The sequence below is a fragment of the Anolis sagrei genome, chromosome 3 (assembly GCF_037176765.1).
Source record: "Anolis sagrei isolate rAnoSag1 chromosome 3, rAnoSag1.mat, whole genome shotgun sequence".
Classification (NCBI taxonomy): domain Eukaryota; kingdom Metazoa; phylum Chordata; class Lepidosauria; order Squamata; family Dactyloidae; genus Anolis; species Anolis sagrei.
Window position 1 is genome coordinate 170,218,998 of NC_090023.1, and position 144,179 is coordinate 170,363,176.

General features: G+C 42.8%; 2 protein-coding genes across 3 annotated transcripts; one reads left to right on the top strand and one right to left on the bottom strand.

Moving 5' to 3' along the window:
• The first annotated feature begins 10,123 nt into the window (after positions 1-10,123).
• Positions 10,124-89,357, top strand: MYPN (myopalladin). 2 transcript variants are annotated; one of them, XM_067465673.1, is made up of 21 exons: positions 10,124-10,342; positions 22,813-23,685; positions 35,621-35,796; positions 37,606-37,657; positions 40,092-40,215; positions 40,380-40,451; positions 43,839-43,980; positions 45,457-45,480; positions 48,615-48,731; positions 49,668-50,037; positions 52,069-52,686; positions 55,941-56,085; positions 61,108-61,200; positions 66,393-66,614; positions 69,962-70,111; positions 71,519-71,601; positions 71,945-72,071; positions 74,826-75,033; positions 77,646-77,811; positions 79,446-79,579; positions 82,288-89,357. In XM_067465673.1, exons 2-21 carry the CDS (start codon positions 22,814-22,816, stop codon positions 82,455-82,457), a joined length of 4,065 nt encoding a protein of 1,354 aa, XP_067321774.1. In that variant the 5' UTR covers positions 10,124-10,342; position 22,813; the 3' UTR covers positions 82,458-89,357. The 2 variants fall into 2 exon arrangements, with proteins under 2 accessions (XP_067321774.1, XP_060624896.2); XM_060768913.2 differs by lacking the exon at positions 61,108-61,200.
• Positions 89,358-134,930: 45,573 nt separating this feature from the next.
• Positions 134,931-135,475, bottom strand: ATOH7 (atonal bHLH transcription factor 7). Its single transcript, XM_060766843.2, has one exon. The coding sequence runs from the start codon at positions 135,413-135,415 to the stop codon at positions 134,966-134,968; it is 450 nt and encodes a 149-aa protein (XP_060622826.1). The 5' UTR covers positions 135,416-135,475; the 3' UTR covers positions 134,931-134,965.
• Positions 135,476-144,179: the final 8,704 nt, after the last annotated feature.

The window sequence follows — 144,179 nt, forward strand, 5'->3', positions numbered from 1 at the left end:
AGTCATACAGCCCGGAAACCACACAATATCCTACTGAGAGAGCTGCATGCAAAAAGAAACCGAGTCCTGTTTTCAGTCCATGTAAAGTGTGAGGCCTTTCTTAGGCACAGCAGCAACAAAAATACTACAAAATACTACCAGATTTCAAGTTATGTAGATTTCAGATTATAGCTGCCTTACTTTAGGGGGGAGGGTGGAATGAATGACTGATGTCCATTTATTTCAGTGCTCCATTATTACTTCATTAAAGGCAGTTTGACACCACTTTAACTGTCATGGCTCAATGCTATAGGACCATGAGAGTTGTCGTGTACTGTACTCCAGAACAGGAATGACCCCCTGACTTCAAAACATCACACATTGAGTAGGAAAATAATCCTTTTTTTTATTGGAGATAAGTAAAAGCAGCAAGGTTAAAAAAACACTTTAAGAGAATAGGTAAATCCAGTTAGGTTGGAAGATAAGCAGAAACAAAGTATTCCAAGCTAAGGTTCAGCAAAGTTCAAAGACAAAGACCAGACTTCTCTAATAAAATCCAAAAAACCAGGAAAACATTGATCCGAAGCATGAGTATATAATCACAAGAGACAAAGAGGATTCTGAAACAATGCTTCATCTGACTATATTTCCCATGGTTGGAACTTTATATCTCCTCATTAAGCCATTCCAAGTGCTCAGAAATTGGTTTCATTTTCCCTGAATGCCTCTCATCCTTATCTCTCAAAGCCTTGCAGAACAGCGAAGGCCTTGGCCAAGCTGTTTGTTCTGGCTAATTTCCACCCATCTGTCTATATGCTCATTAGTTTCTCCAGGTGCCAAGTTGTTTTCAAGCCCCAAATCCTGGGAAATCTCTGGGAGCAATTCAGGGAGTAAACTATCATCCCTATACCCTTTAGGAACATTCTCATGGGAAACTACACTTTGAACCGTCATCTCTGTGTCATTATCTGCATTAATATCATTGACCAGACCATCCCCATCTTGACCCTCGTTGACATAGTTCCCCACATCTAAAACACTTCTTGAAACACAATCACAGGCTGAACTCCAACATTGTGTTGAGGATCCCATATCATTGAGTCTCCTTAGTTGTGACTAGTAGAGACCATTACTTTCAGTGGATCTGGATTTGGTAGGTCTTAATCCAATACATTTCAATAGTATTAAATATGCAGTTACATTTTATTCATGCAATCATTTCTCCTTACCTGTTTAGCTGTTGTAAGGGGTTTATACCACCATCCATATAAACCATCTTCTTTCTACTGCCAGATGACTGTGAACAGGAGTACCATTGTGTTTGCCTTATGGTTTAAGGCCATACCTAGCCAATCTTCTGGAATTGAGAAAAGGATATTAATAGTCTGGGATATTTGAACAATGGACCTCAGTGGAAATTAATTGTCAGTAAATTACTTCTTGATACTGGATGTTTTGAACAGGTGAAAATAAGAAGAGAAAGGAATGGCAGTGGCTGACCTTTCTCTGGTAGCTCAAGGGGGTGAAATCTAGAAGTATGTGAGAGAGTGAAAGGGAACAAAGGAGTCTGACAGCAGATTTTTGAAAGAGAGGGGTGATGAGGAAGGGAGTATGTCCAGAGGTTCAAATAAGTTCGTAGCACAAAGAGATGCAGGGGTGCTCTGTCTGAATAACTGGTGCATAGGGATAGACTGTATATGGAATGTTTCACCTGTAGATTTTAGGGCTGTCCAAACACGGAAAAATTTGTTTCTAAACTCGATTCATTTTTAGGGTTTTTTTGCGTTTCGTTATTTAAAAGAATTCCGAAATTTTCCTTAAAAAAAGTTCGATATTTACGAAATTTCAGAAATCATAAAACAATTACGAAACGATTACAAATCGATTACGAATCGATTCGTTAATGGCGGCCGCGATCGCACAATACGCTAAAAAAACTTCTGAAGCTTCCCTCTCCCTCTGTTGTTGACTGTTGGTGTGATAATTATATTTTTTTCACTGAGAAAACAAACAGCAACCCTAAAACTTGCACCAGACATGCGGAAATAATAACGAAACATTTACGAATCAATAACGAAACAATTACGAAACAATTACGAAATGAATTGGAAAAATTCGTTTATTTTTTAGTTGCTCCTGAATGGTTCAATATCGCTTCGTTATCAAAAAAATAACGAATTTTTAACAAATTACGAAATTACGAAACGAAACCGCCCAGCCCTAGTAGATTTGTAAATAAACTCGTATTATGGAATATTATCAACTTCCAATGATTTCTTCTCAAAGGAAACCAATCCTGATTAGATACTCTGTCCCATTGCCATTTAACATCAGACAAATAATAGAAAGTGGGCAATATGGCAATACAATAAAACTTAAAACTAACAGAAAAAAAACAGAATTAGAAATATCTCTCTTTCCAAGAAGGCCTTTCATTGTTATCACAGATCATTATAATAGTTAACACTAGCTTCCATAAACTAACATAGACTGAGCATGCCTTATCCAAAATGCTCGGAACCAGGAATGTTTTGTATTTTGTATTTTTCATGGATTTTGGAAAGCCTGTGTTTGCATACACATATAAAATGAGAAATTGAAGATGGAACACAAGTTTAAATACAAAATTCATTTATATTCCATATATATCTCATACACATACCCTGAAAGTTTAATAAAATATTTTCAACAGTTTTCTGTCTGAAATATAGTTTGTTAAACATCTGAAAGCAAAGGTCACTCATGACTGTAGTTTTGGCAATTGAAGTAGTCTGGATTTTGGAATTCCTGATAAGGAATTAATATAATTATTAGGTTACCTTAGCTGCTTTTTTGGACCTTTTACTTTCAAAGTAAGGCCGAAGTTTCATCAATTCAATCTGACACCCATATCCTATGTCCTTTACTTTGGAAGTGGAGTCTGCTCTGGTTAGTTTCCCAATAACTGTATTTGGGGTTTTAGCATCCCTCCATTGCACTGTTTTTTTTAAATGTTGGTTGCTCAAACTTTTGTTGATACCATTTTTCAACACTTGATCATCCAAGTGCCTATAACCTTACAACTTCATAACTTATATTTCTGTCTTCAAGAGTTTTGTGTTGGAAGTATTTAAATTATGCTTACACATGGGAGTGTGATACCCTGATACTTATTATTGGTTCCAAATGATGGAATGTATTTATTGCTATCTTGGTGGAGTGCTAATGTGGTTTAATCCACATCAGGATTCCATGCAGGATTTAAAACCTCCGGAAGAGTTTGTGGAGGATTGTTAAACTCCTCGAGGGTCTGCAAAGCTCTGTGTGAGTTGGGAGAACACATTTGTACAATAACTGTAAAGTCAGTAAAAGTCCTTGGAATTGTTTAAAGACATTTACGTAAACAATATAAGTCTTTCTAGGGGCTGGAATCTTTGCATGCTGCTAAACTGGTATTAGTAGAGTTGCATGCAAATTCAGGAAACTGAAACAGAGGCTTCTGCAGCCCTGGAGTTGAGCCCATTATAGCTTACTTTGGCTTGGTTTTAATTAGGCTTCCTAATCTAATTGGCTGCAGCCACAGTTGGGAATAAGTCAGTGGGGCTCCATTGGATGCTAACCCTTACCTATGTGATTGTTTGTCACTGTAGCAGTGGACTTGGAGCTCCAGAGAGCTTGTGGCCAGAGGTGGCCCTAGATAATTTTCAACAGAAAGCAAACAGTATTTTGGCACCCCCCCCCCCCAACCAATCACTGAAATATATTTTCTGTTCGTTGTGGGAGTTCTGTGTGCCATATTTGGTTCAATTCCATCATTGGTGGAGTTCAGAATGCTCTTTGATTGTAGGTGAACTATACATCCCAGTAACTACAACTCGCATATGTCAAGGTCTATTTTCCCCCAAGAGTGCCTCAAGAGTGCCACTGGGCAAAATCAACTATACTGCAAATGCTTACTTTGCGTAATGGGTTGAGCCACCCCTGCTTGTGGCTATCACTTGGTGCCCTTGCTAATGTAAGCAAAGGCAACCACATGACTGGAAGAGGGGATAGGGCCACCCCCTCCCCCCTGAGTTGTGCAAACACCTTTGTGTGATCTGTGGGGGTAATTCTGATTCCAAACTGGCCCCAGTGTTCATCTCACCACCACCTCAAAATCTGGGGAAGCTCCTGAGCATTCCCCAATTTTGCCTAATGTGGAGCACAATCCTGTTGAATGGCTGTGCCCTGTGTTGGGGGCAAGATGGCTTCATGTTTTATGTATGTATTTATTTATTTCTTTAAAACTTAATATTCCGATCTTCTCTTTCTCCGTAGAGGGATTCAAACCGGTTATGTAAACATCATAGAGCCCATTCTCACTTGCTTTAGGCTAAAGTGTACATGTATATGTGCCCAAAGTGTCTCAATCCTATGACCTCATCACATGTGAAAAAATAAGTGTCCCAAGACACTTCTACTCCTGTTCACTCACGGAGCCCCATGCCGCCCATCATATGACATAGGCAGACTTCCAACGGGGCTCTGTGGGTAGTAGGACACTGTGCCACCAACATGGTAGCTGTTGTGACTCAGCTGGAATCACAGACTGTCTCTGATGAGGATGATGGGACTCAGGTTCACAGTTTGGTTCAAGATGTCCCTGTTATAGACGTCCCTGTTATAGGCAATGAAGAAGTGCAGTATCCCACAGCAAGGAATGAGAGTGTTGATACTGAAAATAGCCAGGTGAGGTGCAGATTGACTCAGAGAAGGAGGATAGTTCTCAGCCTGATAATGAACAAGCAGGGAAACAGGCTGACACTAACAAACTGGCTGACCTTGGCAAAATGGAAACCTTAGATCGGGCTGACCGTTTGGAATTCCAAGTCCGAAGGAGTGAAAGAATAGCTAACAAGAGGGAGGCCAGAAGCCAAAGAATGCCTTCATGTTTTGCAAAGGGTATTAAGCCATGTGTGCGAGACCAAATCTTTGTCAAAGCAACTTTGCGTTCAACTAAGAAGTTTGCCTATGCTTGTCTGGATTTATCTTGCAGTTTTTGTGTTCATGACAAGACTTTGTCATGTTCTCTTGGGTTTTTGCTTTGCTGATGCCTTTTTGGATTAAGCTTCAAGTGCTATTTTATATTGATCTGTTGGAACATTAACCTTTGCTTTTAAGAACCTTTTTACCTTTTATTTTTAATAACTATAAAGACATCTGGCTGTGTGTGGTTTGGTGTCTTCAGCAAGGTGAATCTACTCTGAGGTGCAACAGTTTGTTTTGACCACCCTAAATCCTTGCTCACACCAGCCACCATGAGTCAAGCAGACGTGCAGCAGTAGCTTCCCCATGATCCATTAGGAACAATGGGGCTACCATGGGATTAAACCATGCAGTGATGCTTCCCCACGTGTGATGGGGCTGGTGTGCCAGGTTTGCCCTGCTGCTACTCCAATTTGACACAGAAGCTGATGAATCGCAACACTGGACCTCACCCACATGATGAGGTCCTTAGAGGAAGTTGCCTTTGTAAATAGAAGCCAGTAAGAATGTCAGAACTGTTCAATTTATTGTGTAACTGCCTGCTTGCAGCAACATCATGGGTGTATGCTTGGCATTACAAGCTCCTGGCTCTTAGATAACCAGTTTATTCTTTCTAGGTCAAAGAAAGACAAAGTTATCGGGGTTGTGATAATCGTGTCTCATTCCCAGGTTGACAAAATAGCTGCTGTTGTGGAGAATGAGGATGTTGAGGCAAAGAGGCACCACTCCAGGAAGGTTTTTTGGGGGATCAACAAATGTTCTCATTCTGGGGATGTACCTGTGGGAGATAACAGACACATAATGGATTGCCTGCTTGGTGCAAAACTTGTGGAAACTGCACATTATCTAGATAGCCTGGTTGATAATGTTGAGGTTGAGTAAGTACTCATGATGCACAGTGGCAGCAATGTTCTGAAGAAGTGTAGTTATGAGATCTTGACATTTCCAGCTTTCTCGTTTTTGGTGGAAATCTAGGATTTCCTTTTCTCTGAAACACTTCAGGGTCAATTGGACAGGTAAATTTAAGGAGTCTATATGAAGTGGTAAGACTCCTCAGCTTCAACTAGAGCAGATAGCATTTCAGAAGTTTGTGCCTTAAGAGACCACAAAATTCTGATTCTGATTCTTCTTCTTCTTATTATTATTATTATTATTTGGCTTGTGTATCCACACATATGCCATACACCAAACAAGATCAGGATCAGACAGAGGTCCAGTTTTAGTGACAGAGTGCACAAAAAATTCCTAAATAAGATAATATAGACCCAATAGACAGTGTAACATTGAGCTTTTAATAAAGCAGTAAGGGGCTAAGCAAAGTGATACAGAATAATGACTATTTTCCAGAATGTAAATTATTCAGTTTTCCAGTGCTGTCAGCTTGTATTAATAGCAACAGTGTATGCTGAGTCTGGAATGTATTCAAGTACAAGGTGCTATAATTTCTGAAAGCACATTGTGCCCCAAACAATATCCGACCTAGAGCATCATCGGACACATTGAGCAAAACCCCATATTTTGAATTCTTAGTCATGTTTAACAGTCTTCCTTAAACTATATGGACATCTTTAAAAAAGAAAGTCTTCCTCCAATTTCTGATCTTGCAGAGATGTAGGGGTACTAATATTTTTACCTAATGAGAATCTTAATTCTAACAATTTGTAAAAGAAACTGTTAAGTAAACAGAAGGTGCCAGGCTCAGTTTTTCTTTAGTGCTCATTCTTTATTGTGCAAGTGGCGAATCGATGGGTAGAGAAGAAAATTTGATTTCAGATTGCTTTTGACATGAAATCACTACCATTCACAAAATTTCTAAAAATTGGTTACAAAGAACTTGAGTTTGTTTGTGGAATGTGGGAGAATTTGAAAGATTTATCCTCTCCAATTTTCCAATTTATTGTGATCCTAAAGTGGATTACATCTTCTATTACCCTGGGCTACATTGATTGGGACTCACTAATGGCAGTCTAAAAACATCTAGAACATCATATGATTCCAACTCCTCTTGGTAATAGTTTTTTTTTTTTTGGGTTGTTTCTTTTTTTTTTTTTTACATTTACACTAACTTGTTTTAAAAATGAATAAAATGGGGCTCTACTAATATCTAGATCACAGGAAATATTTTGAGAGATGTTGGAATTAAAGAACATTCTCCCATCAGTACTTAAATGCAGTAGTGGAAAGGATATCCTTTTGCTTCCAGATCATGCTTATATGCCATATGCCAGCAAATATGGAAAACGCAAGAATGGGCATCAGACTGGAAAAAATCCACTTTTATCCCCATACCAAAAAAGGGAAATGCTAAAGAATGCTCAAACTTCCATACAGTGGCCCTTATTTCTCATGCTAGTAAGGTAATGCTCAAGATCCTGCAAGGAAGATTCCAGCAATACATGGAGAGAGAGTTCCCAGATGTGCAAGCTGGGTTTAGAAAAGGCAGAGGAACAAGAGACCAAATTGCCAATATCCACTGGATAATGGAGAAAGGCAGGGAGTTTCAGAAAAACATCTATTTCTTTTTTATTGACTGTTCTAAAGCCTTTGACTGTGTGGATCATAATAAATTGTGGCAAGTTCTTGGTCGTACGGGCATAGCAAATCACCTTGTCTCTCCTGAGAAATGTGTATAAGGACCAAGTAGCAACAGTAAGAACTGACCATGGAACAACAGACTGGTTCAAGATTGGGAAATGCGTACAGCAGGGTTGTATACACTCACCCAACCTATTCAACTTGTATGTAGAACACATCATGCAACATAGGAGGCTTGACAAATCCAAGGCTGGAGTTAAAATTGCTGGAAGAAACATTAACAATCTTAGATATGCAGATGATACCACTTTAATGGCCAAAAGCAAGGAAGAGCTGAGGAGCCTTCTAACCAAGGCAAAAGAAGAAAGTGCAAAAGTTGGGTTGAGTTAAACATAAAAAAACCAAGATTCTGGCGACTGGACTGATTGATAACTGGCAAATAAAGGGAGAAAACGTGGAAGCAGTGACAGACTTCACATTTCTAGGTGCAAAAATTACTGCAGATGCAGACTGCAGCCAGGAAATCAGAAGACGTTTACTTCTTGGAAGGAGAGCAATGACCAATCTCAATAAAATAGTGAAGAGTAGAGACATCACACTGACAACGAAGATCCGCACAGTAAAAGCAATAGTATTTCCCGTAGTAACCTACGGATGTGAGAGCTGAACCATAAGGAAGACTGAGCGAAGGAAGAGAGATGCCTTTGAACTGTGGTGTTGGAGGAAAGTTCTGAGAGTGCCTTGGACCGCCAGAAGATCCAACCAGTCCATACTTCAGGAAACAAAGCCCGACTGCTCATTGGAGGGAAGGATAGTAGAGGCAAAGATTAAGTACTTTGACCACATCATGAGAAGACAGGAAAACTTAGAGAAGAGAATGATGCTGGGGATAATGGAAGGAAAAAGGAAGAGGGGCTGACCAAGGGCAAGGTGGATGGATGATATCCTTGAAGTGACTGGCTTGACTCGGAAGGCGCTGGGGTGGTGACGGCTGACAGGGAGTTCTGGCATGGTCTGGTTCATGAGGTCACGAAGAGTCGGAAGTGACTGAATGAATAAACAACAATAACAAACATGTTTATATATGTCTAATCAAAAGTAAATGTTTTGGTATACAGTATGACTTATTCATTAAAAAAATAAAAATAAAACCAGAATACTTTCTTTTCGGCATAACGGATAAAGACATTCCGCTGGAAAAAAATGAGGACAAACTGTTCACCTATCTGACAACAGCCGCAAGGATAATATATGCTAAGAAGTAGAAACTAAAGGAACTGCCAACCAAAGAAGAATGGGAAACTAAAGTATCCGAAATTATGGATATGGACCTATTGACATACTACCTAAAAGACCCGGAGGGCAAACCTATAAACCCAACAGACTGGACCCTTTATAAAAATTATAAGGAATTACAATGAAACCCACGAAGACTTGATACTCCCAAGTAAGTACGAGTTATAGAATGGAAAACAAGAAATTAGAGATTTGAAAAATCCAAAAAAGAAGTGACCAACATCAAATAAAAGCATGGTACCAGTATGAAAACTAAAATTACCCAGGGAAGATAAAGGTGGAAGTCAACGAACAGAACCTGCTTCAACTCTGATTTTTAACTGCTAGGTATTTCTCTCTCTCTTTTGTTCTTCTCTCTTTCACCTTTCTTTCCTCCTTTTTCTTTTCCTTTTTTCCTTTATCTTCGACTCTCTGTCGCTTGCCCCCCATTCCCCAATACATCCCTAACCCTTCCCCACACACCCTTATACCCAACCCTGCCCAATCACCCTCCCCCATGCAATCTTTCTGCTTTTAAAATATTTGTAAGCAAAATTATAATAAACATATTTCAAAAAATAAAAAAATAAAAATAAACGTATAATATAGGATTAAAACCATTGACATTCAGTGTGTTTTGGAGACCTCCACCAAATTATAGTTATAGTATAGTACTTTGATGAAAAGACCTGCTAACAAAAATTCAGTTTCCTCCCTGCTAGAGGTTTCTCCCCATCGTTTCATGGAATTGCCTCATTATGAAACTTTGCCTTCTTATTTAATTTCTTTATTAATTAATGCAATGTTCTTAAAATATTTCTAATAACAATTCAGTATTACCCTAACATAGCTGTTTGGATATTCCAGTTAAATTCTGTTTAAAATAGGTTTGGTTTTTTAAAAAAATAAAAACAGCATGACCCAAAAACCAGCATGACCCAAAAACGTGTTTCTTTATTAACAGCATGTAATGTTAGGCATCTTAGACGTTCAGAGAACAAGACACAGCTAAATAAACAAGGAGGAGTTTTAATCTCACTATTTTGGGCTTTTAAAGTAACCCCTCCTCTTTGATAAGATTAGAACCTGAATAATATGAAATCAATTTCATGTGTTCTTATGAACAAGTCGCGCCGAGAATGCGTAAGCATCCACTGAAGATATTCTATTTGGGGAGGGAAAATGAGGATCCCACCCTCCGTAGGTGCTGTTACAGCAATGGAATCCCTTTGCTCAATATTATCCTGTCCAATGAGGTGGAATGTTTCACAAGCACATGGTTTATGTGTCTCAAAATAACTTGGGACCTGCAAACTGACAAATGCTATTGCTTCAGTGGTGACAGGTTGTCCGGCTTCTTACAGCCATCTTCCCTAAAACGAAGGTTAACGCCTTTCCCCCTTCCGCCGATGGACTCCAAGACATTTCAGTTCCGAAAGACCTGAAGGAGTACCATCGCTTCGGTCATTTAAAATCTCATTTTAAGGAATAATTGCCACCGTGTTTGTGTGCCAGAGTTGGATTTTAACATCTGGACAAACTAGAAAAGGTAATATCTTTAAATTTTCAAGTGTTGCTATGTTTTGATGACCTTGCGCAGGTGCACGGAGGGTCTAGAATAGAGGGTGGCGGGTTGTGTTATGTCTGAATGCTCATTATTGCTGATAAGTCATATTAGGGGAGCAAGTCCCTTTTTTTTTACTCTCTGGGTTGAATTACAAAGAGGATCCAAGATTAAAGAGAACCGAATGAGCTTTGGAATCATGAAGACAGGCAGTGGGGGGATGAGAAAGTTTCCCTTTTTTATCTCCCTCTTTTCAAACTGCAGTATAAATTGTTATTTAAGAGTCACTAAACCCACACCAACTATTTGCATTTCCTTCTTAAACAAAATAATACAAGCAAATATTGCTGTGTACTTAAAATCTTTCTTTTTCATAGTGTGTGTGTGGTGCATGAGTGAGTGAGAAAGAGAGAATATGTGTCATGTAAAATGATACTGCCAGTTATATTTAGGGTTTGAAGATCTGCTACGTGGATTAATGTACACAACAGCTGCAGGAACAGTTTTGCTCGAAGGGCATTGCTTTCTCAACCCTCACCCTTCTCTCTCTCTCTCTGCAAAAAACTTTTTGACTGTCAGTGGCAAATGTTTGGCATGCTATATTGTAGAATTAATCAGTAATGGAGAGAACATAATGAAGCAAAATAAATAATTAAGCAAACTTAGACTGTGTAGAACAAGGATTTTACACAACATTATATGCAGATAAGTTTGAATATAAATTCTTGGATTTTGTAGAGCCAAAGAAAAATAGAAAGAAGAAATGTAGGCCATAAGAACAAAATTTTCTAACTAGAAATGCATACTTGAATAATCCATAGTAGCTAAGGATACTCTTCTTGCCACTTTCCCTTAATGAGCATTTTTAGGAAAAAAATGTTTTAAAAATATGGTTCTTAAGGCTATAGAGAAATATTTCTCAAGGCATTTCCCAAGATTTTACTCCAGAGATGCCTGAGCAACAGTTTGAGAATTACAGTTCAATTATTTTCCATTTGTAATAAATAGTATATCTTGTGGTAGAATCTAAACATGGAGAGATCAGTTATGCTGACTTCTGTAACGGGAATTTCACCTACTAGCCCCACATAAATCAATGCTACTGTGTCAGCTTAAAATGTAGCAGAAATGTTATTAAAAGGGGATTATTAATTATGACCTTTCACAATATTCAAATAAGCATTTATTTATGCATTTATTTATTTATTTACAACATTTCTACCCCTCATTTCTCCAACCCAAAGGCAACTCAAGAAATTCAGGAATGTAATTTTGTGACTCTAAAAATGTAGATCTTAGTAGTTATAGTCTTTTATACATGTTGAAATACATCCATGGCTTCAATCAGTTTTAATTCCATATTTTAATCAGTTTTTAACTGTTGCTAATTTCATCCAACTGTGTGTTAAATCAATCAGCTGCTGTTGATCTTATTAACCTTGCATATTTTGTACACTTACGGAGCAAAAAGGGTTTTTGAGCAATACTAAAATGTTGTTGTAATAGCAAGCAATATTTACAGTAGATGCCAAATTGGTTATCAATTTATGGCTACAACTTGAACTGACTTTTTTTTTAAAAAAATCAGTGTACAATAGTATATTTTGCTTTGGATCTGGGATTACAATAGACTACTCTTTTGAAGCCATTTGCTTCTAAGGAATTTGATTAAATCGTTGCCTCTAGTATGTCAAAAGGCTGATATCAGTGAAATCAACTGAACACTTGGTGATTTGTAGTTTGAAAATTGCAGCTCCATTATGTTGAGGGACTCAATTATTTTAATATGTAGTCTTATAAATTACATTTTGGCTTTTATTTGTTTCTAATTCATAGCAAAGTTCTCCACATCACTAGAAAAAAACATTACAACTATAGCCTCAAAGTGTGGGTCATCTCATAACCTATCCCATCACAATCCCAACCACCTCTGGTGGATCATTAATATTTTTTCGCTAGATTAAAATTAGTTAATACTTTGTTAGCTTTGCATCTCTACTAAGCAGGTACCGGACTGAATTTTGTCATCAGATCTATCCAGGGAGTTCTTTCATGGTGCATGGCTGTATCAGAACAGATAGTATTTATATATTTATTTATTTATTTCATTTATATGCTACCCTTCTCACCCCGAAGGGGACTCAAGTAGCATAGAGAGGAATAAAAGACAAAACATCAACATACATTTCTTAGTTTTTAGCAGCCCCAACACTACATCTTACTGCATATACAAGAAAGCACTGCATAGAAAACATGTCAGCAGTTTTTAAAAGCTACAATGTAATATGGTATGTGGCCTATATTTAGGGTCAGTTAAAAAAACCTGATGTAAAACAAGGAATATATGTGTGTGTGTGTGTGTGTGTGTGTGTGTGTAATGTTAGTGTGTGTGTAATGTTAGTTTATGGGATTAACAGAACTCAAAAACCACTGGACGAATTGACACCAAATTTGGACACATGATACCTAATAACCCAATGTATGTCCATCACTCAAAAAAAATTGATTTTGTCATTTGGGAGTTGTAGTTGCTGGGATTTATAGTTCACCTACAATCAAAGAGCATTCTGAACCCCACCGACAATAGAATTGGACCAAACTTGGCACACAGTTCTCCCATGACCAACAGAAAATACTGGAAGGGTTTGGTAGGCAGTGTCCTTTGGTTTTGGAGTTGTAGTTCACCTACATCCAGAGATCACTGTGGAGTCAAACAATGATGGATCTGGACCAAACTCTACACGAATACTCAATATGCCCAAATGTGAACACTGGTGGAGTTTGGGGAAAATAGAATCTTGACATTTGGGAGTTGTAGTTGCTGGGATTTATAGTTCACCTACAATCACAGAGCATTCTGAACCCCACCGATAGAATTGGGCCAAACCTCCCACACAGAACCCCCATGTGGGCCACAGCAACGTGTGGCAGGGGACAGCTAGTGTATATGTGTGTGTGTGTGTAGAATTATATAATTAGAATTGGGTTTGGTAGTTTTCCAATCCAAATAAATAATAATGCATGTAATACTTTCTAAATTATAACATTACAGTTTAAACTGAATTCAAAGTCATGACTGTGTTAGTATGAAATACTAACATGAAATGCATGAGAAAGCAGTTGTAGTATACGCTTTCATAGTCTGTTTCCTCCATGCATCTGCAGAAGCTGGTTTAATAAACGAAAATATATTCTGCCAACTATTTATCTCAGTCTCAAAGGTGCTATGGAGTTTAAACTGAGACAATGCCATTGACCTTTTCTGTCCTCTTACCACTTTAAAGAAAGAATTTCTATTCCTATTTTAAATAGAAGTGCAAGGGTTTGGGACAGAATGCAAGTATTGTGTTGTCAGATAGAGGAATCCTGCCAGCCAGTTTCTTTTCTGTGGCCATGCCACTGTCCCAATCAGATGGGAAGTGAGAAATGGTAGTATATTTGTATGTGACTGCATATAAGAGAGGGTCCTGGGACCAAATCCAGTGGTACCAAGGGCCCACTGTATTTTTGATAACTTTCAAATACAGTGGCTTACATTTATGAAACAGCCATCAGACACCACTTTAAAAAGTAAATTGCAATCCATTGAATATAAATAATAACAGTGATGTAGATCATAGAGGTAGAGCTATCATGATGCGGTGTTTTGAATGTTGAATTAGGATACTTGGAGACCAAGGTTTAGATCCCAATTAGCCAAGTTACCCAAAAGTAATTATATCAACTATTATGACTAGTTATGCTTATTTTCTCTCCAAGGTGCCTTCTACATTGCCATATAATTCAGTTCAAAGCAGATAATCTGGGTTTTATATGGCAGTACAGAAGGGACTGCAGTGATATTAATGGTAGATTTGAATGGAGGGTTCTTTTGGGATTATCAAGTGCATTCATTTTTGAGCTCCCTGGATGTTTTTGGTTTTTTGCTTATATGATCTCTTATTGTTCTTGCTGGCTGGGACTTCTACAAACTGAAGTCCAAATATCTGGAGGAACAGTAAGGTTGCATTATTAATGGTACAAATGGAATCAATCCTGCAAGGCTATCCGTGAATCAGGGCTCATGCTGCTGCAGGCACCATACATGTGTTCACATGTACAAAGATAGTACAGTAATGTTCCTTCTCTTTCATACATACAATCCAAGGAATAGTCACATTTACCATCCACTCCAGACTCATTATTTCAATAATGGAGTGAGGAAAAAAGTGGATAAGACAAAGGACAGAGTCTCAGAGGCATGGTTTGGCTCTGAGACTCTGGCCTTGGTCGTATCAGCAGAGATACAACCAAAGCTATCCTCTTGGCCAGGATATGGCCCAAGAGAGGACACCCCTTGGCCAGAAATACAGCAAAACCGATATGCTACTAAAACCAGCTCTTGAATATTGGAAGGGAAGACATTATAGAATTGTTCCAATACTAATCATTTTAGCCTGATGCTAATGACCACTATAAGAGGCACTATAAGAGGGTTTAGTGAGACCAGTTGCTCTTGTTGCAATGGCGTAGTAACGGTGAGGCCACAGACCATATTTTAGTTCTTGCAGACCACTGGTGGTCCACAGACCACAGGTTGGGAACCACTGCCTTATAGAAATGCTCATAGTCTGCCTCATGTCTATGGACCATCACTTTGAGTCGTACTGTGCTAGAGAATCATCTTTAATATTCTGTTTAAGTTGGACTAACTTCTCTGAGAATGACTGACTTCTCTGAGAATAACTGACTGAAAATTACATCAAATTATTTTGTTTTTGAGTCTTGCAGATCGACATGTAGCCCAAAACATGACCTGGGAGCTATTCTCAGCAGAGATTGGAAGGGATTGTAAACCCTGTAAAAGGCAGGATTAAAACAATCTTTGAAAACCAGACAACTGTTTAAAAGAAAATATATGTTTACTATCATGCTAGTACACTGAAAGAAAATCAAATGTACACTTTTAGCAAAGGATCAATGTCCTGGTAGTTACTTTTTGTAAAAGGACCCAGGGAATTGTAATTGATCACAAATTATAAATATGAGCCAGCTATGTTTTGGTCTCTGGTGGGGAGACTATTTTTGGAATGCATGGCAGAAATATCACAAGCAGGATGTGATACTCTCTATCCAGCACAAATAACTGCTTAGGTTGGATACTGCATTGCTCATCCATTGCTAAGGGGGGGGGGGGGGGGATGAACATTTGTTTAATAGCTCCTCTGAAATGTATTTGAAAACCTGCAGAATTTGACAACTCTCATTGCAACTCTCATTAGGTTAGTTACATTCTCTCTAACCAGTCTAGCAATTTGGAAGAGAGACAATAACACAGCATGTTTGGCTAGGTTTTTACACTGCTGTGCCATATCTGTCAGCTTTTGCCTCAGATTAAACTGAATCAGGCTTATAAAAATGTGGATTCTCCCCCAAGGGAAACAGAGACCACAAGTGATTTAACAGAATTCCAGCTGCCATTGCTGGCTTGGAACTAAACCAAAACGGCCTATGGTGTGTGTGCCAGATACACTGCAGGCTAGAACATATATCAGCGGTGTGTATGTTGTACGTGATATGATACATTCTCACAAGTTGTGCACTGATGGATTAAGTATACTTCAAATTATTTCTTCTGCCATGGTCTCAATGAACTTGAATCCAGAATAAGATTAGTTAAGAACATGAGAAGAGCTTGCTGGATATGGCCACAAAGCCATCTAGTGTGCCCGCAGTTGTCAAACAGATGCACCCTCCCTGTCCACTTTCCTTAGAGACTGGTACAGATAGACTTATTGTTTCTGTTGCTGGAGGATGTATATATCCATCCTGGCAAGTAGCTACCACAGTTTGCCTTGTTCCCCTTTAAAACTACTGATCTTGTTGATGTGAATCCCATAGTTTAATTGTGTAGTGTGCAAACCAGTATTTCCCTTTGTCCCATCCCCTGCTCCTACAGTGAAGACGTGCACACAATACAGGAATAATATTACCAAGAGCCCCTCATGGCGCAATAGGTTAAACCCTTGTGCCAGCAGAACTGCTGACCAACAGATCAGAGATTTAAATCCAAGGAGAGAGGTTTGAGCTCCCTCTGTCAGCTTCAGCTCCCCTTGAAGGGACCTGAGAGGAGGCTACGTCCTTGCAGATGGCCAATTCTGTCAGAGAAATTTGGGGGTATATGCGCAGCGGAAGAAGTTGCTAGATCAACAGACACAGGATTCCAAAAATCAGGACTCTGTAGTCTTACAATTGCAAAATAACACAAAGTTTACTAAGCACATCTACACATGTCCATTCTTAGCAGGCTATAATCAGGAACTACAATGCACAGCATAAACAGTTTCAGAACATCTGCTTATCAGACCTCTGGCTGTAACCGGATCCTCCTTCTTCCCACACGTTATCTCACTACTGTCAAGGTTACTTTTTCTCTGCTTCTCACAATATTTCTAATACACAATTAAACACAATAGAATCCATCTTGAAACACATCTTAATTCATCTTGAATTACATAGAAACACATTGGAAAAACACACATGCATATCTCAATAATCCTGACAAATTCTCTCACACCAGAAGTGACTTGCAGTTTCTCAAGTCGTTCGTGACATGAAAAAACAAACAAACCAAGAGTTAGTTAATAATACATTTGGATCATTACAGCATCAGCTAGAATGGTGTATTGGTTTGTGCGCTGAACTACAATTTTGGAGACCAGGGTTCAAACTCACTGTGTAGTAGTATGAAAAAGTAAATTCCATTGAATTCAGTAAATAAAATTTCTGAGTAACTATGCTAAAGATTGCCTGTTGACTAAATTTGGCTTTTCCCACATTTTGTTTTAAAACAAACCTGACAATTTCTCCCCTTCCCCAACAAATCAAAGTAGGCTATCTACACCCCAGTATGTTGCTTGTCTGCTAGCCAAATGCTTACTTCCTAATTATAGGGCAAAATAATTATGTCTATACACCAACTAAGAATAATAAGTACAATTTTGCTATGCTATGACCCTAAATGATCCACATTAAAAAAAATAGTTTCACACTAAGAGCCAAACATCAGGCACACACACACATTCTGAGCCTATGAAAAAATGCATTGTGTGAAACCATCCCAGTAGTCTCCTAATCTCTTTTAGATAGAAAAGCAACTTGGATTCCTAAAGCTTAAATATCACAACTCATAATCCCTTCTGGATCCATTCTCAGTTTAATCCTCATTTGTTAAGTGTGACCAGACAGGGTTACTGTTGTCCTTGTAACTGATGCTACTCAGTATCTTAGATACTATTGTATTTGTCTAGCTAGTCCAGTTTACATTTTATGAACTTATGCAATATATTTAGTGGGATGGCAGCCTTTTATCAGCAAAGTAGGTAGGTTAATATTTTAAAACTTTCATCATTTAATAAAAAGAGCTGATTTTAATCAGCAAATTTAAGTTGGTGGGGTGGAAAAAAGTAAGGAGAGTTGAGAATGTGTTACCGTAACGCGAAATGAAAATATATATTGTTATTTTAATTGTATAAGCATACAGTCCCTACAATATTTCAAAATGATTCTTACATTGGACGTTAGCAAGTAAATTGATTTAGAGAGCAAGTGTAGTTTGAGTGCTGGACTAGGACTTACGGAGACCAGAGTCCAAATCCCTGCTTAGCCATGGAAACCCACTAGGTAACCTTAGGTAAAGCACATTCTCTCAGCCTCAGAGGAAGCCAGTAGCAAATCTCCTCTGAACAAATTTTACCAAGAACACCCTGTGATAGGTTGGGTCATCTTAAGATAGAATCATAGAATCATAGAGAATCATAGAATCATGGGCCATTCAGTCCAACTCCCTGCCAAGAAGCAGGAAAATTGCATTCAAAGCACCCCTAACAGATGGTCATCCAGGCTCTGTTTAAAAGCTTCCAAAGAAGGAGCCTCTATCACATTCCAGGGCAGAGAGTTTCACTGCTGAACAGCTCTCGCAGTCAGGAAGTTCTTCCTAATGTTTAGATGGAATCTCCTTTCTTGTAGTTTGAAGCCATTGTTCCGCGTCCTAGTCTCCAGGGAAGTAGAAAACAAGCTTGCTACCTCCTCCCTGTGACTTCCTCTCACATATTTATACATGGCTATCATATCTCCTCTCAGCCTTCTCTTCTTCAGGCTAAACATGCCCAGCTCCTTAAGCCACTCCTCAAAGGGCTTGTTCTTCAGACCCTTGATCATTTTAGTCGCCCTCCTCTGGACACATTCCAGCTTGTCAATATCTCTCTTCAATTGTGGTGCCCAGAATTGGGTGCAATATTCCAGGTGTGGTCTAACCAAGGCAGAATATAGGGGTAGCATTACTTTCCTTGCTCTAGACACTATGCTCCTATTGATGCAGGCTAAAACCCCATTGGCTTTTTTGCCGCCACATCACATTGTTGGCTCATGTTTAACTTGCTGTCCACGAGGACTCCAAGATCTTTTTCACATGTACTGCTCTCGAGCCAGGCATCCCCCATTCTGTATCTTTGCATTTCATTTTTTCTGCCTAAATGGAGTATCTTGCATTTGTCCCTGTTTAACTTCATTTTGTTAGTTTTGGCCCATCTCTCTAATCTGTCAAGATTGCTTTGAATTCTGCTCCTGTCTTCTGGAGTATTGGCTATCCCTCCCAATTTGGTGCCATCTGCAAACTTGATGATCATGCCTTCTAGCCCTTCATCTAAGTCATTAATAAAAATGTTGAACAGGACTGGGCCCAGGATGGAACCCTGCGGCACTCCACTTGTCACTTCTTTCCAGGATGAAGAGGAAGCATTGGTGAGCACCCTCTGGGTTCGTCCGCTTAACCAATTACAGATCCACCAAACTGTAGTTTTGTCTAGCCCACATTGGACTAGTTTGTTTGCCAGAAGGTCATGAGGGACCTTGTCGAAGGCCTTACTGAAATCCAGGTACGCTACATCCACGGCATTCCCCGCATCTACCCAGCTTGTAACTCTATCAAAAAAAGAGATCAGATTAGTCTGGCATGACTTGTTTTTGATAAATCCATGTTGACTATTAGCGATGACCACATTTGTTTCTAAGTGTTTGCAGAACACTTCCTTAACAATTTTTTCCAGAATCTTGCCTGGTATTGTCATGAGGCTGACCAGACGATAATTGTTTGGGTCATCCTTTTTTTCCTTCTTGAAGATTGGGACCACATTGGCCCTCCTCCAGTCTGCTGGAACTTCTTTTGTTCTCCAAGAACGCTCAAAGATGATTGCCAATGGTTCAGAGATGACTTCCGCTAGTTCTTTCAATACTCTTGGGTGTAGTTGATCTGGCCCTGGGGACTTGAACTCATCCTGGACGACTTGTTTCCCAATTTGGGGTTGGATGTCCTCTAATCCCTCATCCACTCCAGATGGAAATGACTTGAAGGCCACAACAACAAATCTTGTTAAATAATTTGTCTGTTGAAATGATGGTTCAATTCAATATTGTTTAATTGCTTAATAAGCTTAATATTTATCAATTAATAATACTTCACATAAAAATAGTGTTTTGATTAAACTAGGAAACATCCTTGAAACAATGTGTTATAGAGATTAGAACTGGAATGGGAATTGTGCAGTCCTCTAGCTTAATTGCAACTAATCAGCATGAACCAGTGATGAGAAATAACAGTGTTTACAGTTCAACAGCATCCGGAGTGCTGCACAATTCCTGCACCTGAGCCTGAGGAAGTAGGTTTGAAGAGACCTAGGCAACCATGCTGGTGGTGAGTTTGGGCTAGTCTTCTTCTCTCAGCCTCACTACCTTCATGACAATTGTGATGATAAAGCAAGGTAACAAGAACTTTAGAGCTCTTTTGAGAAAGGTGAGATATAAATGGATAGTGTGGCATAACATTATCCCAGAGGGTGACTATAGATTTTTAAAAATCTGTGACCCATCCAACTAGTTAGCCACATTCTATTGACCCCTGTGGTTACTTAAATCTTCTTGAGGTGAGCCAGTTGTAGGACTACACAATGAAGCCCTAAAGCGATGGCATGCATGTCACATGCCCCTCTCATGGACACCTGTGTGAGAGGGGTCACTCTCAATAGCTACAGAGTGAAGCACTTTGAGTATAGAGTTATGTACATGAAGGACTCTTTTCTGAAAGGTACCTATTGCTGGGCACTGGCAGAAGAAGAATATAAAATGTAAACCATTGCATCTTCCTATACTGTTTGTTGAATACCTGAACATGCTTAACAGTCACCTGCTGAACAGTCACCTACTGAAACAAATGAGAGTGAAATGTGTTTTGGTTCAGTCCCAATCTCTTTGTTTTAATTTTAACTAATCTTTGACCAGTTGTACTTGCTGTTGCATAAGCACAATATTAGTTACTTGCAGCTGCAGCTTTGTAGTACATTCCACTCCCCAAATTCTTGCTACTTTAATCCAAATGACCTGGCACATCACATCAAATCTCAAGTATGTCAGATGAGATATCTCTGCTAAGATGTGGATGTTCCTGACAGGACAGGACTCGAGTTCTGATGCACACTCAGTAAAGCAGCTATGTATGTGACTCATATCTAAAGCTGTCCAATCAATGGATGTGGCAGCAACAAAATTACATATTTACAGAGTGTTATAGTGTTATCTCAGCTTTTTCAGTTATATTTCCATAATCAACATTAGATCAGATCCACATCTTGGCTCACCTAGCCAACAAATACTCTAAAAATTCATTTCATTATGCCACTAACTGTCATGTTTAACCATCATAGTATGGTTAAAAAGCTTGTTTATTATTTTAGCTATTGAGAATTAAGTGGCATTCAAAATGAAACAAACCGATGATCCATGCTTTAATTTACATCTTTGATTGACTACATTTATAAACATGTAAATAAGTAAATGTATAGAACTGTATGAGTTGTTGGAGCATCTACACTCCTCAAAATTGGAACAGACACCTTCCCCCCAAGAACAACCATAGTTTAGTGGCCGGAAATTCTTGATTTGGGAGGGGAAGGGTGATAGCATAGTAGTAATGCTTTGCATGCAAAAAAAGTTAAGGGCCACTGTCCAGCAATACTAATTAAAAGGAACTTAGCCTGCAGGGCTGGGAATGACCTTTGCCTGATGCCCTGACAGCTGCTACACTATGTGTCAACAGGACTTGGACTAGAAAGATGAATCAGTATAAGGCAGTTCATGGCACCAACTTTGTTATGGCACTTGTGAGCAGGCAGCTTATAATCTCTTAACACTCTCAGATCCCAGACCACTGTTTGGGGGGATTATAACTGACTTCCAAAAATGAAATAACAAATAGATAGATGGATGGATGGATGGGTAAACACACACACACACACAGAGAGAGAGAGAGAGAGAGAGAGAGAGAGAGAGAGAATTAGATTATAAAACAATATATATTGTCTCTATTATGTATTGTAAAGAAACAGCACGGTGTTCTGGGTTGTGTACTGAACTACTACTCCGAAGACTAGTGTTCGATTCCAATGCTTAGCCATGGATACCCATTGAGTTACCTTAGATTTATCATATAATCACAGCCACGGAAAACCCTATGATAAGGTTGCCATAAAGTAGAAACAACTTGAAGGCACACAAAAACAATTATTATTATTATTATTATTATTATTATTATTATTCTACTGTTAAATTTCTTCTTGTTGTTTTATAGCACATCTTTCCTCCTGTTGGGTACTGTATATAATTCCTGCCCTCTCCTTTCCACTTAATATAATAATAATAATAATAATAATAATAATAATAATAATAATAATTTTATTTATATACCACTTTATCTCCCTGAGGGGGACTCAGGGCGGTTTCCAAGTACATCACCGAAACATACAAAGTAAACAGCACAACATAAAATTAACAAGACAACATAAGCATAAAATTATTAGAGGGATGACCGGGATAATAGGTAAGAGTGCAAGGCCATATTCAACAATGTTTGGGCTGGACTAGAACTGGTCAATCTCAAAGGCTTGTTGAAACCACCAGGTCTTACGAAAGGAGAGGAGGGGTGGGGCCTATCTTATTTCCCTTGGAAGGGCATTCCAGAGGTGGGGGGCCACCACTGAAAAGGCCCTCTCTCTTGTCCCCAACAACCGTACTTGTGTCGGTGGTGGGAGTGAAAGGAGGGCCTTCCCGGAAGATCTTAAGAGTTCGCTCCAGTTCATAGAAGGTTTATTCTCATAATAACCCTTGAGCTATGTAAGGCTGAGAGAAAGTGACCAGCTCAAAACCAACCAAGTTCCATGGCTCTCCCAAGTCTCCAAACTAGTCTCACATTGACCCCTCCCCCCAACACACACACATACCAGTTGGTTACCAAATAGGGTAAAAGTCCTAATATTAAAAGAAGCCATTTGTATGAGTAGAATATCCCTGTTTTCTTTTTAATTCAATACCAGCAACAGACTTACTATTGACAAGGCTATGGTCCTATTTGTACTCTCTGTTAACAGCATGCAAGACAATACTTCAGAACCTTCCACTTCCATAACTCAACTGCTGAGAGAGAGCTATCTAGCTGAAAACAGCCATCAAGGGAATAGCGAAAGGAGTAGATCGGAACCATCTCCACATTCTTTCCATTGTGGCGATACCTCTGGGACTTCTGATGAGGTGCCTGGACAAGATGACCTTCCCGATCTTTCTGCTTTTTTGAGCCAAGAAGAGTTAGATCAAAGTGTGAACCTGGCAAGACAGGCCATCTCTCAAGATCCCCTTGAGAGCAAGCCAGACGAACAGGTTCATGTGTTTTATCCCTCTGAGTTGAAAAACTCTGGAAATACAGTTTCCAAAAAACCACAATTCCAGCCTGCATCTTCACCGACTTTGGACAGCAGTCAAAAGAAGCAGACATCCAGTTCAGAGGCTGAGTCCAAAAAGGAATTCCTGAACAAGGCTGCTGATTTTATTGAGGAGCTGTCTTCACTTTTCAAAGCACACAATTCCAAAAGAATCAGACCCAGGACATGCAAAAACTACAAAAGCAAACTCGAGTCTAAAAATAAGGCTGCCCAAGAGAACAGTTGTGCTTTTTCAAATCTCTCAGAAAACAGAGAAAGGCCTTGTGCTCCAGTAACTCAAGATTTAGATAAAACTGAGCACACACTTGAACAGCCAGATAACCTTCAGCAGGCAGACTTGGAAGCTGTAACTGCATTAGAAATTTCAGGTTTAACTACAGAATCACCTACGGCATCCTTTTATTCAGACGAGCCTTTAGGCCAGCCACCACATTTTACTCAAAAACTGAAGAGCAGGGAGGTCCTTGAAGGAACCAAAGTGCAGTTGGATTGCATTGTGGTAGGAATTCCAACACCTGAAATCAGGTAAACATGTTATTTTATTTCTGAAATTGTAAATGTACACAAGAATAAATGATTATAGTCAAATAATCTCAGAGGTGTTCTCAGGGTTTACCCTGGAAGCCAGGTGCTTCCAATTATTATCCTGTTTCTTTCTATGACCTTAGAAAAGTTTGTTAGGACAGTGTGGTAGGAGGCTAGTACCACATGTTTGAAACTCCCTAGCCATGAACAGAAGCACTCATCATTGCACAATGTTCCAAATTCACTCCAAACCAGTTGTAAACTAATACCTAAGCAGTGTTTTTCAATAAATGGGAATTGGTGTTCAAAGTGTTTTCAGGTGGTGCAATAATCTAAAAGTGCTTGTGCAGTGAGTTTGGGACAGTAACGTGATTCTGTGCATGTTGTGAATGTCACTCTGAACTGCTTTGCTTCCACATCCCCAAACTACTTGCCATTCCATGTCTCACGGTCAGCCCAAGAGAACCTCTGGCTGCAAAGCCATAATTTCACTCTTTTATCCAACTAACTTCCTTTTTCTTAAAAAAAAAGTAATTCAAGTAAAGTTGCAACTTCACAGATAATTCCAGGCACTGATCAGAATTTCCCTTCTTAATTAATATTTTTCTTTTTGTTTGCAAGACTGTCTTGCAAAACTCTCAGCTCGTGCATTCTTGTGCATTGCTAAACAAGATTTGCCAATCAAAAGTAGACCACCACCACCCCTTGAAGAATCCACAAAATAGGAAAAGTTGTGAATTGCAAAATATATCTTTATTTTTATTAATATTTTAGGTAATTGTAGGGCAGTTCTTGTGTACTTGGAAAGCCCTAGTTTCAATAGATTTTGAACTCTCGCGGTTGCACAGTTCTTTTGAAGAAAACGTTAAAAGGGGGACATGGATGAACAGAGGTAATGCACAGGTTAGGTGGTTACATCCCAGCAGTTGCAGTAAACTAAAAATATTTTAAGCTTTTTAAAGGGGCTGCTTGAATTGATTTGTGTGAGAAGAACAGTGGTTATCTAGATACACTCCAGTCTCAAGTAAAACAGGTTTGCAATGCCAGAACTCGTTTTTTAGAGCCTTGTGCAATAAGGTCCAGATTAGTTCTGAGATGAGATAAATCCTTGCTCCAGGTTTGAGATGGTTGTCAACTAACTACAATTGTGCTGACTTCATCTACTGTATGTTGTGTGTGTCTATGTGCCATCAAGTTACCTGTTAACTTGTGCTAATTTCCTAGGCTTTTCTTAGGCAAAGATTATGCAGAGGTGATTTTGCTATTTCCTTGCTCTGAAATATAGTCTACCATCTCTGGTATTCATTCAAATTCTTCCATCCATCAAATTCTTCCATCTCTCTAGATTTTGATTAACTTTCAAAATCAGATAGAATCTGGTGCCTTCAGAGTATTCTTCCCTTTATCCATTCACTTAGCCTCTCTGTTTAGTTCTAATCTGCTAGAGCAGCAGTTCTCAAGCGGTGCTCTGCAGAGCCCTTAGGGCTCCAAAGAGCAAATTGAGGGGCTCCACGCTTCCCGCCTCCTCCCCACTTTTCCTCCCTCCAAATATGCCCGACTGGAAGTCCCCGTTGCTGAAAGCACCCTCTCACCATGGGGAGACTGAAAGAAAGAGAAAGAGAAGGTGGGCGGAGACAGAAAAAAGATGGAAGGAAGGAGAAAGGTGGACAGGCAGCAGACAGAAAAAGAGAGACACAGGCAGGAGACAGGCACGCACCCTTGGGAAGATTTATTTATTTTATTTATTTCTCGTGTCAGGGCAGCCAGTCAATTATATTACATTTCTAACAGAACAAAGCAAACAAACAGAGAAAATACAAAATGTGTGAGTTTGGTAGTTGATTAAATGTCCTTTGACCAGTATCTGGCCACTTGGAGTGCTTCTGGTGTTGCTGCAAGAATGTCCTCCATTGTGCATGTGGCTGGGCTCAGGTTGCATTGCAGCAGGTGGTCTGTGGTTTGCTCCTCTCCGCACTCACATGTCAAGGATTCCACTTTGTAGCCCCATTTCTGAAGGTTGGCTCTGCATCTTGTGGTGCCAGAGCGCAGTCTGTTCAGCGCCTTCCAAGTTGCCCAGTCCTCTGTGTGCCCAGAGGGGAGTCTCTCATTTGGTATCAGCCATTGGTTGCGGTTCTGGGTTTGAGCCTGCCACTTTTGGACTCTCGCTTGCTGAAGTGTTCCAGCGAGTGTCTCTGTAGATCTTAGAAAACTATGTCTGGATTTAAGTCGTTGACGTGCTGGCTGATACCCAAACAGGGGATGAGCTGGGGATGTCTCTGCCTTAGTCCTTTCACTATTGGCTGCCACTTCCCGGCGGATGTCAGGTGGTGCGATACCGGCTAGACAGTGTAATTTCTCCAGGGGTGTAGGGTGCAGACACCCCGTGAAAATGCGGCATGTCTCATTAAGAGCCACATCCACTGTTTTAGTGTGGTGAGATGTGTTCCACACTGGGCATGCATACTCAGCAGCGGAGTAGCACAGCGCAAGGGCAGATGTCTTCACTGTATCTGGTTGTGATCCCCAGGTTGTGCCAGTCAGCTTTCGTATGATATTGTTTCTAGCACCCACTTTTTGCTTGATGTTCAGGCAATGTTTCTTGTAGGTAAGAGCACGGTCCAGAGTGACTCCCAGGTATTTGGGAAGATGGTGAGACACTTAAAGGCGCATGGTGGGGAAGCTGCAGGTCGCATGGAGGATGCACTTCGGTGGCGTGGAAAGGGTTAAGCCCTGGAAGGGCAGCGTGTCACTCAGACCCTTTTCCCTTCACCCCACACCATCCAGATCCCTCTCCCTTTGCCCCCACTCTGCCCAGATCCCTTTCCCTTTGCCCCCATGCTGCCCACAATCTTTTTCCTTTGCCCCATGCCACCCAGACCCATTTCCCTTTGCCCAGGCTGTCTGTCAAATTTTAAAATGCAATGCAGCACCTGTGTCCAACATTTACCCATGCCTGATGTATATACATTACTTAAAATATAATATATTCTAATATAATAGAATATGATTTCTTGGGACCCCACAAGAAACCTTTCCTTGAAAAAAGGCTCCATGGCTGAAAGGGTTTGAGAACCCCTGTGCTAGAGGGTAAGATTAAGTTACAGACAGTGTAGTTGAATAAGGGCTGACCAAATTGGAGCAGCAAGATATTTTATGTGTAGCAGAGAGTATTACATCATCAACAATTACCGCCTTTGTCTTCTCTGTCCTCTCTGAATTTAGCTTCAATCCTCAGAATAGCTGGGAGAAGAGCAGGGAGCAGATTTCCTTCCAAAAATTTCACATTCCTATTGTAATGCGAAAACATTGGGATAGCTTGATCTGGAAAGGATAGTTGACAAAAGACCTTTTCCTGTGGATATGAAAACTATGCAGACATGTTTGTTGATATGGGCTACTACAGCAGCTTCCATTTCTAGCTCCTCTGAGGAGACACCTGAGGGGACTGCCATGGTGACTTCCTTCCTTTACCACTGATTGTGGGTGTTTCCAGTCAAGGCATTCCTTCTGCAACTGATCTGCCTCATTAAAAAAAATCCACAGGGTCTAAACATTATAGCTTTTCATTTGTTACCAATACTCTTTTATTTTCCCACAATTTCTTCAGTCTTATTTGGTACCAAACTGGTTAAAAAGGAAAAGACATACCATTTGATTGGTAGCACTAGAAGTTTATTTTATGTGTCACAAAATCAACATAGCATATAAATACATTTGTCAACGTTTATCAAATTTCAGGCTTTCGCTTCAAGATATCATGTGAAAATGTTCCCCTCAATCCTATTCATCCTATAAATGAAAATTGTTCAGTTTTAGGACCTTGTCTCAGTTCACAGTAAGTAGCCCTGAGCTAGTTACATGAATGATGTTTGACTGAAGCAATTTTCCACATAAGAATCATTTTCAGAAAGCTTTCCATGAATGCAATGTATGACATCAGAGCTGGCCCAATGGGATAGAATACAGCATGAACGTGTAACCTAGTAAGGCCAGTCTTAGGGATTTATGTATTTCCTCCATTGGTCACAAGTGACCCATATTTGTCATCTCTGCTGAGAGGTGCCTGCATTTTTTCCTATCAACTTAGCTCACCTCTCTTAGATTCATATTACTGTGGTTTGGCATTCTGCTATCCCAGTCAAGGGAATTTGAAGCTCTATAAACAGGCTATGTGTCATACACATACTATGAGAACACTCTCTGATAACATGCATGTTAATAAGAGAAATCAATTTGTTTTGTTTAAGAATCCAGATTTTCAACTATAATCTTACAGTCCATAGGAAAACACCACAGAATCTAAGATACACCTCTTCCTCTAAAACTGGATCCAGATTTCCAACCTCAGAAGAAAGAGAGATGTTCTTGAATTCCCTCTCTACACAGCTGTGCCCACCAGGTTTCGGTGTGCATCAGCAGGCTAGGTCCGGGGGGCGGGGAGGTGGGGTTGCGGTGATCTTTCGGCAGTCCATCGCCCTGACCAGATGCACCATTCCGCAATCTTCAAGGTTCAAGTGTGTCTACTTGAAATTGGGAACCCGAGACAGCCTGGGGATCCTCATGGTGTACCGTCCACCCCGCGACCCGGCAGTTTCCCTGTCTGAGCTAGCAGACGTGGTCTCAAATTTGGCCTTGGCCTCCCAACAACTTTTAGTTTTGGGAGACTTTAACATTCATGCCGAGACCACATTGTCAGATGAGGCTCAGGATTTCATGGTTGCCATGACGACCATGGGGCTGACTCAAGTAATATCTGGCCCCACACATCAAGCGGGACACATGTTGGACCTTGTTTTTCTTGTGGACAGTGGGACAGTCAGAGTGGAAGAGCAAAACATCCTTCCATTGTCATGGTCTGACCATCATCTGATAAGTTTAAGATTAACCGTACCCGCTAACCTCCGCAGGGGTGGTGGACCCATTAAGATGGTCTGCCCCAGGAGACTGATGGATCCAGAAGGATTCCTGAGGTCTCTTGGGGATCTTCCTGTCCTGGAGACTGGCGATCCTGTCGACGCCCTTGTTGATCGCTATAATAATGAGATGTCTAGGGCAATTGACACGATCGTTCCCGAACGTCCCCTCTCGTTGCACAGAACCACACCGACTCCCTGGTTCACTGAGGAGCTGGCTGTGATGAGGGGTCTAGAGGGCATCTGGAGGAAATCTCAGGGTGTATCTGACCAAGCACGGCCTAAAGCCACTATTAGGGCTTATTCCGCAGCTTTCTGAGCAACCAGGAAAACATTCTCGACTGCTCGCATAGCGTCTGCAGCAAATAGACCATTGGAGTTGTTCCGGGTTGTTGGGGAGCTCCTTCGACCATATCAACCATATCAACCTGTATTAAAGTAACACCACAGCTCTTTGATTATGTTTTCCTTTCCTTTTCCCTCAAAGCTAATATCTAATCACAGAATAACAATGGATTTTGCTTTAAACTACACTCTGGATGATTGGTAGAGTTCTTACTCTCTTTTCCTGATTCTAATATCATTTCACTGTTCAGGAAGAAGGATATCAAAGTAAAGTCAGCAATTAGACTTGGCATTTGCCATGCCCAGTGACACAGTCAGAACAATGTGTAGGAGCAATGCCATTTTAAGAGCAAATAATATTGATACTTCAGCTAAATGTTAAAGACTGTAAACTCCTGTGTAGTAAAACTGCATCTACTGTTAGGAACATAGGAAAATGGGGAAATTTGTATTAAAAAAAACTTTTTTTTTACCTGAGGGAACATCTTTCTATGTCCTCTAGTGCAACTCTGTGTTCAACTTCTGGTGGAAGTGGACCTTACAATTGAACTGGAGGACCCACAGATATTTTCTGTCTAGAAATCTTTAGGTGTTCCAGAGTAGAAGTTAACCATAGTTAATTTGGAAGACCTTTTTGTTGTTGTTGTTGTTGTTGTTGTGTCAGGAGCAACTTGAGAAACTGCAAGTCGCTCCTGGTGTGAGAGAATTGGCCATCTGCAAGAACATTGCCCAGGGGACACCTGGATGATTTGATGTTTTTTTATCATCCTTGTGGGAGGCTTCTCTCATGTCCCCATGGAAGACCTAAAAATCCTGGAAAGAATAAATTAATCAAATCTGCAAGAGTGAAACCCAAAAATGTGGAGGGTCAAGGGTAATTGACAGCTAAATCAGCTAAAATCCTTACTGGAGGATTTTGGGAGTCATACTCAAAAAAGAAAAGAAAATCACAGGTCTAACATCAACAGTATTGCTCTTGAAGCCTAGAAGAAGTGCATAAGAGCAATAATCCTATATGTACTTATATAGTAGTGGGCATTCTCCTCACTACTATATAAGTGTACAAACTGGTGTTATGTGGCATAATGTTCCTGAAACACAAAGCATCATAATTCTCTTTGTGGATAATAGCTATGTAGAGATAACCATGTATTTATGAACATGGTCATCTCTACATCTTGTGGAGATGGCATCAATTCATAGTCTATGTAAAAGCAACAGCCTGCATTGGTGATAATGCTGGCTCAGTTCCTGGCTCAGATCACAGGTGTACAGTAGGCAATAGTAATCTCATAAACGAATGTGCTGTCAGACAAAGTATTTGCTCTGGGTTCAGTCATAAACTACTGCCACTGAGTTGACCTGAGCCTACACTCCCTGACAGAGGAAAAAAATCTCACTTTTATCTGCTTTCTCTATGCTACCCATCTTTTTTGAACTCTGTACTATGGCATCTATTATCCAAAATTCCAAAACAGTGCACATGAGTAGCCTAGATAGTGCCACCTTTGCTTTCTGATGGTTTCAACAGACATAATTATTTTAAAATATTATTTATTTATTTGCTTTATTTCTATACTGCATTTTTCAGCCCTTAACAGGCGACTCAATGCGGTTTAAAATTACCTTCAACCTATATGCATATGAAACATAAATGAATTTTATATTTAATCTCAGCCACCATTTCCAAGGTATCTCATTAGATACAAATATGCAAATTCAGGTTTTCCAAAATTAAAAAAAAATCTTAAATTCAAAACATTTTGGGTCTCAAGCATTATGGATAAGGGATAATAATCTGTATTAGACAATACTCCTCAGTTCTCTCCTCCTCTCCCAGTCATTTTGGCACCAGGGCTTATTTCTACTCAACTCTGCCTCCAACTTCTAGCTAGAAGAAAGTAGGTCACTTTAAATGTTCACTAGCCCACCAAACTTATTTGGTGAGAAGGACTAAAAGCCTTCCATTTTATCTTGATATGGAAACATATACTTTACCTAGAATGTCAGCCTTAATTTCCAAACAGGAAAATATTGTGTATTTGAATAAGAAGCCATGAAAATGTGGTTGGGACTTAATACATAACCTTTTCACATGGCCCATGCAGGCCATACCGTTGCACTGGCAGTCGCATGGCGGGGATCGAACAGGGCACGTTGGCACCCTGTACCCATCAGATGGGGAAAGAGGTGGCAACGTGTGTTTGTCCCTTCATATGGGGAAAAGGGGAGAAAAGTGCTGGTAGCTCCATCGGAGCTATCCAAAACACACTTTCTTCCCCATGGTGAAGGAGGAAATGCCATCTGGCGCTTCCCCTCCATTTTGTCTGATGATGCTCAGTAGGCTCTGTCCAAGCCATGAATAAAAGTGGCAAATGGGGCTATTTTTCCCCATGTAAAGAGATCCCTGATGACATCAGCTGGAGCCACCTCAGATCTCAGGTTTTGGTCTGGAAACTTAGGACCTAAGGCATTCCTAACTGCAATGAAGTTTGACTACTTCCTCTTGGGCAACTCTGATCTAACATCATGAGCTCAGCTATAGTTTACATGCAGATGAGCAGTGATAAGACAAGAAGGTGATGGAGATGGTGACAGTGATGGTGGTGGTGATGGTGATGCTATGTCTTTCAGTATCCCCCAGCTAGCATTCTGGGCAAGGGCTCATGAGAATTGTAGTTTTGGAAGACTGATCTTTTCCATGTCTTGAAAGAGAGTTATTGCCAGATTCTCTAGCACATAATTGGCTGGAATACTCTTTATAATTACAATCCAGAGTGGAGGTGCTATAGCCTTTGCCTATGCATACAGAAAACCACATTCCATGTGGTTCCTGTAGCCATACCTTCCTCTCCATTCTGCAGCTGCTTTTTCCTTCCAGAGACAGATCATACAATTATGAAATCATCCCATTACATCTCCTATTATCTTACATCAATAGTGTTAAACTCATTTCCACCAAGGAACACATCAGCCTTATGGTTGCCTTCAAAGGACAGAATATCATTGTAAGACTGTATAACCTGGGCCTCGCATGTGAGACATGTGGCTTAGAGGAATATAACCCATCTGTATACTCTTTTACAGTTCCCACTGTCAATCAACTGGGTAGTTGGGAGTGGAGGAGCACAATCTGCAAGGGACAGAGGTTGCAGCCTCTAGTCTAAGGATTCATAATCTCCTCCTCCTCCATCACAGAATGCTAGGATAAGCCCTAGCATTCTATGATGGAGGAGGATGAGGTTATGGGGGCAAGAGAGAGGGAAGGGGGGAGATAGAGAAAGGAAAAGTGGGGAGGACAACAACAATGGCAGCCATTTATCTCTGCATGTCTGTAGTTTGTACATGTGTATGTATGACTAATTGGGAAGAGGTTGTTTGTGTTTTATTTGTGTGTGCATTGAGGTGTGGAAAAAGCTAAACTCTACCCATGTAATGGGCTCCTGGCTGGCATACTCTCTGCCACTGTGCAGTCCCTAATTCCTTGCCCATAGCTGCCCGTGATTTTTGATATAAAAGGCCCTAGTGAGCTGAGCTGAACTTGGAGCCATGTTTCCTGGGAATTATTTGGGTCATAGACCTTCAGTGGATTTTTTTAATGCTGTAATTCAGTCTTACAGAACAGTTCATGTGTTCCTAGACTACTCTTTCTTGAAGGTCATCTTCCAGTTGGAGAACATATGGATTGCTCCAATTTGCTATGGATAAGGATAGCTGGGTTTTCCTGCTCATTCCTTTCTTACATACAACTATCACTAAGACCACTAAGAAATTTCCCTGCCCTGTAAGCTTCCCTTGGAATAAACTCCAATGAAATCAATGCAACTTCCTTTGGAGTAGAGATGTACTGGATTGTAAAGCTTCAACCCACTAGAAGTCAATGAGTAAATAAGCATTTCAAAAGGACAACCAAGGAAATAAATATTTGATTCAAAATAGAAATTACATCAGATTCATAAGTCATGGTACAATTTGAAAATTATGATGGTTGAAGGAAGAGGCAGGCAATGTCAATCATAGCACATCAGTTCTATCCCATTTAAGCAGTGGCTAAAAGACCTATCAACATTTCTCTGACAAAGAAAGAAACCCAGGATGAGATTCAAAGTATTGCAGGACAATAAGAAAAAAGAGGAAGAACGGGCCTCCCAAATTTTGAAATATATTTTCACACTTGTTGTTTGATATGGTTGAAGGAATGGATAACTCTGAGAAATAAAAGATTACTATATTTAGGATGGTTCCAGACAGCCATTTAACCCGGGTGCATTTGCATTTGTTAAACACTATAAACTGCTGTTCACATATGAAATGGAAGAAGAACAAGTGGAGGATTGTATGGTCAAATGGGTACAAAACATAAGCAGACAAATAAAACTGGAACAATCAGAGAAGGTTTGGACAATGAGTATGGAATTCACTTTATGTAATGATTTGAAATATAATTTTATAAGATGTTGCATAGGTGATATCTAACACCAGAGGGGCTTTCTAAAATATATATAAGTAGATCCAGTAACTGTTTGAAAGGTGAAAAAAAAAGAAATGTTGGGAAATTTTGCCATATGTGGTGGTCTTGTAAAAAGGCCCCGAAGTATGGGACTCAGATATACATGATGCTAGAAAGTATTGTAAACATTAAAATTGCAATGAAACTTAAACAGTATTTGTTGAGGATGCTAGATGACCAATTAGAAAAGAAATGTGAAAGATTACTATTATAAGTTATTATAGCAGCAAGAGTCATCTATGCCCAAAGATAGAAAGAACCAAATATACTGATGCAAGAAGATTGGATAATGAAAATACAGGCAGTCCTCAAGTTATGAACAAGATAGGTTCTGTAGGTTTGTTCTTAAATTGGAAATATTCACTAACCAAAGGTGTTGTAGTTGAGTCTCCTAGTAACATTACCACTGATAATAGGAGTAGTAGAGGAGAGAAGAGAGGCGCTCAAAGTTTGGATGAGGAGCAACAAAGAAAGAGAGTAAGGGAGATACGCATGTCTCCTACAGACAATGACTCATTTGAGGGTTTCTCAGAAGGAGAAATGGAGGAGGAAGGAGATGAAAGCAGGGGTGTAAAACGGATTACTCGGGAGCAGGAGTCTGATGAAGAGCATCAGAGGAAACGGATCTGTGATATACTTACTGCTCCAACTGAAGAAGAAGATTTTATGGGTTTCACTGGGAGTGATGGGTCTGGGAGTAGTGACGAGGAGGATGGTGGGTTGAATTGGACTCATGTGCAAGAAGTTAGAGATGTGTGTACACAACCTACGTCCAGCGATACTTTTGAAGGGTTTTCTGGGGACTGGCAATCTGGTGATACATGGGGAGACCTAAGTCTTGATAAGAGATGGAAAAGCTGGCGAGAGGGGCGTTGGCGATCAGCTGTGGAGGCTAGAGCAGCTAATAGCGATGAGGAAAGGGTGGAGGACAGCTCATCAACAGATAATGAGTTCTAAAGATAAATGTAGGCACTGGAGTACTGCAAACTGCTTGAAATCTTTTGTTTTGGCCAGGGACACTGAAGTAAGTGTCCCTGAGTCCTTTTTGTTGCCTTAATAAACTTTGTTTGGACTTTATCTCTGTGTCTGGCTCTTTAAAGGCGTCTGGATTCTGACAAAAGGAGTATACTGTATATACTCATATATACGTCCAGAAGTTTTAGTTAAAAAAAAAACCCAACTTATCCATGAGTCATATCAAAATTCATAATTTTGACCCCAAAATCTGCCATCAACTTTTTTTTTGTCGTGTCAGGAGTGATTTGAGAAGCTGCAAGTCACTTCTTGTGTGAGAAAATTGGCCATCTGCAAGGACATTGCCCAGGGGACGCCCGGATGATTTTTTTGATGCTTTTATCATCCTTGTGGGAGGCTTCTCTCATGTCCCTGCATGAGGAGCTGGAGCTGATAGAGGGGGCTCATCTGCCTCTCCCCAGATTCGAACCCACTGCACCACCAGGGGCTCCGCCATCAACTTATATATGAGATTGACTTATTCATGAGTATATATGCTACAACTGAATATGTAGTTGCCCTTTAAAAAGAGCAACTTCATTATTGTGCACTTTAACTAGTTAATAAAAACAACTTTTATAAGTTAGTTTAATTTTAATAGGTTAACTAAAAGTTTTTAAACTATTTTCTCAATCTAATTTATATGTGCAGAAAAAGCGGGCCTGAGTACAAATTAAAATAACATTTTTTTAAGTGTGAGAAACTGATGCACATATTTTCACCTATATGCATCTGTTTCTACATTTAGGACAATTGAACCTATCTTTTTGCCAGAAAGCTTTGATATCCCAATATCTGATCCTCGCAACAACCCTGAATGGAAGTTTTATCTGAGCTATAAACTAAAGTGAACCACTGAGCTTCATGGCCGAATGTGAACTAAACTTGCGTCTCTGTGGTTCTAATCCAATGCTCTAAACATTGCACCATGCTGACTTTATCATCTGTTTCACAGTTTTTCAGATAACCAAATAGGACCCATTACTATCTGCAACTAAAAACAAAGCCTCATCTTTTTCCTCTCAGTTTCATTTGTCTAATGAATGTTTCTGCCTGGTTTGTTCATGTAGCTGTTTTTTAGTAGTTGCATTCTGTCTGGTAATTCATCTGTGAGGCAATTCTTGTGGTGACCAACAATACTTTTCCTTTTCAGGTGGTACTGTGAAGGAAAGGAACTTGAAAACTCACCAGATATTCAAATCGTCCAGTCAGGAGACTTGCATTCACTGACAATAGTTGAGGCTTTTGAAGAAGACACAGGGCGTTACTCCTGCTTTGCTTCTAACATCTATGGGACAGATTCCACTTCTGCAGAGATTTTTGTAGAGGGTAAGAATGGAAGCCTCTTTTAGAATAATAAGTGTTAATGAGTAGAAAATTGTCCAGGGAACTGAATTTAGATAGCTTTTCTGCATAGTTGATTCAAAGGGAAACCAATAATCTAAGAGTTGAACTTCAATTCTGTTCCCTGTTTAATAAATTCAAGCATTTGGATTTTTTTTCTATTGAAATCATGAGATGTGCAACTCTTAGGGAATTCCAGGGTGAAGAGGAAATACCTGTTGTCCAAGAGAGAGAATGATTTGGAAGAGATATTAAAAATCAGACACTGATTTTCTGGATGTGTTTTCTCATGTTGTCTCTCATAGTTGTGGTCTACCTGTGATGTAAATTACAGGTCTCTGTCATCTTTTTAAGTGGGAGAACTTGTACAATTGGTATCTGACTAAATACTCCCCCCCCCCCCCCCCCCGTATATGCATAGTTAGCTATATTCACAATTTATAGGGTCAATCCAAGTGGGTTTTTTTTGTTTGTTTTTGTTTTATTTATTTCAAACAGACTAGGAAAAGGTTTTATTAATTTATTTCAGCACAACAATAAATATCCATACCTTTTTTATATTGACTTTAAGGTTATCACACAAACCCTTTTCCTTCATACCTGAAGCAGTTTTATTTTATGAACCTTTTAATCAGTAAAAATGTTTTACATACTGGTTTATAAGGAAGAAAAACAGCCTCAATCTGCCATTGCTGAGTTATGGATGGCTTCAGCATGCCATTAACTTCATTCCTCTTAAAAGGGAAATGTCATGCTCTGGGTTTAGCAATTCAACAGGAGTGATATATTCTTAGAAACCGTACTTAGAAACATTGAAGCATTCCCATTTCAGTACATCTAAGAGTTGGAAGAGACCATAAAGGACATCCAGTCCAACACCTTGCCATGCAGGAATACCCAATCAAGGCCCTCTCAACAGATGGCCATCCAACCTCTGTTTAATAACTTCAAAAAAAGAAGACTCTCCCAAACTCAAAGGTAACATATTTCATGGCCAAACAACTGTTACCATCATGAAGTTATTTCTAATATTTAGGTGATTTCTTTTTTCCTGCAATTTGAATCCATTGGTCTGTGTCCCAAGAGAAGCAGAAAATACGGTTGACTCCTCTTTAGTATGATATAATTTCAGATATTTAAACATGGCTATCATGTCTCCACTGTATTTTTTCTCTCTCCAGGCTGAATATATCTGGCTCCCTAAGCCAATCCTCATAGGGTTTGGCTTATCATTTTGGTTGCTCTTCTCTGGACACATTCCAGTTTATCAATATCCTTCTTCGATTGTGTTGCCCAAAACTGGACACTGTATTTTCAGAGATCTGACCAAAGCAGAATAGAGTGGTACTGTTACTGTTCATTTGCTGTTGGGAAGAATGGTACTTTCATAGCAATATTATAGAATAATACAGTTGGAAAGGAGCTCAAGGATAATCTAGTCCACCCCCTGCTAGTAGATGAATCCACTGCTAAAGTGTTCCCATCTAATGTCTGTTTAAAAATCTTCAAAAAAAAAGATACAAGGTAATAGATCCCATTGTCAAATTGATCTTGTGATCATGAAGTTTTTCCTAATGTTTATTCAAAATCATATTATGATAAAAAAAAATGCCCTGCCTCTAGGAAAGATTTCAGGATCCACTCCTACAACAAATTACTGTAGTTTTAACTAGACATTTATTCTGCAAAGAAATTGTGATCCAGAAAAATGTGACAACATAAGGGTCTGCATTGCTCTGAGGTACATTTGATAAATATGGCACCAAAAATGAAATGAACTTTGATTTTCCACAGGAGCCTCATCTTCTGAATCTGAACCTGACAGCAGCAAAGAAGAAATGGCTCAGTGAGTGTTGTATAGATAGCTGGGTGCCTGTAAAAGACACGAAACCTGCATGAACAAATGTCTTATCCTTTTGCATTTCTTTTTTTAAAATTGATTTTGAAAACAGCAGCAATGAAAAGGATGAATTCATTCAGGAGGGCCGCAGCATGCAGTCTGATTTTCTAAATTAAAATCACCCCACCTGTAGCTGTTCTTTGTCATTTGTTCCTGGCAGAAAATGTATATGTGGCTATGTGGATTCCCTAATAGGAAAAAAAGCAGCTTGTATGGCCTGGTTTCAATTTCAGCTAAAGAATGACAAAGAATGAAAGGGATGAATAACTCTAGCATTGTGGCCTTGTTTCAGTTTATACCCCAATACAGCTGCTCTATTCATCTTAGCAGTAATATTAATATCTTGCAGTGTGATGTCTTAGCCTAGCTTTTTTTCCCTCCTCTGTTTCATTTCCCTGTTTTGTTCTCCCTTTGGTGTGGACTTTTCCATTTATGCTTAGTTTTAGGGGTGGTACTTAAAACCCCCTAGAGGCCTGGCTCAGTTGGTTTAGCCCTTTTGCCTCAGAACTTGTCTGGAAGGCTTTTCCCTCCTTATTTTTCTGTGCCAAGAGGAGGCCAGAAATTGTCTGGGTTCCTTGGCAATCCAAACAGGCATTCTATAGCACATATATACCACATAGCCAATATAGCTTGTAACTTTACCATTTCGTTAGGAGCCCCCGGTGGCGCAGTGGGTTAAACCCCTGTGCCCGCAGGACTGAAGAATGACAGGTCGCAGGTTCGAATCCGGGGAGAGCGTGGATGAGCTCCCTCTATCGGCTCCAGCTCCTCATGCGGGGACATGAGAGAAGCTTCCCACAAGGATGATAAAACATCAAACATTTGGGCGTCCCCTGGGCAACGTCCTTGCAGACGGCCAATTCTTTCACACCAGAAGCGACTTGCAGTTTCTCAAGTCGTTCCTGACACAACAAAAAAACCCATTTAGTTATTATAGATTTGTACTTTACCATTTTAGTTCTGTATTGTATCAATAGCCAAGTACCTTGCTGTTGCCAATATAGCCAAGTATTTACCTATAATAAAGTCTAGTATTTTACTTTCAATAGCCAAGTATTTTACCAAGTGACTTACCATAATTATAGTCAAGTATTTTACCTCATATTTTATGAATATAGTCAAGTGTTTATTACCAGTGTATAGTCAAGTGTTTATTACCAAGTTCAATCATCAAGCTTTGTCTTTGTAATACTTTATTTTGATTCGCCTTTCAAGAACCCTGACTGAAGTTAACTTTGGCTTTTGTTTCCAGCAAACTTATTTGGTTAACTTTAATCCTGTCTCAAGAGTCTTTATTTTTAAAGAATTGAAGTTCATCAGAGGTTATACTGATAGCCACTGGGAATAGCCAGATACATAGTTTTCCTTTTACCCCGGCGTGCCATCACATGCAGGCTCCATGATTTTGCTTTGTTAACCATCTTACTTAGTGAAGAGTTCTGGAGAACTGTGCGCCAGTTGTGCCCGTACCTTGGGAAGTCAGATCTGGCCACGGTGGTCCACGCTCTTGTTACATCCCGGTTGGATTACTGCAATGCACTCTACGTGGGGTTGCCTTTGAAGACTGCTCGGAAACTTCAACTAGTCCAGCGAGAAGCAGCCAGATTGCTCACTGGAGCGGCGTACAGGGAGCATACCACCCCCCTGTTGCGTCAGCTCCACTGGCTGCCGATCCAATTCCGAGCACAATTCAAAGTGCTGGTTTTGACCTACAAAACCCTATACGGTTCCGGCCCAGTGTATTTGTCTGAACGGATCTCCCTCTACATCCCATCTCGAAGTTTAAGATCTTCTGGGGAGGCCCTGCTCTCGACCCTGCCACTGTCACAAGTGAGGCTGGCGGGGACGAGGAGCAGGGCCTTCTCAGTGGTGGCCCCCCACCTGTGGAACTCACTCCCCGGGGAGATTAGATCGGCGACTTCCCTTCTGGCGTTTAGGAAAAAACTGAAGACCTGGGTGTGGGACCAAGCCTTTGGTCATTCTGACAACTAACTTAAGGATCTAACGATAGACAAGGACAAATGGAATGGAATGGATATATGAATCCTGAGCATGAGATTGTTTTATTATTTTATTATGTATTATGTTTTAATTTAACTGTTGAATTGTTTTGTTTTGTATCTGTATTGCTTGTCAATTGATTTGGGCATCTAATTGTGCCTCCTCTGTAAGCCGCCCTGAGTCCCCCCCGGGGGTAAGAAGGGCGGGGTATAAGTAAGTGAAATAAATAAATAAACATAAAAGCATGGATAGTTGTTTGGTTAGCCTTGCGAAGATGTTGTTCTACAGTAGTATGGATTTTAGAATTTTGATTTTGGATAACTCATCTGCAGGCATTATTGTTTCCTTTGTAAATGTACTTTCTCTTATCTAATCCCAGATATCAAACCCACACAAAGGTCTCTTCAGATGTGCCACCACCTCCTGCTGATACCATAGTCACCCAACAAGAACCACCCAAACCACAACCGTCAATGATACATCCTGTGTCAATACCTGTCCATGTAAGAGAGATAAATATACTGCTGGCCTGTATTTTCTGGACTTTGTTTGAATGTCATCCTCAGTGCTTGCTTTCAGCTGTGAAAATACGAGAGTTTTAATTTTGTTGCTCTTGCCTGATACCAATCACATATATGTATTTCAGTGTTTGTTTTCTAACTTCCAGTGTCAAAGCCCCACTAATTATTTACAAGGATTGGATGGAAGACCCATAATAGCTGCTCCTGTGTTCACCAAGGTAATTTATTTATATTATCCTTTAAATATGAGAAACAATGGGATACTAGCTATACTTTATTTTTGATAAAGTGTCTCTCTTAAAGTTATCAGGGATTATATTTTTAAACTTGTAGTTTTAAGGTTACTTGTTCAGAACAAATCAGTATATGTTTGAGCATGCTTCTTTGCAATGCCTTGAGTAGCGAACAGTGGATCCAGAATAGTGTCATTCAAAGGCATCTCTTGGCTTTAATATACATTGATATTCTCTTGTTCAAAATGTTTGGTGTCAGATGTTTTTCAGGTTTTTTATTTCCCCCCAGATTTTGGAATACCACTATTTCTCTATGTGTGTGTTTGTGTGTGTGTACACGCACAGAGAGAGAGAGAGAGAGAGAGAGAGAGAGAATGAAGGATGGGGAAAGGGGGAGGACTCCATGTACACAAGTCCCCATTAAAAAATAGATCCAGGTGCTTCCCCACTTGTCAGCATACTTTTCGTCCTTTTTGCAAAGTAGTCAGGGAAAGGAAAATTCCCCCACCCTCAGTCCCATGAATCTTTTTATTCTCTTTTGGTTGTATACAGGCAGTAGCTAATGAGGTTATTTGACACACACCTTCGTAGCCGTTTCAGGTTGGGAGATATTTTAGACTTTGGATATCCAGATAAGGGAGGCCCAACCAGTACAAAAATGTGCACATGCTCTAAACCTAATCCAATAAAGCTTTTTTAAAAAATCAGAAGAGATCCTTGTCCAAGTAGTATTGGTCAGAGAAATGAATTATTAATCATAGAATCATAGAATCAAAGAGTTGGAAGAGACCTCATGGGCCATCCAGTCCAACCCCCTGCCAAGAAGCAGGAATATTGCATTCAAATCACCCCTGACAAATGGCCATCCAGCCTCTGCTTAAAAGCTTCCAAAGAAGGAGCCTCCACCACACTCCGGGGCAGAGAGTTCCACTGCTGAACGGCTCTCACAGTCAGGAAGTTCTTCCTAATGTTCAGATGGAATCTCCTCTCTTGTAGTTTGAAGCCATTGTTCCGTGTCCTAGTCTCCAAGGAAGCAGAAAACAAGCTTGCTCCCTCCTCCCTGTGGCTTCCTCTCACATATTTATACATGGCTATCATATCTCCTCTCAGCCTTCTCTTCTTCAGGCTAAACATGCCCAGTTCCCTAAGCCGCTCCTCATAGGGCTTGTTCTCCAGACCCTTGATCATTTTAGTCGCCTTCCTCTGGACACATTCCAGCTTGTCAATATCTCTCTTGAATTGTGGTGCCCAGAATTGGACACAATATTCCAGATGTGGTCTAACCAAAGCGGAATAGAGAATGGGTAGCATTACTTCCTTAGATCTAGACACTATGCTCCTATTGATGCAGGCCAAAATCCCATTGGCTTTTTTTGCCACCACATCACATTGTTGGCTCATGTTTAACTTGTTGTCCACGAGGACTCCAAGATCTTTTTCACACGTACTGCTCTCGAGCCAGGTGTCACTCATTCTGTATCTTTGCATTTCATTTTTTCTGCCAAAGTGGAGTATCTTGCATTTGTCACTGTTGAACTTCATTTTGTTAGTTTTGGCCCATCTCTCTAATCTGTCAAGATCATTTTGAATTCTGCTCCTGTCCTCTGGAGTATTGGCTATCCCTCCCAATTTGGTATCGTCTGCAAACTTGATGATCATGCCTTCTAGCCCTTCATCTAAGTCATTAATAAAGATGTTGAACAGGACCGGGCCCAGGACGGAACCCTGCGGCACTCCGCTCGTCACTTCTTTCCAGGATGAAGAGGAAGCATATTGATTTATGAAGAATGCTCTTCTCTTCAAGGAAATACACATAGTATCAATCTTGAGTGCTATTGGAATGCCGAATATAAATGTTAATTTCGCGCAATGGTTTTAAACTTTATATTTTAATATTCTATTTCTTTGGTTAAATGGCTATTTTTGTTGGTCTACTGGTAGAAAAATGCGCATCTAATTTAAAAGTGTAAGACATGTTTGTCTTTTAATGTGTCGCATATGCACTGTTCTAAGTTCTTACATATTGTTTCCTTTGTAAACAATTTCCACTGGCTGCCAGTCTGCTACCAGGCACAATTCAAAGTGCTGGCTTTAGTCTATAAAGCCCTAAGGTTCCGGCCCAGCTTACCTATCCAAACGTATCTCTCCTTATTATTATTATTATTATTATTATTATTAACTTTATTTGTACCCCGCTAGCATCTCCCGAGGGACTCGATGCGGCTTACATGGCCGAAGCCTCAGAACAATACAGTAAAAACATAACACAACAATAAACAAAGCAAATCAAAATAGTTAAGCAGAATAATAACAACAGTGACAATACATCAGGACACTTTAAAAACTGGGCCGGCCAGAGCAATGGGGTACAGGGTTAAAAGTGCTGAAATGGCAGGAGGCACGTAGGATTAGAATAGTGCGGTGTGCAGCAATATTAATTGTACTAAAGTGCTTCTAGGACTTGGGATGGGGGATTCCTAATCTGAGAAGGCACATCGGAACAGCCAAGTTTTTAGGTTCTTTCTGAAAGCTGCTAAAGTAGGGGCCTGTCGAAGATCTTTTGGAAGGGCGTTCCAAAGTCGGGGGGCCGCCACAGAAAAGGCCCCGTCCCGTGTCCCCACCAAGCGCGCTTGCGACGTGGGTGGGATCACGTGCAGGGCCTCCCCAGATGACTGGAGTGAGCGTGTGGGTTCATAGATGGAGATGCGGTCACGCAGGTAGGGTGGTCCCAAACCGTTCAGGGCTTTGTAGGTGAGCACCTGCACCTTGAATTGGGCTCGGAAAATAAACGGCAGCCAGTGGACCATTTAGGACTCTAAGATCATCTGGGGAGGCCCTGCTCTCAGTCCCGCCTTCTTCACAGATGCGTCTGGCAGGGACGAGAGACAGGGCCTTCTCTGTGGTGGCACCTCAGCTATGGAATGCCCTCCCTAGGGATATTAGATCAGTCCCCTCCCTCCTATCATTTCATTAAAAAAGTTTAAACCTGGCTTTTTGAGCAAGCATTTGCAAATGCAGTGTAACAGGCAAATATAGATCTATGGAACAACTGGACAACATGAATTGAAAAATGATTTTAGTAAGGAGACTCTGAGGATTTATGTTTTTTATTGGTTTTTATATTATTTGCTAAATGTTTTAAAATTGTTTTTTATGTTGTTGGGGGTATCTAATTGTGCTGACTGTAAACCACCTTGAGTTGCCTTCGGGCTAAGAAAGGCGGTATATAAATATGGTAAATAAATAAATAAAATAAATTACATACATAGAGTACTTTGCACATTTTAAAAATTAACAACACTTTGAACTCAATTGTTCTCAGCTTTAATTCCAAAAATATTAATATGACTGTATGGTCTGTTTCTGTGTTAGATGCTACAGAACATATCTGCCTCTGAGGGTCAGCTGGTTGTGTTTGAATGCCGCGTAAAGGGAGCACCTTCTCCGAAGGTTGAGTGGTACCGAGAAGGCACGTTAATAGAAGATTCTCCGGACTTCCGAATATTACAAAAAAGTATGTTTGATGAATGTTATGAACTTTTATTTCGGTCAATGCATCAGGAAGTTATGGCAAGTTCAGAATGGACACATGGCTTTCATATCTGTGGAGCAGTAAACCTGTTCTATGCGATAGTCTAAAGTTTATGGGCACTATCCCTGAACGGTTTGAGGCCCACCATCTACGAACCCACATGATCTCTTCTATCGTCCGGAGAGGCTCTTCTTTCGCTCCCACCTGCACATCTCAAGTGCGACTTGCGGGGACGAGAGAGAGGGCCTTCTCTGTGGTGGCCCCCGCGGCTCTGGAACTCACTCTCCAGAAATATTAGGCAAGACCCCACGCTGGCGATCTTCAGGAGGAATCTGAAAACCTGGCTATTCCAATGTGCCTTCAGTGATTGAATGTTAGATACTCCCTGACCAAACAGCACAAAATGTCCTTAGAAGCACTTTATCTATGGTTCGTGCAATTAAATCCTCCCTTTTTCAGATCCTCGTCCTGATAATTTTACATTGTCCTACCTCCCAGTGTTTTAAAATCTTATCCTTGAATGTGGCTCTGCCCAGTGAAATCTTTTGTTTTTAATTGTTTGTTTTTATACTGTTGTTGTTTTGTTTATTATATTGATTTTTTTTTGCATTTTATGTATTTTATTTTCAGGTATTGTTATGCTTTTGTTTTATAATGTATGTACTATATTGATGGGCGTGGCTTCATGTAAGCCGCACCAAGTCCCCCTGGGGGAGATGGAGCGGGGTATAAATAAAGTTTTATTATTATTATTTTATTATTATCCGAGATGCTTAAGTTCAGGCCCTCAGATAACTCCTCCCCAGATAGCTCCCTTAAAAATCAGTTTAAAATGTAGAACAGATTCACCTGATCTCTGATAAGCCATAGATTTTTTTTTATGTCAGAAGTGACTTGAGAAATTGCAAGTTGCTTCTGGTGTGAGAGAATTGGCCGTCTGCAAGGAGATTGCCCAGGGGACACCTAGATGTTCTTTACCATCCTGCGGGAGGCTTCTATCATGTCCCGCATGGGAAGCTGGAGTTGACAGACGAGAACTCACCCCATCTCACAGATTCAAATGAGCGACCTTCAGATCAGCTGTTCAGTCAGCACAAGGGTTTAACCCATTGTGCCACCGCGGCTCCTGAAGCCTCGGACTGAAATAGCATAAATGTTTTCAACCAGAGGCTGGGCAGAATAGGACTGAAAGATCCAGAACCAAGGAATGATAAATTTGAGGTTTTGGAGAAAAGGGAAAATGTACACGTAGCACATTTTAAAACATTAAATACAATAATTGTAAGCAAAATTCAGTGAATCATATATTTCTGGGAATTAGAATCAAAAACACTGGAGGACCAAATGACTCCCCACCTCCAATATACAGACAACTAGTTAATATATAATTTTCTTATAAGACAAATGTGTATTGAAATAAATATTGAATTGGGTGATGTTTCTTTTTCTCTTCTTTAGAACCTCGTTCTATGTCTGAGCCAGGTAGGCATATTCCTTTATTTTAATGCATGTGAATAGTCAGTTATATCATTCACAAAATGTTCCACAAATGAATGATATAGAGCAGGGGTCCACAAACTTTTTAAACAGAGGGCCAGGTCACAGTCCCTCAAACTGTTGGAGGGCCGGATTATAATTTGAAAAAAACATGAATTCATATGCATGCTGCACATATCTTATTTGTAGTGTAAAAAACACTTAAAAACAATACAATAATTAAAATGAGGAACCATGTTAACAAATATAAACTTATTAGTATTTCAATGGGAAATGTGGGCCTGCTTTTGGCTGATGAGATAGGATTGTTGTTGTTATGTGCTTTTAAGTCGTTCCAGACTTAGGTTGACCCTGAGCGAGAGCCGGGTAAATGACCTTGGAGGGCCGCATCCAGCCCCCGGGCCTTAGTTTGAGGACCCATGATATAGAGTAATGTGAGTCCTGATTCACTTGCAGAAAATGTACAGAAGATGCCATGGTTAGTGATTTGTAATGCAGCCGAACAAATATTTACTCACAAAAGGGGTGAGAAAAGTGGTATATAAAGACTGTAAATAAATAATAAATAAAAGGCACCACTTAATCCAGGAGTATAGAGTAAGCAGGTACAAGATTGTACCCTAAAATGTTGAAAACCAAGCAACAGCACTTAGGCGATCCCTCATTGTCCGAGTAGGGTTGTCTTCCAAGATCATCATTTGGTGTACTGGCGGTGGGTCCATAGGTGACAGTGGAGCCCTATTCTTGATCTGCATCTTCTCCCACAGTGAGGGTATTGGTTTCCAGGTGGAAGGTGGTCCCGGTCGGGGTTGGCTTGATGCACCTTCCTCTTGGCACGTTTCTCTCTCTTTCTTGAGTTTGGAGTAGAGCAACTGCTTTGGGAGATGGTGGACAGGCATCCAGACAACATGGCAGGTCCAGCGGAGTTGATGGCGGAGGACCATCACTTCAGTGCTGATGGTCTTTGCTTCTTCCAGCACACTGACATTCGTCCGCTTGTCTTCCAAGAGGTTTGCAGGATTTTTCAGAGACAACGCTATTTAACGTCAGCGTTTTTATCCTAGAAACGATCCCATCAGCATTGCCGACGAAAAATCCTGCAGATCTCTTGGGAAGACAAGCGGACACTTTCCCCAAAGGAATTAGGAGAAATGCTTCTGAGATCCCCTATACCACCTTTAGATCTGAGGGTTCTTTTCCCAGGCCAGAAGTGAATTAAACAGTCGGTATTAAGACCTCATTTTCTTTGAGGCCAAATGTATTCCAGATGATGTCAGGTTGTCCTATTTTTATCTAAAACTTGCCAGTTGGTAAGCATTGTGTCACACCTTAGTCTGTGCCAGTTATTCTCTCTTAACTCCTCCAACTCCCGCCTTACTCATGAAATATGAGAGCATCCCTGCAGGCATTTTGCCTCTGAAACTGGAGAATGCCATGCTGAGGGTTCTTCCTCTGAGAGGTGAATTCTGATGCTGGCTAGATTTTTGGGGCTTTCGTAACCAGAGTCAGAGCTGAATGAAAAGGCACAAAGAGACCCCCACCACCCTATAATGCCATATTCTCATGAACCATTTCCCTCAATTGACAGGGAGGTGAGGGAAGGCTCTAAAAGCAGTATGAACAAGCTATTCCTTCAGAAGTGACAGATGTTATGCCACCTGTCAAAGAATATCAAAAGTGCTCACCTCAAAATGGACATGTCCCTTTCCAAGCACTAGGGTTTGGTGGCCGGAGAGAAGAATTTCGGTGCTTTGAATACAATTTTCCTGCTTTGTCAGGGGGCTGGACTGGATGGCCCATGAGGTCTCTTCCAAGCAGACAAAACAGTATAGTTTGTGCATCTCTGATTCTTAAGTGAACACTTCAAAGTCTGGTATGCATTACAAAATATTTTGAATCAGAAGTTGTATTTTTATCAATTGCATACCCCAACATAAGGGAAAGCATTTCATTTTCCCTGGAATGGAAAGGAAGTGGAAACGTTTTCTCCTTACCTCAGGGGAATCTGAGATTTGATTAGCACATGATAGCAGAGCCTTTAGCTATCAACCTGTCTAGAATCATAGAATCATAGAGTTGGAAGAGACCTTATGGGCCATCCAGTCCAACCCCCTAGTAAGAAGCAGGAAAATTGCATTCAAAGCACCCCTGACAGATGGCCATCCAGCCTCTGTTTAAAAGCCTCCAAAGAAGGAGCCTCCACCACACTCCGGGGCAGAGAGTTCCACTGCTGAACAGCTCTCACAGTCAGAAAGTTCTTCCTAATGTTCAGGTGGAATCTCCTTTCTTGTAGTTTGAAGCCATTGTTCCGCATCCTAGTCTCCAGGGAAGCAGAAAACAAGCTTGCTCCCTCCTCCCTGTGACTTCCTCTCACATCCTTATACATGGCTATCATGTCTCCTCTCAGCCTTCTCTTCTTCAGGCTAAACATGCCCAGCTCTTTAAGCCACTCCTCATAAGGCTTGTTCTCCAGACCCTTGATTATTTTAGTCGCCCTCCTCTGTACACATTCCAGCTTGTCAACATCTCTCTTCATTGGTGGTGCCCAGAATTGGACACAATATTCCAGATGAGGGATAACCAAGGCAGAATAGGGGGTTGCATGACTTCCCTGGATCTAAACACTATACTCCTATTGATGCAGGCCAAAATCCTATTGGCTTTTTTTTTGCCACCACATCACATTGTTGGCTCTTTTTTAACTTCTTGTCCACAAGGACTCCAAGATCTTTTTCACATATACTGCTCTCGGGCCAGGCGACCCTCATTCCCAATTATTTTTTTAAGAAAGAAAAACAGATAGATAATAGAATCATGGAATCATAAGAGTCGGATCAGTAACCTATTGACCATCTTGTTTGAAAGTCACAATCCTTCATATGGTTTTCTTAGACGAGGAATCTTCAGAGGGGTTTTTGCCAGTTCATCCCTCTAAAATATATTGTACAACACCTCATTTTATTGGTCATCTCCCATCAAAGTGCTATTCAGAGCTGACCCTGCTCTGAATTCCAAGATCAAATGAGATCTAATGCCTTGGGTGGGGGTGGGGGGGTTATTAATGGATATGTCACACTTGATTTGAGGGAAAATGTGCGCTAATTTGTTGTTGTCTTTAGAGGAAATTTGCACATTGGTCATTGCTGAGGTATTTTCTGAAGATTCTGGGAGTTTCACTTGTACAGCAAGCAATAAGTATGGGACAGTTTCCAGTTCAGCTCATCTAACTGTAAAAGGCAAGTCGTGATTTAATTCACCCTGTAAAATAATTTGGGACATATCAATGTGTAAGCTGAGTTTCAACTAACATGTAAAACATTTTAGATTAAGCAATTAAACTGGACTTTTGTACATTTTTAAATGCATTAATTTCAGTATGATTTTTTTTTTAAAAAAAGGCTTTTAATGACATTGAAATAAAAATATAGCTGTATTAAACTGGATCAGTTTGGAAAGGAATCTTGTAGTACCTTGTAATCGTCATAGTAAAGATCTCAGTACAGCAAAGCACTGAAACACATCTTCTTGTCTAAAAGCTAATTTATTAAAGACAAAAAATATTTACACTCAAAGCTAAGCAGAACAAAAGCTTGCTTCCATCTCTCCCGGCTACATGATTAATCTACACATTGTTATCTAAACTTTAGCACCTCCTTACATTCCACAGTGACGTGATGACGTATGACGTACTACGCTGAGTACATAGCTCTCCACACTAAGATTTATTACTCTCTAGGAATGCCGCTCCTCCTTCATGATACAGTTAACTCTTTCCACAACTCTGGCACATTGCATTACAAAGCATCACATTTCTAAGCACACAAACACTAACTTTGAAAACTACAATTCACTTAAACAAAACACACACATATTCATATCAGGCACACCCATAAACAAGACTTCACACTTCAGATTTCCGGATCAATCAATGACTTTGTAGATCATTTTCATTTATTTGGATGACAAGTTACACCAAAGGGGAAGTGACTGAGGGGAAACAATGGCAGTTTGTCCTCTGTTTCCCAATGTTTCTTCTTTCTTTCAATTATCAAACATGTTAGAGATTTGACAACCAAAAATTTATGTTGTCCCTTCTCTCCCTCCTCAAATATTTTCTTTCTGGAGTTGCCACTGTTTTCTGTAATAAAACAATACAATGCTTACTATTCCAGGACCTGAGGACCAGATCAATAATGCTGTTCTTCATAGTGTAAGTTCCATAAGTTTGTTTGCTGCTGAGCACACACCTTCAATGCCTGTCCCTTCTCTCCCATTGGTGGAACACCCACCCAAACCAAAACTGGAAGGAGTTCTTATCAATCACAACGAGCCCCGGTCAAGTTCAAAGGCTGGTCTTCATGTGCACTTTAAGTTGCCAGAAGATGATAAAGGAAGTGAAGCATCATCAGAAGATGGTGGAGGACCTGGAAATCAAATCAGACCAAATAGCTTCCCAGACAAGTTGAATGGACAAATATTTAAAATTCAGGAGCCAACCTCCCCTTCGAAGGAGCCACCTCCTGTGCTGGCTAAACCAAAGCTGTGAGTAAGAAGATATTCGTAAAACTTTAGCAATGTCAGAAAGAGTAACAATGTTTATTTGCTCTGAATATGTACTTTCTTGATTCTACTTACCAGCCACACTCTGCCATTGCCACCATTTTAGTCCAGCACACTGTGACTTGCCCAAGATCACCCAGAAGTTTTCTATGCCTAACTTGGGATTGAAATCTGGTCTTTCTGTCCAACATTCAAACCACTACTTTAGACTGATTCTCTAATGTTTAATTAAAAAATACTAAATGCAATATTTTCCTCTGTTTGAAAACTAAGAACTCATAAATGACTAAGTAATTGTGTTCCTCTTTTACTCAGTGGTGAAAACATTGCATTTTTATAAGTGTTTAATATATGGTTGTACCATCTTGAAAAATAGGAATCTGGTCTGATTATAGGAAGAGCCATGGGTCATTATTAAGGCTCTCTCTTTCCTAATAGCATTACATTTTTTTTCTCTATAGAAATAAAGGCAAAAGTATTTATTTCTGTAAAACTAGCCTTATACTTAAGCAGAAGGTAACAAATGCTGTGTGGTGAGTGAAGAAGCTGGACTCATGTGAGGAAGGACACTGCCAATTTGTAGTGTTGAAACCAGATTCAACCGATAGTCTCATCAGATGTTGTACATGGCAGTGTTTCTCAACCTGGGGGTTGGGACCCATGGGGGGTTGTGAGGAGGTGCCAGAGGAGTCACCAAAGACCATCAGAAAACACAGGATTTTCTGTTGACCATGGGGGAAGTTGACCATGTGTGGGAAGTTTGGTCCAATTCTATTGTTGGTGGGGTTCGGAATGCTCTTTGCATTCCGAACCCCACCATAAATCCCAGCAACTACAACTCCCAAGTGTAAAGGTCTATTTTCCCCAAACTCCACCAGTGTTCACATTTGGACATATTGAGTACTCATGCCAAGTTTAGTCCAGACCCATCATTGGTTGAGTCCACAGTTCATTCTGGATGTAGGTGAACTACAGCTCCCAAACTCAAGGTCAATGCCCACCAAACCCTTCCAGTATTTTCTGTTGGTCATGGGAGTTCTGCGGGCCAAGTTTGACTCAATACCATCATTGATGTTCAAAATGCTCTTTGATAATGCTGAACTTTAAATCCAAGCAACTACAACTCCCAAATGACAAAAAAACAACCCCCCACACCACCAGTATTCAAATTTGGGCGTATCGGGTATTTATGCCAAGTTTGGTCTAGTGAAGGAAAATACATCCTATGTATCAGATATTTACATTATGATTCATAACAGTAGCAAAATTATGAATAGCAACAAAAATAATTTTCTGGTTGGGGGTTACAACAACATGCAGAACTGTATTAAAGCGTCTTGGCATTAGGAAAATTGAGAACCACTGCAATAGAGAAAGATGCCATCTTGTCCACTATAAACAGCTAAGAATATTTTGCCAGCCTTGTCTTTTATTTCATAAAATCCCATTTCCCTTTGCACTTGTAACAGTTTTTATGAGCTAAGAGCAGCAGAAGAGTTACTTGTGAATTAATTGTCCAACACAATGTATTGAGCTTCTCAGCTAGCAGTGGCAGCACCAACTTTGGGAGTCTTTAACAAATGTCAACAGTGTGGCAGCCTCCAGTGGGAGCCCACTGATCTCTAGAAGTGACCTGCTCCTAGTGTTCTTTGGAAAGTTATAATCTTGTATTGTCGAAGGCTTTCATGGCTGGAATCACTGGGTGGTTGTAGGTTTTTTCGGGCTATATGGCCATGTTCTAAAGGTGTTCTCTCTGACGTTTCACCTACATCTATGGCAAGCATCCTCAGAGGTTGTGAGGTCCTCACAACCTCTGAGGATGCTTGCCATAGATGGAGGCAAAATGTCTGGAGAGAATGCCTCTGGAACATGGCCATGTAGCCCGAAAAAACCTACAACCACCCAGTTATAATCTTGATTTGTTTTGGAAGTAGTGCCTCTAATCTCTTAGATGATCCCCTCCAGCTCATAATATGGATTGCATCCCTTATTTATTTATTTTTGTGTGTACAGGGATCCTACCCAACTAAAACAGCTGCACAACCAGGTCATGTTGGAGCAACAACACATTCAGCAGCCATCTCCCCCACCTCCACGAGAGACATCATTCAATTTTGCCACACCGAACTTTTCTCCTTTGCCTAACCAACAGCAGCAACCACCGCCACCACCTTCATCTGCATCATACAAGCAGAATAAGGCCCCTCCAACACAGGCATTCAATTACACCCGGCCTAAGCAGTTCCTGTCATCTCAGAGCACTCTTGCAACAGTCAGCTCCCCTTCCAGCTCCCCAATGCCTTCTTTCACTAATGTATCTCAAGGAACCCAGAGGACAGCCAACAAGGAAAGCTTCTTAGGATCTCCTTCACCATCCCAGACAAAGTCCTCCGGAGGGATGATGAACCAAACGGAGCAACTTCTTACAAGTCCCAAAGAAACTGTGTTGCCACCACTATTGCTTTCTGTATCCAGCATGAATCAGTTCCAGCCCCAAAATGTGCCTTCTACACCTCTCTCTCCAACTGGTCGGATTCAAAACCCAGTGGCCTTCCTTAGTTCTGTCCTTCCTTCACTTCCTTCCACTCCCCCGACGAATGCCATGGGTCTACCTAAAAGTGCACCAGCTGTGTAAGTGACTCAAAGGCTGCATGCTTAGATCAGAATGAATTAGCCGTCGTGAAGGTATCCAATAGGGCCAGCCCTACTGTTAGGTAGGATAAGACTTCTGTCCCAGACACATGATGAAGGGTTTCATGAAAAGGCAACATATTATTACTTATGTAATCTATTCTTTTCATAGTTGTACTGCCAAGTAGGGGAGAATTGACAATTTTTTAAAAAAATATTACGTTTGCCAAAATAAGTTGACTTACAACCTTATTACATGGGGCAATTTGCCCGTCGTACACCATTTGTTTTCTCCTTTTGCCATGGAGCCCATTACACAATGCACATCTACTTCTGGCTGGGCTCCGTGGTGAAAGGGAAGGGCAAGCATTGTATGACAATGATGCAGCAACATGGGAGGCTTCCCATGTTGCCTTTGAAACATAGAATAATAGAATCAAAGAGTTGGAAGAGACCTCATGGGCCATCCAGTCCAACCCCCTGCCAAGAAGCAGGAAACAGTGCGTGGAAGTCAGACGGCAGACACTTCCCCCTGTGGATGGGGCCAGAGGTGAGTCGAGCAATATGTGGTGTGGGGCAACAGGTTCTCCACACACACACACACACACACACACACATCCCGCTGGGATTTTACAAATTCACCATGATGTGTGGCAAATTCAATATCCAAAGTGATAAGATCCATGGTTGTTGTTTGCCTTCAAAATTATTTTCAACTTGAATCTATCACAGGGTTTACTTGGCAAGATTTGTTCTAAGTGCTTTGCTTTTGCCTTCCCATCAGGCTGAGAGATTGCAATTTGCCTAAGTGGTTTCCATGGCTGAGCGTGCATTGAAACTCAAGGCTCCCAAGTTGTAATCTCGTTCAAATTGCTAGATCACACTGGGTCGCTTCTGTTCGCTTCTGGGTTTGTTTGTTTTTTTAAAAAAAACAAACATTACAACTCTACTCTTGGTTGGCTCCTGATACGATAAATAAATAAATCACACTGGGTTTGGGTGCTACTATATGACTTAATATGCATGAGGCCAGAGGCATCATTTTTATTTGGGCAGCAAAATATCTTGCACAAGTGATCCCACAGAGGAAGGTTTGTTCACAGAAACCATGTATGGAATATGGATTCTGAATTGTGAAGGGATGGTTGTGAAAGGCTTTCTCAAAGCTTTCCAGACGCCTCTTTGCAATATCATGTAAAACATTATTTTAAAGGATATTTAATCAGAATTATGGTACCATATCTCAGAACCTAATCTCTAGTCCTCTTCAATGGTGTTATGTGAAACTGGAGAATCTCTTAACCAAGCACACAATTTTGATTATGTAAGAATGCTGGGTGATTACTCTGAAAAAGTGATTTCCCTTCAGCTCTTTCAACGGAAATTAAACTTTGTTACTCTGGGCACATTCCTGGGTAATCGAGGTGGACATCCATGGCCTTTTTTATTCTCTGAAATCTATAGATACATTGTTTTGTTTACATTTTATCTTATTTTAAAATTTGCCTTTTAGTCTAACTTCTCTGGAATATTTTGACTACAATCATATGTATAGATATTAAGAATTTAAAGATGGAAATCATAAGAGAACTGCTTTTCATGCAATGATCTGTGTTCTTGTTTGGCCTTTTAAAAATATTGAATTTTCTCTCCCAGATGACAGTCAGCATTGTCAATGGTTAGAAACTCTAAAAACGGAAGTCCTAAAAACGGAAGTCCTAGAGGACATCTAAAGTTTGAGAACCACTGGTCTACAACATTTTCTCAAGTCTTTCACATTAGGTGGGGGCTTGGGCCAACACAGAATTGCTAGTCCCCACTAGAATAGAGCCAGTGCATTAATGGAAACTCAGCACACAAATATAATAATAACTACTACAACAACACTTTATATATAACTGCCGTCTCCCTGAAGGGACTCAGGGCAGTTTCCAAAGACTAACATAAATGGTAAATACTTACATAAATTATTTTGATTCAGTAAATCTATTCTACCTCTAATTTATAATTGGATTTAAGCCTTTCTCTCTACAGGCTTGATTCTTTTTTGCCCAGTCAGACCCAGAGGTAAAGAGTTGGGCTTTGATGCTTGCTTGCTTGCTTTTCTTTTTCTTTTTTCTTTTTTCTTTTTTCTTTTTTGCTTGGCCAGTGGCGATTTGCTACTGGAAAAGCCATAGTAGTCCCATGATGGTGAATGGTATGTGACATTCTGGGGGCTGGTGCTCATATCAATTTCTAAACCAAAGAGCCGGCATTGTCCATAGACACCTCCAAGGTCATGAGGCCGGCATGACTACATGGAGCGCCGTTACCTTCCCGCCAGAGCGGTACCTATTGAACTACTCACATTTGCATGTTTTCAAACTGCTAGTTTGGCAGAAGCTGGGGCTGACAGTGGAAGCTCACTCCGCTCCCTGGATTCGCACCTGTGACCTTTCGGTCGACAAGTTTAGCAGCTCAGCGGTTTAACCCACTGCGCCACTGGGGGCTCCATATATGACTATACAATTAAGAATGTATGTTTTGTCCAACTATTTTAAACAAGTTTCTAATTTTTTTCTGCACTTTTTTAGCTGAGTAAGACAATGCCAATTGTGATTATAATAAAAATATTCTTATAACCGTAGTTATAAGGAGCTCCCGGTGGCGCAGTGGGTTAAACCCCTGTGCCATCAGGACTGAAGACCGACAGGTTGCAGGTTTGAATCTGGGGAGAGGCAGATGAGCTCCCTCTATCAACTCCAGCTCCTCATGTGGGGACATGAGAGAAGCCTCCCACAAGGACGATAAAAACATCAAATCATCCGGTCGTCCCCTGGGCAACGTCCTTGCAGACGGCCAATTCTCTCACACCAGAAGCGACTTGCAGTTTCTCAAGACAAGACACGACAAAAACAAAACAAAAAACAAAAACAGGGGAAGTTGCTTTGTCTTTTTCCGAGCTCATCAGCAGCCATAGTACGAGAGGCTATGGATTCATCATAGAATCCATCATGGAAAATGTATACCTCAATGTTGATTTGAAACAAAATATTTTTCAAAATTCCAAAGGATAAGTGAACTCAATAAAGCTGGGCAGGTGCCGAATTTCTGTACTGATTAATCATATTTCACATTTCACTTCTGTCATGAGAAGTACTGATTAATCATGACAAAAATAAATAAATAAAAATAACAGTAGTCGTCACCATCCTCATCAACTTTAAGAAAATGCTGTGATAATAAATAAATTAAAGCCGTGTTTTGTTTTTCAGAGGAAATCAGGGAACAGTGAAGAAAAATCACAGGACTTCCCATTTGGCAACAGAGGATTCAATTAGAGATTACAAAGCCGCTGTAGTAAAAGACTTGGAGAAAAAATTGCACCTATGGGATGATGCATTTTCACAAAGCCAGCAAGTAAGAGTGCTGCTATAAAAACTGGTAGTAAGCATATTACTTTTAGAAAATTTGGGCATTGTGCTTAGGTTAGTATTTATTTCTATGACTTTATGACTACATGCACTGTTCTAGCATAATGTTTTGTGACTCAGTTGCTATTACGTTCAGCTGGGCTGCTGCTGATCAGATTATCCTGTGTGTATGCAGTCTTGGCATCAACAGCTGATAAGGTAGATGCTGGGGAACATATAGATATGCCATAGATGGTATGCTATAGAAAGGAACTCTATATTATAACTGGAAAAGTTGGGGGTCATCTTATACGCCGGATAATACGGGTATGATACCGAGAAGCAATAACTAAAATTATACAATCTCTCTGGTTTCTTGATGGCTCTGGAGACATTTTCTTTGGTGGAGTCACCTGTTGAATCATTTCTAGCAAGACATGAGCATGTGATACTTTTTCATAGATGAATCATGGGTACTCAAGTTCACGTTGGCTGGAGTAGTGAAATAAATAACTTAGAAGGTGACTGTGAAACACCATCTAGTCTTTTATATTAATGGTGTGGTAACTCTCTCAGAATCCACCATGACTCTCTAGTGATGACAGAACTACCTGCTGATACTATGAGCTATTTATATATTGTGAGATTGAATGTAGACCCAAGAATGTTAAAACTTTAATCCTGTGTGTAACTACCTGGGGGGGGGGGGGAGACGCCATTGACCAGAGTGGGACTTATTTCTGCATAAACAGAGTTGGATTGCATGCTGTGAAATGTTTGCTCTCTCCATTTTAACTTCTGTGCTTCTTATTATCATTTATTTTATCCAAAGTATTTCCTCATTCTTTGTCTCTATACATGTATTTTCCAGAATACTCATGAGCTAACTAGTTGGAATGGTATCTGACAGGTAATGGGGGCTGCTATCACGAGGACTGTGCATATATAGGAAAACATGTTTTTGGTTTTAAAAAGTAAGAAAATGAAGGATATAGAATAAACCTGAGAGAAGTCATGGCCGATGCATTGAACAGGAGTAATAATAATAATAATAATAATAATAATAATTATTATTATTATTATTATTATTATTATTATTTATACCCCACCACCATCTCCCCAATGGGGACTCGGAGCGGCTTACATGAGGCCAAGCCCAAACAGCAAATTACAATAAAATAAAACTGAAAATGCAAACAATAAACAACAAACAACATAATTACATAAAACATATGAAAACATAGCAATATAAAATTACAATAAGCACAATCACAATGACAATGGGTGGGCTACATGTAATGATTAAAAGAGAGACTGATTAAAACTAATTAAAACTCAGGTAAGATAAGAGAGAGACAGATTGTTTGTGGAAGGGGACTCATAGTGGGGATTGTGGAATCAGGCTTTCCCACAAAGGGGGGGACGACGGACATATACTCCAATGACAAAACGTTGAGGCTAAGCAATAGTGTGAGAATGTATACCTATTCATCAAAAGTGCAGCGGAAGAGCCAAGTTTTAAGGTCCTTTTTAAAGGTTTCTAAGGTAGGGACTTTCCTAATTTCTCCAGGTAGTGAGTTCCAGAGTCGGGGGGGGCATAGAGGAAAAAGCTCTCTCCCTTGTACTTACTAGGCAAGCTTGTGAAATTGGCAGGGGCAAAAGAAGGGCCTCCCCAGAAGAACGGAGGGCCTGAGTTGGTTCATGGAGGGAGACACAGTCACGAAGGTAGGCAGGTCCCAAACCATTTAGGGCTTTATAGGTGATAACCTTCACCTTGAATTGGGACCGGAAAATAAACGGCAGCCAGTGGAGCTCATTAAACAGGGTGGTTGACCAGTCCCTGTAAGTTGCCCCAGTTATTAACCTGGCTGCTGAACATTGGACTAGTTGTAGTTTCTGGGCTGTCTTCAAGGGTAGCCCCACGTAGAGTACATTACAGTAGTCCAGTTTAGAGGTAACTAAGGCATGGACCACCATGGTCAAGTCAGACTTCATGAGGTAAGGTCGCAGTTGGCACACAAGTTTTAATTGCACGATGAAGTGCAATGAAGTTACATTTTTGCTTGTCCCAATTGTTTTTTAATTTAATGGAGTTCATTTTTCCCAAAATCTTGTTGTGAAACACTAGTGCTCCTTTGTCCTATTCATATATTTGTGCTGGGTTGAACTACGGCAGTTGGCAAACTTTTATCTTTACATGCAGCAGCACATTTCTATCCTTATAACTGAACAAAAACATCTCTATCCCCCATAGAACATCCTTGCTCTCCAGAAGAGGGAGACATACAGGAGCTCATCACATTAAGTGCCCTAACATGGCTGACAGCTGGGGAATTCGCCAGGCATTGTGGCAAATTCGCGGGGCAGCAGGGGAATCCATCGCTCTGGGCCCCACAGTGCCCACAATGCTGTCTTCCCCATCACACGGCGGGAAGTGTCGCTGCCCAGCTTTCCCACACACTGTCCCTGTTACTGACAACGGGAACATGGGAAACCTCCTGTGTTCTCCTTGCTCCATTGTAGGACAATTCCAGCACAGTTCGGGGTCACATCTCCACTGGAAGTAGCTGTGTGTCGTTTGATGGGATCCAGCAGGCTTCATCCCCAAACTGTGCTGGAAGCCTCCTATGACAGGCAAGAAAGCCGATGTGATGAAGTTGAGAGTCAGATTTGAAAACCATGGAAGATCACTACCCTGTGGCTTACAACATGAGCTCCTTCTTCTGACTTCAAACCTAATAAGACATTGCTTTCTCTTCTGAGGGTAGGTCCTGCATACTGGAATTCCCCTCTAGTGAGAAGGAAGTTGTTTGCTAAGCTGATGATGATTGCAGACCTTTACCAGGGGAAGTTGCTTTGTCTTTTTCCGAGCTCATCAGCAGTCATAGTATGAGAGGCTATGGATTCCTCACAGAATCCATCATGGAAAATGTATACCTCAATGTTGATTTGAAACAAAATATTTTTCAAAATTCCAAAGGATAAGTGAACTCAATAAAGCTGGGCGGGTGCTGAATTTCTGTACTGATTAATCATATTTCAGATTTGTCTTTTGTCATGAGAGCTAGCATGGTGTAGTGCAGGGATCCTCAAACTTTTTAAACAGAGGACCAGGTCACAGTCCCTCAAACTGTTGGAGGGCCAGATTATAATTTGAAAAAAACATGAATAAATTCCTATTCATACTGCACATATCTTATTTGTAGTGCAAGAAACGCTTAAAAACAATACAATAATTAAAATAAAGGACAATTTTGACAAGTATAAACTTATTAGTATTTTAATGGGAAGTGTGGACCTGCTTTTGAGATAGGATTGTTGTAGTTGTTGTTGTCTGCTTTCAAGTCATTTCAGACTTAGGTTCACCCTGAGTGAGGGCTGGGTAAATGACCTTGGAGGGCCATATCCTGCCCCTGGGCCTTAGTTTGAGGACCCTTGGTGTAGTGGTTTGAGTGTTGGACTATGCCAGGACACCAGAGTTCAGTTCCTTGTTTAGCCATGGGAACCCACTGGGTGATTTTGGATGAGCCCAATTCTCTTAGCAGCAGAAAACACATGATAGGTTCACCATAGTGGGTCAATATGAGTTGGAAACCACTTGAAGACACACATCAGCAACAACAACTATTGTAATAGGGGTTATTGTTACCATTTAAATAATAATAAGCATAACTGTTAGGACACAAAAACCAGATAAAAGTGAGGAATGTGTTAAATAGTGTTCTGGACAATCTAAAGTCTGATGTTGGCTTTGCTTTGATAATCTATTATCCCTTTCCATTACATGTGTGTGGTCCTTCATGTCCCCTCCAGATTTATATCAAACCCATGAATTTTATATGATTTTTTTAGACAAAAAATACTCATGGGTGGTTTTGCCAGTTCCTTCCCCTAAAATATAGCCTATTATGGAATATATTTGAATGTATAGCATATAATATATTGAATATTGAATCTAATTTTAGTATAGACATGATAATAGGCTAATCCTCTGTCCATGTAACTGAGTAATCTAGGCTACATGTAACAAGCATACGTCATAGGTCTGGGTGCTTCAGATATAGTTACAGTTGGCACATCAGTCGAAGCTGTGCTAAGTTCTAGTTAAGTATTTGTTCAGGGAGTACCTGAAGCAGCTGATGGATCAGCTCCAAAACCTTATTACAGTCTCCCCTCTGATCCCATTAGATAACACACTAGGCCTAGTGACTCTGTAATTCAAGCTCTTGCGTTTGTATATCATGACAGATAAGAAGGGACAAAAATATATCAAATGATAGCATAGATGTTGCTTTGCCAGGGCCCTTCGTACCCTTGACTAAACTTTGACTGGTGATAGGAAAAGGGAAATTAAAATTCATCAAGCCAGGGAGGGCAAACTGGTGACTGAGCAGAATCTTTATTAAATTGTTTTATCTATGATGAATTGTAATACTTGTATTTCTAAGTTGCTACCATTCTGAGGAACCCTGGATCATGTTTCTCTAGTTTTATCTTGGTCAATAAAATTGTATTTTTAATTGCATTGATTCAAATTGTTGTATAACTTAATTTCAATTTATTTTCCCAAATAACTAAATGTATCTGGAGACCCAATACAGTGTTAATCTGTACTATTCTTTAATATGCTGTTGGCTGCATTTTATATGAAGCTCCCAAGTATCTGGGAATTCAAGCATAATGTCTCTGATCTTAAAGCAGATTTCCGTTTTCCTAAACATTCGCAAATCTCAATCATGTTCTGGGAATAGACTGAAAGATTTTGTCCTCAGAATTTGCCATCCAACTCTCTTTTAACCAAAGTATTGCTATCACTAGGGTAGCCATCCTTCGGCTAGTTATATTTTGTGCTATCCTAATTATTTAAATATACACTCCACTGCTAAATCTTGGATTTGTTTCACCTTTGAAACTCCCTTCTGTATTCAGAATCACATCCCCCTTTTGTAACTGCCTTTTTAATTTTGTTAAAATCATGCCCTGAATGTCATAATAATGTTTTCCTCATACCATTATTTCCTTCCACTAGAGGACGATTTATGATGAAAATCTGGCTCGCAGGCTTCAGGGACCAAGCAATGATACCCCAACCTTCAACTTTACAGCTCAGGATATATCCAAGGTATAGCCATCTTAACTCACCCATGGGTGCCCTCTAGGAAAGTTCCCTAACCCTGAGTTTACAGTGGGAATTCCAGCAAATGCTGGCTGCTCTTCTGCCCTTCTGAGGCTACAGATTCTGTGATTTTTTTTCAATTCTGTGTAAATGCTATGCTTGCCTTTTGAGCACCTATGTTTCACTGTAATAGGCACAGAGGGGACATCTGGATTCCCTGGATAGTTGGCCCCAGTTAGGACCCAGAAATCTTGTCCTCAAGCACTTTATGATTGTTATATCCAAACCCTTAATGGTAAATCATTCTTATCCTCATTGTTGCTATATGATATTTGCACTTTACGCATTAGCTTTATCCTTTAATGTTGTGACACCAGTCTGCCCACCCACAACAAGACATAGAACTTTGTTATTGGTTGTTTGGTTTTGATGTTTGTTTTATATACTGTTTAATGTTGTTGTTTTTATTTTGTTATATTGATTTTGTTGATATATATTTTATTATATTCTGTTAGGCTTGGCCCCATGTAAGCTGCCCCGAGTCCCTCCAAGAAGATGGAGGCAGGGTATAAAAATAAAGTTATTATTGTTATTATTATTATTATTATTATTATTATTATTAATGTTATTAATAATAATAATAATAATAATAATAATAATAATAATAATAATACAAATGGGCTATCATGCATATAGCTTGCTATTTATTCCCAGCCACTTGTGTTTAAGGGTGCATCTACACTGTAGAATGAATGCAGTGGGACACCACATTAACCACCATTTCGTGATGGTGCCTCATAAACAATTCTATAGCATTGAGACATGGCTGATAGTGGTATCAAGCTGCATTCATTCTACAGTGTAGATGAACTCTAAAGGCACTTCTAGACACTTAAACCCATGCCTCATACCCGAAAAATCCGGTTTTTCATGCAGTCACCCCAAGTCCCCCAAAAGAAGCTCCTCTCCTTTCTTCAGCCACATAATTTCCTTGCAACTGGAGGATGCGAGGAGGATCATAATGGCAGCCTTGTTAAAAAAAATACTTTTAAGGGCTTCTTGAGGTTTGGGAGGAGGAGATAGGTGTCCTCTTGGTTTTTCAGGCTCTTGGAGCCTGAAAAACTAAGAAGGCTGTGTGGATTTGGCCCGGGGATAATGTGACATGGGCCCCAGGCCCAATCCAGATAGGGCCCACACCTAGTAAGACCCGGATCTTACCTATGATCCGGATCTTATAAGGTGTTTAATTGATTTGGTTTTACCGGAGGCGTCATTTGGACACGTTTCGAGATATGGGCCTGTCTGGATGTGCCCTAAATCCCAGATATAACAGGTCAAATCAGTACAATCTATAGATTAAGCTGGGATGAGGCCACTGGTTTTCTGAGATTCAACTTATTCCAGGATTTGTTTTTAATTTGTAGTTGGGGAAAAGATGTTCAGTTAGAAAACCGATAATGTGCTGTTGGGAAAAGGGAAAGTAACACCATGTTAAGTATCTATTAAGCACGTCAATTACAGTGTTTATGATTTTGGAGAGATACCAATTTTGGCAGTACAGATCTGATGAAGAAGCAGAAATGGCTCATGCACTGGTGTGAGTTGGGATGTCCATTGGTGTGAGAGTCATTGAATCATCCTACTAATTAATGAACTAAAGCCGATTTATAAATGTTGCTGACTCCCATTCAGAAAGTACAACTGTTGGAGGGTATTAGCCAAAATATACTTAGTGTTTTCTTTCTTTCTCTTTCTCTCTCCTTGAATTGGAGCACTCCTTGAATTGGAAATTAGTGCTGTTGGAATATCAGCTTTAAAATGTACAGAAGTACTCTTCTTGGCAGGGGGTTGGACTGAATGGCCCATGAAACTCTTTGATTCTATAATTTTATGATTCTATGATTCTTCAGGAATACCCTGAAGTATTCTGACAAGCCTTGGTTTTGACCAGAGCTTAGGAAAGTGACTTCAGAATTAGTTTCCAAAATCCCCTCCTCCAGTATAGGTATCATCCAAGGAATTCTGGGAGTTTCTATCCCTAAAAATAGTTGGAGTGGGGGTTACATCTCAAGGCAGGATGTGTAGCATTTAACTAATTTTTCCGGAAACCCTTGCCCTGGAACAAATGCCTTCAGCCAGGAGTTATCAGAGGTGCATGCCTTTCTATTTTTAAACACATTCTGTAACAGCCCATCAGAAGCAAGTAACTGAGATGGGAATTCGGCCCATTTTGTTGAGCAATTTGCTGACGCATGCTACATGAAAGAGAAAACTAAACAAGGTGAAATTCTATAAGCCAGGGTGTTGCCTGCCAGCTGGTGAAAATCCACAATGCATCACCGTCCAAAGGTGCATTGAGTCCCCCATCTAGTGGCTGAACTCACTCTGTTTCATGGATGTGTCTGTCATAGCTCTGTGTATTTGTGAATGCCACTTTTTTGAAGTCAAGCAAATTGTAAATCAGAAGATCTGTATTGATTTATTTATTTCTAGTATTTCTACCCTGCCCTTCTCAACCCTGGAAGGGGGACTCAGTACCCCCCAATTAGGATCTCCCACTGTTAAAAGAAAGAGGGAAAGGAGCACAGCTTTGGAAAGCAGAGATTCAAACCTTTTCCCCATGTTATCAGTAAAAATTGTTCCACTCCCATCTCTAAAGCTGTTTGCCCTACAGAGGAAAATGTATCAATAACAAACAACTTCATATTGTGTTCCCTCACTACCACGAGTCAAAAATCATTTACCTTTGGATAGAGAAGCATGGCATAGTTGTTTGTGTAGTGAACAATGATTCTGGAGACTATGGTTTGAATCCCTTCTCTGCCATGAAATTTCCCTGAAAGCCAATAAAACTAAACTGAAACTGTAGTTCTTTGGTGTTGTCACAGGTAGACATAACTCATGAGAAAAGACAGTAATGCTTGGTAAGATAGAAGGCAACAGGAAAAGAGGAAAACTACTTTCCAGATGAATAGATGCTCCAATAAAGCCACATCCCTGAGTCTGCAAGACCTGAACTGTTGGTGACAGGATGACTTAGAGGTCTCCCACTCATGAGGTGGTCATGAGTCGAAGTTGACTTGATGACCATTAAAAACAAGTGTGCTGTCGCGCCTGGGGGCTATTATTCTCAATAAAGGAGGGATGGACATGGCATCTTTCCCCCAGGGGATTGCTTCTTGCCCTCCTATACGAAACTGGAACTCCCAAAAACCCAAAACGCTGTAAATAGCTCAAAATAAGTTTTATTTATCACAAAGTCATTTCTTTAAAGCAATGAGCTGGAAAACTTTAGAGGGGTGAAAGAAAACATACGTTACAGTCTCAATTAGTCCTGGGTCCAAGGGGTTTGAAGCTGAGAAGCCTCATCAAGTTTCCTCTTTCCTCAATGGCTGTGAATGCCGGAGCAAACCACAACCCCAGTTCAGATGGCCTATATTTTGAAGATTCAGGATCTTCCTTTGGTGTCAAAAGAACCGGCTTGAAGGCGCCTGGGTCTCCTCAATAATTGTCCAGGATGATCTGGACATAAAGCATGAGTCCCAGGGGTAAAAAACCTCAGAACTGGTGCTAAGAGGTAACTTAAATCAGGGTCCTTTAGAATCAAGTCTCTTACTCACGTCCATCTGGTATGAACTCTGATGGCAGAATGAGAAGGAAAAGGATGTTCTCCCCTCTTGCAGGAAGAGGTGGAGCCAAACAGTACTGATTGACAGCTACAAGCAACCAATCCATACAACTATACATAAGCAGGGTAAAAAGGGGCATGATACAACAGTTTAAATCTTACAACTAACAGTTCTATACATAGGTGGCGTCACTCGCGCCGTCACGACAAGAGAAAAATGCTATTAGGAAAATTATTGAACTCTCCTTCCTCCAGCACCATAATCCTGATCTGATGTGATCACAGGCTGCTTCAGACCCATATATTGCCAACTTCATGAAATATAAAAACAAGTGGGTCCCTATCCATGGTGTATTTGCAGTAAAATGCATTGTTTCATACTGGATTAGAACCATAGAATCAGGAACATATATACATATGTGGTGGCAATGTAAATAATTTTGGGGGGGAAAGTATTTAGAGAAATAGAAGATATAATGAATATTAAAATAGAAAGAAGTCGTACTATAACTTTATTATCATTATATAATAATAAACAATTGAAAAAAGAGGATAAAGAAGCGATAACAAATTTATTAACAATAGCAAGACTGCTTATAGCAAGGAACTGGAAAAGAGAAATAAATATACAAATAGAGGAGTGGTATAAGGAAGTATGGAAATTGGCAATAAATGATAAGCTGTCATGTATATTAAAAGTTAAAGAGGTATATGGAAACAAAGTGATTTTGACAATGTATGGAGAAAAATTATTGAAAAAGAATTAAAAAACAAAGAAGGAAAGTTACCTCCACAAGAAGAACTGAAATTTTTGACAGATTACATGTAAAAGCTGTGGCTTGAGAGGGGGGTGGCGAGCACAGCGGTGAGAGATAGACAATATGTATAAGCAGAAAAATAACACTAGATGTCAAAAGTATCATAGGTTGTATCAAATAATATGTATCTGCTGTAAAACAAACAATGTATAACAAATGTATTAAATCATGATAAAATAATAAAAACTATATATAAAAAAGAACCATAGAATCATAAGAGTTGGAAGAAACCATATGGTGGCCCATCCAGTCCAACCCCCTGCCATGCAGGAAATGCATAAGGGAAAAGTACCCCCAACAGATGACCATCCAGGGTTAGCACATATATGTGTGGATAAGAGACATTTTAGACTCTCCCCGTATTCTAATTTTTTTCACCTAAATTCACATTGTTTCATAATGATTAAAATTGATGAAATGCCACTGTTATAATTGTTAAGTTGCCTTGAATGTGCTGGTTTCAGAGAATACATGCTAAAAGGCAACTTAACAATTATAATAGTGACATTTCATCAGTTTTAATGGTTATGAAACAATGTGAATTTAGGTGAAAAAATGAGAATACGGGGAGAATCTAAAACTGTTTTATATTTTGATGGGATGTGATTTATTGTTTATCTGTGTAGCATTAAAATTTTGCCAGATTTGTAAGCCGCCTTGTGTTCCCTCTGGGGTTGAGAAAGGCAGGGTAGAAATTAAGTAAATAAATAAATAAAGGACAATGACTTCTTTCCCAATACTTTTTTTTTCAGGAATACAAAATTTCCAGCTTTGAACAGAGGTTAATGAATGAAATAGAATTTCGACTTGAACGCACGCCAGTAGATGAATCCGATGATGAAATCCAGCATGATGAGATCCCTACGGGGAAGTGCATTGCTCCAATCTTTGACAAGAGACTGAAGCATTTCCGTGTCTTGGAAGGCTATCCTGCTTCCTTCACTTGCAAGATTGTTGGAATTCCTATACCCAAGGTAGGTATAAATATGTATAAATATGTGAGAGGAAGCCACAGGGAGGAGGGAGCAAGATTGTTTTCTGCTTCTCTGGAGACTAGGATCAATGGCTTCAAACTACAAGAGAGGAGATTCCATCTGAACATGAGGAAGAACTTTCTGTCTGTGAGAGCCGTTCAGCAGTGGAACTCTCTGCCCCGGAGTGTGGTGGTGGCTCCTTCTTTGGAAGCTTTTAAACAGAGGCTGGATGGCCATCTGTCAGGGGTGATTTGAATGCAATATTCCTGCTTCTTGGCAGGGGGTTGGACTGGATGGCCCATAAGGTCTCTTCCAACTCTTTGATTCTATGATTCTAGGTGTTTTCCCAAAGCCCAAGACAATGCACTTAATCCACATTATCTGCCTCGAACTGAATTATACATGTCTACACTGCCATGTAATCCAGTTCAAAGCAGATAATCTGGATTTTATATGGCAGTGTAGAAGGGACCTCATATAATCCAGATGGCCTTCAAATGTTTCCACACCATTAGCCCCAGAGAGATGGGAAGTGCAATTCAAGACATTTTGAGAGACCAGATTGGAGAAGGCTGACCTAAACATTTCCTTTCTTCTTCTGTGCACTTTGTGGTTCTGGCAATTTCGCTGAAGGCACTCTGCAACCTTTATAAAAAGGAATTAGTTATCAGTATTGACTCTGAAGAAATAAAACACACAAAATGCTGTTTTTAACTATTTATACCCTCCTTCTTTCCCAGAACCAGACTTTAAGGCAGTTGCATGCATTCCCTGTTACTTGAGCTACCGTAACAATATCTAGAACACAGTATTTTCAAAATCAGTCTAGTCAATTTCAGATTAGTTATTTGTTATACCTTCCAGTCAAGGAACTCTCAAGATTACTATTATATACAGATTCAGAAATGTATATGTGTGTGTATGTGTGTGTGTGTATGTGTGTGTGTGTGTGCTAGGATTGTGCAATCAATGAAAAAAAATGTTTCAAAACTCATTACAAAATTAGGGGGCACCAACATTTTGTTTCTAATGTGTTTCTGAAGTATCATTAATGAAAACGTTGTTACTGTAATGAGAGTAATGAAATTTCATTAATTTTTCATTATATTAATTGCACAAGTGGGGAAACTTTAAGTGCTCCTTTCCTCCTCATTGTTACACCTATTGGAGTAAAACTTGCTACAGTGGTAGCACACATTTACCACTATTAGTCCATCAAGTTTTAGAATGTTCCACATATCCACTGATTTTAAGAAATCTCTGTAGCTTTAGGTATATGACGGATGACAGAAAAAGAGGAGGACTAGCCCTACCAGATTTCCAAATCTATTATGATGCGGCTGCCCTATGCTGGCTAAGGGATTGGACTACTCTAGAGAAAAGAAAATTACTGGCTCTGGAAGGATTCGATTTAGTCCAGGGGTGGCATGGATATCTCTGGAGAGGAAAGGCAAAAAAGGAAAGAAACTTTAGAAATCACTATATAAGGGCTGCGCTAATTCAAACTTGGGACAGATATAAAGAAAGATTATATGAAAAGACACCATTATGGATTTCACCCAATGAGGCTAATCATCTAAGAGAACTACCTCGGGGAAAATGGTTATCATATAAACAACTCATAAAGGTAAATACACAAGGAGTGACGCTTAAATCGCAGGAAGAACTAAAATCACTGGACCCAACGATTTCTTTGTTTCAATACCACCAGATTAGAGAGAATTTTAATATAGATAATAAATTAGGCTTTGAAACAAAAGAAAGATTCTGGGATAAGATAATAAAGGTTGACGCAAAGTTAATAGGTAGACTTTACAAACAATTACTAATATGGTACACGGAACCAGAACAGGTAAAGGAAAATATAATAAAGTGGTCTAGAGATATAAATCGATCAATATCCATGTCAGAGTGGGAAGAGATATGGTATAAGAAATTGAAATATACCTACGCAGTGGAATTGAAGGAAAATTGGTACAAATTATTTTATAGATGGTACCTAGCACCAGAAATACTATCAAAGATCAATAGGGGTAAAGTTAAAGGGAAATGTTGGAAATGTGAGAAAGATACGGGTAACTTTATCCACATGTGGTGGAAATGTAAGAAGGTTAAGAATTTTTTGTATCAAATATGTAAAAAGATGGGGGTAATTCTACAGATAAAAATTGAATTAAAGCTGGAGATCTTCTAGTTAGGAATCAAAGACTTTAAAATGGATATAAATACAGATAAGCTTTTTTTCTACATGACAACTGCGGCAAGGATTATCTTAGCCAGAGTATGGAAGACCAAGGAAATTCCCACAATGGAACAATGGACACTGAAAGTTCTGGATGTTTTGAACATGGATAGACTTACCCAAAGAATCACACAAAACAATGGAGGCTACCAAAAAACAGATTGGACAAAATTTTTGGACTTTATTAAAAAAAGAAAACAAAGAGATTTATATTAGTAAATTATAAAAGAAACTCAAAGGAAATGCCAATAAGAAACCAGAGAAAAAAATATAATAGTAGCTAAAACATACTGAAATGAGAAGATTTTCAACTTGGGAAGACCTGGAAGTTTATTCAGTTCTCTTGTTCTTTTTTTTCTTTTCTTTGTGTCGTTCCCCCCCCCCCCCCACCCTCTTGTGTATTCTTCTCTACTTGTCTTTTTCTTCTATTTACTTTCTGACTTTCCTTAATGGATTGTTCCCACTCTTTTTATGTAAACCAACAGAAAAAAAAGTTGTGTATCAGTTCTTTGTTTTAAGCTCCAACTCTTAAGGAGCAATCTGTTATTCTCAATAAAAATATATATTTAAAAAAAGAAATCTCTGTAGAACATGCATTGAAGAAGCACGTGCTCAGTTGTTTCTATGTGTCCAGATTCACAGGAACATAATCTCTCTTTGAAGAGGGTCTTTTGATACCTCCTCATCTAGTACAGGAATGATATGAGTCTACACTGCCATATAATTCAATTCAAAGCAGATAATCTGGATTTTATATGACAATGTAGGGGCATTAATCGCACATATATATTTGAATTGAAGGAACCAGTGGTAACAAACTCACACCTTGCTGGTGGGCTTCTCTTGCAAAGCATCTGGTTGCCCACTGTGGGAACAGAATTTAGACCCAGAATCTAGGTCATGGACCTGATCCAACTTGGCTCTTTTTATGTTTATATGAATGAAAATTACATAGTACATTTGAATCTAGCCTAATCTTGTTTGCTAAGAAAGACATTCTAATCAGTCCAATGGGATTTTATTACTCCTAGGAAAGGACTCAAAGTATTGCAGCCTTGGCCACTACATGATGCATGCTAGCTCTCTTTCTTTACAATCTCTCCAGGTCTATTGGTTCAAGGATGGCAAGCAAATTTCAAAGAGAAATGAACATTTCCAGATGAGCAGAGAGGGTGATGGAACTTGCTCTTTACATATTGAAACAACTACAAATGATGACGATGGGAACTACACAATCATGGCTGCAAATCCACAGGTAGGGCTTTATATCTCATTTTTTAAAATTATGTTATTATTATTTATTTATTTCAAATATTTGTACCCCTGCCCTTCTCTAACCCGAAGGGGTATCAGGGCAGCTTACAGCCGACAACAATTCGATGCCCCCCCCCCCCCATATACAAACAGATAAAATAGCAGTTACAAAATAGGTAAAACATTAATTTAAATTGAAACCATTTAAAATAGTGCAAATTGAATTGGTTGGCCAAATCTAAATCTGAGTTCTACAATTAACAACTTAGTCCGAAACCTGTCCATAGTCCATTTACCATAGCATTGTCATCATTTATCAACCTACTATCCAAATGCCTGGTCCCATAGCCACGTTTTTAACTTTTTCCTGAAGGAAAGGAGGGAAGCAGTTGACCTAATTTCGCTGGGGAGCGAGTCCCACAGGCGGGGGGGCCGCCACCGAGAAGGTCCTGTCTCTCGTCCTCGCCAAGTGCGTTTGTGACAGAGGCGGGATCGAGAGCAGGGCATCCCCAGAAGATTGTAAGCTTCAAGGTGGGACGTAGGGGGAGATGCGTTTGGACAAGTAAGCTTGCCCGGAACCGTATAGGGCTTTATAGGTCAAAACCAGCACTTTGAATTGTGCTCGGAACTGGACTGGCAGCCAGTGGAGCTGACATAACAGAGGGGTGGTATGTTCCCTGTATGCTGCTCCAGTAAGTAATCTAGATGCCGCGCGTTGGACTAGTTGAAGTTTCCGAACAGTCTTCAAAGGCAACCCCACGTAGAGCACGTTGCAGTAATCTATTCGGGATATAACAAGAGCATGGACCACCGTGGCCAGATCAGATTTTTCCCCAACATGCAGGCTTTGAGAGATGTATGCAAAAACATATTTTGGAAAGGCAATTATCATTGATATACCATAACACAGTCTTGTCCAACCCATGACTCATGGGTCAGGCAGCTATTAATGCGGCTCAACATAAAATTGTAAACTTACTTCAAACATAAGATTTCTTTGGTGATATTTTTATTTATTTATTTTTAGTAACTCCAGAGTTCTCGGGCATGAACTTCGTAGACAACAATGGGACAGAATGGAATGATCCAGAAATACCAGAGTATTATACATAATTCACATTATGATTGCAAATGGTTCAGCCAGAAGAAACAAAAAAATGTTAAAATTAACTAATAAAATAAAGAGCAAAAGGGCTCTTTAGTTATCGTTGGCATTAGTGTATCTTATATGTGGCCCAAGACAATTCTTCTTCCAGTGAAGAAGGCTGAAGACTAGACAACTCTGCTCTAGTACATTTATGTCATGTTAAATTTCAAAAGATAACAGGAGAGGAGTGATTTAGCAATGAAGGGGGAGATACACATGATGAATAATGTAACTTAAATTTTTGTTTACTTTTTCTGGCAGGGAAGAATCAGCTGCTCTGGTCACTTGATGGTTCAGACTCCTCCATTGCGTGGTAGACTAACAACTGCTGTCCAGTCTCACAGGTAAACAAACAAATAACCAAGAATCTCCTTTTTGGTGGTTGCTACACTGATTGTGAGGGTTACCTGAGTATTCCTGGGAATGTGAACATTTTCTTAGTTCTTAAGTAGAACCTTATTTCTAAACTAGCTTTCTTCAATTGGTGCCTTCAGTGTGTTGGACTACAACTCGTCATCAGACTCAACTCATGATGTTCTAGTTCAACATGTCTCAAGAGAACGAGGCTGGAAAAAGTATTTGGAAGGAGTGAATCCAGGGCTCAATCTTACCTGAAGACCACATTATTTTCTACATGGGAATCTATCCAATTATCTTGCATCTTGTTCACATTTTATTTTACTGCAGGGGACGTTCCCGTATACCTGAAGGAGATAAAGAGCCCCTACAGGAGCGCTTTTTCCGGCCGTATTTTCTACAGGCACCTGGGGACATGGTTGCTCATGAAGGACGGCTTTGTAGGTTAGACTGCAAGGTTAGCTGGATTCCTTGACTCACCAAGTTGTGTTCATGTTTATCCCTCTTTCTTGAGAAAATGTGCCCCTCTTTCTATGAATTTATGATGGCTGGGTTGAGCTGATATGCCATTTATAGAAAAACCAGTGTGTGCTTTTTAACAATGCAGCTTTATGAAATGTACTTGTTCAAACCAAGAACACCATAAGCCTAGGGGGAGACCAAAGGCCATCTCCTTGACATAAGATGTTCCATAATCTGGCTGCTCTTGAATACTCAGACAAACGTATGACAGAATCAAAGAGTAGAAAGTAATTAAGTTCCCTGTGCCAGGTTTGAAAAATGTGACAGCATAATGTTTATCAAAAACCCATGTCTAAGCATAAAATTTATTTTATTTATTTACATTCCCCGCAGGAGATTCAGGGTGGATTACAATGTACATATACATGGCAAACATTCAATGCCATAGACACACAACATATATAGACAGACACCGAGGCAATTTAACATTACAGCTTTTCTTGAGGGTATTCTGGCCACTAGGGGAGCCATCTGTGACACTGATGACGTACTTCCTCATTCTTTGCATGCTTGCTGGAGATTTTTATGGCCTTGTAAATTAGTTAAATTTGCCTCTCCGCATAAGCGGTACCTACATTTCCTACTTTTGATACAGTGAGAGAACTTGAGACTCCGTGGCCACTTGCTGGGCTCATCCTCGACCGGTTCATCCTGCTGGACGCAGGGGCTGTCGATAGGCTCATAGCTGCAGCTAGACTGACCACTTGCTCCCTCGATCCGTGTCCCTCTTGGTTGGTGACATCCTGCTTGGAGGGATTACGCGACCCTCTGTTGAAGATTATAAACAGCTCCCTTGAGCAAGGAGTTTTTCCAGAGGGTTTAAAAGAGGCAGTAGTCTCTCCCCTGCTGAAGAAACCAGACTTAGATTGTTTGGTTCCCTCCAGTTACCGCTCAGTTTCGAATCTCTCGTTCCTGAGCAAGGTGATTGAGAGGGCAGCAGCGGAGCAGTTGCAGCAATTCCTAGACAACACAGCCGGACTAGATCCCTTCCAGTCCGTCTTCCGTGCGAGGCATGGGACAGAGACTGTGCTGGTCTCCATCACGGATCACCTTCGATGCCAACTTGACCAGGGCGGGTCAGCGCTGCTTGTGTTATTGGATCTCACAGCAGCATTTGATACAGTCGACCACAATCTTTTGACCACCGCCTTGCTGCTGTTGGAGTCAGGGGGACAGCTTTAAACTGGCTGCCCTCCTTTCTTCACAACCGTGGACAGCGAGTGGAGAGGGGAGGCCTGGTCTCTGAGAGGTCCCCTCTATCTTGTGGGGTTCCTCAGGGGGCCATTCTCTCCCCTCTGTTGTTTAACATCTATATGTGACCACTTGCTCAGCTGGTTCGAGGTTTTGGGCTTGAGTGTTATCAGTATGCCGATGACACTCAGCTGGTGCTGAAGATGGAAGGCCGACCGGACTCTGTACCCGATTGTTTCCATCAGTGCCTCGAGGCCATTACTGGATGGCTGCGTGCCAGCAGGTTGAGGGTGAATCCAGCAAAGACGGAGATCCTATGGCTGGGTCGACCGGGCAGTGGGGATATCCAGCTGCCTACCCTTGATGGCGAGGCGCTATGCCCGTCATCATTGGTAAAGAGTCTGGGAGTCCTTTTGGACCCTCTGCTGATGATGGAGGCCCAGGTCTCCACAGTTAGCAGAACCGCCTTTTTTCATCTGCGGCAGGCTAGACGACTGGCCCCCTACTTGTCCAGGGACAACCTAGCTACGGTGATTCAGGCCACAGTCATCTCAAGACTAGACTAGTGTAACGCCCTCTACATTGGCCTTCCTCTGTCGGTGATCCGGAAGCTCAAGTTGGTACAAAATGCAGCTGCTCGGCTTCTTGCGGGAATTCCGATAAGATGCCACATAACACCAATCTTACTACAGCTGCATTGGTTACCAATTGAGCACCGGATCACTTTCAAAGTGATGGTACTCACCTTTAAGGCCTTGCATGGTCTGGGGCCGATGTACCCTACCAACCCCAGAGATCCCTCCGTTCTGAGGACCAAGATGTATTGGAAGTCCCCAGTGTCAAGACCTTGTGTCTAACAGCAACCAGACGCAGAGCCTTCACAGCAGTGGCACCATCACTCTGGAATATTCTGCCACCTGAAGTCCGTGCCTTGCGGGCCTTACCAGCTTTCCGCAGGGCATGTAAGTCATATCTGTTTCGACAGGCTTTTAATGTTTGATATTGCTGTTTTTAAATTGTTTTAAATTGCTTTTAAATTTTGTTAGATTTTAGCCATTCTTGTAAGCTGCTCCGAGCCCCAGGGGGGTGGCGGCATATAAGTTCAAATAATAAATAAATAAATAAATAAAACTGCCTTTTATGCTGCAAAGGTCGATAGCAAGGTACACAAAATTGGTCGGAAGCTCACTCCAACCCAGGCTGGCTTCGAACTCATGACCTCATTTATTTGAACACAAAACTCATTTATGTTTCATATACATAGACTAGAGGTAATTTTATATAGTATTTTAAATCACTTCATGCATGAAACAGTTTGGGTACATTGAACCATGAGAAAGCAAAGACCTCGCTATCTCTGCTACCCATGTGGGCAATTTTGGATTTTTGGAATTCTAGATAAAGAATGCTCAACTTGTACAATCAGGAATAAATTAGCCAACTCCTCAATAGGACGGTCATGACATCATTTGCCTATAGCTCTTCTCTCATCTGTTAGGTAAGTGGCTTACCACCTCCGGAGCTGATGTGGCTTCTCAATGGCAGACCAGTATTACCAGATACCACTCACAAGATGCTGGTCAGAGAGACTGGAGTCCACTCACTACTCATTGACCCTCTCACACGCAATGATGCGGGGACTTACACCTGCATTGCCACTAATAAGACGGGGCAAAACTCATTCAGTCTGGAGCTTAGTGTTGTAGGTGAGTTTGGTTTGTATGTTTTAATGCAGGGGCCACATAATGAACTGTAATCTCATGGTTCTTGTCTTTTCACCTTTATTAATATATACTGTGCGTGTATATCATCTGTTATATCTTTATACTATGTTGAGAGTCATGTCAGTCTTAAGGAATCCTGGGATATGTAGTTTAATGAAGTACCTAGAATTCTCTGCTTGAGAGCTCTAGTGTAATTTCTCTAACCTAAGTACTAAGAGCTCTCCAGAAGATAATTTTGTATACTGCAGTAAGCAAAAATTAAATGGGTAAACCCATTGCAGTGGTATCAAACTACTTATTGAAGACTATCACACAAAGCTGGCAGTGGTCTGCCATCTCTCCATGACAAACCCATCCCCTGCTGTTGATGGGAAAACTTATCACTTTATGTGGTAATGTCTAGACCAGGGCTCCCCAAACTACAGCCCGCGGGTCACTTCCGGCCCACCAAGGGCACTTACCCAGCCCGCGAAAGAGGAGCACCTCCCCCCCACACAATGCCCCTCCCTGGCTGGCTCATGCTGAGGTGTGGTGCTCATCTGCATTTCTAAGTCGAAGAGCCAGCGTTGTCCGTAGACACCTCCAAGGTCATGTGGCCGGCATGACTGCATGGAGCGCCGGGGCAGCCTCCCTTGGCTGGCTCACGCTGCCCATCGGGCCCGATGGGCAGCGTGAGCCAGCCAAGGGCAGCTGCTCCGCATGGCCTGCTCATGCGTAAAGCACCTCGCGAGGTGCTTTACGCGAGAGTAGGCCGCGCAGTGCTGCTCCTCCCTTGGCAGGCTCACGCTGCCCATCGGGCCCGATGGGCAGCGTGAGCCAGCCAAGGGAGGCTGCCCCGGCGCTCCATGCAGTCATGCCGGCCACATGACCTTGGAGGTGTCTACGGACAACGCTGGCTCTTCGACTTAGAAATGCAGATGAGCACCACACCCAGAGTCAGACACGACTGGACTTCATGTCAGAGGAAAACCTTTAACTAGGAAAATTGTGGAAGATCCAGGGTGGGAGAAAGAACTCTTGTCTGTTGGAGGTAGGTATGAATGTTTCAATTGGCCACCTTGATTACCATTTCATAGCCTGACAGTTTTTAGGGAGAATCCTTTGTTGAGAGGTGATTAGCTGGCTCTGATTGTTTATTGTCTGGAGTTCCCCTGTGTTTGAGTGTTGTTCTTTATTTACAGTTATAATTTTAGAGTTTTTTTAATAGTGGTAGCCAGATTTTGTTCAGACTAGAAATAGGAAGATTTCCCATTCTCTGCTCCTGGAATTACTGCCTAAAGAGGGCTAGAAAGAACCCCCTCTAAGGGCCCTTCCACACAGCAAAATAAGATATGTGCAATGTGCATAGGAATTTTTTAGTTGATTTTTTTAAAAACTATAGTCCGGCCCTCCAACGGTCTGAGGGACAGTGAACTGGCCCACGGTTTAAAAAGTTTGAGGACCCCTGGTCTAGACTATAGGTTGGATAACATCTAAGGGCCTTATCAGACGGCCAGGGGTAAAGTGGGGACAGCAGGGAAAATCGTGCGATAGCAGAGGGAACCATCACGCTCTGTTCCTTACCATCAGTGTTCATCCTCTGCCTTCCCATAATGTTTTCCTGTCTGTCCCTGCTTCCTCTTCGACTCCTGTCGCCTTGTTCAGTGATGAGTCAGGTCTATACTTGACTCCTCCAGGCTCCACTCCCAGCATGGAGCCCCACAGAGTCCCTCTGGAAGTAGCCCTGCATCATGTGATGGGCTCCAGGGGACTCCGCGCCAACAGTGGAGAGAAACAGGGAGAAGACATTTCTCTTGCTACATTTGATGAGGCCCTATGTACATTGAGCAGCAGTCATAATTTATATAGACACTACTAGAATGCCCCATTGATAGGTATCTAGTTGAAAGAAAATTCTTATCATACAAATATATTTTGTTGCATGATACTCTAAGGTAGGGATGGTGTACCTGTGGCCTCTAGATGTGGCAAGCCGCCAAATCTCTTTCTCTTGGGCTTTATGAGAATCAGAATCCAACAACCTCTGGAGAGAGTTAATCATTTAGGCTCTGAGGCAAATCATGCAAATTTAGATGGTGTTGGGATGCAATGGGGAGGAATAATGGAAGATGGAGTCCAACAACATCTGAAGGAGATTGTATCTGAACATGAGGAAGAACTTCCTGACTGTGAGAGCCGTTCAGCAGTGGAACTCTCTGCACTCTTTTAAACAGAGGCTGGATGGCCATTTGTCAGGGGTGCTTTGAATACAATATTCCTGCTTCTTGGCAGGGGGTTGGACTGGATGGCCCATGAGGTTTCTTCCAACTCTATGATTCTATGATTCTAAGGTCTACAAGATTCCTATCCCTGATCTAACAAAATATGCCCCCTTCACAAAAAATGGCCTTTTCCAATCCTTTTCAACAGGGCTAAAAATGGTCGTGTTCCATCTTCTGATTTCAGCCATTTCCAACAAGGAAACACATTTTATATGTGTAGGCGAAATCCTGTCCCTACTCTTTTCAAGCTCTTTTCTGAACATTTGTTTTGATTTTCTTTGTTTCTAGTGGTAGAAAGCAACTTGCAACATAAGATATCTTTTCTTTTTTCAGCAAAGGAAGTAAGAAAGGCACCAGTAATACTGGAAAAGTTACAGAACAGTGGTGTGCCCGAAGGACATCCAGTCAGACTAGAATGCAGGGTGATTGGGATGCCACCTCCTGTCTTTTACTGGAAGAAGGACAATGAAACCATCCCTCCCAACAGAGAAAGGACAAGGTAGTTTCCCATGAAAATGGAATGATACACCTTCCTTTTATAGCCTAAAGCAGTGGTTCTCAATCTGTGAGTTCCCAGGTGTTTTGGCCCACAACTCCCAGAAATCTCAGCCAGTTTACCAGCTGTTAGGATTTCTGGGAGTTGAAGGCAAAAACATCTGGGGACCCACAGATTGAGAACCACTGGACTGAAGTGAAAGGAGGATTTTCTTGTTCAAAAGTTTGTTTTGCATAAGAAGACCTGAGGAATAACAGGCTTTTGCCCTATAATGAATTCCTTCTCATCTTTCAACTCCATTTGTATCTACTGTAACATGAAAATATAATATTGCAATAGGTACTCTGTATCCATGGGTTCTGCATCCCCCTATTCAGTCAACCACCGTTTGGGGAAAAAATGGGGGGAAATCCCAAAATTGCATTGGATGCAGCCCTGGCAATGGAAATGGAACCATAGTGCTTTAACTGTGTAGTGCAGTGGTTCTCAACCTTCCTAATGCTGCGACCCCTTAATACAGTTCCTCTTCTTATGGTGACCCCCAACCATAAAATTATTTTCATTGCTACTTCATAACTGTAATGTTATGCTACTGTTATGAAGCATAATATAAATATCTGAGATGTAGGATGTATTTTCATTCACTGGACCAAATTTGGCACAAATACCCGATATGCCCAAATTTGAATGCTGGTGGGGTTCAGGGAGATTGATTTTGTCATTTGGGAGTTGTAGTTGCTGGGATTTATAGTTCACCTACAATCAAAGAGCATTCTGAACTCCACCAAGGATGCAGTTGAACCAAACTTGACACAGAGAACTCCCATGACCAATAGAAAATACTGGATTTGGTGGGCATTGACCTTGAGTTTGGGAGTTGTAGTTCACTTACCTCGAGAGCACTGTTGACTCAAACAATGATGGATCTGGACCAAACTTGACACAAATATTCAATATGCCCAAATGTGAACACTGGTGGAGTTTGGGGAAAAATTGGACGTTGTAGTTGCTGGGATTTATAGTTCACCTACAATAAAAGGGCATTCTGAACCGCACCAATGATAGAATTGGACCAAATTTCCCACAGAGAACCCTCATAATCAACAGAAAATACCGTGTTTTCTGATGGTCTTTGGCAACCCCTCTGAGACCCCCCTTGCGACCACCCCAGGGGTCCCGACCCCCAGGTTGAGAAACACTAGTGTAGTGTGAATTTATACAGTGAGCATGTGCTATAAAAGCCAAATCCATTACATTCCTATTACTTATGATGATTTTTTAGACCTGAATGGAATGAAAGTCTGTAAAACACACCAGAGTTGCTGACAGCACCAATGTGGTTGCTGAGTGTACACAAAAAAACAAGGCTGAGAACACAGAATATAAGGTGCTGTCTTATAATAATGCAGACTATTCAGCATTGCTACCGATTGGCATCTCCCAGCAGAGCTGAGACAGCTTCCAGAGACTGAAAATGAAGCCCTCTGCATGTCCAGCATATGTTCTTCCATAGAAATGCAGCCACGCCCCACATTTTGTTTTGATGTGATTTTCTTTTAAGACTGTAATGTAACACTGGCCCGGGCTGTGTCAAACTTAACTGTAAATTATAAAGAGACCATTTGTTTTTGTTTTAGCATGCATCAAGATGCTACAGGCTATGTTTGCCTTTTGATCCAGCCTGCTAAAAAGGTGGACGCTGGTTGGTACACTTTGTCTGCAAAAAACGAAGTTGGCATTGTCTCCTGCACTGCTAGATTGGATATCTATGGTAAGTAGTCATGATTTAATCAGAGGTACACAACATTTTTATAGTCAGTGTGGTGTAGTGGTTTGACCATAGAACTACAATTCTGGAGATCAGGTTCTGAACTCCGACTTGGCCATGGAAACACATTGGGGTTGGTCATTGCATAGTTGATAAAGAATTATCACCTCAACAACCACAAAGTAGATTACAATAGGATTTAATAATAATAATAATAATAATAATACTTTATTTATACCCCGCTACCATCTCCCCAAGGGACTCGGTGCGGCTTACATGAGGCCGAGCCCACAATACATCAGCAAAAACAACAACAGCAATACAAAACAATATTGTAACTCACTAACAAGATACCAGCAAGACACACAATCTTCAGTTTAGGATTATCTCATTTGGACATCAATGTGAAAATGTCCTGTGTCCTTCAAGTGGAGTAACTTGGGAATACAAGTGTGCCCTCCGGATGTGTGGTGGTTCGGTTCTGGGGTGCCATGCTCAAAGCAAAAAAGCAGATGGCTATTTTCCCATATTACACTGACAAACACACATGTTGGTGTTTCAAATGTTAGATCTGTTTCTGGGTATATTTGACCTGAAAATTCCATAAATGGTACCAGTTTTTCCCTATCAGCTCTAATTTTTGAGCTACAGAACATACCCATATTTATTCGAGTCTAATGCTCCATCGAATCTAATGCACACCTCTATTTTCAAAACCCTGAAGCCAAAAAAAGTATTTGCTGGCAAATGTAATGCACAGCAGCAAAAGATGTATTCTTTTTAATGCATCCATTACAGTTGCTGCCTGCTTATAATTCTTTTTTTTAAACAATTGTGTTGGGACACCAAAACTTTAAACAGTAGAAAACAAACCTTTGGGTGTATCTATACTTTAGAATGAATCTCCTTTAATTGCCGTTGTTCAGTGCTATGTGGGCTCCTCTGCCAAAGAGTACTGATGCCTCATCAAACTACAAATCCCAGGATTGCATAGCATTGAGCTATGACAAGTAAATTACATATCACATCCCTCAAATAGAAGCTTTAGGTCAGGGGTCCTCAAACTTTTTAAACAGAGGGCCAGATCAGAGTCCCTCAAACTGTTGGAGGGCCGGATTATAATTTGAAAAAAAATGAATTAATTCCTATGCACATATCTTATTTGTGGTGCAAAACCACTTAAAAACAATACAATAATTAAAATGAAGAACAATTTTAGCAAATACAAACTTATTAGTATTTCAATGGGAAGTGCGGGCCTTCTTTTGGCTGATGAGATAGGATTGTTGTGGTTGTTGTGTGCTTTCAAGTCATTTCAGACTTAGGTTGACCCTGAGCGAGGGCCGGGTAAAAGACCTTGAAGGGCCGCACCAGGCCCGCGGGCCTTAGTTTGAGGACCCCTGCTTTAGGTGCTCCTGAAACAGCTTCCCTTATTGCTTTAGCTCAGCACTAAGCTTATCTATTAAGCGAATAAAATGTGGATCCCAAATTTGGCAAGATAATCTAGCCATCTACCAGTTGCCATCTGCTCACCTGCAGAAAATAATGATAACCATATAATATAATATAATATAATATAATATAATAATAACTTTGTCAAAGGCTTTCATGGCCAGAATCACTGGGTTGTTATAGGTTTTTTTCGGGCTATATGGCCATGTTCTAGAAACATTCTCTCCTGACGTTTCGCCTGCATCTATGGCAAGCATCCTCAAAGGTTGTGAGGTCTGTTGGAACTAGGAAAAGGGGGTTTATATATATGTGGAATGACCAGGGTGAGACAAAGGACTCTTGTCTGCTGGAGCTAGGTACATCTGGCGGGATGAGAGACAGGGCCTTCTCAGTGATGGCCCCTCGGCTGTGGAACACCCTTCCTACAGAAATTAGATTGGCCCCCTCCCTATTAACATTTCGGAGGAAAGTGAAGACCTGGTTATTTGAGCAGGCATTTGAATAGGCAGTGTAATGAATATCAGAATATGGAACAACGGATGATGAGATTGGATCTTGATTCTACCTATGAGACGCTAATGAGATGTTATAGTTATGTTTAATTGATTGTTTATGATGTCATTGTTTTTATGATGTTGAACATTGAATTTTGGTATTGTTAACCGCTTTGAGTCGCCCAAGGGCAGAGAAAAGCAGTATATAAATGAAGTAAATGAAGTAAACAAGCAAATAAATAAATAAAACAGATGCTATCTATCCAATGCAGTTTTCTGAATCAGTGTACCAAATAACCCCAGGGACAGGCCTATAAGCCAAGACACCAAGAAATATTGTTTGTTGTTGGGCTGTGTTGTTAAATGGTGGTGGCATGCATGCATCCATGTCATCCCCTTTTAGGTACAACAATGTGCAATTAGGTTCTTGTGGGTTTTTTCGGACTATAGAGCCATGTTCTAGAGGTATTTCTCCTGACGTTTCGCCTGCATCTATGGCAAGCATCCTCAGAGGTAGTGAGGTCAGTATAACATCGTGAATTAAACGTGAATTAAATGTGCAATTGTTTGAAACCCAGATCCAGAACTCATGGATCCGGAGGACCCACTGTAACTTACCTGCCCTTTGAGCCCCAATTAATTTTATTCCAGGGCACTTTAAAAAAATCACTAACTCTTCTGTTTCAGTTGTTGGACTAGAAGTAGACATTTCTCCGATTGTTAAGATGTTTGAGATTTTTGTCTTGTGTTCATGTTTTGTCTCAGCTCAGTGGCATCAACAGATTCCTCAGCCAATAAAGATCCGCCCTGGTGGCACCCGATACGCGAGCCTCAGCGGGCAAGGACTCGACATTTTTTCTGCTTTCTCTCCTGTTGAGACTCCTGTGAGGTTTTCATCACCGCCCCAGCCGGTGGTAGAAAGTGAAGAACTTTAAAAAGCGGAGGGGAAACCACCTCTGGTTCCGATCCTACCTGCAAAAAGAAATTATAAAGCAATGCCAGAACTGTGAACAAGAATGGAAAGTACAAGCCAGGAGACTCAAGGTTTACAAGCAACATGTATTTGTAAAGTAACTGTAAAGTTGCTGAAATGCAAGACCTTAGTTCATCCTGATACTATGGGGTCATTGTGGTATAGAATGCACTGCAGGAAGTCCCATATGCTATGTTGCTTTTTTCCATGTGTTATGAAGGAAAGTGACCTAGTTTCCAAAGGTTAAGAGAAAATGCCATACCAAAGCTTATCACTTGGATTTTTAAACTCCTACTCCATTTTAAACAGGCAATGCTATAAATTTTGAGTGTTCAAGAACCAACAGAAATACTGACACTGTGATAATTGGAAAAATGTAAATCACATAACTTTGAATATCATCTTTTAATAATGACTGGTCATCACTAAGCACTAATCAATGCTAGAAAAATAAATGCTAGAAGATCTGTTTAATAGAAATAGATACAATAAGAGATCAGACAAAACCGAAATTAGAACTTCCTATACAGTAGGTTTTTTTAAAGTGTGAATGTATATTTCATGAATTGCCTACTCATGGTGCATTGAATCCTTTTGTAAGGCACCATGCATATCTTTTGAAAGTAACCATGTGCAATTGAGGCAGCAATCCCATGCTCACTTTCCTAGTAGTAAGCCGTAGTGAGCTCAGTGAGACTTACATCCATGTAGACTGCATGGGATTGTGCTATAAACAACTTCTAACCCACAAAACATCTATTATGTAGACATCTCAGTTATCATTTCTATATACATTTTTGAAGTGTGCTTACTTGTTCTTTTTCCATTTTAGGAATTTGCTGTTTTGACCCAACAAATAGCATACATGTTATTTTTGTTTTATCAGCTCAAGGATATTAATTTCTTTCTCAGCCAGATAATTGTGTGTGTGTGTGTGTATTCTATACACACATGCACACTCTATCCAATGCTCACCCTCTTTTCAGATGGGTATATAACAGTGCCACTTTTTCATAATTGAGTCTTGATAATTGTATGTGTGTGTGTGTATATACACACACACACTATATACACACACACTCTATCCAATGCTCATCCTCTTGTCAGATGGGTATATAACAGTGCCACTTTTTCATAATTGAGTCTTGATAATTTTGTGTGTGTGTGTGTGTGTGTGTGTGTGTGTATATGTATATATATATACACACACACACACACACTATCCAATGCTCACCCTCTTTTCAGATGGGTATATAACAGTGCCACTTTTCATAATTGAGTCTTGATAATTGTGTGTGTGTGTATGTGATATTACACACACACACTATCCAATGCTCACCCTCTTTTCAGATGGGTATATAACAGTGCCACTTTTTCATAATTGAGTCTTGATAATTGTGTGTGTGTGTGTGTATGCACACACACTATACACACACACACTATCCAATGCTCACCCTCTTTTCAAATGGGTATATAACAGTGCCACTTTTCATAATTGAGTCTTGATAATTGTGTGTATATACTATACACACACACGCGCGCGCACACTATCCAATGCTCACCCTCTTTTCAGATGGTTATATAACAGTGCCACTTTTTCATAATTGAGTCTTGATAATTGTGTGTGTGTGTGTATGTATGCACACACACTGTACACACACACTCTATCCAATGCTCACCCTCTTTTCAGATGGGTATATATATAACAGTGCCACCTTTACATAATTGAGTTCTGATAATTGTGTGTGTGTGTGTATGTATGCACACACACTATACACACACACACTATCCAATGCTCACCCTCTTTTCAGATAGGTATATAACAGTGCCACTTTTTCATAATTGAGACTTATTTCTATCAAACCCATCCTGGTTCCCATTCATCCCAATTTGAAATTCTTCAAAATGCTTCACTTTCCTTTCCCCCTCCCCCATTGATACATTGATATACTCTCTGATATACTGATATATTACATTGAGAAAGAGAGAGAACATGCACACTTTAAAGTAATTAGTTGCCTTAATTTCTTAATTCCATAACTAAGGGATAACTAAGGCTGGATCTACACTGCCATATAATCCATTTTCTGAATCCAGATGATTGGCATCTACACTACCATATAATCCACTTCAAAGCAGATAATCTGGAATTAGAGACTGGATCATATGGCAGTGTAAATGGGACCTCAACTGGATGACAATGTAATGAGGGATAATGTCATTCCTTTACTTTGGTGTAACCCTATCTTTGATAGTCATCAAGTATGGCATCGCTAAAGGGTAGAAGATGAGTATCACATGGTTCAAGCTTTGGCTTGTGCTGTGCTTTATGCTGATACCACTGGTTCTTTTGTGGGCAGGCGTGTAGCGGGGGGGGGGGGGGGGGGCTTGAGCAGCTTCAGCCCCCCCCCCCCCGAAATTCTCATGGTGGTTCGCGAAAAGGCCTTACTGGTGCATTATTTAAACTATTATGTTTATTCATATCATGATCTGATCACCATACTCAATATATCCCATATGCATGGGGGTATTGGGATAACGATACAAAAGGTTTGCTAGGCTAGGCCCTCTTTCACTCAGACTCAGACCCCCCCCCCCCCACAAACAAACTCAGCCCCCCCACCCCCCACCCGAATCGAAATTCTGGCTACGGGCCTTCTTGTGGGTATTATGGTGATGAAGAGATAGGAGAAGCGTATATATTTTGTACTACAGGTCACTGGCTTGTAGAAAACAGTTTTTTTTAAAAAAAATGTTCGTTCTGATTAATGGGAAAACAAAGAACTACTTTTTAAAAGGATTAGAAATATAACAGTAAATAACAAACTATAAAAAGGCTTTAGACAGTATAATAAACTATAACTTTCATAGCTCTTTATATACAGAGAAGGTAGTAATACATGAAAATTCAGTGCACTAAAGAAAGAAAACATTAGCCCTGTGTAATAAAATGTATTGTGGTTTCATTTGAATATTGTTTCTACTTGGCAATTCTGTATTGACAATCCTAGGGCAAGGCTTTAAGCACTTGGCTAAAAAGCAAAGGGAATGTTATTAACTAACTGTAAAATGAAGTTAAGAAAAGGTATTTTGGGGGGAAAGATTTTTTACTAACACATCTACCTAACCTTTCTTGTAGTTTGAAGCCATTGTTCCGTGTCCTAGTCTCCAGGGTAGCAGAAAACAAGTTCGCTCCCTCCTCCCTATGACGTCCTCTCACGTATTTATACATGGCTATCATGTCTCCTCTCAGCCTTTTCTTCTTCAGGCTAAACATGCCCAGCTCTTTAAGCTGCTCCTCATATGGCTTGTTCTCCAGACCCCTGATCATTTTAGTCACCCTCCTCTGGACACGTTCCAGCTTGTCAATATCTCTCTTCAATTGTGGTGCCCAGAATGGACACAGTATTCCAGGTGTGGTCTAACCAAGGCAGAATAGAGGGGTAGCATGACTTCCCTGGATCTAGACACTATACTCCTATTGATGCAGGCCAAAATCCCATTGGTTTTTTTTGCCACCACATCACATGTTGGCTCATGTTTAACTTGTTATCCACGAGGACCCCAATATCTTTTTCATAAGTACTGCTCTCGAGCCAGGCGCCCCCCCCCCCATTCTGTGTCTTTGCATTTCATTTTTTCTGCCTAAGTGGAGTATCTTGCATTTGTCCCCGTTGAACTTCATTTTGTTAGTTTTGGCCCATCTCTCTAATCTGTCAAGATCGTTTTGAATCCTGCTCCTGCTCTTCTGGAGTATTGGCTATCCCAACCAATTTGGTGTCATCTGCAAACTTGATGATCATGCCTTCTAACCCTTCATCTAAGTCATTAATAAAGATGTTGAACAGGTCCAGGATGAAATCCCAAATGGTTAGGTATGCAGTCATGTACTGTGAAATTCTATAAAACCATATCCTCAAGGATATATCTAAATAGGTAGGGCCCTATATTGATTGCCCATCAACAAACAGTAGATGTGAGTCTAATGGATCATAACTTCCCATTCAAGGACAGGTTGATCACAAGACCTTTGCATGTCAACAGGCGTCACTCATTTTAGACTGTTAATAAGGAAATCCACTTCCATTTCAACTTCTGCAATGGCTGTAGCTAAGGGCAAGTGGAATAGAGGGAGGTAATAGTAGTAGTAGTAGTAGTAGTAATAATAATTAGGTTCTTGTGGGGTTTTTCGGGCTATAGGACCATGTTCTAGAGGCATTTCTCCTGACGTTTCGCCTGCATCTATGGCAAGCATCCTCACTACTTCTGAGGATGCTTGCCATAGATGCAGGCGAAACGTCAGGAGAAATGCCTCTAGAACATGGCCCTATAGCCCGAAAAAACCCACAAGAACCTAGTGATTCCAGCCATGAAAGCCTTCGACAATAATAATAATAATAATAATAATAATAATAATAATAATAATAATAATAATACTTTATTTATATACCACACTGTCTCCCCAGGGTGACTCAGGGCGGTTTCCAAGCAACAAAATCAAAACATACAGAGTCACAACATGAACAAAAAATAACAGTAACAGCAACATAAGCATGGAATTACCCAACAACACATAAATATTAAAAGAAAAAAAATCCTGTCTGCAAGTAATGTTACTGTTATTGCTTATTGAATAGTTCTGGCCCCACAACATAACAGATAAATGCATCAAATTCTACTTACGCTAAATCACCTACATCTAATTGCCATCAGTCACTGGTCCATGTCTGAAGAGGAAACTATTTTGGAATTGTCAGCAACTCAGTTGTTTGTGTCATTATTCAGCAACATTTGGAAATTTACTGGAATAGGAATCCATTTCAACTCAGGATATTACAGTTCTGTGCTTTTTTATTATCATGACTGACTTGCTTGTGCTGAATATGCCTAAAGGGCTCTTCAGTTATGAGTTTTATTAATGGAGCAGATAACTTTATGTGAAAAATACTGCTGAAAGACAAGACAGTTTTGCTGCCAGAGTTTTCTTCTGCATTCAATTGTGCAGTTTCTTCTATTTCATTTCAGTCAACCAAAAGGATCTAGACTTATTTGATATAGCAAAAAATTCATTAGCCTCGTACAGTAAAAAGTTTCAAAAGTTCAGAAGGTTAATGTTAACAAAAGGATTCAATTGACTGTTAAGTTTTCACTTAAGATGTAATAAGACTTGCTCAACAAACATGCAGCACAGATATTCAACAAAAGAGAATACCCCTGAAATCTATATAAATAAAAATGTAATATTCATTTGTGGGATTAACAGAACTCAAAAACCAGTGGGCCAATTGACACCAAATTTGGACAGTATACATACCCATTGTATGTCCTTCACTCAAAAAAATTTGATTTTGTCATTTGGGAGTTGTAGTTGCTGGGATTTATAGTACACCTACAATCAAAGAGCATTCTGAACTCCACCAATTATGACATTGAACCAAACGTGGCACACAGGACTCCCATGACCAACAGAAAGCACTAGAAGGGTTTGGTGGGCATTGACCTTGAGTTGGGAATTGTAGCTCACCTACATCCAGAGAGCACTATAGACTCAAACAATGATGGATCTGGACCAAACTTGGCACAAATATTCCATATGCCCAAATATGAACACAGATGGAGTTTGGGGGAAATAGACCTTGACATTTGGGATTTGTAGTTACTGGTATTTATAGTACACCTACAATCAAAGAGGAGCCCCCAGTGGCGTAGTGGGTTAAAGCACTGAGCTGCTGAGCTTGTTGATCGAAAGGTCGCAGGTTCGATTCCAGGGAGCGGCGTGAGCTTCCGCTGTCAGCCCTAGCTTCTGCCAACCTAGCAGTTCGAAAACATGCAAATGTGAGTAGATCAATAGGTACCGCTCCGGCGGGAAGGTAACAGCGCTCCATGCAGTCATGCCGGCCACATGACCTTGGAGGTGTCTACGGACAACGCTGGCTCTTCGGCTTAGAAATGGAGATGAGCACCACACCCCAGAGTCAGACATGACTGGACTTAATGTCAGGGGACTACCTTTACCTTTACCTACAATCAAAGAGCATTCTGAACCCCACCAACAACAGAATTGGGGCAAAGTTCCCACACAGAACCCCCATGACCAACAGAAAATACTTAAGGCCATCCAGTCCAATTCTCTTCACCTGGGCAAGAAAATGTAATCAGAGTCCTCCTGACAAAGAGCCATTTTACTAAGCCATTTATATAGTGAGGCTTGGGTATTCATGAATTTTGGTGTACACAGGGGTCCTGGAACCAAATGCCAGCAGATACTGAGGGCTCATTATATATGTGATACTCACCACTGTAACACCAGAAACAACACACCATGGATGTATGGTAATGAATGCTTTTAATTTCACCGACCCAGAGGCCCTTCTTGGGACATAGAGCACTGACATACCGATATTTGTGAACTGGAAATATTTATTTGAACAAAGGCTAGCTTCAAAATATAATTTTAAGAAATGTGATGTATAGTAAAGAAATGTACTTATCTGGCTGCTTTGAAACACAGTTGTCTGAAAAAGGGAATCACATACCTTCTGGAAGCAGTAACTGAATTAATAACAAGGATAACAAGGATACATGAATGTGTTGTTGTAGCTGTTAAATGCAATAATGCATGAGTCAGTGACCTTATATTCTACAGTATAAAATTATTTTTCCATTGAAATGGGTTGTTAAAAATTATGATGATATATGAAGTTGCATACTTTCAATAGGTATACAACTTCCATAGGGGTTGGGGGGGGGGGATAAACAGTACAATTTATAAGTATGTTTTAAATGCTTAAAAGGGAAATGTTGGGCTGTTCAGCAAATGAATTTTCTCTTGTCTGTTCAATAAAGCTTCAGAGTTGCATTATGTAGGTATCTATTTGACTGTGTATCCTCAGGTCCCTGTTAAGAGAAATGTGTCAAGGTTTCCGTCAGATATGTCATTGAGACCAGAGTGAATGACTGGAATATCAGAAGAATATTTGTGTAAAATCTGCACCAAGAATTTAAGCCCCTCCCTGAGCAGCAAGGCAGATCCCAGCATCAAAAATGGTATCTGCACCCAGACATAATCCTCTTTCCATATCAGAAAGTGCATGTGCAGCAAACTAGCAGTGCATCTGAATGCATGACACCCTCATGTGACTTGGATGGGAATTTGCATTTGACTGGCTGCCTCATCTGATGTGGCACTTAGGCCTCTTCTACACTGCCATATGAAATCTAGATTATCTGCTTTGATTATCTAGCTCAGGGGTCCTCAAACTAAGGCCCATGGGCCGGATACGGCCCTCCAAGGTCATTTACTCAGCCCTCGCTCAGGGTTAACCTAAGTCTAAAATTACTTGAAAGCACACAACAGCAACAATAACCCTATCTCGTCAGCCAAAAGCAGGCCCACATTTTCCATTGGGCCTGCTTTTGGCTGACGACATAGGATTATTGTTGTTGTTGTTGTGTGCTTTCAAGTCGTTTTAGACTGAATCTATATAAATAAAAATGTAATGTTCATTTGTGCTATTCACAGAACTCAAAAACCCCTGGAGTAATTGACACCAAATTTGGACACAAGACACCTAACAACCCAATGTATGTTCTCCACTCAAAAAAACCACAAAAACAAAAAGCAGAAAGGACTTCTGAACTACATGTTCACAAAGGAGAAACTGCATTGCCCACAAAGAGATCCATGGCCACGCTCCCTCCTCCTCGCGAGGAAACGGCCGGCCGGCCGTTAAAGCATGAGGAGCCAGGCGTGCGTGCATGGCCACACACACACACAACTGAGAATGCGCACCATGGGAGTGGAGGTGGAGGCTTGTGCGAGGAAGGCCGGCGGGTGGGGAAGGGACTTTAGGAGGCTACCCACTGTCCTCCTCCACTTCCTCTCCTTCCTCATCTGAAACCGCACCACCACCACTTTAAGAGTGAGGAAGAAGAGGAGGAAGATGGTGGATGGGCTCCTAAGTCCCTCCTTTGCCAGAAGAAGCAGCAGCCCTCTCCTCTTTGCTGCCCCCCCCTCCCTTTCATCACCTCCTCTTCCTCCAAAATGCCCCGAAGCAGCAGGCAGGAGGGAGGGAGGAGAGGAGAGAGACTGTTGCCTTCTTCGCCAACTCTTCCTTGCCTCCCTCCCTTCACTGCAGGAAGGAGGAAAGAAAGAAAGAGGCAGAAACCAGTTTTATTTTTGAATTCTCCCATTCCTCTGCATTCCTGCTCCCTTCTTCCTCCTCCAACTCCTTTTTTCTTTCCTCCTTCTCCTTCTCTCTCATTTCTGTAGATCTGTCTCCAGCAACATGAGCACACATTTATCTATCTCTCTCTCTCTCTCCCTCCCTCCCTCTTCCTTTCCTTCCCCCCTTCCTTCCTGTCCCTCCCTCCTTCCTTTCCTTCTTTCCCTCCTTCCCTTCCATCCTGTCCCTCCTTCCTTCTTCCTTTCCTTTCATTCTTTTCCTGCCACCCTCCCTTCCTTTCCTCCTCCTTTCCCTTTGTTCATTTCCTTCCCCTTCATTTCCTTCCCTCCCTCCTTTCTTCACCCCCTCCTTCCTTTTCTTCCTTCCTTCCTTCTTCCTTCCTTTTTCCTTCCTTCCTGTCCCTCCTTCTTTCCTTTCCTTCTTTCCCTCTTTCCCTCCCTCCCTTTCCCTTCCTTCCCTTCTTTCTATGTAAGATATAAATACAATATTTTACATATTGTTATATACATTACTATATAATATGTTACTATTATATATTAGTATATAATACAAATTAAAAAGACAGAATAGAGTTGGAAGGGACTTTCAAGAAGTAATGAGAGGGAAAGAGGGAAGGAATGAAGAAGGGAAAGGGGGAAGGAGAGAGGAAAAGAAGGAGGGAAAGAAAAAAAAGGGAGAGAAACAAGGAAGGAGAGAAAGAAATAAAAAAGTGAAAGGGAAAGAAGAAAGGATGTAACCAAAGAGCAAAGAAATGGAGGAAAGAAACAGGTAGAGATGGAAGAAAAAAGAAGATAAATAGGAAGGGAAAGAAGTAGAGGAAAGGAAGGAGAGAAAGAGGGAGGGAAGGTTGACCACAGCAACGCGTGGCGGGTACAGCTAGTCTATATAAATAAAAAATGTAATGTTTGTTTGTGGGATTAACATAACTCAAAAATCACTGGACGAATTACTGCCAAATTTGGCCACAAGACACCTACTAACCCAAGGAGTGACCATCACTCAAAAAATGATTTTGTCTTTTGGGAGTTGTAGTTGCTGGGATTCACCTACAATCAAAGAGCATTCAGAACTCTTCCAATGATGGAATTGAACGAAACTTGGCACACAGGACTCTCATGACCAACCAAAAATACTAGAATGGTTTGGTAGGCATTTACCTTGAGTGTGAGAGTTGTAGTTCACCTACATCCAGAGAGCACTGTGGACTCAAACAATGATGGATCTGGACCAGACTTGGCATGAATGTTCCATATGCCCAAATATGAACAGAGATGAAGTATGGGGGGAAATAGACCTTGACATTTGGGAGTTGTAGTTACTAGAATTTATAGTTCACCTACAATCAAAGAGCATTCTGAACCCCACCAGCGATAGAATTGGGCCAAACCTCCCACACAGAACCTTGATGACCAACAGAAAATTACAAATATTATAAACCAACACTTTCTCATTACTTTTATTTTCCAGATCACCAGACTGGGCCACAGCAACACGTGGCAAGGGACGGCTAGTCTATATAAATAAAAATATAATGTTCATTTGTGGGATTAACATAACTCAAAAACCACTGGACGAATTGAGACCAAATTTGGACACAACACATCTATCAGGCCAACGAGTGACCATCACTCATAAAAACACAGCGGAAGGGACTTAAAAAGCCAAAAAACAAAAAATACATTGCAACGCATGTGCAAAACCACATATGTACACAAACACATATATACACATATACACAAATCAGCGGTGGCCGGGAGAGCTTTCGCACAATTAAAACTTGTGCGCCAGCTGCGCCCGTACCTTGGGAAGTCTGATCTGGCCACGGTGGTCCACGCTCTTGTCACATCCCGGTTGGATTACTGCAACGCACTCTACGTGGGGTTGCCTTTGAAGACTGCTCGGAAACTTCAACTAGTCCAGCGAGAAGCAGCCAGATTGCTCACCGGAGCGGCGTACAGGGAGCATACCACCCCCCTGTTGCGCCAGCTCCACTGGCTGCCGATCCAATTCCGAGCACAATTCAAAGTGCTGGTTTTGACCTATAAAACCCTATACGGCCCAGTGTATTTGTCCGAACGAATCTCCCTCTACATCCCACCTCGAAGCTTAAGATCTTCTGGGGAGGCCCTGCTCTCGACCCTGCCACTCTCACAAGTGAGGTTGGCGGGGACGAGGAGCAGGGCCTTCTCAGTGGTGGCCCCCCACCTGTGGAACTCACTCCCCGGGGAGATTAGATTGGCGAACTCCCTCCTGGCATTCAGGAAACAATTGAAGACCTGGGTCTGGGACCAAGCCTTTGGACACACTGGCAGCTAAATTAAGGATCTGACGACAGACAAGGACAAATGAAATGGAATGAAATGGATATATGGACTCTGAACCCGAGCATGAGATTGTTTTAATATTTTATTATGTACTGATGTTTTAACTTTAACTGTTGAATTGCTTTTGTTGTATTTGTATTTTTGTCATTTGATTTAGGCATTTAATTCTGCCTTCTCTGTAAGCCGCCCTGAGTGTCCCCCCCCCCCCCCGGGGTGAGAAGGGCGGGGTATAAGTAAGTGAAATAAATAATAAATAAATAAATATATACACACATATATGCACACACAAAACACATACACAGAAAGGGGGAAGGAAGGATGGAGAGAAAGAGGGAAAGAAGGAGAGAAGGAAGGAAGGAAGGAAAGGTAAAGAAGGAAGGAGAAAAGGAAATAAAAAAAGGGAAAGAGGGAAGGAAGGAAAGAAGAAACGAAAGAGAGAAAGAGGGAGGGAAGGAAGGAAGGAAAGAGACAAGGAAGGATGGAACCAAAGAGAAAAGGAAGCGAGAAAAGAAACAGGTAGAGAAGGAAGAAAAAAGAAGGGAAAAAAGAGGGAAGGAAGGAAAGAGGGAGAGAATGAAGGAGAGAAATAAAGGAGAGAAAGAGGGAGGGAAGTCTGGCCACAGCAAAATGTGGCGGGTACAGCTAGTCTATATAAATAAAAATGTAATGTTCGTTTGTGGGATTAACATAACTCAAAAACCACTGGGTGAATTGACACCAAATTTGGACACAATACACCTCTCAGGCCAGCGAGTTACCATCTCTCATAAAAACACTGAAAAACGCAGAAGAGACTTAAAAAGCCAAAAAATAAAAATACATTATAATACATGCACAAAACCACATATATAGAGATATACACAAAACATATATACACAGACTGGGCCACAGCAACGTGTGGCAGGGGACAGCTAGTACACAATAAAATCAGTACCACTGATGTTGGCTACCTCTTTCCAGCAGTGAGAATCAGGTGGATCTCCAGGTGTTGTTGGAGTGCAGTTTCCAATATTCCTCTCTGCCAGCTACATGAGCTGGAGTGATGGGAGTTGCAATTCAACAATATCTAGAGCAGCGGTTCTCAACCTGGGGGTCGCGACCCAAGGGGGGTCGCTGGGCCATTTTCGGGGGGTCGCGAAGCCGCCTCGGTTGCCCCCCCCCCCCAATGGCTTCCGGCTCCTGTGTGAACCAAACAGCCGCGGCCATGGAGGAGGCCTTCCCCGCTCGCCTCCTGCGCCCTCCGGTTTCGGAGGACGCCAGAGGCGACTGGGAGGCCCCCTCCATGGTTGCAGCCATGGACGAGGCCTTCCCCGCTCGCCTCCCGCGCCCTCCGGCTTCGGAGGACGCCAGAGGCGACTGGGAGGCCCCCTCCATGGTTGCAGCCATGGACGAGGCCTTCCCCGCTCGCCTCCCGCGCCCTCCGGCTTCGGAGGACGCCAGAGGCGACTGGGAGGCCCCCTCCATGGCTGCAGCCATGGAGGAGGCCTTCCCCGCTCGCCTCATGCGCCCTCAGGCTTCGGAGGACGCCAGAGGCGACTGGAAGCCCCCTCCATGGTTGCAGCCATGGACGAGGCCTTCCCCGCTCGCCTCCTGCGCCCTCCGGCTTCAGAGGACGCCAGAGGCGACTGGAGGCCCCCTCCATGGTTGCAGCCATGGACGAGGCCTTCCCCGCTCGCCTCCTGCGCCCTCCCGCTTCGGAGGACGCCAGAGGCGACTGGGAGGCCCCCTCCATGGCTGCAGCCATGGAGGAGGCCTTCCCCGCTCGCCTCATGCGCCCTCAGGCTTCGGAGGACGCCAGAGGCGACTGGAGGCCCCCTCCATGGCTGCAGCCATAGATGAGGCCTTCCCCGCTCGCCTCATGCGCCCTCCGGCTTCAGAGGACGCCAGAGGCGACTGGAGGCCCCCTCCATGGTTGCAGCCATGGACGAGGCCTTCCCCGCTCGCCTCCCGCGCCCTCCAGCTTCGGAGGACGCCAGAGGCGACTGGGAGGCCCCCTCCATGGCTGCAGCCATGGACGAGGCCTTCCCCGCTCGCCTCCCGCGCCCTCCAGCTTCGGAGGACGCCAGAGGCGACTGGGAGGCCCCCTCCATGGCTGCAGCCATGGACGAGGCCTTCCCCGCTCGCCTCCCGCGCCATCCAGTTTCGGAGGACGCCAGAGGCGACTGGGAGGCCCCCTCCATGGCTGCAGCCATGGACGAGGCCTTCCCCGCTCGCCTCCCGCGCCCTCCAGCTTCGGAGGACGCCAGAGGCGACTGGGAGGCCCCCTCCATGGCTGCAGCCATGGACGAGGCCTTCCCCGCTCGCCTCCCGCGCCCTCCAGCTTCGGAGGACGCCAGAGGCGACTGGGAGGCCCCCTCCATGGCTGCAGCCATGGACGAGGCCTTCCCCGCTCGCCTCCCGCGCCCTCCAGCTTCGGAGGACGCCAGAGGCGACTGGGAGGCCCCCTCCATGGCTGCAGCCATGGACGAGGCCTTTCCCGCGCCCTCCAGCTTCGGAGGACGCCAGAGGCGACTGGGAGGCCCCCTCCATGGTTGCAGCCATGGATGAGGCCTTCCCCGCTCGCCTCATGCGCCCTCAGGCTTCGGAGGACGGCAGAGGCGACTGGGAGGCCCCCTCCATGGCTGCAGCCATGGATGAGGCCTTCCCCGCTCGCCTCCTGCGCCCTCCCGCTTCGGAGGACGCCAGAGGCGACTGGGAGGCCCCCTCCATGGCTGCAGCCATGGAGGAGGCCTTCCCCGCTCGCCTCATGCGCCCTCCGGCTTCAGAGGACGCCAGAGGCGACTGGAGGCCCCCTCCATGGTTGCAGCCATGGACGAGGCCTTCCCCGCTCGCCTCCTGCGCCCTCCCGCTTCGGAGGACGCCAGAGGCGACTGGGAGGCCCCCTCCATGGCTGCAGCCATGGAGGAGGCCTTCCCCGCTCGCCTCATGCGCCCTCAGGCTTCGGAGGACGCCAGAGGCGACTGGAGGCCCCCTCCATGGCTGCAGCCATAGATGAGGCCTTCCCCGCTCGCCTCATGCGCCCTCCGGCTTCAGAGGACGCCAGAGGCGACTGGAGGCCCCCTCCATGGTTGCAGCCATGGACGAGGCCTTCCCCGCTCGCCTCCCGCGCCCTCCAGCTTCGGAGGACGCCAGAGGCGACTGGGAGGCCCCCTCCATGGCTGCAGCCATGGACGAGGCCTTCCCCGCTCGCCTCCCGCGCCCTCCAGCTTCGGAGGACGCCAGAGGCGACTGGGAGGCCCCCTCCATGGCTGCAGCCATGGACGAGGCCTTCCCCGCTCGCCTCCCGCGCCCTCCAGCTTCAGAGGACGCCAGAGGCGACTGGGAGGCCCCCTCCATGGCTGCAGCCATGGACGAGGCCTTCCCCGCTCGCCTCCCGCGCCCTCCAGCTTCGGAGGACGCCAGAGGCGACTGGGAGGCCCCCTCCATGGCTGCAGCCATGGACGAGGCCTTCCCCGCTCGCCTCCCGCGCCCTCCAGCTTCGGAGGACGCCAGAGGCGACTGGGAGGCCCCCTCCATGGCTGCAGCCATGGACGAGGCCTTCCCCGCTCGCCTCCCGCGCCCTCCAGCTTCGGAGGACGCCAGAGGCGACTGGGAGGCCCCCTCCATGGCTGCAGCCATGGACGAGGCCTTCCCCGCTCGCCTCCCGCGCCCTCCAGCTTCGGAGGACGCCAGAGGCGACTGGGAGGCCCCCTCCATGGCTGCAGCCATGGACGAGGCCTTCCCCGCTCGCCTCCCGCGCCCTCCAGCTTCGGAGGACGCCAGAGGCGACTGGGAGGCCCCCTCCATGGCTGCAGCCATGGACGAGGCCTTCCCCGCTCGCCTCCCGCGCCCTCCAGCTTCGGAGGACGCCAGAGGCGACTGGGAGGCCCCCTCCATGGTTGCAGCCATGGATGAGGCCTTCCCCGCTCGCCTCCCGCGCCCTCCGGCTTCGGAGGACGCCAGAGGCGACTGGGAGGCCCCCTCCATGGTTGCAGCAATGGACGAGGCCTTTCCCGCGCCCTCCAGCTTCGGAGGACGCCAGAGGCGACTGGGAGGCCCCCTCCATGGTTGCAGCCATGGATGAGGCCTTCCCCGCTCGCCTCATGCGCCCTCAGGCTTCGGAGGACGCCAGAGGCGACTGGGAGGCCCCCTCCATGGCTGCAGCCATGGACGAGGCCTTTCCCGCGCCCTCCAGCTTCGGAGGACGCCAGAGGCGACTGGGAGGCCCCCTCCATGGTTGCAGCCATGGATGAGGCCTTCCCCGCTCGCCTCATGCGCCCTCAGGCTTCGGAGGACGGCAGAGGCGACTGGGAGGCCCCCTCCATGGCTGCAGCCATGGATGAGGCCTTCCCCGCTCGCCTCCTGCGCCCTCCCGCTTCGGAGGACGCCAGAGGCGACTGGGAGGCCCCCTCCATGGCTGCAGCCATGGAGGAGGCCTTCCCCGCTCGCCTCATGCGCCCTCCGGCTTCAGAGGACGCCAGAGGCGACTGGAGGCCCCCTCCATGGTTGCAGCCATGGACGAGGCCTTCCCCGCTCGCCTCCTGCGCCCTCCCGCTTCGGAGGACGCCAGAGGCGACTGGGAGGCCCCCTCCATGGCTGCAGCCATGGAGGAGGCCTTCCCCGCTCGCCTCATGCGCCCTCAGGCTTCGGAGGACGCCAGAGGCGACTGGAGGCCCCCTCCATGGCTGCAGCCATAGATGAGGCCTTCCCCGCTCGCCTCATGCGCCCTCCGGCTTCAGAGGACGCCAGAGGCGACTGGAGGCCCCCTCCATGGTTGCAGCCATGGACGAGGCCTTCCCCGCTCGCCTCCCGCGCCCTCCAGCTTCGGAGGACGCCAGAGGCGACTGGAGGCCCCCTCCATGGTTGCAGCCATGGACGAGGCCTTCCCCGCTCGCCTCCCGCGCCCTCCAGCTTCGGAGGACGCCAGAGGCGACTGGGAGGCCCCCTCCATGGTTGCAGCCATGGACGAGGCCTTCCCCGCTCGCCTCCCGCGCCCTCCAGCTTCGGAGGACGCCAGAGGCGACTGGGAGGCCCCCTCCATGGTTGCAGCCATGGACGAGGCCTTCCCCGCTCGCCTCCCGCGCCCTCCGGCTTCGGAGGACGCCAGAGGCGACTGGGAGGCCCCCTCCATGGTTGCAGCAATGGACGAGGCCTTTCCCGCGCCCTCCAGCTTCGGAGGACGCCAGAGGCGACTGGGAGGCCCCCTCCATGGTTGCAGCCATGGATGAGGCCTTCCCCGCTCGCCTCATGCGCCCTCAGGCTTCGGAGGACGCCAGAGGCGACTGGGAGGCCCCCTCCATGGCTGCAGCCATAGATGAGGCCTTCCCCGCTCGCCTCCCGCGCCCTCCAGCTTCGGAGGACGCCAGAGGCGACTGGGAGGCCCTCTCCATGGTTGCAGCCATGGATGAGGCCTTCCCCGCTCGCCTCATGCGCCCTCAGGCTTCGGAGGACGCCAGAGGCGACTGGGAGGCCCCCTCCATGGCTGCAGCCATAGATGAGGCCTTCCCCGCTCGCCTCCCGCGCCCTCCAGCTTCGGAGGACGCCAGAGGCGACTGGGAGGCCCCCTCCATGGCTGCAGCCATGGATGAGGCCTTCTCCGCTCGCCTCATGCGCCCTCAGGCTTCGGAGGACGCGAGAGGCTACTGGAGGCCCCCTCCATGGTTGCAGCCATGGACGAGGCCTTCCCCGCTCGCCTCATGCGCCCTCAGGCTTCGGAGGACGCGAGAGGCGACTGGAGGCCCCCTCCATGGCTGCAGCCATGGATGAGGCCTTCTCCGCTCGCCTCATGCGCCCTCAGGCTTCGGAGGACGCGAGAGGCTACTGGAGGCCCCCTCCATGGTTGCAGCCATGGACGAGGCCTTCCCCGCTCGCCTCATGCGCCCTCAGGCTTCGGAGGACGCGAGAGGCGACTGGAGGCCCCCTCCATGGTTGCAGCCATGGATGAGGCCTTCTCCGCTCGCCTCATGCGCCCTCAGGCTTCGGAGGACGCGAGAGGCGACTGGAGGCCCCCTCCATGGTTGCAGCCATGGATGAGGCCTTCTCCGCTCGCCTCATGCGCCCTCAGGCTTCGGAGGACGCGAGAGGCTACTGGAGGCCCCCTCCATGGTTGCAGCCATGGACGAGGCCTTCCCCGCTCGCCTCATGCGCCCTCAGGCTTCGGAGGACGCGAGAGGCGACTGGAGGCCCCCTCCATGGTTGCAGCCATGGATGAGGCCTTCCCCGCTCGCCTCATGCGCCCTCAGGCTTCGGAGGACGCCAGAGGCGACTGGGAGGCCCCCTCCATGGCTGCAGCCATGGATGAGGCCTTCCCCGCTCGCCTCCCGCGCCCTCCAGCTTCGGAGGACGCCAGAGGCGACTGGGAGGCCCCCTCCATGGCTGCAGCCATGGATGAGGCCTTCCCCGCTCGCCTCATGCGCCCTCCATCTTCGGAGGACGCCAGAGGCGACTGGGAGGCCCCCTCCATGGTTGCAGCCATGGACGAGGCCTTCCCCGCTCGCCTCCCGCGCCCTCCAGCTTCGGAGGACGCCAGAGGCGACTGGGAGGCCCCCTCCATGGTTGCAGCCATGGATGAGGCCTTCCCCGCTCGCCTCCTGCGCCCTCCCGCTTCGGAGGACGCCAGAGGCGACTGGGAGGCCCCCTCCATGGCTGCAGCCATGGATGAGGCCTTCCCCGCTCGCCTCATGCGCCCTCAGGCTTCGGAGGACGCCAGAGGCGACTGGGAGGCCCCCTCCATGGTTGCAGCCATGGACGAGGCCTTCCCCGCTCGCCTCCCGCGCCCTCCAGCTTCGGAGGACGCCAGAGGCGACTGGGAGGCCCCCTCCATGGCTGCAGCCATGGATGAGGCCTTCCCCGCTCGCCTCATGCGCCCTCCATCTTCGGAGGACGCCAGAGGCGACTGGGAGGCCCCCTCCATGGTTGCAGCCATGGACGAGGCCTTCCCCGCTCGCCTCCCGCGCCCTCCAGCTTCGGAGGACGCCAGAGGCGACTGGGAGGCCCCCTCCATGGTTGCAGCCATGGATGAGGCCTTCCCCGCTCGCCTCCTGCGCCCTCCCGCTTCGGAGGACGCCAGAGGCGACTGGGAGGCCCCCTCCATGGCTGCAGCCATGGATGAGGCCTTCCCCGCTCGCCTCATGCGCCCTCAGGCTTCGGAGGACGCCAGAGGCGACTGGGAGGCCCCCTCCATGGCTGCAGCCATGGACGAGGCCTTCCCCGCTCGCCTCCCGCGCCCTCCAGCTTCGGAGGACGCCAGAGGCGACTGGGAGGCCCCCTCCATGGCTGCAGCCATGGACGAGGCCTTCCCCGCTCGCCTCCCGCGCCCTCCAGCTTCGGAGGACGCCAGAGGCGACTGGGAGGCCCCCTCCATGGCTGCAGCCATGGACGAGGCCTTCCCCGCTCGCCTCCCGCGCCCTCCAGCTTCGGAGGACGCCAGAGGCGACTGGGAGGCCCCCTCCATGGTTGCAGCCATGGACGAGGCCTTCCCCGCTCGCCTCCTGCGCCCTCCCGCTTCGGAGGACGCCAGAGGCGACTGGGAGGCCCCCTCCATGGCTGCAGCCATGGATGAGGCCTTCCCCGCTCGCCTTATGCGCCCTCAGGCTTCGGAGGACGCGAGAGGCGACTGGAGGCCCCCTCCATGGCTGCAGCCATAGATGAGGCCTTCCCCGCTCGCCTCATGCGCCCTCAGGCTTCGGAGGACGCCAGAGGCGACTGGGAGGCCCCCTCCATGGTTGGAGCCATGGCTGAGGCCTTCCCCGCTCGCCTCCTGCGCCCTCCCGCTTCGGAGGACGCCAGAGGCGACTGGGAGGCCCCCTCCATGGCTGCAGCCATGGCTGAGGCCTTCCCCGCTCGCCTCCCGCGCCCTCCAGCTTCGGAGGACGCCAGAGGCGACTGGGAGGCCCCCTCCATGGCTGCAGCCATAGACGAGGCCTTCCCCGCTCGCCTCCCGCGCCCTCCAGCTTCGGAGGACGCCAGAGGCGACTGGGAGGCCCCCTCCATGGTTGCAGCCATGGCTGAGGCCTTCCCCGCTCGCCTCCCGCGCCCTCCAGCTTCGGAGGACGCCAGAGGCGACTGGGAGGCCCTCTCCATGGTTGCAGCCATGGATGAGGCCTTCCCCGCTCGCCTCCCGCGCCCTCCGGCTTCGGAGGACGCCAGAGGCGACTGGGAGGCCCCCTCCATGGCTGCAGCCATGGATGAGGCCTTCCCCGCTCGCCTCTCGCGCCCTCCGGCCTGTGAAGGGGCGAGGGTCTCCCAGCCGTCTTTCCCCTGTCCAGGCAGCAAAGAAGGCTCTTCAGAAACTGAAGGTAGGACAAATCTAATCTTTTGTTAATACCTCCCCCAAATCCCTCCAATATTTTCTGTGGGTCATGGAAGTCCTATATGCCAAGTTTGGTTCAATTCTATTGTTGGTGTATTTCAGAATGCTCTTTGGTGCCTGGTGAACTATAATTCACACAAGTGCAATTCCCAAATGTCAGGGTCTATTTTTCCCAACTCCTCCAGTATTTTCCGTGGGCCATGAAAGTCCTGTATGCCAAGTTTGGTTCAATTCTATTGTTGGTGTAGTTCAGAATGCTCTTTGATGCCTGGTGAACTATAATTCACACAATTGCAATTCCCAAATGTCTGGGTCTATTTTTCCCAACCCCTCCAGTATTTTCCGTGGGCCATGAAAGTCCTGTATGCCAAGTTTGGTTCAATTCTATTGTTGGTGTATTTCAGAATGCTCTTTAGTGCCTGGTGAACTATAATTCACACAATTGCAATTCCCAAATGTCAGGGTCTATTTTTCCCAACCCCTCCAGTATTTTCCGTGGGCCATGAAAGTCCTGTATGCCAAGTTTGGTTCAATTCTATTGTTGGTGTATTTCAGAATGCTCTTTGGTGCCTGGTGAACTATAATTCACACAATTGCAATTCCCAAATGTCTGGGTCTATTTTTCCCAACCCCTCCAGTATTTTCCGTGGGCCATGAAAGTCCTGTATGCCAAGTTTGGTTCAATTCTATTGTTGGTGTAGTTCAGAATGCTCTTTGGTGCCTGGTGAACTATAATTCACACAAGTGCAATTCCCAAATGTCAGGGTCTATTTTTCCCAACCCCTCCAGTATTTTCCGTGGGCCATGAAAGTCCTGTATGCCAAGTTTGGTTCAATTCTATTGTTGGTGTAGTTCAGAATGCTCTTTGGTGCCTGGTGAACTATAATTCACACAAGTGCAATTCCCAAATGTCAGGGTCTATTTTTCCCAACTCCTCCAGTATTTTCCATGGGTCATGGAAGTCCTGTATGCCAAGTTTGGTTCAATTCTATTGTTGGTGTATTTCAGAATGCTCTTTGGTGCCTGGTGAACTATAATTCACACAAGTGCAATTCCCAAATGTCAGGGTCTATTTTTCCCAACCCCTCCAGTATTTTCCGTGGGCCATGAAAGTCCTGTATGCCAAGTTTGGTTCAATTCTATTGTTGGTGTAGTTCAGAATGCTCTTTGGTGCCTGGTGAACTATAATTCACACAAGTGCAATTCCCAAATGTCAGGGTCTATTTTTCCCAACCCCTCCAGTATTTTCCGTGGGCCATGAAAGTCCTGTATGCCAAGTTTGGTTCAATTCTATTGTTGGTGTAGTTCAGAATGCTCTTTGATGCCTGGTGAACTATAATTCACACAATTGCAATTCCCAAATGTCTGGGTCTATTTTTCCCAACCCCTCCAGTATTTTCCGTGGGCCATGAAAGTCCTGTATGCCAAGTTTGGTTCAATTCTATTGTTGGTGTAGTTCAGAATGCTCTTTAGTGCCTGGTGAACTATAATTCACACAATTGCAATTCCCAAATGTCAGGGTCTATTTTTCCCAACCCCTCCAGTATTTTCCGTGGGCCATGAAAGTCCTGTATGCCAAGTTTGGTTCAATTCTATTGTTGGTGTATTTCAGAATGCTCTTTGGTGCCTGGTGAACTATAATTCACACAATTGCAATTCCCAAATGTCAGGGTCTATTTTTCCCAACCCCTCCAGTATTTTCCGTGGGCCATGAAAGTCCTGTATGCCAAGTTTGGTTCAATTCTATTGTTGGTGTAGTTCAGAATGCTCTTTGGTGCCTGGTGAACTATAATTCACACAAGTGCAATTCCCAAATGTCTGGGTCTATTTTTCCCAACCCCTCCAGTATTTTCCGTGGGCCATGAAAGTCCTGTATGCCAAGTTTGGTTCAATTCTATTGTTGGTGTAGTTCAGAATGCTCTTTGGTGCCTGGTGAACTATAATTCACACAAGTGCAATTCCCAAATGTCAGGGTCTATTTTTCCCAACTCCTCCAGTATTTTCCATGGGTCATGGAAGTCCTGTATGCCAAGTTTGGTTCAATTCTATTGTTGGTGTATTTCAGAATGCTCTTTGGTGCCTGGTGAACTATAATTCACACAAGTGCAATTCCCAAATGTCAGGGTCTATTTTTCCCAACCCCTCCAGTATTTTCCGTGGGCCATGAAAGTCCTGTATGCCAAGTTTGGTTCAATTCTATTGTTGGTGTAGTTCAGAATGCTCTTTGATGCCTGGTGAACTATAATTCACACAATTGCAATTCCCAAATGTCTGGGTCTATTTTTCCCAACCCCTCCAGTATTTTCCGTGGGCCATGAAAGTCCTGTATGCCAAGTTTGGTTCAATTCTATTGTTGGTGTAGTTCAGAATGCTCTTTAGTGCCTGGTGAACTATAATTCACACAATTGCAATTCCCAAATGTCAGGGTCTATTTTTCCCAACCCCTCCAGTATTTTCCGTGGGCCATGAAAGTCCTGTATGCCAAGTTTGGTTCAATTCTATTGTTGGTGTATTTCAGAATGCTCTTTGGTGCCTGGTGAACTATAATTCACACAATTGCAATTCCCAAATGTCTGGGTCTATTTTTCCCAACCCCTCCAGTATTTTCCGTGGGCCATGAAAGTCCTGTATGCCAAGTTTGGTTCAATTCTATTGTTGGTGTAGTTCAGAATGCTCTTTGGTGCCTGGTGAACTATAATTCACACAAGTGCAATTCCCAAATGTCAGGGTCTATTTTTCCCAACCCCTCCAGTATTTTCCGTGGGCCATGAAAGTCCTGTATGCCAAGTTTGGTTCAATTCTATTGTTGGTGTAGTTCAGAATGCTCTTTGGTGCCTGGTGAACTATAATTCACACAAGTGCAATTCCCAAATGTCAGGGTCTATTTTTCCCAACTCCTCCAGTATTTTCCATGGGTCATGGAAGTCCTGTATGCCAAGTTTGGTTCAATTCTATTGTTGGTGTATTTCAGAATGCTCTTTGGTGCCTGGTGAACTATAATTCACACAAGTGCAATTCCCAAATGTCAGGGTCTATTTTTCCCAACCCCTCCAGTATTTTCCGTGGGCCATGAAAGTCCTGTATGCCAAGTTTGGTTCAATTCTATTGTTGGTGTAGTTCAGAATGCTCTTTAGTGCCTGGTGAACTATAATTCACACAATTGCAATTCCCAAATGTCAGGGTCTATTTTTCCCAACCCCTCCAGTATTTTCCGTGGGCCATGAAAGTCCTGTATGCCAAGTTTGGTTCAATTCTATTGTTGGTGTATTTCAGAATGCTCTTTGGTGCCTGGTGAACTATAATTCACACAATTGCAATTCCCAAATGTCTGGGTCTATTTTTCCCAACCCCTCCAGTATTTTCCGTGGGCCATGAAAGTCCTGTATGCCAAGTTTGGTTCAATTCTATTGTTGGTGTAGTTCAGAATGCTCTTTGGTGCCTGGTGAACTATAATTCACACAAGTGCAATTCCCAAATGTCAGGGTCTATTTTTCCCAACCCCTCCAGTATTTTCCGTGGGCCATGAAAGTCCTGTATGCCAAGTTTGGTTCAATTCTATTGTTGGTGTAGTTCAGAATGCTCTTTGGTGCCTGGTGAACTATAATTCACACAAGTGCAATTCCCAAATGTCAGGGTCTATTTTTCCCAACTCCTCCAGTATTTTCCATGGGTCATGGAAGTCCTGTATGCCAAGTTTGGTTCAATTCTATTGTTGGTGTATTTCAGAATGCTCTTTGGTGCCTGGTGAACTATAATTCACACAAGTGCAATTCCCAAATGTCAGGGTCTATTTTTCCCAACCCCTCCAGTATTTTCCGTGGGCCATGAAAGTCCTGTATGCCAAGTTTGGTTCAATTCTATTGTTGGTGTAGTTCAGAATGCTCTTTGGTGCCTGGTGAACTATAATTCACACAAGTGCAATTCCCAAATGTCAGGGTCTATTTTTCCCAACCCCTCCAGTATTTTCCGTGGGCCATGAAAGTCCTGTATGCCAAGTTTGGTTCAATTCTATTGTTGGTGTAGTTCAGAATGCTCTTTGGTGCCTGATGAACTATAATTCACACAAGTGCAATTCCCAAATGTCAGGGTCTATTTTTCCCAACCCCTCCAGTATTTTCCGTGGGCCATGAAAGTCCTGTATGCCAAGTTTGGTTCAATTCTATTGTTGGTGTAGTTCAGAATGCTCTTTGGTGCCTGGTGAACTATAATTCACACAAGTGCAATTCCCAAATGTCAGGGTCTATTTTTCCCAACCCCTCCAGTATTTTCCGTGGGCCATGAAAGTCCTGTATGCCAAGTTTGGTTCAATTCTATTGTTGGTGTAGTTCAGAATGCTCTTTGATGCCTGGTGAACTATAATTCACACAATTGCAATTCCCAAATGTCTGGGTCTATTTTTCCCAACCCCTCCAGTATTTTCCGTGGGCCATGAAAGTCCTGTATGCCAAGTTTGGTTCAATTCTATTGTTGGTGTAGTTCAGAATGCTCTTTGGTGCCTGGTGAACTATAATTCACACAATTGCAATTCCCAAATGTCAGGGTCTATTTTTCCCAACCCCTCCAGTATTTTCCGTGGGCCATGAAAGTCCTGTATGCCAAGTTTGGTTCAATTCTATTGTTGGTGTATTTCAGAATGCTCTTTGGTGCCTGGTGAACTATAATTCACACAAGTGCAATTCCCAAATGTCAGGGTCTATTTTTCCCAACCCCTCCAGTATTTTCCGTGGGCCATGAAAGTCCTGTATGCCAAGTTTGGTTCAATTCTATTGTTGGTGTAGTTCAGAATGCTCTTTGGTGCCTGGTGAACTATAATTCACACAAGTGCAATTCCCAAATGTCAGGGTCTATTTTTCCCAACCCCTCTAGTATTTTCCGTGGGCCATGAAAGTCCTGTATGCCAAGTTTGGTTCAATTCTATTGTTGGTGTAGTTCAGAATGCTCTTTGATGCCTGGTGAACTATAATTCACACAATTGCAATTCCCAAATGTCTGGGTCTATTTTTCCCAACCCCTCCAGTATTTTCCGTGGGCCATGAAAGTCCTGTATGCCAAGTTTGGTTCAATTCTATTGTTGGTGTAGTTCAGAATGCTCTTTGGTGCCTGGTGAACTATAATTCACACAATTGCAATTCCCAAATGTCAGGGTCAATTTTTCCCAACCCCTCCAGTATTTTCCGTGGGCCATGAAAGTCCTGTATGCCAAGTTTGGTTCAATTCTATTGTTGGTGTATTTCAGAATGCTCTTTGGTGCCTGGTGAACTATAATTCACACAAGTGCAATTCCCAAATGTCAGGGTCTATTTTTCCCAACCCCTCCAGTATTTTCCGTGGGCCATGAAAGTCCTGTATGCCAAGTTTGGTTCAATTCTATTGTTGGTGTAGTTCAGAATGCTCTTTGATGCCTGGTGAACTATAATTCACACAATTGCAATTCCCAAATGTCTGGGTCTATTTTTCCCAACCCCTCCAGTATTTTCCGTGGGCCATGAAAGTCCTGTATGCCAAGTTTGGTTCAATTCTATTGTTGGTGTAGTTCAGAATGCTCTTTAGTGCCTGGTGAACTATAATTCACACAATTGCAATTCCCAAATGTCAGGGTCTATTTTTCCCAACCCCTCCAGTATTTTCCGTGGGCCATGAAAGTCCTGTATGCCAAGTTTGGTTCAATTCTATTGTTGGTGTATTTCAGAATGCTCTTTGGTGCCTGGTGAACTATAATTCACACAATTGCAATTCCCAAATGTCTGGGTCTATTTTTCCCAACCCCTCCAGTATTTTCCGTGGGCCATGAAAGTCCTGTATGCCAAGTTTGGTTCAATTCTATTGTTGGTGTAGTTCAGAATGCTCTTTGGTGCCTGGTGAACTATAATTCACACAAGTGCAATTCCCAAATGTCAGGGTCTATTTTTCCCAACCCCTCCAGTATTTTCCGTGGGCCATGAAAGTCCTGTATGCCAAGTTTGGTTCAATTCTATTGTTGGTGTAGTTCAGAATGCTCTTTGGTGCCTGGTGAACTATAATTCACACAAGTGCAATTCCCAAATGTCAGGGTCTATTTTTCCCAACTCCTCCAGTATTTTCCATGGGTCATGGAAGTCCTGTATGCCAAGTTTGGTTCAATTCTATTGTTGGTGTATTTCAGAATGCTCTTTGGTGCCTGGTGAACTATAATTCACACAAGTGCAATTCCCAAATGTCAGGGTCTATTTTTCCCAACCCCTCCAGTATTTTCCGTGGGCCATGAAAGTCCTGTATGCCAAGTTTGGTTCAATTCTATTGTTGGTGTAGTTCAGAATGCTCTTTGGTGCCTGGTGAACTATAATTCACACAAGTGCAATTCCCAAATGTCAGGGTCTATTTTTCCCAACCCCTCCAGTATTTTCCGTGGGCCATGAAAGTCCTGTATGCCAAGTTTGGTTCAATTCTATTGTTGGTGTAGTTCAGAATGCTCTTTGATGCCTGGTGAACTATAATTCACACAATTGCAATTCCCAAATGTCTGGGTCTATTTTTCCCAACCCCTCCAGTATTTTCCGTGGGCCATGAAAGTCCTGTATGCCAAGTTTGGTTCAATTCTATTGTTGGTGTAGTTCAGAATGCTCTTTAGTGCCTGGTGAACTATAATTCACACAATTGCAATTCCCAAATGTCAGGGTCTATTTTTCCCAACCCCTCCAGTATTTTCCGTGGGCCATGAAAGTCCTGTATGCCAAGTTTGGTTCAATTCTATTGTTGGTGTATTTCAGAATGCTCTTTGGTGCCTGGTGAACTATAATTCACACAATTGCAATTCCCAAATGTCTGGGTCTATTTTTCCCAACCCCTCCAGTATTTTCCGTGGGCCATGAAAGTCCTGTATGCCAAGTTTGGTTCAATTCTATTGTTGGTGTAGTTCAGAATGCTCTTTGGTGCCTGGTGAACTATAATTCACACAAGTGCAATTCCCAAATGTCAGGGTCTATTTTTCCCAACCCCTCCAGTATTTTCCGTGGGCCATGAAAGTCCTGTATGCCAAGTTTGGTTCAATTCTATTGTTGGTGTAGTTCAGAATGCTCTTTGGTGCCTGGTGAACTATAATTCACACAAGTGCAATTCCCAAATGTCAGGGTCTATTTTTCCCAACTCCTCCAGTATTTTCCATGGGTCATGGAAGTCCTGTATGCCAAGTTTGGTTCAATTCTATTGTTGGTGTATTTCAGAATGCTCTTTGGTGCCTGGTGAACTATAATTCACACAAGTGCAATTCCCAAATGTCTGGGTCTATTTTTCCCAACCCCTCCAGTATTTTCCGTGGGCCATGAAAGTCCTGTATGCCAAGTTTGGTTCAATTCTATTGTTGGTGTAGTTCAGAATGCTCTTTAGTGCCTGGTGAACTATAATTCACACAATTGCAATTCCCAAATGTCAGGGTCTATTTTTCCCAACCCCTCCAGTATTTTCCGTGGGCCATGAAAGTCCTGTATGCCAAGTTTGGTTCAATTCTATTGTTGGTGTATTTCAGAATGCTCTTTGGTGCCTGGTGAACTATAATTCACACAATTGCAATTCCCAAATGTCTGGGTCTATTTTTCCCAACCCCTCCAGTATTTTCCGTGGGCCATGAAAGTCCTGTATGCCAAGTTTGGTTCAATTCTATTGTTGGTGTATTTCAGAATGCTCTTTGGTGCCTGGTGAACTATAATTCACACAAGTGCAATTCCCAAATGTCAGGGTCTATTTTTCCCAACCCCTCCAGTATTTTCCGTGGGCCATGAAAGTCCTGTATGCCAAGTTTGGTTCAATTCTATTGTTGGTGTAGTTCAGAATGCTCTTTGGTGCCTGGTGAACTATAATTCACACAAGTGCAATTCCCAAATGTCAGGGTCTATTTTTCCCAACTCCTCCAGTATTTTCCATGGGTCATGGAAGTCCTGTATGCCAAGTTTGGTTCAATTCTATTGTTGGTGTATTTCAGAATGCTCTTTGGTGCCTGGTGAACTATAATTCACACAAGTGCAATTCCCAAATGTCAGGGTCTATTTTTCCCAACCCCTCCAGTATTTTCCGTGGGCCATGAAAGTCCTGTATGCCAAGTTTGGTTCAATTCTATTGTTGGTGTAGTTCAGAATGCTCTTTGGTGCCTGGTGAACTATAATTCACACAAGTGCAATTCCCAAATGTCAGGGTCTATTTTTCCCAACCCCTCCAGTATTTTCCGTGGGCCATGAAAGTCCTGTATGCCAAGTTTGGTTCAATTCTATTGTTGGTGTAGTTCAGAATGCTCTTTGGTGCCTGATGAACTATAATTCACACAAGTGCAATTCCCAAATGTCAGGGTCTATTTTTCCCAACCCCTCCAGTATTTTCCGTGGGCCATGAAAGTCCTGTATGCCAAGTTTGGTTCAATTCTATTGTTGGTGTAGTTCAGAATGCTCTTTGGTGCCTGGTGAACTATAATTCACACAAGTGCAATTCCCAAATGTCAGGGTCTATTTTTCCCAACCCCTCCAGTATTTTCCGTGGGCCATGAAAGTCCTGTATGCCAAGTTTGGTTCAATTCTATTGTTGGTGTAGTTCAGAATGCTCTTTGATGCCTGGTGAACTATAATTCACACAATTGCAATTCCCAAATGTCTGGGTCTATTTTTCCCAACCCCTCCAGTATTTTCCGTGGGCCATGAAAGTCCTGTATGCCAAGTTTGGTTCAATTCTATTGTTGGTGTAGTTCAGAATGCTCTTTGGTGCCTGGTGAACTATAATTCACACAATTGCAATTCCCAAATGTCAGGGTCTATTTTTCCCAACCCCTCCAGTATTTTCCGTGGGCCATGAAAGTCCTGTATGCCAAGTTTGGTTCAATTCTATTGTTGGTGTATTTCAGAATGCTCTTTGGTGCCTGGTGAACTATAATTCACACAAGTGCAATTCCCAAATGTCAGGGTCTATTTTTCCCAACCCCTCCAGTATTTTCCGTGGGCCATGAAAGTCCTGTATGCCAAGTTTGGTTCAATTCTATTGTTGGTGTAGTTCAGAATGCTCTTTGGTGCCTGGTGAACTATAATTCACACAAGTGCAATTCCCAAATGTCAGGGTCTATTTTTCCCAACCCCTCTAGTATTTTCCGTGGGCCATGAAAGTCCTGTATGCCAAGTTTGGTTCAATTCTATTGTTGGTGTAGTTCAGAATGCTCTTTGATGCCTGGTGAACTATAATTCACACAATTGCAATTCCCAAATGTCTGGGTCTATTTTTCCCAACCCCTCCAGTATTTTCCGTGGGCCATGAAAGTCCTGTATGCCAAGTTTGGTTCAATTCTATTGTTGGTGTAGTTCAGAATGCTCTTTGGTGCCTGGTGAACTATAATTCACACAATTGCAATTCCCAAATGTCAGGGTCTATTTTTCCCAACCCCTCCAGTATTTTCCGTGGGCCATGAAAGTCCTGTATGCCAAGTTTGGTTCAGTTCTATTGTTGGTGTATTTCAGAATGCTCTTTGGTGCCTGGTGAACTATAATTCACACAAGTGCAATTCCCAAATGTCAGGGTCTATTTTTCCCAACCCCTCCAGTATTTTCCGTGGGCCATGAAAGTCCTGTATGCCAAGTTTGGTTCAATTCTATTGTTGGTGTAGTTCAGAATGCTCTTTGATGCCTGGTGAACTATAATTCACACAATTTCAATTCCCAAATGTCTGGGTCTATTTTTCCCAACCCCTCCAGTATTTTCCGTGGGCCATGAAAGTCCTGTATGCCAAGTTTGGTTCAATTCTATTGTTGGTGTAGTTCAGAATGCTCTTTAGTGCCTGGTGAACTATAATTCACACAATTGCAATTCCCAAATGTCTGGGTCTATTTTTCCCAACCCCTCCAGTATTTTCCGTGGGCCATGAAAGTCCTGTATGCCAAGTTTGGTTCAATTCTATTGTTGGTGTAGTTCAGAATGCTCTTTGGTGCCTGGTGAACTATAATTCACACAATTGCAATTCCCAAATGTCTGGGTCTATTTTTCCCAACCCCTCCAGTATTTTCCGTGGGCCATGAAAGTCCTGTATGCCAAGTTTGGTTCAATTCTATTGTTGGTGTAGTTCAGAATGCTCTTTAGTGCCTGGTGAACTATAATTCACACAATTGCAATTCCCAAATGTCAGGGTCTATTTTTCCCAACCCCTCCAGTATTTTCCGTGGGCCATGAAAGTCCTGTATGCCAAGTTTGGTTCAATTCTATTGTTGGTGTATTTCAGAATGCTCTTTGGTGCCTGGTGAACTATAATTCACACAAGTGCAATTCCCAAATGTCAGGGTCTATTTTTCCCAACCCCTCCAGTATTTTCCGTGGGCCATGAAATCCTGTATGCCAAGTTTGGTTCAATTCTATTGTTGGTGTAGTTCTGAATGCTCTTTGGTGCCTGGTGAACTATAATTCACACAAGTGCAATTCCCAAATGTCAGGGTCTATTTTTCCCAACCCCTCCAGTATTTTCCGTGGGCCATGAAAGTCCTGTTTGCCAAGTTTGGTTCAATTCTATTGTTGGTGTAGTTCAGAATGCTCTTTGGTGCCTGGTGAACTATAATTCACACAAGTGCAATTCCCAAATGTCAGGGTCTATTTTTCCGAACCCCTCCAGTATTTTCCGTGGGCCATGAAAGTCCTGTATGCCAAGTTTGGTTCAATTCTATTGTTGGTGTAGTTCAGAATGCTCTTTGGTGCCTGGCGAACTATAATTCACACAAGTGCAATTCCCAAATGTCAGGGTCTATTTTTCCCAATCCCTCCAGTATTTTCCGTGGGCCATGAAAGTCCTGTTTGCCAAGTTTGGTTCAATTCTATTGTTGGTGTAGTTCAGAATGCTCTTTGGTGCCTGGTGAACTATAATTCACACAAGTGCAATTCCCAAATGTCAGGGTCTATTTTTCCCAACCCCTCCAGTATTTTCCGTGGGCCATGGAAGTCCTGTTTGCCAAGTTTGGTTCAATTCTATTGTTGGTGTAGTTCAGAATGCTCTTTGGTGCCTGGTGAACTATCATTCACACAAGTGCAATTCCCAAATGTCAGGGTCTATTTTTCCCAACCCCTCCAGTATTTTCCGTGGACCATGAAAGTCCTGTATGCCAAGTTTGGTTCAATTCTATTGTTGGTGTAGTTCAGAATGCTCTTTGGTGCCTGGTGAACTATAATTCACACAAGTGCAATTCCCAAATGTCAGGGTCTATTTTTCCCAACCCCTCCAGTATTTTCCGTGGACCATGAAAGTCCTGTTTGCCAAGTTTGGTTCAATTCTATTGTTGGTGTAGTTCAGAATGCTCTTTGGTGCCTGGTGAACTATAATTCACACAAGTGCAATTCCCAAATGTCAGGGTCTATTTTTCCGAACCCCTCCAGTATTTTCCGTGGGCCATGAAAGTCCTGTATGCCAAGTTTGGTTCAATTCTATTGTTGGTGTAGTTCAGAATGCTCTTTGGTGCCTGGCGAACTATAATTCACACAAGTGCAATTCCCAAATGTCAGGGTCTATTTTTCCCAATCCCTCCAGTATTTTCCGTGGGCCATGAAAGTCCTGTTTGCCAAGTTTGGTTCAATTCTATTGTTGGTGTAGTTCAGAATGCTCTTTGGTGCCTGGTGAACTATAATTCACACAAGTGCAATTCCCAAATGTCAGGGTCTATTTTTCCGAACCCCTCCAGTATTTTCCGTGGGCCATGAAAGTCCTGTATGCCAAGTTTGGTTCAATTCTATTGTTGGTGTAGTTCAGAATGCTCTTTGGTGCCTGGCGAACTATAATTCACACAAGTGCAATTCCCAAATGTCAGGGTCTATTTTTCCCAATCCCTCCAGTATTTTCCGTGGGCCATGAAAGTCCTGTTTGCCAAGTTTGGTTCAATTCTATTGTTGGTGTAGTTCAGAATGCTCTTTGGTGCCTGGTGAACTATAATTCACACAAGTGCAATTCCCAAATGTCAGGGTCTATTTTTCCCAACCCCTCCAGTATTTTCCGTGGGCCATGAAAGTCCTGTATGCCAAGTTTGGTTCAATTCTATTGTTGGTGTAGTTCAGAATGCTCTTTGGTGCTTGGTGAACTATAATTCACACAATTGCAATTCCCAAATGTCAGGGTCTATTTTTCCCAACCCCTCCAGTATTTTCCGTGGGCCATGGAAGTCCTGTTTGCCAAGTTTGGTTCAATTCTATTGTTGGTGTAGTTCAGAATGCTCTTTGGTGCCTGGTGAACTATAATTCACACAAGTGCAATTCCCAAATGTCAGGGTCTATTTTTCCCAACCCCTCCAGTATTTTCCGTGGGCCATGAAATCCTGTATGCCAAGTTTGGTTCAATTCTATTGTTGGTGTAGTTCTGAATGCTCTTTGGTGCCTGGTGAACTATAATTCACACAAGTGCAATTCCCAAATGTCAGGGTCTATTTTTCCCAACCCCTCCAGTATTTTCCGTGGGCCATGAAAGTCCTGTTTGCCAAGTTTGGTTCAATTCTATTGTTGGTGTAGTTCAGAATGCTCTTTGGTGCCTGGTGAACTATAATTCACACAAGTGCAATTCCCAAATGTCAGGGTCTATTTTTCCGAACCCCTCCAGTATTTTCCGTGGGCCATGAAAGTCCTGTATGCCAAGTTTGGTTCAATTCTATTGTTGGTGTAGTTCAGAATGCTCTTTGGTGCCTGGCGAACTATAATTCACACAAGTGCAATTCCCAAATGTCAGGGTCTATTTTTCCCAATCCCTCCAGTATTTTCCGTGGGCCATGAAAGTCCTGTTTGCCAAGTTTGGTTCAATTCTATTGTTGGTGTAGTTCAGAATGCTCTTTGGTGCCTGGTGAACTATAATTCACACAAGTGCAATTCCCAAATGTCAGGGTCTATTTTTCCCAACCCCTCCAGTATTTTCCGTGGGCCATGGAAGTCCTGTTTGCCAAGTTTGGTTCAATTCTATTGTTGGTGTAGTTCAGAATGCTCTTTGGTGCCTGGTGAACTATCATTCACACAAGTGCAATTCCCAAATGTCAGGGTCTATTTTTCCCAACACCTCCAGTATTTTCCGTGGACCATGAAAGTCCTGTATGCCAAGTTTGGTTCAATTCTATTGTTGGTGTAGTTCAGAATGCTCTTTGGTGCCTGGTGAACTATAATTCACACAAGTGCAATTCCCAAATGTCAGGGTCTATTTTTCCCAACCCCTCCAGTATTTTCCGTGGACCATGAAAGTCCTGTTTGCCAAGTTTGGTTCAATTCTATTGTTGGTGTAGTTCAGAATGCTCTTTGGTGCCTGGTGAACTATAATTCACACAAGTGCAATTCCCAAATGTCAGGGTCTATTTTTCCCAACCCCTCCAGTATTTTCCGTGGGCCATGAAAGTCCTGTATGCCAGGTTTGGTTCAATTCTATTGTTGGTGTAGTTCAGAATGCTCTTTGGTGCCTGGTGAACTATCATTCACACAATTGCAATTCCCAAATGTCAGGGTCTATTTTTCCCAACCCCTCCAGTATTTTCCGTGGGCCATGGAAGTCCTGTTTGCCAAGTTTGGTTCAATTCTATTGTTGGTGTAGTTCAGAATGCTCTTTGGTGCCTGGTGAACTATAATTCACACAAGTGCAATTCCCAAATGTCAGGGTCTATTTTTCCCAACCCCTCCAGTATTTTCCGTGGGCCATGAAAGTCCTGTATGCCAAGTTTGGTTCAATTCTATTGTTGGTGTAGTTCAGAATGCTCTTTGGTGCCTGGTGAACTATAATTCACACAAGTGCAATTCCCAAATGTCAGGGTCTATTTTTCCCAACCCCTCCAGTATTTTCCGTGGGCCATGAAAGTCCTGTTTGCCAAGTTTGGTTCAATTCTATTGTTGGTGTAGTTCAGAATGCTCTTTGGTGCCTGGTGAACTATAATTCACACAAGTGCAATTCCCAAATGTCAGGGTCTATTTTTCCGAACCCCTCCAGTATTTTCCGTGGGCCATGAAAGTCCTGTATGCCAAGTTTGGTTCAATTCTATTGTTGGTGTAGTTCAGAATGCTCTTTGGTGCCTGGCGAACTATAATTCACACAAGTGCAATTCCCAAATGTCAGGGTCTATTTTTCCCAATCCCTCCAGTATTTTCCGTGGGCCATGAAAGTCCTGTTTGCCAAGTTTGGTTCAATTCTATTGTTGGTGTAGTTCAGAATGCTCTTTGGTGCCTGGTGAACTATAATTCACACAAGTGCAATTCCCAAATGTCAGGGTCTATTTTTCCCAACCCCTCCAGTATTTTCCGTGGGCCATGAAAGTCCTGTTTGCCAAGTTTGGTTCAATTCTATTGTTGGTGTAGTTCAGAATGCTCTTTGGTGCCTGGTGAACTATAATTCGCACAAGTGCAATTCCCAAATCTCAGGGTCTATTTTTCCCAACCCCTCCAGTATTTTCCGTGGACCATGAAAGTCCTGTTTGCCAAGTTTGGTTCAATTCTATTGTTGGTGTAGTTCAGAATGCTCTTTGGTGCCTGGCGAACTATAATTCACACAAGTGCAATTCCCAAATGTCAGGGTCTATTTTTCCCAACCCCTCCAGTATTTTCCGTGGGTCATGGAAGTCCTGTTTGCCAAGTTTGGTTCAATTCTATTGTTGGTGTAGTTCAGAATGCTCTTTGGTGCCTGGTGAACTATAATTCACACAAGTGCGATTCCCAAATGTCAGGGTCTATTTTTCCCAACCCCTCCAGTATTTTCCGTGGGTCATGGAAGTCCTGTTTGCCAAGTTTGGTTCAATTCTATTGTTGGTGTAGTTCAGAATGCTCTTTGGTGCCTGGTGAACTATAATTCACACAATTGCAATTCCCAAATATCAGGGTCTATTTTTCCCAACCCCTCCAGTATTTTCCGTGGGCCATGGAAGTCCTGTTTGCCAAGTTTGGTTCAATTCTATTGTTGGTGTAGTTCAGAATGTTCTTTGGTGCCTGGTGAACTATAATTCACACAATTGCAATTCCCAAATGTCAGGGTCTATTTTTCCCAACCCCTCCATTATTTTCCGTGGGCCATGGAAGTCCTGTTTGCCAAGTTTGGTTCAATTCTATTGTTGGTGTAGTTCAGAATGCTCTTTGGTGCCTGGTGAACTATAATTCACACAAGTGCAATTCCCAAATGTCAGGGTCTATTTTTCCCAACCCCTCCAGTATTTTCCGTGGGTCATGGAAGTCCTGTTTGCCAAGTTTGGTTCAATTCTATTGTTGGTGTAGTTCAGAATGCTCTTTGGTGCCTGGTGAACTATAATTCACACAATTGCAATTCCCAAATGTCAGGGTCTATTTTTCCCAACCCCTCCAGTATTTTCCGTGGGCCATGGAAGTCCTGTTTGCCAAGTTTGGTTCAATTCTATTGTTGGTGTAGTTCAGAATGCTCTTTGGTGCCTGGTGAACTATAATTCACACAAGTGCAATTCCCAAATGTCAGGGTCTATTTTTCCCAACCCCTCCAGTATTTTCCGTGGGTCATGGAAGTCCTGTTTGCCAAGTTTGGTTCAATTCTATTGTTGGTGTAGTTCAGAATGCTCTTTGGTGCCTGGTGAACTATAATTCACACAATTGCAATTCCCAAATTTCAGGGTCTATTTTTCCCAACCCCTCCAGTATTTTCCGTGGGCCATGGAAGTCCTGTTTGCCATTTTTGGTTCAATTCTATTGTTGGTGTAGTTCAGAATGCTCTTTCGTGCCTGGTGAACTATAATTCACACAAGTGCAATTCCCAAATGTCAGGGTCTATTTTTCCCAACCCCTCCAGTATTTTCCGTGGGCCATGGAAGTCCTGTTTGCCAAGTTTGGTTCAATTCTATTGTTGGTGTAGTTCAGAATGCTCTTTGGTGCCTGGTGAACTATAATTCACACAAGTGCAATTCCCAAATGTCAGGGTCTATTTTTCCCAACCCCTCCAGTATTTTCTGTGGGCCATGGAAGTCCTGTTTGCCAAGTTTGGTTCAATTCTATTGTTGGTGTAGTTCAGAATGCTCTTTGGTGCCTGGTGAACTATAATTCACACAAGTGCAATTCCCAAATGTCAGGGTCTATTTTTCCCAACCGCTCCAGTATTTTCCGTGGGTCATGGAAGTCCTGTATGCCAAGTTTGGTTCAATTCTATTGATGGTGTATTTCAGAATGCTCTTTGGTGCCTGGTGAACTATAATTCACACAAGTGCAATTCCCAAATGTCAGGGTCTATTTTTCCCAACCCCTCCAGTATTTTCCGTGGGCCATGGAAGTCCTGTTTGCCAAGTTTGGTTCAATTCTATTGTTGGTGTAGTTCAGAATGCTCTTTTGGTGCCTGGTGAACTATAATTCACACAAGTGCAATTCCCAAATGTCAGGGTCTATTTTTCCCAACCCCTCCAGTATTTTCCGTGGGCCATGGAAGTCCTGTTTGCCAAGTTTGGTTCAATTCTATTGTTGGTGTAGTTCAGAATGCTCTTTGGTGCCTGGTGAACTATAATTCACACAATTGCAATTCCCAAATGTCAGGGCCTATTTTTCCCAACCCCTCCAGTATTTTCCGTGGGCCATGGAAGTCCTGTTTGCCAAGTTTGGTTCAATTCTATTGTTGGTGTAGTTCAGAATGCTCTTTGGTGCCTGGTGAACTATAATTCACACAAGTGCAATTCCCAAATGTCAGGGTCTATTTTTCCCAACCCCTCCAGTATTTTCCGTGGGTCATGGAAGTCCTGTTTGCCAAGTTTGGTTCAATTCTATTGTTGGTGTAGTTCAGAATGCTCTTTGGTGCCTGGTGAACTATAATTCACACAATTGCAATTCCCAAATATCAGGGTCTATTTTTCCCAACCCCTCCAGTATTTTCCGTGGGCCATGGAAGTCCTGTTTGCCAAGTTTGGTTCAATTCTATTGTTGGTGTAGTTCAGAATGTTCTTTGGTGCCTGGTGAACTATAATTCACACAATTGCAATTCCCAAATGTCAGGGTCTATTTTTCCCAACCCCTCCATTATTTTCCGTGGGCCATGGAAGTCCTGTTTGCCAAGTTTGGTTCAATTCTATTGTTGGTGTAGTTCAGAATGCTCTTTGGTGCCTGGTGAACTATAATTCACACAAGTGCAATTCCCAAATGTCAGGGTCTATTTTTCCCAACCCCTCCAGTATTTTCCGTGGGTCATGGAAGTCCTGTTTGCCAAGTTTGGTTCAATTCTATTGTTGGTGTAGTTCAGAATGCTCTTTGGTGCCTGGTGAACTATAATTCACACAATTGCAATTCCCAAATGTCAGGGTCTATTTTTCCCAACCCCTCCAGTATTTTCCGTGGGCCATGGAAGTCCTGTTTGCCAAGTTTGGTTCAATTCTATTGTTGGTGTAGTTCAGAATGCTCTTTGGTGCCTGGTGAACTATCATTCACACAATTGCAATTCCCAAATGTCAGGGTCTATTTTTCCCAACCCCTCCAGTATTTTCCGTGGGCCATGGAAGTCCTGTTTGCCAAGTTTGGTTCAATTCTATTGTTGGTGTAGTTCAGAATGCTCTTTGGTGCCTGGTGAACTATAATTCACACAAGTGCAATTCCCAAATGTCAGGGTCTATTTTTCCGAACCCCTCCAGTATTTTCCGTGGGTCATGGAAGTCCTGTATGCCAAGTTTGGTTCAATTCTATTGTTGGTGTAGTTCAGAATGCTCTTTGGTGCCTGGCGAACTATAATTCACACAAGTGCAATTCCCAAATGTCAGAGTCTATTTTTCCCAATCCCTCCAGTATTTTCCGTGGGCCATGAAAGTCCTGTTTGCCAAGTTTGGTTCAATTCTATTGTTGGTGTAGTTCAGAATGCTCTTTGGTGCCTGGTGAACTATAATTCACACAAGTGCAATTCCCAAATGTCAGGGTCTATTTTTCCCAACCCCTCCAGTATTTTCCGTGGGCCATGAAAGTCCTGTTTGCCAAGTTTGGTTCAATTCTATTGTTGGTGTAGTTCAGAATGCTCTTTGGTGCCTGGTGAACTATAATTCGCACAAGTGCAATTCCCAAATGTCAGGGTCTATTTTTCCCAACCCCTCCAGTATTTTCCGTGGACCATGAAAGTCCTGTTTGCCAAGTTTGGTTCAATTCTATTGTTGGTGTAGTTCAGAATGCTCTTTGGTGCCTGGCGAACTATAATTCACACAAGTGCAATTCCCAAATGTCAGGGTCTATTTTTCCCAACCCCTCCAGTATTTTCCATGGGTCATGGAAGTCCTGTATGCCAAGTTTGGTTCAATTCTATTGTTGGTGTAGTTCAGAATGTTCTTTGGTGCCTGGTGAACTATAATTCACACAATTGCAATTCCCAAATGTCAGGGTCTATTTTTCCCAACCCCTCCATTATTTTCCGTGGGCCATGGAAGTCCTGTTTGCCAAGTTTGGTTCAATTCTATTGTTGGTGTAGTTCAGAATGCTCTTTGGTGCCTGGTGAACTATAATTCACACAAGTGCAATTCCCAAATGTCAGGGTCTATTTTTCCCAACCCCTCCAGTATTTTCCGTGGGTCATGGAAGTCCTGTTTGCCAAGTTTGGTTCAATTCTATTGTTGGTGTAGTTCAGAATGCTCTTTGGTGCCTGGTGAACTATAATTCACACAATTGCAATTCCCAAATGTCAGGGTCTATTTTTCCCAACCCCTCCAGTATTTTCCGTGGGCCATGGAAGTCCTGTTTGCCAAGTTTGGTTCAATTCTATTGTTGGTGTAGTTCAGAATGCTCTTTGGTGCCTGGTGAACTATAATTCACACAAGTGCAATTCCCAAATGTCAGGGTCTATTTTTCCCAACCCCTCCAGTATTTTCCGTGGGTCATGGAAGTCCTGTTTGCCAAGTTTGGTTCAATTCTATTGTTGGTGTAGTTCAGAATGCTCTTTGGTGCCTGGTGAACTATAATTCACACAATTGCAATTCCCAAATTTCAGGGTCTATTTTTCCCAACCCCTCCAGTATTTTCCGTGGGCCATGGAAGTCCTGTTTGCCATTTTTGGTTCAATTCTATTGTTGGTGTAGTTCAGAATGCTCTTTGGTGCCTGGTGAACTATAATTCACACAAGTGCAATTCCCAAATGTCAGGGTCTATTTTTCCCAACCCCTCCAGTATTTTCCGTGGGCCATGGAAGTCCTGTTTGCCAAGTTTGGTTCAATTCTATTGTTGGTGTAGTTCAGAATGCTCTTTGGTGCCTGGTGAACTATAATTCACACAAGTGCAATTCCCAAATGTCAGGGTCTATTTTTCCCAACCCCTCCAGTATTTTCTGTGGGCCATGGAAGTCCTGTTTGCCAAGTTTGGTTCAATTCTATTGTTGGTGTAGTTCAGAATGCTCTTTGGTGCCTGGTGAACTATAATTCACACAAGTGCAATTCCCAAATGTCAGGGTCTATTTTTCCCAACCGCTCCAGTATTTTCCGTGGGTCATGGAAGTCCTGTATGCCAAGTTTGGTTCAATTCTATTGATGGTGTATTTCAGAATGCTCTTTGGTGCCTGGTGAACTATAATTCACACAAGTGCAATTCCCAAATGTCAGGGTCTATTTTTCCCAACCCCTCCAGTATTTTCCGTGGGCCATGGAAGTCCTGTTTGCCAAGTTTGGTTCAATTCTATTGTTGGTGTAGTTCAGAATGCTCTTTTGGTGCCTGGTGAACTATAATTCACACAAGTGCAATTCCCAAATGTCAGGGTCTATTTTTCCCAACCCCTCCAGTATTTTCCGTGGGCCATGGAAGTCCTGTTTGCCAAGTTTGGTTCAATTCTATTGTTGGTGTAGTTCAGAATGCTCTTTGGTGCCTGGTGAACTATAATTCACACAATTGCAATTCCCAAATGTCAGGGCCTATTTTTCCCAACCCCTCCAGTATTTTCCGTGGGCCATGGAAGTCCTGTTTGCCAAGTTTGGTTCAATTCTATTGTTGGTGTAGTTCAGAATGCTCTTTGGTGCCTGGTGAACTATAATTCACACAAGTGCAATTCCCAAATGTCAGGGTCTATTTTTCCCAACCCCTCCAGTATTTTCCGTGGGTCATGGAAGTCCTGTTTGCCAAGTTTGGTTCAATTCTATTGTTGGTGTAGTTCAGAATGCTCTTTGGTGCCTGGTGAACTATAATTCACACAATTGCAATTCCCAAATATCAGGGTCTATTTTTCCCAACCCCTCCAGTATTTTCCGTGGGCCATGGAAGTCCTGTTTGCCAAGTTTGGTTCAATTCTATTGTTGGTGTAGTTCAGAATGTTCTTTGGTGCCTGGTGAACTATAATTCACACAATTGCAATTCCCAAATGTCAGGGTCTATTTTTCCCAACCCCTCCATTATTTTCCGTGGGCCATGGAAGTCCTGTTTGCCAAGTTTGGTTCAATTCTATTGTTGGTGTAGTTCAGAATGCTCTTTGGTGCCTGGTGAACTATAATTCACACAAGTGCAATTCCCAAATGTCAGGGTCTATTTTTCCCAACCCCTCCAGTATTTTCCGTGGGTCATGGAAGTCCTGTTTGCCAAGTTTGGTTCAATTCTATTGTTGGTGTAGTTCAGAATGCTCTTTGGTGCCTGGTGAACTATAATTCACACAATTGCAATTCCCAAATGTCAGGGTCTATTTTTCCCAACCCCTCCAGTATTTTCCGTGGGCCATGGAAGTCCTGTTTGCCAAGTTTGGTTCAATTCTATTGTTGGTGTAGTTCAGAATGCTCTTTGGTGCCTGGTGAACTATCATTCACACAATTGCAATTCCCAAATGTCAGGGTCTATTTTTCCCAACCCCTCCAGTATTTTCCGTGGGCCATGGAAGTCCTGTTTGCCAAGTTTGGTTCAATTCTATTGTTGGTGTAGTTCAGAATGCTCTTTGGTGCCTGGTGAACTATAATTCACACAAGTGCAATTCCCAAATGTCAGGGTCTATTTTTCCGAACCCCTCCAGTATTTTCCGTGGGTCATGGAAGTCCTGTATGCCAAGTTTGGTTCAATTCTATTGTTGGTGTAGTTCAGAATGCTCTTTGGTGCCTGGCGAACTATAATTCACACAAGTGCAATTCCCAAATGTCAGAGTCTATTTTTCCCAATCCCTCCAGTATTTTCCGTGGGCCATGAAAGTCCTGTTTGCCAAGTTTGGTTCAATTCTATTGTTGGTGTAGTTCAGAATGCTCTTTGGTGCCTGGTGAACTATAATTCACACAAGTGCAATTCCCAAATGTCAGGGTCTATTTTTCCCAACCCCTCCAGTATTTTCCGTGGGCCATGAAAGTCCTGTTTGCCAAGTTTGGTTCAATTCTATTGTTGGTGTAGTTCAGAATGCTCTTTGGTGCCTGGTGAACTATAATTCGCACAAGTGCAATTCCCAAATGTCAGGGTCTATTTTTCCCAACCCCTCCAGTATTTTCCGTGGACCATGAAAGTCCTGTTTGCCAAGTTTGGTTCAATTCTATTGTTGGTGTAGTTCAGAATGCTCTTTGGTGCCTGGCGAACTATAATTCACACAAGTGCAATTCCCAAATGTCAGGGTCTATTTTTCCCAACCCCTCCAGTATTTTCCGTGGGTCATGGAAGTCCTGTTTGCCAAGTTTGGTTCAATTCTATTGTTGGTGTAGTTCAGAATGCTCTTTGGTGCCTGGTGAACTATAATTCACACAATTGCAATTCCCAAATATCAGGGTCTATTTTTCCCAACCCCTCCAGTATTTTCCGTGGGCCATGGAAGTCCTGTTTGCCAAGTTTGGTTCAATTCTATTGTTGGTGTAGTTCAGAATGTTCTTTGGTGCCTGGTGAACTATAATTCACACAATTGCAATTCCCAAATGTCAGGGTCTATTTTTCCCAACCCCTCCATTATTTTCCGTGGGCCATGGAAGTCCTGTTTGCCAAGTTTGGTTCAATTCTATTGTTGGTGTAGTTCAGAATGCTCTTTGGTGCCTGGTGAACTATAATTCACACAATTGCAATTCCCAAATGTCAGGGCCTATTTTTCCCAACCCCTCCAGTATTTTCCGTGGGCCATGGAAGTCCTGTTTGCCAAGTTTGGTTCAATTCTATTGTTGGTGTAGTTCAGAATGCTCTTTGGTGCCTGGTGAACTATAATTCACACAAGTGCAATTCCCAAATGTCAGGGTCTATTTTTCCCAACCCCTCCAGTATTTTCCGTGGGTCATGGAAGTCCTGTTTGCCAAGTTTGGTTCAATTCTATTGTTGGTGTAGTTCAGAATGCTCTTTGGTGCCTGGTGAACTATAATTCACACAATTGCAATTCCCAAATATCAGGGTCTATTTTTCCCAACCCCTCCAGTATTTTCCGTGGGCCATGGAAGTCCTGTTTGCCAAGTTTGGTTCAATTCTATTGTTGGTGTAGTTCAGAATGTTCTTTGGTGCCTGGTGAACTATAATTCACACAATTGCAATTCCCAAATGTCAGGGTCTATTTTTCCCAACCCCTCCATTATTTTCCGTGGGCCATGGAAGTCCTGTTTGCCAAGTTTGGTTCAATTCTATTGTTGGTGTAGTTCAGAATGCTCTTTGGTGCCTGGTGAACTATAATTCACACAAGTGCAATTCCCAAATGTCAGGGTCTATTTTTCCCAACCCCTCCAGTATTTTCCGTGGGTCATGGAAGTCCTGTTTGCCAAGTTTGGTTCAATTCTATTGTTGGTGTAGTTCAGAATGCTCTTTGGTGCCTGGTGAACTATAATTCACACAATTGCAATTCCCAAATGTCAGGGTCTATTTTTCCCAACCCCTCCAGTATTTTCCGTGGGCCATGGAAGTCCTGTTTGCCAAGTTTGGTTCAATTCTATTGTTGGTGTAGTTCAGAATGCTCTTTGGTGCCTGGTGAACTATCATTCACACAATTGCAATTCCCAAATGTCAGGGTCTATTTTTCCCAACCCCTCCAGTATTTTCCGTGGGCCATGGAAGTCCTGTTTGCCAAGTTTGGTTCAATTCTATTGTTGGTGTAGTTCAGAATGCTCTTTGGTGCCTGGTGAACTATAATTCACACAAGTGCAATTCCCAAATGTCAGGGTCTATTTTTCCGAACCCCTCCAGTATTTTCCGTGGGTCATGGAAGTCCTGTATGCCAAGTTTGGTTCAATTCTATTGTTGGTGTAGTTCAGAATGCTCTTTGGTGCCTGGCGAACTATAATTCACACAAGTGCAATTCCCAAATGTCAGAGTCTATTTTTCCCAATCCCTCCAGTATTTTCCGTGGGCCATGAAAGTCCTGTTTGCCAAGTTTGGTTCAATTCTATTGTTGGTGTAGTTCAGAATGCTCTTTGGTGCCTGGTGAACTATAATTCACACAAGTGCAATTCCCAAATGTCAGGGTCTATTTTTCCCAACCCCTCCAGTATTTTCCGTGGGCCATGAAAGTCCTGTTTGCCAAGTTTGGTTCAATTCTATTGTTGGTGTAGTTCAGAATGCTCTTTGGTGCCTGGTGAACTATAATTCGCACAAGTGCAATTCCCAAATGTCAGGGTCTATTTTTCCCAACCCCTCCAGTATTTTCCGTGGACCATGAAAGTCCTGTTTGCCAAGTTTGGTTCAATTCTATTGTTGGTGTAGTTCAGAATGCTCTTTGGTGCCTGGCGAACTATAATTCACACAAGTGCAATTCCCAAATGTCAGGGTCTATTTTTCCCAACCCCTCCAGTATTTTCCGTGGGTCATGGAAGTCCTGTTTGCCAAGTTTGGTTCAATTCTATTGTTGGTGTAGTTCAGAATGCTCTTTGGTGCCTGGTGAACTATAATTCACACAATTGCAATTCCCAAATATCAGGGTCTATTTTTCCCAACCCCTCCAGTATTTTCCGTGGGCCATGGAAGTCCTGTTTGCCAAGTTTGGTTCAATTCTATTGTTGGTGTAGTTCAGAATGTTCTTTGGTGCCTGGTGAACTATAATTCACACAATTGCAATTCCCAAATGTCAGGGTCTATTTTTCCCAACCCCTCCATTATTTTCCGTGGGCCATGGAAGTCCTGTTTGCCAAGTTTGGTTCAATTCTATTGTTGGTGTAGTTCAGAATGCTCTTTGGTGCCTGGTGAACTATAATTCACACAAGTGCAATTCCCAAATGTCAGGGTCTATTTTTCCCAACCCCTCCAGTATTTTCCGTGGGTCATGGAAGTCCTGTTTGCCAAGTTTGGTTCAATTCTATTGTTGGTGTAGTTCAGAATGCTCTTTGGTGCCTGGTGAACTATAATTCACACAATTGCAATTCCCAAATGTCAGGGTCTATTTTTCCCAACCCCTCCAGTATTTTCCGTGGGCCATGGAAGTCCTGTTTGCCAAGTTTGGTTCAATTCTATTGTTGGTGTAGTTCAGAATGCTCTTTGGTGCCTGGTGAACTATAATTCACACAAGTGCAATTCCCAAATGTCAGGGTCTATTTTTCCCAACCCCTCCAGTATTTTCCGTGGGTCATGGAAGTCCTGTTTGCCAAGTTTGGTTCAATTCTATTGTTGGTGTAGTTCAGAATGCTCTTTGGTGCCTGGTGAACTATCATTCACACAATTGCAATTCCCAAATTTCAGGGTCTATTTTTCCCAACCCCTCCAGTATTTTCCGTGGGCCATGGAAGTCCTGTTTGCCATTTTTGGTTCAATTCTATTGTTGGTGTAGTTCAGAATGCTCTTTGGTGCCTGGTGAACTATAATTCACACAAGTGCAATTCCCAAATGTCAGGGTCTATTTTTCCCAACCCCTCCAGTATTTTCCGTGGGCCATGGAAGTCCTGTTTGCCAAGTTTGGTTCAATTCTATTGTTGGTGTAGTTCAGAATGCTCTTTGGTGCCTGGTGAACTATAATTCACACAAGTGCAATTCCCAAATGTCAGGGTCTATTTTTCCCAACCCCTCCAGTATTTTCTGTGGGCCATGGAAGTCCTGTTTGCCAAGTTTGGTTCAATTCTATTGTTGGTGTAGTTCAGAATGCTCTTTGGTGCCTGGTGAACTATAATTCACACAAGTGCAATTCCCAAATGTCAGGGTCTATTTTTCCCAACCGCTCCAGTATTTTCCGTGGGTCATGGAAGTCCTGTATGCCAAGTTTGGTTCAATTCTATTGATGGTGTATTTCAGAATGCTCTTTGGTGCCTGGTGAACTATAATTCACACAAGTGCAATTCCCAAATGTCAGGGTCTATTTTTCCCAACCCCTCCAGTATTTTCCGTGGGCCATGGAAGTCCTGTTTGCCAAGTTTGGTTCAATTCTATTGTTGGTGTAGTTCAGAATGCTCTTTTGGTGCCTGGTGAACTATAATTCACACAAGTGCAATTCCCAAATGTCAGGGTCTATTTTTCCCAACCCCTCCAGTATTTTCCGTGGGCCATGGAAGTCCTGTTTGCCAAGTTTGGTTCAATTCTATTGTTGGTGTAGTTCAGAATGCTCTTTGGTGCCTGGTGAACTATAATTCACACAATTGCAATTCCCAAATGTCAGGGCCTATTTTTCCCAACCCCTCCAGTATTTTCCGTGGGCCATGGAAGTCCTGTTTGCCAAGTTTGGTTCAATTCTATTGTTGGTGTAGTTCAGAATGCTCTTTGGTGCCTGGTGAACTATAATTCACACAAGTGCAATTCCCAAATGTCAGGGTCTATTTTTCCCAACCCCTCCAGTATTTTCCGTGGGTCATGGAAGTCCTGTTTGCCAAGTTTGGTTCAATTCTATTGTTGGTGTAGTTCAGAATGCTCTTTGGTGCCTGGTGAACTATAATTCACACAATTGCAATTCCCAAATATCAGGGTCTATTTTTCCCAACCCCTCCAGTATTTTCCGTGGGCCATGGAAGTCCTGTTTGCCAAGTTTGGTTCAATTCTATTGTTGGTGTAGTTCAGAATGTTCTTTGGTGCCTGGTGAACTATAATTCACACAATTGCAATTCCCAAATGTCAGGGTCTATTTTTCCCAACCCCTCCATTATTTTCCGTGGGCCATGGAAGTCCTGTTTGCCAAGTTTGGTTCAATTCTATTGTTGGTGTAGTTCAGAATGCTCTTTGGTGCCTGGTGAACTATAATTCACACAAGTGCAATTCCCAAATGTCAGGGTCTATTTTTCCCAACCCCTCCAGTATTTTCCGTGGGTCATGGAAGTCCTGTTTGCCAAGTTTGGTTCAATTCTATTGTTGGTGTAGTTCAGAATGCTCTTTGGTGCCTGGTGAACTATAATTCACACAATTGCAATTCCCAAATGTCAGGGTCTATTTTTCCCAACCCCTCCAGTATTTTCCGTGGGCCATGGAAGTCCTGTTTGCCAAGTTTGGTTCAATTCTATTGTTGGTGTAGTTCAGAATGCTCTTTGGTGCCTGGTGAACTATCATTCACACAATTGCAATTCCCAAATGTCAGGGTCTATTTTTCCCAACCCCTCCAGTATTTTCCGTGGGCCATGGAAGTCCTGTTTGCCAAGTTTGGTTCAATTCTATTGTTGGTGTAGTTCAGAATGCTCTTTGGTGCCTGGTGAACTATAATTCACACAAGTGCAATTCCCAAATGTCAGGGTCTATTTTTCCCAACCCCTCCAGTATTTTCCGTGGGTCATGGAAGTCCTGTTTGCCAAGTTTGGTTCAATTCTATTGTTGGTGTAGTTCAGAATGCTCTTTGGTGCCTGGTGAACTATAATTCTCACAATTGCAATTCCCAAATGTCAGGGTCTATTTTTCCCAACCCCTCCAGTATTTTCCGTGGGTCATGGAAGTCCTGTTTGCCAAGTTTGGTTCAATTCTATTGTTGGTGTAGTTCAGAATGCTCTTTGGTGCCTGGTGAACTATAATTCACACAATTGCAATTCCCAAATGTCAGGGTCTATTTTTCCCAACCCCTCCAGTATTTTCCGTGGGCCATGGAAGTCCTGTTTGCCAAGTTTGGTTCAATTCTATTGTTGGTGTAGTTCAGAATGCTCTTTGGTGCCTGGTGAACTATAATTCACTGAAACCGCGTAAGAAGGTATGTCATCTTGCTGTCTCTAAGAAGGTAGGCCTCCTATCACATAACTCAATAATACAAGGGTTGAATGAAAAGTAATGCCTCCACCTTCGTTACTTGGGTTTGGATGGGAATATTTTAATAAATCAAATGCAGAAATAATCCTTAGAATGTGCTCTTTAACTACCACTATTCACTTTTCCACATAATCACCAGACAAATGGATACATTTCTGCCAATAATGAACAACTTTTCTGAAGCCATCAGGGAAGAAGTCGACACTCTGTTTCCGCAACCCATCGTGCACAGATCTTCCGATAGCCAAGCAAAGCAATAATGTGACCCACACATTCTTGTGAAATGCCGATTATGCTTGAAATTTCTCTCTGAGTGATACGACAATTGTCCTGAATCTGTCTGTCAACCTTTTGCTTGTGAAACTCGGTGGTTGCTGTCACAGGACGTCCAACTCTTTGTTTGTCACGCACGTGTGAAAAAGATCTTGGAGTCCTCGTGGACAAGTTAAACATGAGCCAACAATGTGACGTGGCGGCAAAAACCAGTGGGATTTTGGCCTGCATCAATAGGAGCATAGTGTCTAAATCCAGGGAAGTCATGCTACCCCTCTATTCTGCTTTGGTTAGACCACACCTGGAATATTGTGTCCAATTCTGGGCACCACAATTGAAGAGAGATATTGACAAGCTGGAATGTGTCCAAAGGAGGGCGACTAAAATGATCAAGAGTCTGGAGAACAAGCCCTATGAGGAGTGGCTTAAGGAGCTGGGCATGTTTAGCCTGAAGAAGAGAAGGCTGAGAGGAGATATGATAGCCATGTATAAATATGTGAGAGGAAGCCACAGGGAGGAGGGAGCGAGCTTGTTTTCTGCTTCCCTGGAGACTAGGACACGGAACAATGGCTTCACACTACAAGAGAGGAGATTCCATCTGAACATGAGGAAGAACTTCCTGACTGTGAGAGCTGTTCAGCAGTGGAACTCTCTGCCCCGGAGTGTGGTAGAGCTTCCTTCTTTGGAAGCTTTTAAACAGAGGCTGGATGGCCATCTGTCAGGGGTGATTTGAATGCAATATTCCTGCTTCTTTGCAGGGGATTGGACTGGATGGCCCATGAGGTCTCTTCCAACTCTTTGATTCTATGATTCTAAGTCAGGTGTTCCCACCTCAAAATCTTTAAACTTACTCGCCCAATAACACACAGTACTCACATTAATATAATCACCATAAACAGCTTGCATTCTCTGATTAATCTCCTTTGGAGTGACACCTTCTGCTGTCAAGAATTCAATGACTGCACGTTGCTTAAGTCGCATTGACTGACCGTCTGCACAGGGTTCCATACTTCGCACTTTAACAACACAACCGTTTAATGCTAAGGCTACCTGCCAAAATGGAATGTAGAGGAGGGTCTACTGAACAAGCCAGTACCTGCCACATACCAATACTGCCATCTGTTGAGGAGTTACGAAGGTGGAGGCATTACTTTTCTCTCAACCCTCATACTGAGCAATTGTAAATGAGGACTACCTCACATTAGGAGGGCCATATACTACTTGTACTACATTATTAGAAATGATACGGGCACCTGTTTCTCTCCCTCTCCGCTTTGCCTCTACCTCAAATGGGGCAACAAGCAACAAGAGTAGAATAATGAAGACTGGGAAAATATAGAAAGGCTTCCGTGTCTCTGACACTGTTCCACCTCTCTGATCAAATTAGCAGCATTGGCTACACTGACGTAACGAGCCTCCCTTATCCAGAATGTGGCTGGCTTGCAAAGTGACACCTTTGCTTTCTGATGACTCAATGTATACAAACTTTGTATTGTCGGCGGCTTTCATGGCTGGAATCACTGGGTTGTTGTAGTTTTTTTGGGCTATATGGCCATGTTCTAGAAGCATTCCCTCCTGACGTTTCACCTGCATCTATGGCAAGCATCCTCAGAGGTTGTGAGGTCTCATAGATGCAGGTGAAATGTCAGGAGAGAATGCTTCTAGAACATGGCCATATAGCCCGAAAAACCTAAAACAACCCACTATACAAACTTTGTTTCATGCACAAAATTATATATAAAACATTATGAAGTTCAACAGGGACAAATGCAAGATACTCCACTTAGGCAGAAAAAATTCAAAGATACAGAATGGGGGACAATGCCTGGCTCAAGAGCAGTACGTGTGAAAAAGATCTTGGAGTCTTCGTGGACAACAAGTTAAACATGAGCCAACAATGTGATGTGGTGGCAAAAAAAAGCCAATGGGATTCTGCATCAATAGGAGCATAGTGTCTAGATCTAGGGAAGTAATGCTACCCATTCTCTATTCTGCCTTGGTTAGACCACACCTGGAATATTGTGTCCAATTCTGGGTACCACAATTCAAGAGAGATATTGACAAGCTGGAATGTGTCCAGAGAAGGGCGACTAAAATGATCAAGGGTCTGGAGAACAAGCCCTATGATGAGCGGCTTAAGGAGCTGGGCATGTTTAGCCTGAAGAAGAGAAGGCTGAGAGGAGGCATGATAGCCATGTATAAATATGTGAGAGGAAGCCACAGGGAGGAGGGAGCAAGCTTGTTTTCAGCTTCCCTGGAGACTAGGACGCGGAACAATGGCTTCAAACTACAAACTGAACATGAGGCAGAACTTCCTGACTGTGAGAGCCGTTCAACAGTGGAACTCTCTGTCCCGGAGTGTGGTGGAGGCTCCTTCTTTGGGGGCTTTTAAACAGAGGCTGGATGGCCATCTGTCAGGGATGATTTGAATGCAATATTCCTGCTTCTTGGCAGGGGTTTGGACTGGATGGCCCATGAGGTCTCTTCCAACTCTTTGATTCTATGATTCTATGAAATTATCTTTAGGCTATATGTATAATGTGTATATAAATTCCATGTTTCGACTTGGTCTCATCTCCAAAACATCTCATTATGGACATATATGCAGACACAGATGTTCGAAAATCTGGAATCCATAATACTTCTAGTCCAACGCATTTGTATAAGAGATACTCAACCTGTAGTTTTAAACAATCTTGGTATAATGTACAATTTGGCAAACACTGGTTGTGATACAAACATATTTCCTGACATTCTTAATATAGAACTCCCATAGAAATACTCTGCAGTCATGATCCCCGAACATTGGGTCCCTGTTTTCTTAGAATATTGCACCGTTGCACAACAAAGTATGTCGGCATGCGTATGTGTACAGATAAATGGACAGATCTTTCGGATTTGACATTTTATTGTCAATATCATAATCCTGAAAATGAAATGTGTCAAAGGGTGGTTTATTACAGTTTTGGGAGAACTGTCCCCTGCTAATAAGGCATAGGGAGACACGTTTCTTTTACTAAATCAATGTCATATGCCTGTGTTACTTTTACTATCCTAAAATCTAAGGAAGTCGTCATAGTAACTATTCTACTATAGCAGTGTTTCTCAACCTGGAGGTCGGGACCCCTGGAGAGGTCACGAGGGAGTGTCAGAGGGGTCACGAAAGACCATCAGAAAACACAGTATTTTCTGTTGGTCATGGAGGTTCTGTGTGGGAAGTTTGGCCCAATTCAGTCGTTGGTAGGGTTCAGAATACTCTTTGATTGTAGGTGAACTATGAATCCCAGCAAGTACAACTCCTAAATATCAAGGTCTATTTTCCCAAAACTCCACCACTATTCACATTTGGGCATATTGTGTATTCATGCCAAGTTTGGTAAAAATCCATCGTTGTTTGAGTCCACAGTGCTCTCTGGATGTAGGTGAACTATAACTCCAAAACTCAAGGTCAATGCCCACCAAACCCTTCCAGTATTTTCTGTTGGTCATGGAGGTTTTGTGTGGGAAGTTTGGCCCAATTCAATCATTGGTAGGGTTTAGAATACTCTTTGATTGTAGGTGAACTATGAATCCCAGCAAGTACAACTCCTAAATATCAAGGTCTATTTCCCCAAAACTCCACCACTATTCACATTTGGGCATATTGTGTATTCATGCCAAGTTTGGTCGAAATCCATCGTTGTTTGAGTCCACAGTGCTCTCTGGATGTAGGTGAACTACAAATCCAAAACTCAAGGTCAGTGCCCACCAAACCCTTCCAGTATTTTCTGTTTGTCATTGAGGTTCTGTGTGGGAAGTTTGGCCCAATTCAATCGTTGGTAGGGTTCCGAATACTCTTTGATTGTAGGTGAACTATGAATCCCAGCAAGTACAACTCCTAAATATCAAAGTCTATTTTCCCAAAACTCCACCACTATTCACATTTGGGCATATTGTGTATTCATGCCAAGTTTGGTCGAAATCCATCGTTGTTTGAGTCCACAGTGCTCTCTGGATGTAGGTGAACTACAACTCCAAAACTCAAGGTCAATGCCCACCAAACCCTTCCAGTATTTTCTGTTGGTCATGGAGGTTCTGTGTGGGAAGTTTGGCCCAATTCAATCGTTGGTAGGGTTCCGAATATTCTTTGATTGTAGGTGAACTATGAATCCCAGCAACTACAACTCCTAAATATCAAGGTCTATTTTCCCAAAACTCCATCACTATTCATATTTGGGCATATTGTGTATTCATGCCAAGTTTGGTCGAAATCCATCGTTGTTTGAGGCCACAGTGCTCTCTGAATGTAGGTGAACTATAACTCCAAAACTCATGGTCAATGCCCACCAAACCCTTCCAGTATTTTCTGTTGGTTATGGGAGTTCTGTGTGCCAAATTTGACTCAATTCCGTTGTTGATGGAGTTCAGAATGCTCTTTGATTGTAGGTGATATCAGATATTTACATTACTATTCATAACAGCAGCAAAATGACAGCTATGAAGTAGCAACAAAACTTATTTTATGGTTGGGGGTCCCCACAACATGAGGAGCTGTATTAAGGGGTTGTGGCATTAGGAAGGTTAAGAACCACTGTACTATAGCATATATAACACCTACGGCGCTTACTACTTTGTGAAAAATCAGACTAGGCTCTAAGATTTTTTAAAAAAACATGTTTATTTATAGCTTATAAAATTTCTGACGACTTCAAGGAAACAGAACAATGTAAAAAAAAAAACCCACAGCATCAGCATAATTCACACACTCTAAATTTATATCGTTTCATGCAATTATTCGTATTGCTGTGTCACACAAACTAATTTATCTTTACTACTAGCGTAAAGAAGATATAAACACTCTAGTTACTATATTTGAAATCAGCTCTATTCTGAGCATACCCCAGAGAAACTGTGAGTGCACAATTTAGTCTGGAAAATCCATTTCGGCAAACTTACAAAGTTTAAGGAAGTTATTGCTCTGAGGATTAAACAGCGTAATTCCTGTTTCCTGTATCACGATTCATGGGATGGGAATACATAACATCCTCAAAGAAGGGATTAAAGAAGGAGGAGGATTATATTTAGTCCACGATGGCTTCAGTGGGTTTAACAAGCAGCATAAATACTGTTCTGTGTGCCCGGTTTGACAATCATTGATGCTGGGTTGTTGTAGGTTTTGCCGGGCTATATGGCTATGTTCTAGAGGCATTTTCTCCTGACATTTCGCCTGCATCTATGGCAAGCATCCTCAGAGGTAGTGAGGTGAGGATGTTTGCCATAGATGCAGGCGAAACATCAGGAGAAAATGCCTCTAGAACATGGCCATATAGCCCGGGAAAAACCTACAACAACCCAGTGATTCCGGCCATGAAAGCCTTCGACAATCATTGATCCATCGTAAGTTTTTTTTCCTCATTGTATCAGCAATGAAAAATGATGTCTTAAATGGTAGGATGCAGCACAACATATGTCACGCACATTTCATGGGAAGGGAGCACAGATGTGATGTATGAACAAAGAGCATTTGAGATAGTTCCAAATTGCTTTCTTCAAATGAAACCGGCATGTTACTGGCAAAAAATGAGAAACACCAGAGATTACCTTATACAGCACATCCCGTACTCAGAAACAAGACTGATAGATAGATAGATAGATAGATAGATAGATAGATAGATAGAGAGGCGGCCTTAGGTAATTTTCAACGGTAAGCAAACAGTATTTTGCCCCCCCCCCCCCCCCGCCCCAACCAATCATTGATACGTATTTAATGTTCGTCGTGGGAGTTCTGTGTGCCATATTTGGTCCAATTCCATCATTGGTGGAGTTCAGAATGCGCTTTGATTGTAGGTGAACTATACATCCCAGTAACTACAACTCGCATATGTCAAGATCTATTTTCCCCCAAGAGCACCCCTGGACAAAATCAACTATACTGCACATGCTTACTTTGCGTAATGGTTGAGCCGCCCCTGGAGAGATAGATAGATAGACAGACAGACAGACAGACAGACAGACAGACAGATACAGAGGCGGCCCTAAGTAATTTTCAAAGGTAAGCAAACAGTATTTTGCCCCCCTCTCCCAACCAATCATTGATACATATTTTCTGTTCGTCGTGGGAGTTCTGTGTGCCATATTTGGTTCAATTCCATCATTGGTGGAGTTCAAAATGCTCTTTGTAGGTGAACTATACATCCCAGTAACTACAACTCGCATATGTCAAAATCTATTTTCCCTCAAGAGCGCCCCTGGGCAAAATCAACTATACTGCAAATGCTTACTTTGCGTAATGGTTGAGCCGCCCCTGGATAGATAGATGGATGGATGGATGGATGGATGGATGGATGGATGGATGGACCGATGGACCGACTGACCGACCGACTGACCGACAGACAGATGATAGATAGATAGATAGATAGATAGATAGATAGATAGATAGAGATCAGAAATGCCTATGCCAAAATCATACTGCTCTGTCCATTCAGTAGTGGTCAGGCTGGAAACTGAAAAGTCTCTGTGCGTAAGGGTCCACCTCCCCAGTGGACTTCTGTCCCGTATACTCATGGTGGCAGTTCTCCGGATGGAAATGCTCACAGTGGAAGTTAATCCAGTCTTTTTCTGCGCTGTACCTTTCGGCTTCGGCAAGGATCCTTGTCAACGCCATGATGTAACTGAGGGCCATCTGGAGGGTCTCATATTTGGAGAGCTTTTTGTCTTGTCCCCACTGGGGGACCACCTTGCGTAGGCGGTCAAAGGCTGTGTTCAGCCCCTGCATCCGTCTTCTCTCCCTGGCGTTCGCAGCAAGCCTCCGCTTGGCAACATTCTCCAGGCGTTCAGAGCCACACTTGGCGGCACAAGCAGCCCCGCTTCGGCACTGGATGTCAGCTTCTGATTCAGAATCCATGCCGTTACTGAGTTTGCAGGGTTTCATGTGGGGGTGTTTGCGTAATGAAAGACGCACCCCAGCAGAAGCACACAAGAAAAGACGCACCCCAGCAGAAGCACACAAGAAAAGACGCACCCCAGCAGAAGCACACAAGAAAACAGAAAAGAATGGTGTTCGGCAAATAGAATGCTTAAAAAAGAGAGAGAGAGGAACCAAAGTTCAATGAGATGGACTTATCTTTAAAAAGAACATACTTCCAGAACTGATCAAAAGCACTGAAGTTTCAAATTGTCCATTTGGAACTTTCTTCTAGAATTGAAAGTTTGCCCGACAGTCATTCAGATGTTTTGATCCTTCCGTTCTTTCGGCTCAACATCAAAAAGGCCACAAGCAGGCAGAGAGAAGGAAAAGTTCATTTAATCCAAAAGATAGCCGAAATGATGTTTATTTTCCCCAAAAACGCCAGATCTGGTAGAAGGAGAAGGCCTGAATTGTTCTCCTTCACGACAATCTCCTCTCTATAGTGATGCTGTGTAATTCTGATGCTCAGAGGAGGGAAATATCCGTGGTCCTTCATCAGTCGCTCGTGCTGGTGGCTAAGCATAAGTGACCAGCCAGGGAAGTCCTTTATAGAAACAGCAGCCAAAGCAGAACAGGTGGCAGCAGGTGGGTGGGCGGCCCCTCTGCTTCCATCCCAGCACCATCCCACCCTGGGAACGGCAAATGCACACGCACACACACGTCTACCCAAAAAGAAAAAAACGGTTCCAACAAAATCCTGACATGGCAGTCTTCATCTGTTGAGAAGTCTCCCAAAGCCCTGTCTGTCCAGCACTAACAATTTGCCATCTGGACTAGTGTCTGCCTGCTGGCCCCCCAAGAACCACGACAGCTAAGCAAAAGGTCTTTTCAGTGAATAACCTTCTGCAGCTCAGCAGAAACCTTTCCTGACACATCACAGTAGTGTGGAGTTGGCTTGCTAAAAGTGCTTGGGTGGGAGAAGAAACTTTTAAGGAGGATAACGAAACCCAAGAGGAAGAGGATCTGCTTAAGGCTGGGCAAGAAAAATGTGCCCATCTTGAATAATAATAATAATAATAATAATAATAATAATAATAATACTTTATTTGTACCCCGCTACCATCTCCCCAAGGGACTCGGTGCGGCTTACATGAGGCCGAGCCCAAATACAACAACACAGGCAATAAGACAACAATACAAGTAATTAAAATAAAATAAAAACATAGACAATAAAATATACACATCTACATATAACAAAATGCTCTGTGCATAATGAGTTCCTTAAGAACAAAAGAACCAATGAATGAAATCACACCAAATTTGGCAACGAAACCTCTCACAACACAAGGAGTGACCATCACTCAAAAAAATTATGATTTTGTTATTTGGGAGTTGTAGTTGCTGGGATTTATAGTTCACCTACAATCAAAAAGCATTCTGAATTCCATCAACGATGGAATTGAACCAAACTTGGCACACAGGACTCCCAACAGAAAATACTGGAAGGGTATGGTGGGCACTGACCTTGAGTTTTGGAGTTGTAGTTCACCTACATCCAGAGAGCACTGTGGACTCAAACAATGATGGATCTGGACCAAACTTGGCACAAGCACTCAATATGTCCAAATATGAACACAGATGGAGTTTGGGGGAAATAGCCTTGATATTTGGGAGTTGTAGTTATTGGAATTTATAGTTCACCTACAATCAAAGAGTATTCTGAACCCCATGAATGACAGAATCGGGGCAAACTTCCCACACAGAACCCCCATGACCAACAGAAAATACTTAAGGCCATCCAATCCAACTCCCTTCATCAAAGCAAGAAAACGTAATCAAAGCCCTCTGGACAAAGAGCCACCCAGCCATAGATATAGAGAGATAGATAGATATGATTCACACACAGAGAGATATAGTATAGATTTGAAAGGGACCCTTAAAGGAGGACAATGATATGTGGGCAAACCAGACACTCTCCACATCAACACTGACAAAAGAAACAGCAACTGTTTACCCACAAGCATAAAAATATTACATATATTAGAAACCAACACTTTCTCATTCCTCTATTTTCCAGATCAACAGACTGGGCCACAGCAACGCGTGGCAGGGGACAGCTAGTTATCAATAAGACAGCACACAATTAAAAACAGTGGGAAGGCCAAATGTAAAATTAAAATAGGAAGTGATGCTGGGACACGGACGAAAAGGTGATAGTGGTGTTTGTGGAAGGGCATATGAGCAGACCTAAAGAAATGTAAAGTGCTTTGGAGGACAAAGTGCTATGGGATCATTATGCCTCAAAAGGCAGCATGTTAAAAAATGTTCCTATTTGCTACGATATGACAAATAAGTCTCGGATTGCACCTAAGAGGTTCAATCCGTCTTTTTGTAAATAATGAGCTTACTTAGATTTGACTTGAAAAATAGATAGGGAAATAGATGTAAATGTAAATATTATTATTATTATTATTAAATAATAATAATAATAATAACTTTATTTTTATACCCCGCCAACCATCTCCCCTAGGAGACTCAGGGCGGCTTACAAGGGACATGCCCAAAATTACAATTAAAACACACATATAAAACACTTAACCAATTAAAACATCAGATAAAAACAAATAACAGCACATAACATAAATGTTCCAGTTGAGAAATTAGATTTGGAAATCCACCAGACAGCAACTATAGGATATAGATTGCCGATATAGATAGATAGAGACATCAAATGTTAATAATAATGATATTAAGAATAATAGTAATATATATATTCATGTCAGGAGCGACTTGAGAAACTGCAAGTTGCTTCTGTTATGAGAGAATTGGCCATCTGCAAGGACGTTGCCCAGGGGACACCCGTATGATTTGATGTTTTATCATCCTTGTGGGAGGCTGTCCCCGCATGAGGAGCTGGAGCTGATAGAGGGAGCTCATCCGCCTCTCCCTGGATTCGAACCTGCGACCTGTCGGTCTTCAGTCCTGCCGGCACAGGGGTTTAACCCACTGCACCACTGGGGGCTCCAATAATAATAATAATAATAATAATAATAATAATTTATTTATAGGGTTGTTGTAGGTTTTTTCGGGCTGTATGGCCATGGTCTAGAGGCATTCTCTCCTGACGTTTCGCCTGCACTTTGGCAAGCATCCTCAGAGGTAGTGAGGATGCTTGCCATAGATGCAGGCAAAACGTCAGGAGAGAATGCCTCTAGACCATGGTCATACAGCCCGAAAAAACTTACAACAACCCAGTGATTCCGGCCATGAAAGCCTTCGACAATACAATTTATTTATACCCTGCCGCCACCTCCCCAAGGGGACTCGGGGCGGCTTACATGAGGCCAAGTTGAACAACCCTTGAAGGCGCAGGTTCGCAGCTTGGGTGTGATCCTGGATTCATCGTTGAGCCTGGATCCCCAGGTTTCAGCGGTGACCAGGGGAGCATTTGCACAGCTTAGGCTCGTGCGCAAGCTGCGCCCGTACCTTGGGAAGTCTGACTTGGCCACGGTGGTACACGCTCTGGTCACATCCCGCCTTGACTACTGCAACGCTCTCTACGTGGGGCTGCCCTTAAAGACGGCCCGGAAGCTTCAGCTAGTCCAGCGCGCGGCAGCCATGTTACTAACAGGAGCGGGACGCAGGGAGCATACAACGCCCTTGCTGTTCCAGCTCCACTGGCTGCCGATCTGCTACCGGACCCAATTTAAGGTGCTGGTGCTATCCTACAAAGCCCTAAACGGTTCCGGCCCAAAATACCTTTTGGACCGCATCTCGGCCTATGAGCCCACGAGGACCTTGAGATCGTCTGGGGAGGCCCTTCTCTCGATCCCGCCTGTCTCACAGGCACGCCTGGCGGGGACGAGGGATAGGGCCTTCTCAGTGGTGGCCCCCCGGCTGTGGAACACCCTCCCTGTGGACATCAGACAGGCGCCTTCCCTTATGTCCTTCCGGAAGAGCCTGAAGACATGGCTATTCGAGAAGGCATTCAACTAAAGGCTACAGTAACTGGAAATGACAACTGGAACGGAATATTGACTATGAGATTGGTTATGATTCTATGATAAGACGAAGCGGATTACTTTAGTGTAATTTAAATGATAATGTATTAATGATATGTTGTATTGTCGTTGTAGCTGATTGTATAATATGCTTTTTATATGTTGTACACCGCCGCGAGTCGCCCTAGGGCTGAGAGCGGCGGTTAACAAATGCACCAAATAAATAAATAAATAAACCAGGGGCGGCTAAACCATTACGCAAAGTAAGCCTTTGCAGTATAGTTGATTTTGCCCAGGGGCGCTCTTGAGGCACTCTTGGGGGAAAATAGACCTTGATATATGCGAGTTGTAGTTACTGGGATGTATAGTTCACCTACAATCAAAGAGCATTCTGAACTCCACCAATGATGGAATTGAACCAAATATGGCACACAGAACTCCCACAACGAACAGAAAATATATATCAGTGATTGGTTGGGGGCGGGGGGGGGGGGGGCGCCAAAATACTGTTTGCGTACCGTTGAAAATTACCTAGGGCTGCCTCTGCCAACAACACATCAGTAAAAACAAAATAACAAGCAAATAAAACAGTACAATTAATATAACCCACATATAAACAATAACACAGAGAATTTAAAACCTTAATCTCAATAGAAACACTCTTTTTCACAACAATAAACAGATACACATCATAGAATCATAGAATCAAAGAGTTGGAAGAGACCTCATGGGCCATGCAGTCCAACCCCCTGCCAAGAAGCAGGAATATTGCATTCAAATCACCCCTGACAGATGGCCATCCAGCCTCTGTTTAAAAGCTTCCAAAGAAGGAGCCTCCACCACACTCCGGGGCAGAGAGTTCCACTGCTGAACGGCTCTCACAGTCAGGAAGTTCTTCCTCATGTTCAGATGGAATCTCCTCTCTTGTAGTTTGATCGAGTAGAATGTTTATTGCCTTTAGAGAAACATGGAATCTATCATGAAGACGTTTATTAAATCATAACAGAGAATACTAAAAAAACACACAACTAATAATCTTGGGTCAACATTACACGAGCTTATAATAAGAGGATCAAAAGTTAACCTTTTAGAAGAACAATTTCAGCTTTCTTATAAAGTCGTCGTTATTTTTCAGTTTTTCATACTAATGTTTTCTCGCCTTCGAAAACACGATGTGAGTCACTAAGCAAAACAAGGAAGTTTGACACAATTTTCAGGTTAATTAAATTGTTACCGTGTATTCATGAACGAGTCATCTTTTCATTCAGACTCAGAGCATGGCATTTTGATCCAAAACCGTAGCCCAATTGTTCCTGTCATGACTCTAAAACATCATGTGAAGGCAAGCAGTTGATTAATCCTTTGCAGAGGCAATGGCAATGAATGGGGTTGGATAATCGGAAGACAATGGGACGCAATTGAACATGAGGGGACTCCGGCATAACAGATGTTGAACCCAGGCTGTTAGGCGCAATCGCCCCGCTCTTAATATCCTACAACCTAAATGGTCTTGTTAATGGCTGGGTGGTAAGGCATCATTATTTCATTAGCAAAACATCTGATGCAGTTTCCATCTTTCCTTGTCTTATATTCTGGTTTCAGAAAGGGGCCCCGACTTGTTCTTTTCTGTGCCTGCTGGGATTTCCCCCCCCCCCCCCAAATTGGGGAAAAAACTCTACCTGGCTTTCTAATGAACTTTTCTGGTGCTAGTTAGCAACTTCAGGACTAGCCCAAAGCTGTTGACATTATCAGAGTACCAAATGGGTATATCACCATGACAGTAATTTTTTTCAAAAATTATTTTTAGTTTGAACCAAACATGGCATACAGGACTTCCATGATCAACAGAACACACTGGAAGGGTTTGGCGGGCATTGACCTTGAGTTTGGGAGTTGTAGTTCACCTACATCCAGAGAGCACTGTGAACTCAAACAATGATGGATCTGGACCAAACTTGACACAAAAATTCCATATGCCCAAATATGAACACAGATGGAGTTTCGAGGAAATAGACATTTGGGATTTGAAGTTACTGGGATTTATAGTTCACTACAATTAAAGAGCATTCTGAAACCCACAAACGACAGAAATGGGGCAAACTTCCCACACAGAACCCCCATAATTAACAGAAAATACTTAAGGCCATCCAGTCCAACTCTCTTCACCAGGGCACGAAAATGTAATCAGAGCCCTCCTGACAAAGAGCCATCCAGTCATCAATATAGATAGATATGATTCTCTCTCTCTCTCACACACACACACACAGATATGATTCTATGATTCTATATGGTATCATAGATTTAAAAGGGACCCTTAAAGAAGGACTATGATATGTCGTCACAAGTACGTTTGGAGGAGACCAGAGACAGGGCCTTCTTGGTGATGGCCCCTCAGCTGTGGAACGCTCTCCCTATAGATATTAGATCGGCCACCTCCCTTTTAACATTCCGGAAAAAAGTCAAGATGTGGCTTTTTGAACAAGCGTTTGCAAATGCAGAGTAACTGACATAGAACAATGGAATGACTAGACAATGAATGTGGAAAACACTCTGAATTTATATTTTACTAGCTGTCCCCTGCCATACGTTGCTGTGGCCCAGTCTGGCGATCTGGAAAATAAAGTAATGAGAAAGTGTTGGTTTCTAAAATATGTAATTCCTTTCTGCTTGTGAGTAAACAGTATTTCTTGTTGTTTCTTTGTCAGTGTTGATGTGGAGAGTGTCTGGTTTGCCTACTCTGGAACAGGCAACATATAATTGTCCTTCTTTAGGGCTCCCTTTCAAATCTATGATACTATATCTCTATGTGTCCAGTTCTGGGCACCACAATTCAAGAGAGATATTGACAAGCTGGAATGTGTCCAGAGGAGAGCGACTAAAATGATAAAAGGTCTGGAGAACAAGCCCTATGAGGAGCGGCTTAAGGAGCTGGGCATGTTTAGCTCTTTAGAAGAGAAGGCTGAGAGGGGATATGATAGCCATGTATAAATATGTGAGAGGAAGCCACAGGGAGGAGGGAGCAAGCTTGTTTTCTGCTTCCCTGGAGACTAGGACGTGGAACAATGGCTTCAAACTACAAGAGAGGAGATTCCATCTGAACATGACGGCTCGTTCAGCAGTGGAACTCTCTGCCCCGGAGTGTGGTGGAGGCTCCTTCTTTGGAAGCTCTGTCAGGGGTGATTTGAATGCAATATTCCTGCTTCTTGGCAGGGGGTTGGACTGGATGGCCCATGAGGTCTCTTCCAACTCTTTGATTCTATGATTCTATGATTCTATGTGTGTGAATCATATCTATCTATCTATATCTATGACTGGATGGTTCTTTGTCAGGAGGGCTTTGATGACATTTTCTTGCCCTGGTGAAGGGAGCTGGACTGGATGGCATTAAGTATTTTCTGATGGTCATGGGAGTTCTGTATGAGAAGTTTGCCCCAATTCTGTCATTGGTGGGGTTCAGCATGCTCTTTGATTGTAGGTGAACTATAAATCCCAGTAACTACAACTCCCAAATGTCAAGGTCTATTTACCTCAAACTCCATCTGTGTTCATATTTAGGCATATAGAATACTTGTGCCAAGTTTGGTCCAGATTCATCGTTGTTTGAGTCCACAGTGCTCTCTAGATGTAGGTGAACTACAAATCCAAAACTCAAGGTCTACGCCCACCAAACCCTTCTAGTGTTTTCTGTTGGTCAGGGGAGTTCTGTGTGCCAAGTTTGGTTCAATTCCATTGTTGGTGGAGTTCAGAATGCTCTTTGATTATAAGTGAACTATAAATCCCAACAACTCAACTCCTAAATGACAAAATCCTGTTTTATGAGTGATGGTCACTCCTTGTGTTGTGAGACATTTTGTTGCCAAATTTGGTGTGATTTCGTTCATTGGTTCTTTTGTTTTTAAGATACTCATTATGCACAGAGCATTTATATATATATAGATTGCTGAGCTTTCTGGGAACACTGAGCAGATCTGCCCTTCCTGATCTAGGGTTTAGCTAAGCAAAGTCCTCATCCATTGCTTGACTCATCAACCAGCTGACTGGCAGAGATGTGTCAACATAATGGTACTGTGATGGCAGGTGACATGGGCCCATTATTTTTTAATTCATAGTTATTTTCTGGTGCAAGCAGGCATAAAATTCCAACCTACGACCCTTCGTTTCCCATTGATTTCCAATGGAGAAGACATGCCAGCTGCTGTTTGGTCTAAATGCTGCTTTGACTTCCACTAGTGATGCTGGCTGCCTTTTGGCTTTGTTGCCCAGTGCTTCCTCAGCAGGGGGGCTCCCAGCCTGCACAAAGGTCTTCCAGGGCTCCCCATATGTTCTCGTTCTGCGCCCGGACTGGCTGGAATTACCCCCAAAGTGGCGTCCAGCAGGATGGCTGGAGCTGGCCCAGAAGAGATCAGAAACGCCCCCAGTCTAATTAAATATTTTGCCTCCTGCTGATCAACCAAAGAAAAGGAAGGCAAGAATACATTAGAAGATTACCTATTTCCTTGAGATCTTTATTTAAGCAGTTAGACAAAGACAATCCTAGAGGTCAGTAATGCATGTTTTGAAGGCCTCTAATGGGCTAAATGAGTCACATAAATGAGACTTTATTATTTATTTATTTTGCATCGTTTACTCACAATTATCGCTCAGACCAATGCATGGTGAGTTTGAGCCAGCATCACATGCTAGCTCTTTCTGACTTCTGAGCACATGGGAAACAACAACAGGACTGACCGCTAAGATGTGGTCACTTTCAGTATTGAATCGAACCCGGCCCATTGTGCTTGGAAATC

Bases quoted from the DNA above. Each gene is read 5' to 3' on its own strand.
- MYPN (XM_067465673.1), top strand. From the start codon at position 22,814: ATGCAAGACAATACTTCAGAACCTTCCACTTCCATAACTCAACTGCTG. The intron at 52,687-55,940 runs GTAAGTGACTCA...TTTGTTTTTCAG, and splicing joins CCTAAAAGTGCACCAGCTGT to AGGAAATCAGGGAACAGTGA. The intron at 56,086-61,107 runs GTAAGAGTGCTG...TCCTTCCACTAG, and splicing joins CATTTTCACAAAGCCAGCAA to AGGACGATTTATGATGAAAA.
- ATOH7 (XM_060766843.2), bottom strand. From the start codon at position 135,415: ATGAAACCCTGCAAACTCAGTAACGGCATGGATTCTGAATCAGAAGCT.